The 142,074-nt window shown below is 49.2% G+C and overlaps 3 protein-coding genes across 3 annotated transcripts; all 3 read left to right on the plus strand.

Moving 5' to 3' along the window:
• Positions 1-49,232: 49,232 nt before the first annotated feature.
• Positions 49,233-87,067, plus strand: LOC307225471 (maestro heat-like repeat family member 5). The gene is made up of 8 exons (XM_079993334.1): positions 49,233-49,414; positions 52,486-52,625; positions 54,866-54,895; positions 73,288-73,404; positions 73,695-73,805; positions 76,521-76,661; positions 86,434-86,553; positions 86,954-87,067. Exons 2-8 carry the CDS (start codon positions 52,530-52,532, stop codon positions 86,972-86,974), a joined length of 636 nt encoding a protein of 211 aa, XP_079849460.1. The 5' UTR covers positions 49,233-49,414; positions 52,486-52,529; the 3' UTR covers positions 86,975-87,067.
• Positions 87,068-87,484: 417 nt separating this feature from the next.
• Positions 87,485-113,419, plus strand: LOC307224855 (uncharacterized protein; the record flags this gene model as incomplete). Its single annotated transcript, XM_079992025.1, has 6 exons — positions 87,485-87,547; positions 88,281-88,376; positions 89,145-89,249; positions 103,963-104,112; positions 113,326-113,356; positions 113,415-113,419. Exons 2-6 carry the CDS (start codon positions 88,317-88,319, stop codon positions 113,417-113,419), a joined length of 351 nt encoding a protein of 116 aa, XP_079848151.1. The 5' UTR covers positions 87,485-87,547; positions 88,281-88,316.
• Positions 113,420-113,439: 20 nt separating this feature from the next.
• On the plus strand, positions 113,440-115,119 carry LOC307225470 (uncharacterized protein). The gene is made up of 3 exons (XM_079993333.1): positions 113,440-113,480; positions 113,693-113,840; positions 114,123-115,119. The coding sequence occupies exons 1-3, from the start codon at positions 113,467-113,469 to the stop codon at positions 114,306-114,308; spliced, it is 348 nt and encodes a 115-aa protein (XP_079849459.1). The 5' UTR covers positions 113,440-113,466; the 3' UTR covers positions 114,309-115,119.
• Positions 115,120-142,074: the final 26,955 nt, after the last annotated feature.

The following is a 142,074-nucleotide window of genomic DNA, read 5'->3' on the forward strand; positions in this document are numbered from 1 at the left end:
TTTATTAATTTCCAATTTTTTAACTGAAACAAAAAACAACAAAAAACAGACAAACAAAAAACTCATATTTTCATAACCTTATTTTCATAACCCTCTTTTCCCGGACTTCCCCATACCTTTCCCTTTTTGCATCCTTAGTTTAGTACCATTATTCAGCAACCTATCTTGCCCAATTAAATATAAATTCATCCTCTTTCTCTATTCCACCCTAAATTTTAAACCCAATTATCGCTGCAATTCTACGTCTTCTTTTCCCTCAGCATTTTAACACTCCTCAGTTTTATAATAATTCTTAAGATACATCTTAAATTTCTTCCAATCTTCTTCCACAGTCTCTTTCTCTTGGTCGCGGATTCTGCCGGTCATTTCTGCCAGTCCCATAAAGTCAATCACTTTCGCCTGCCATTCCTCCAGCGTGGGTAGCTCTTGTGTCTTCCAATACTTTGCTAGAAGAATCCTTGCTGCCGTAGTAGCGTACAAAAAGAAATTCTTATCCTTCTTCGGCACCAACTGGCCGACCATACCCAAGAGAAATGCCTCTGGTTTCTTGTTAAAGGTGCACTTAAGCACTTTCTTAATTTCATTATAAATCATTTCCCAGAAGGCCTTAATCTTTGGGCAGGTCCACCAAAGGTGGAAAAAGGTACCCTCAGTCTCTTTACATTTCCAGCATTTGTTATTGGGCAAATGATAAATCTTCGCAAGCTTGACTGGGGTCATGTACCACCTATAAATCATTTTCATTATGTTTTCTCGTAAGGCATTGCATGCCGTAAATTTAATACCTGTGGTCCATAACTGCTCCCAGTCAGCAAACATAATGTCATGACCTATGTCCTGTGCCCATTTAACCATAGCAGACTTCACTGTCTCATCTATTGTATTCCACTTCAACAGCAAGTTGTACATTCTTGATAAATTCTTAGTATTGGGTTCTAACAATTCTGTTTCTAATTTCGATTTCTCCACCTGGAAACCAATTTTCCTGTCTTGTTTGAAAGCCTCCATTATTTGAAAATAATGGAGCCAATCTCGTACCTTGGACTTTATTTTCTCATAACTTTGTAATTTAAATTCACCACCTTCTTGTTCTAAAATCTCAGAATATTTCGGCCAATTGGTTGTCATATTAAGTTTCTTTACCTCCTTAGCCTCCATAGGTGAAAGCCACCTGGGAGTTCTGTTTTCCAATAAATCTTTATACCGTATCCATACATTATATAGTGCTTTCCTGACAATATGATTTTTGAAACCCTTATACACTTTAACCTTGTCATACCAGATATATGCATGCCAACCAAAATTATTATCAAATCCTTCCAAATCTAGAATGTCTGCATTTTCAAGAAGTAGCCAATCTTTTAACCAGCAGAAAGCTGCCGATTCATAGTAAAGTCTTAAGTCCGGCAGGGCAAACCCCCCTCTTTCTTTAGAGTCGGTAAGTATCTTAAACTTAATTCTGGGCTTTTTGCCCTGCCAGACAAATTTAGATATGTCTTTCTGCCACTTCTTGAAACAGTCCAGTTTATCAACAATTTGTAATGTCTGAAACAAAAATAACATTCTAGGCAATACATTCATTTTGATCACAGCAATTCGACCTAACAAGGAAAGCTTCAGGTTTGACCATATTTCTAAATCTTTCTTTATCTCAGTCCAGCACTTGTCATAGTTGTCCTTAAATAAGTTCACATTCTTAGATGTCATGTTAATCCCCAGGTATTTTACACTCTTTGCCACCACTAACCCAGTTTCCTCTTGGAATCTTTCCCTTTCAACATTTGTTAAGTTCTTTTCCAGTACCTTGGTTTTTTGTTTATTCAACTTAAATCCTGCGACCTGGCCAAATACTTGAATTAATTCCAAAGCTCTTTTGGTACTAGTGTCTGGCTCTTGCAAGGTCAGTACTAAATCATCTGCAAAAGCCTTTAATTTGTAATGTCTGGCTCCGACCTGAATCCCTTTTACCAGCTGATCTCCCCTAATCATATTTAACAGGACCTCCAGGACCGATATAAAAAGTAATGGGGATATTGGGCACCCCTGACGTGTCCCTTTTTCTATAGGTAATTCATCCATAACCACATTATTTACAATTAACTTCGCCTTTTGCTCAGAATAGATTGCACTTATACCATTTTCAAACCTTTGGCCTACCCCCATCCCATGGAGATTCTTTTTCATAAATTTCCAAGATATATTGTCAAAGGCTTTCTCCGCGTCCACAAAAATTAAAACTGCCTTCGTATTAATGTTCACTGTCAGCATTTCTATAATGTCAATTATATTCCTTACATTAGTAGATATATGCCTACCCGGGAGAAAGCCTGCCTGGTCTTTATGAATCTCCTCCACCAGCACCTTCTTTAATCTTTTTGCCAAAATGTCTGCAAAAATTTTGTAATCCACATTAAGTAGTGATATAGGGCGGTAGTTTTTGATCTGTTTTTTATCAACCTCAGTCTTTGGTATAAGTGTGATGAAGGCTTCTTTCCACGTCTCAGGTGCCCTTTTCCCCTCTAATATCTCGTTACAAACCTCCTTAAGTGGCTGGATTATCCAATCTTTCAAGGCTTTGTAATATCTGGAGGTTAGTCCATCTGGCCCTGGAGATTTCCCCAGTTGCATATTTCGAATGGCACCCTCAATTTCTTGTTCAGTTATTTTCTCATTTAAAAACGCCATACTGTGTTGCGAAATTTTTTGTAATCCATATTTCTTAAGAAATTCTTCAATGTCTCTTTCGTTTTCCGGCCCTTGTGCATACAATCTTCTGAAATAGCTCTGAAAGCAGTTGCTGATCTCATTTGGTTTCGAAATATTCTTTCCATCTACCTCCAAGCTTGTAACTGTGTTCAATTTCAGTCTCTTCTTCAATTGCCATGACAGGAGTTTCCCACATTTATCTGCCGATTCAAATGTCTTTTGTCTCATTCGTTTAATTTTCCATTCAATCTCCTGGTTCATCAATTCCATATATTGCTTCTGGTACAATTTGATTTGTCTCAAGATCTCATGTGACTTTAGGTTAGATCTCAATTTCTTTTCACTGTCTTTTATCTTTTCCAAAATTTTATCTTTCTTCTCCTGTTGTTTCCTCCTTTTCAAGGAATTCTGCTGTATCAAGAAACCCCTCATCACGGCCTTGCTTGCGTCCCAGATCACTCGTTTCTCCACTTCTGTCCTTAGATTTATCTCAAAATAGTCCTTCAAAGTCTTTTGGGCCTTTTGGTACACCTCTGGATCTTTAAATAGGGTGTCATTCATTCTCCATCTGAAGGAGCCAGCTGTTGTTGTTTTCATTTCCATCTTTACTGCATTATGGTCGGAGCATGTCTTTGGGCAGATTTCCACTTTCTTTATCTTAGGAGCCATCCCACTAGTAATCCATATTTGATCTATTCTTGTCCAGGTCATCTGTGATTCTGAAAAGAATGTTCCCTCCCTCTCGAGGGGGTTTCTTGTTCTCCAAATGTCGATCAGGTCCAAGTTGTCAGTCATTTCAAAAAAAGTCTTAGGTAGTCTCCCGTCCTTGGAGATCACCTGTCTTTGTGCTTTGTCCATGTTTGTAGAGACGACCCCGTTCATATCGCCTAATAAGATCACCTTATAATCCAGATAGTTTGTTAATGTCTCATGTAATTTCTTATAAAATTCTGCCTTCCCTTCATTTGGTGCACAAATTCCAAATATCAAGATTTTTTCTCCTTGAATCTGTATCTCAATTGCCAAGATTCTGCCCTGTTCATCTTTGAAAATCTGTCTTGGAGCCAATTTCTCTTTTGCGTATATCACCACTCCTCTTTTCTTAACTTTATCTGATGAGATAAATTCTTGTCCCAATCTTTTATTTATAAGTAATCTTCTCTGTGCTCTTGTCACGTGGGTTTCTTGTAGACAAATCAGATCCAATTGTTCTTTCTTCAAAATGTGAAAGACCTCACGCCTTTTTCTGGGAAGGTTCAGTCCATTACAGTTCCAAGTTAAAATTCTCAGAGACATTGTTGGTTAGTTACCTCCAACTGCACCCTGCAGCTGTTCTTCGTCCGTTGGTGATTTGAGTCCAAATGTCAAATTCCCCAAGTCTGTGTCTGCAGTTGAGTTGAGGACCCCTTTCACCAGGTCTTCTCCGTGTTTATGTAGGAACTGTTCTTTATCTTGTACAGTTTTTATCTTGACTTTCTTTCCTCTGAAGTTGAAAGACAAACCCTGTGGAAATTCCCACCTGAAAGGTATGTTGTTCTTCTTCAGCAGGTCCACCAAAGTCTTGAACTGAGTTCTCACCTCCAAAATATATTTTGGGATATCCCTGTAGATTTGCACAGAGACGTTTTGAATCTGGAGTGTTTTCTGGTAATGCAAACTAAGTATCTTGTCTCTCTCCTCTTTCGACCTCAATGTAATCAGGCAGTCCCTTGGGATCTTCCTGCCTTGCCTTCTACCCAATCTGAAGGCGGTTTTAATCTCAAATTCTGTTCCCTCTAGGTTTTCCTGCCAAAAGTCTGAAATTTCTTTTGTGAGAAAGTCCACTAGGTTGTCCCCTTCACTCTCAGGAACCAACCTAAGTCTTAAATTCTTCTCCTTACGCTGCATGTCCCATAAAGAGAGGGTCGCCTCATGCTGGTCAAGCCTCCTACAAACAGGAACTAAATTTTCCTGTGTGGATTCCGCAGTAGATTTAGCCTCTTCTGCAATTTTCCTTATTGTGGCGTTCTCCTCTACCAATTGTTGTATAATCTGTGTGTTAGACGTTACGCTCTTCGTGTTTAAATCCAATTTTGCCGTTAGGTCTGCCAGTTGCTTAGTATTTTCTGTACTCTGTTTGTTCAATCTTTCTAGAGATTCATTTATCTTCAATAATGCCTGCGTCACTGACTCCATGAATGCACTTATTCCCTTTTCCTGTCCACCTGGGCCTGTTGGCAATAGTCCTGATAAGGAGCCCCTTTTCTTATGTGCTGCTTTAGACTTGGATCTTGTTGCTATCTCATCTCCAGGGCCGCTCATGTCCCAAGGTCGTTCTCACAGGAACAGGTTTGAATGGAAAAATCCAGTGACTTTATTGTTAACAATCGTGTTGCAACTGTTACTTCCAGCCCTCTAGAGGGAGCTGAGATCTTCAATATAGCAAAGAAACAATGAATCCAAAAACCCTCAGAGGGAAAAGTTACTAAAAACTTCTCTCAGTCTTTTTAGTTGCAACCGTATAATTTTTACAAAGTCTCAATAGATTGTATCAAATAAAGTCTCCTCTTTGCAATGTCTTTGACAGCTCCCTGTCAAAGTGTTTCACTCAGGCAGTCCGTTCCCAGAGACAGAGTCTGCGGTAGATTGTCCCTTAAAAAGTTTCCCTGCAGGTTTCCTTTCTTTTTCACCCCCCCCCCGTTCCTGCTCCCTAGGGGGGGGGGACTTAAGTCAATGCTGGGGTTAATCCCTTTTTTTTAAAAAAAATTTTCCTTAAAAGATGTCAATTGCAGCTTACCAAGTCCGTTGCTTTAGCAGTCATGCAATCTGGGGAAGGCAGACTTCCTTTGTTTACCGTCCCCACTTTCGGCCAAATTTTTAAAGAAGTTAAATTTAAAGTCCCGAAAGGGTTGCCAATCCTACTCACGGGAATCTCTTTCAGTCCAAATAACAGGAAGAAGTCGGCGCTCTCCGCTAATGGCGATGCGGCTTCACTCCACGAGCTGGGTAGCGACTCTCAGCTCTGCGCTCCCCCGATGCTCCTCCGAAGCCTTTAAAAAGGCTCTTTCGCAGTAAAAGGGGGCGCAAACGATGCCCACCGAGTCTCCTTGCTCACAGGCTTCCGCGCCTGTGATTTTAGGGGTCCCCGCTTCGCCGTAGCGGTCAGACCCGAACTCGCGGAGCAGCTCTCTCTCCGGAGAACGGAGAGCGAGCCGCCATTAGCGCCGGCGCCAACCGGAAGTCTATGAAAGACCGGTGTCAGAGCTGCCTCCAGGTCCCAGATCACAGAGGACCAATGCTAGGCTGTAGTTATGTACAAAAGCCTTTATTGAGGTTCAGTTTCCATTTTAAAGCCGCAGCGCGCAGCTCTACGTCTCAACCCTAGACCGGCGAAGTCCCGTCTGAGTCTCCACCCCTTCCACACCAGTTTAAGACTCTCGCCTTGCTCCACCTCTTCCTAAGTTCCTTTCTCCTCTGGGCCCTCCTGCCCGCTAGGGTTTCCTCCTTCCTGGACTCCTCTGACGCTGACCCTGATGATTCTTCCCCCTCCTTCCGGCGGGCTTTAGGACCTGGTTCCCTATCCGGGCTACCTTCTGTGCCGCTCGCCTGTACATTTGAACTTGGCCCGTGCGCCCAGCCTGCAACTTTCCTCTTGACCGTTCCCTCGCTCTCCGATGGAGGCGTGGCCACCCCTGACTCCTCTTCTCTCGCTGGTGGTGAATATGTGGGCTCTGATACCTGGGACTCCTCCCCCCCACTACGTTCTGGTGGGGAAGATGGTCCTGATTTCCAACTGCTGCTCTGGGAGTCCCCGCTGGCCCCCTGTTTCTGGGGTGTCCCCCTTGGGTCTCCCCTTGCCCTGCCCATCGGCGCCCCCTTCTGTGAATCTTCCGATTCACTGGAGAGGCTCACGGAATCTATTGGGCTGCTGTCATCCTCTCCTACGCTGCCCTCGGATTGCTCCCCCTCGCTCTCCATCTCCTCTCCTCCCTGCGCTCCCGCTGAGTCCCTGACATCCATCCCCCCCTCAAAGCCCCCCCTTCCCCCCTCCCCCTCTTTTGGCGTGGGTTCTGGGTGCTCCAATGCTGTGGGGGTGCATGCCGGATACAGTTCTTCCCCCCTGGCATGCTGCCAGTCCGTGACGGGTACATTGACGTCGCTCTCCTCCGCTTCCATCTCGTTGCCGGTGTGCTCGAACCCAGGGTCCTCCCCCAACCCATCCATGCCCCCTTGTCCCCCCATTTCCTCTGGGGAGTCTGCGTGCCAGGGCCCTCTGAGCAGTCTCTTGCGCCACTCCTCCTCGGGTTGAGTGTCCCACCAATAAGAGCGTTCCGCACCCAAGTCTGAGATCGACCCATCCGGCGAGGTAGTCTCTGGAGCCGTCTCCTCAGCCGAGGAGAACCCCTGAAACGTACTGGCTGAGAGTGTGGGGGTGAAAAGATATTCGTCAAAATAATCTTCCGGCATGGGCCTGTGTGGGAAGAGTGCGTGGAACTCGTCTTTGAGGTAGTGCTCCTCCACCGCTTAGTACGGCACCCAGCTGTTGGCGCTGGCCGGGGCACCTTCCCTTGCGATGAGATATTCGACCCCCTCTTCCCCCCATCTTGAGTCCAAAATCTCCGTTACCTCATTGAGTGGCTCCGCCCTCGGCGACCCCCCTGTCGTGGGTGCGTCTCTAAGCGGACTGGGAGCTGTCCCTGGCTCCTGAAACCTGTGAGGGGCCTTGTAGGGCGTTAGCACCGATCTATGAAAGACCGGGTGCATTCTGGAACCCTCCAGTAGTGTCAAACGGAAGGCCACTGGGTTGATCTGTGCCTCGACTAGGTAAGGGCCTAGCTGCTTGTGTCCTTTGTCCTTTGCCGTGCCGCTGCGCACCTCCTCCATCTTGGAGCGTGCAAAGGAATCTGTTCGCAGCTCGCGCCGTATCGCTTCCAGGTCTACTGTGGCAGAAGCGCATGCCCACGCCTTGGGTGCGAAAATGTGTTTGGCCGCTACCGGTGCTGCTTCCTCCAGATACTGCGGCTTCCTGGGTAGCGCATCAGCCATGATGTTGTTGTCTCCGGGGATATATTCTATCCTGAAGTCGAAATCCGCAAAGAACTCCGCCCAGCGGATGTGTCTCTGGTTCAGGAACCGCGCCGTGCGCCAGTACTCCAGGTTCTTATGGTCCGTGCGAACTTGCACCGTGTGTTTGGCTCCGATGAGGAAGTGCCGCCATGCCTTGAATGCTGCATGAATGGCCAGCAACTCTCTGTCCCAGATGGTGTAGTTCTGCTCCGACTTGCTGAGTTTCTTGGAGTAGAAAGCACACGGCCTCCAATCCCCTTGCGGGTCTCGCTGCAACAGGACTGCCCCCACGGCTCTGTCGGAGGCATCCGTCTCCACCCTCATGGGCTTGCTGGGGTTCACATGCAGCAGTTGTTCCTCGGAAGCGAAAAGACGCTTGAGTTTCTGAAAGGACTGCTCCGCCTGCTCCGTCCAGATGAACTTCTTCTTCTTGGAGCTGAGGGTGTCCGTGATGGCCGCTGTCTGCATAGCGAAACCCTTGATGAACTTGCGATAAAAGTTAGCAAAGCCGACAAACCTCTGGACCTCCTTCCGATTGCGCGGGCTCTTCCAGTCCAGTACTGATCGTACCTTGGCGCTGTCCATGGCGATTCCCTTGTCGGACAGCTTGTAGCCCAGGAAATCCACCTCCGTCATGTCGAACTGGCATTTCTCCAGCTTGGCGTAAAGCCTGTGCTCCCGTAGTCTTTGCAGGACTTCCTTGACATCTCTCTCGTGAGCCTCCTGCGATTCCGAGAAGATCAGAATGTCGTCCAGGAAGCAGACGCACTTCTTGTAGAGGAGCCCCGCTAACACGTGATGCATGAAGGCTTGGAAGCAGTGGGAGCCATTTTGTAAACCGAAGGGCATAACCCTATATTCATAGGTGCCCAAGGGCGTGAACATGGCCGTCTTCCACTCGTCGCCCTCCCGCATGCGTATAAGATTGTACGCCCCTCGTAGATCCAGCTTGGTGAAGATGCGTCCCTTCCTCACCGTCGCGAGCAAGTCGTCGATCTTGGGCATCGGGAAAGCCGTGGGCTTGGTTTTCGAGTTTAAAATTCTGAAATCAACTACTAGCCTCTTCTGGGGCGTGTCTTTTTTCTTCACGAAGAACACAGGACTGCCCCCCACTGCTTTGGATTCTCGGATGAATCCCCGCTTCAAATTGTGATCTATGAACTCCCTGAGCTCTTGCAGTTCGTCTTCAGACATGGAGTACAGTTTTCCGGTCGGCAGCGTTGCCCCCGGCAGGAGGTCAATCTTGCAGTCGTAGGGTCTGTGGGGAGGCAGCTTGTCCGCTTCCTTCTCGCAGAAGACCTCCAAAAACGCCTTGTACTTGTCGGGTACCGCTTGCAGCATGCCCAGTTGTAGCTGTGGGTCATCCTCTTGCCCCTCGTCCTCCTGGTTAGTCATGATGCAATGTTCTGTGCAGTAGGAGGAGCAGAAGGTCAATTTATGCTGGTACCATGCCAATGCCGGGCTGTGCCTGTCCAACCAGCTCATGCCCAACACTATGGGCGTGTCTGACAGTTGGGTGACGTTGAAGCTGATGACTTCGCGGTGATTTCCAATGCGCATCACCATTGGCGGCGTTTGCTGTACCACCTGTCCCCCCAGCAATTCTCTTCCATCGACTGTCACTACTTTCAGGGGCATCGTGGCAGGCAGGAGCGCTATGCTATGTTGCTTGATGAAATCCACTCCTATAAAGTCTGCATTGCTACCAGAGTCAATGGTAATAGGCACTTCCATGGTGAGCCCATTGGGAAGCTGGAGTGTTGCGGTGAGCTGCACCACTGGTTTGGGCGGGAGGGGGTCTGTGGGCTGTAAGATTCCTGGGGACTGCTTCACTGATTCGTCTGGCTGGGCCCCAGCGGCTCTGCTTCCAGCCAGACTTCGTCGTTTCCCTGCTGCGGTTCCCTCTGCTGAGCTGCTTCTGTTACTTTTGCTGAGGCTGCATTGTGCTTGCGGAGCCTCTGGGGGCACTCTTTTGCCATATGCTGAGCACTTTCGCAGATGTAACACTTCCTGTTCCCTCTAGGAGGCTTCACCTTGGCTGCTCCTGGTGTGAGGGCTCTGGTCGCTGACTGAGCCTTGGCACCACCTATCTCCATCGGCTCCTCTCCCCCTCCCAGTGGAGGCGTGGATTGAGCGCGCGCTGAGTCTCTGGGAAAGAAAGGAGGTGCCCTTGCTGGCGTGCGTCCCCAACGCCCTTCATCCTTGCTCCAGGGACGTTCTTCTAGCCGCACACCAATCGTCAACGCCTTCTGGACTACTTCTTGAGTGCTCCGTGGCCTCTCCCCCCTTGCGATTTCGTCTTTCACAGCCCCGTTGAGCCCCTCCCAGAACAGGTCCCTGACGGACGCTGAGTCTTTTTCCCATCCCAGCGCGTTGACCAATGCAAAAAAGCGGGAATGATATTGCCTTACAGTGGCTCTGCCTTGTTTCAAACCGTGAATCTCTTTTCTAGCGACATCCACATCTATCTCCGATAAAAAACAATCGTCCATTGCCTTAATGAAGGCTTTTGCGTTTTGGAGGGCTGGATCATTATCTCTCCACAGATTGCGCAACCACGCTTTAGCTTCTCCATGGAGATGCGTTAGTATGAAGCCTACTTTCTCCTGCTCATCTCTAAAGTCCTTCTCCAGCAACTTTAGCGCAAAAACTACGTCTGCTCTGAAGTTAGGATATTGCTGCAGACTCCCATCGAAATGCGACACCAGGCTCCCCCCTCTCTTCCCGAGCCCGATCCCTTCTGATTTGGCTGCCGGTGGCCCCTGTTTAGTCAACATTTCCAACCTGGTTTGCAGATCCTTGCAGACAGCATCTGATTCCTCTTCTCTCCTCCTTGCCGCTCGTATTTCTGCGTTAAGTTGTACCACGGCATCTTGCAAAGCTGCCAGTCGTTCTTCTGTAGTCATCTTGTGCTGCTTTTATGAGCTCGCGAAGCACCAATCTTCGCCCCTCGCTGCATCCTCTGACGTTGCGAGGTTCTTTGAAATTGGAGACGGGACTTACTGTCAGAGCTGCCTCCAGGTCCCAGCTCACAGAGGACCAACACTAGGCTGTAGTTATGTACAAAAGTCTTTATTGAGATTCAGTCTCCATTTTAAAGCCGCAGCGTGCAGCTCTACATCTCGACCTTAGACCGGCGAAGTCCCGTCTGAGTCTCCTCCCCCTCCACACCAGTTTAAGACTCTCCCTTTGCTCCACCTCTTCCTAAGTTCCTTTCTCCTCTGGGCCCTCCTGCCCGCTAGGGTCTCATCCTTCCTGGACTCCTCTGACGCTGACCCTGACGATTCTTGCCCCTCCTTCCAGCGGGCTTTAGGACCTGGTTCCCTATCCGGGCTACCTTCTGTGCCGCTCGCCTGTACCTTTGAACTTGGCGCGCGCGCCCAGCCTGCAACTTTCCTCTTAACCGTTAACTCGCTCTCCGATGGAGGCGTGGTCAACCCTGACTCCTCTTCTCTCGCTGGTGGTGCATATGTGGGCTCTGACACCTGGGACTCCTGCCCCCCACTACACTCTGGTGGGGAAGCTGGTCCTGATTTCCAACTGCTGCTCTGGGAGTCCCCGCTGGCCCCTTGCTTCTGGGGTGTCCCCCTTGGGTCGCCCCTTGCCCTGCCCATCGGCGCCCCCTTCTGTGAATCTTCTGATTCGCTGGAGAGGCTCATGGAATCTATCGGGCTGCTGTCATATTCTCCTACGCTGCCCTCGGATTGCTCCCCCTCGCTTTCCATCTCCTCTCCTCCCTGCTCTCCCGCTGAGTCCCTGACATCGCGGATTACGTCACGAGGTGCGACACATGCCAAAGGGCCAAGCCTGTACACAGACCGCCGGCGGGACTGTTGGAACCGCTACAGACCCCGTCCGAGCCATGGGAGAGGGTGGCCTTGGACTTTGTCACTGATCTGCCCAGCTCGAGGGGCAAAACAGCAGTACTCGTGGTAGTCGACATGTTCACCAAGATGGCGCACTTCATTCCTTGCGCGAAGGTGGCCACAGCGGAACAGACAGCCAAGCTGTTCATAGACCACGTGTTCAAGGTGCACGGCCTGCCACGGTCTATCCTGTCTGACCGGGGGAGCCAGTTCATCTCGAGTTTCTGGCAGAAGCTGATGGGGATCCTGAACGTCAAGGTGAACCTAGCGTCGGCGAGGCACCCGCAGACCAACGGACAAGCGGAGAGGGTCAACGCCATCATGCAGCAGTACCTGAGATGCTACGCGAACCAGCAGCCCTCAACCTGGGTGGACTACCTACCGCTGGCCGAGTTTGCCTACAACAACACGAAACACGTGTCCACGGGGGTGACACCGTTTTTCGCCAACAATGGGCGACATCCCAGGACCTTCCCGGGCTTAGAGAAAGAGGGGGAAGGGGAGCCGCAGGGAGCAGAGGCATTGGCAGAGGAGTTACAGGAGGTCCATGAACAGCTCCGAAGGCAGTTAGAGCTAGCAAAACACGTTTACAAGATGCAGGCAGAGAGACACAGGAGAGTTGGTTAGCAGCCCAGGCAGTGCCGGCCAGATCCTTAGCTAAGAAGAAGCTCGGACACAAGCAGTTAGGCCCTTACCAAGTCGAGGCAGAGATCAACCCAGTGGCCTTCCGGTTGACACTACCGGAGGGATCCAGAATGCACCCGGTCTTCCATAGATCGTTGCTCACGCCCTACAAGGCACCTCACAGGACACGGCGCCGGAGACTAGCTCCCCAGAGGGGTCCCTCTCAGGGTTTGGCACAGGCGGCTCTTATTGGTGGGAAGATCAACCTGTGGTAGGGTGGCGCAGTGAACTGCCGAGCGGGCCCACGCACGCAGCGTCACCTCAGGCGACAGGGGGAGAGGAGGTCATGGATGTGTTGGGGGAGGATCCGGGGTTCGAACACACTGGCAGAGAGATGGAAGCTGAGGAGATCGACGTCGACGAGCCCGTTGAGGACTGGCCGGATCTACCCGGCTGGAGGCACACCACGGGGGAAGAACTGTATCCGGCACTCACCCCCACGACATTGGAGCACCCAGAACCCACGCCAGAAGAGGGGGGGGAGGGGGGTGCTTCGAGGGTGGGATGGAGGCACAGGGAGGAGAGGAGATGGAGAGCGAGGGGGAGGAATCCGAGGGGAGCGTAGGAGAAGAGGACAGTGGACCGAGGGATTCCACGAGCCTCTCCAGCGAATCGGAAGATTCACAGAAGGGGGCGCCAGTGGCCAGGGGTAGGGGGTTCCCAAGGGGAACGCCCCAGGAGCAAGGGGGGAGCAGAGACTCCCAGAGCAGTAGTTGGAAATCAGGACCAGCTTCCCCACCAGAGCAGAGTGGGGGGGAAGAGTCCCAAGGATCGGGGCCAGTGCATTCCCCACCAGGGAGAGAAGATAAGGCAGGGCTGACCACACCTCCATCAGGGAGTCAGACAACGGAGGAGAGGTCAGATCCAGCCAGTATCCCGGAAGAGGGAAGCAGTGACAGAAGCAGTGTAATGGTCAGGAGGAAGGTCACTGGGTTGGCGCGAGAGGCAAGTTCAAATGTACAGGAGCGCGGGACAGCAGAGAGTGAGGATTGGGAACCGGGTCCTAAAGCCCGCAGGAGGGAGGGGGAGGAGCTAAGCGACTCAGCGTCGGAAGAGTCCAGAAAGGGCAATGCCCCAGCGGGCAGGAGGACCCAGAGGAGGAGAGAGCAGCGTAAAAGGTGGAGCAGAGCTAGGATCTTAAACTGGTGTCATAGGGGAGGAGACTCAGACGGTACTTCGCCGGTCTAGGCTTTAAGACGTAGAGCTGCGCGCTACGGCTTTGAAATGGAAACCGAACCTCAATAAAGACTTTTGTACATAACTACAGCCTAGCGTTGGTCCTCTGTGAGCTGGGACCTAGAGGCAGCTCTGACAGGTGTCATCTGCAAATTTGATCAGGATGCCCTTGAGTCCATCATCCAAGTCGTTGATAAAGATGTTGAATAAGACCGGGCCCAAGACAGAACCCTGTGGCCCCCCCCCCTTGTCACTCTTCTCCAGGATGAAGAGGAACCATTGATGAGCACCCTTTGGGTTCGGTCAGTCAGCCAGTTACAAATCCACTGAGTGGTAGCATAGTCAAGTCCGCATTTTACCAGCTTCTTTACAAGAATATCATGGGGCACCTTGTCAAATGCCTTGCTGAAATCAAGGTAGACTACATCCACTGTGTTCCCTTCATCTACCAGGCTTTGAGGGATGTTTAAAACAGAAATTTGAATGTTGTTTTTCTCCTGTCCTTGTTAATCTCCTCTCTGGCAGGTTACTTGATTGGATTGCTTGGGGAGCCCGGCCAGTCTTTCGTAATGATAAATACTTAGTTCCTGGGCTGGTCACAGGCTCACCCTATTCAAACAGAGACATACCCATAAAGACAGGATTTGTGAAGACAATGGGGAGGCTTTTCCATTTTCCTTTGACCTTGCAGAGAAAACATTTGGTCAGTTTGGGAATCAAAATGGTTCCAGGTCAGTCTTCCTGTGCTGATCTATGTACGTGCTTGGTTGGTACACTTATGAACATTTAACATATATCTAAGACCTCAAAATTCCTATCACAGGGAGGAGTCCCATGTCTCAGGGACGCAGCATTTGACTGCTAACAGTTAGGCTGGAAAGATTTGTGCAGGCCTTGCCAGGCCTTCTAGGCCTTCCTGCTTCTGCTGACCAGAAGCTTGGTCTCAAGACAGGGGTGTCATGGACTGTCTGGATGCAGAGAATTGGGGGGAGGCCCAAGCTGGGGAACCCCCAGGGGAAGAAGGCTCTTAGAAGCAAAGAAAAGCCCTCAACGACTAGGACCCAAATGATTCCACCTCCCTCACGGAGAATCTCTGGTGGTTCCCAGCACCCCTGAGTTTCATCTAATCTTCACTAGGGATGTACCCTTTAGTGTGACAAGCCAAGCCCTGTGGAACTCCCTGCTACTAGACGTTTGCGGGCACACGCGCTAAACCCTGTCTGTGGTGCCTACCCCTTTCCCCAAATGATAAGACAAGAGACCAGAGTATGGGTTCAAATTGGCCACAACTTGATTGAGCTTCAGAAGTGGGGAACTTGGCACAGGCCTTGGCAGGCAACCCTCTCAGCCCACCTGGCCGAGGATATGCAGGCAGTTGAGGCCCAGTGAGAGGGGACTGCAAAGCGCAAACTTACACAGCATGCCCTTCCACTGACCTCGTCTGGGGAGTTTGACCTACATGCCGCCGCTCTAGGGCCAGGGACTCCCGATTTTGCCCTTCAATGGGCCCTGCAAGCATGACTGCATCCCCCCCCCCAACTTGATGTTAGACTAAAGGCTACCTTGCCAAGGCCTAGAACCGCCACTCGAGGCCCTAAGGGGCCTCGCAGCCAAGTCCCACAACCGAGGACCAATTAAACCCCGCAATCTATCCAGTCCCCAAGGGCTCATCACAAGTCGTGGAGCCAGAAGTCATTGCCCAGTGGGGTCAGGTGCACCCCGTCCCCCCGGAATAGGTCAACTCTATCTGCTGTGATGGTGGGATGTGGGATTGAGAACCCACCAATTTGGCGCATGGTGTTGCACATGGCCCTGCTAATTTTACTCACTGCATAATTGAGGCGAGAGGGATTGGAAGCCCCCCTCCAGTGAAGACGGGGTAGGAGATTGGACCAGCCGATGGTCATTGATGGGTACAAGGCATGCAGGCTTTTTAAATCTGCCTTTTTGCTCCACTAGATCGTTCTCCCCCGCATGTATAATCAAGACCCTTGGAGGGCCATGGGTCGTTGCGGCACTACGCAGCATGGGCATCAAGCTCCGCCAACGCATGCCCCGCTGGGCCATCCAACAAAAGCGTACTTGGGGTGGATGTTAAGGTTATGGCCACGATTTTGAGACTGTGCATAATCCGCTGCCCAATGGACAATGCTGTGGCCTATAACCCACATCTTCATGGTGGGCAAACCTGTAAGACAATTAAATTGCAAGTGATAAGGAGGAGGAGCCGGGACAAATGTGACTTTTGTAGGCTGTTGAGCGCCAGCGCCCCAGTGTCTTGATGTGTGCGGGGTCTCAACCCTGTATCGCCACTGAAGTGGCAGCCCCGATACGGAACGAGTGCCCGGAATATTCCTGGGGACTAACACCGCAAGCAGATAAGGCTTTGTGTAAGAACAGCAAAAGAGGCTTGAGCCCAGGAGTCAGCCTCTTTTCTTTTGGCCTTAGGCCCGCCCCTGGCCAGCCGTCCATTGTCCTCCCTGGCCGAGGGCGGGTCAAAGGCCAGCTCAAGCAGGTGGGTGGCACCCGCCCAGGTGAGCCTTGCTCGGTGCCGCAAACCCTGCCCACCTGTGGGGAAGGGAGGGCGGATATTGTCAAGGAGCAGCCCTCCCTTCCTTCAGAGATCTTTGGAAAGCTTTGTTGGTTTGCTGAAACAGGCATCATGATTTTAACCAATGAGTATTGCTTGATATTCATTGACATTTTCATGGATCTTTTGTTGATTCTCCCTTCTTCATTTTCCCACTTGTTATATTGCTACAAAGGGACACGGGTGGTGCTGTGGGTTAAACCACAGAGCCTAGGACTTGCCGATCAGAAGGTCACCTTCACCTGGAAACCCTGATTCCGCTCCTCTGCTACTGTTCTACATTAAGAACACAAGAAGAGGCTGCTGGATCAGGCCCATGGCCCATGGAAGATGCCCTCAGAATACTGCTGCTCTACGATAGAGGGGATTTGGGTTTCCAGGTGAAGCTTGGCAGAACTGAATGGAGCATTTTCCAAAACCTTGCCCCAGCCTTTTGCCTCGCAGCCATGCTCAGCTCCATGCCCCTCTGTCTATGGAGCGCAACCTTCTTCCACTTCAATCAGGCCTTATGGTTGCTTAAGAACAGAATAAAAGGCTGTGCTGGGTCAGGCCAATGGCCCATCTAGTCCAGCCTCCTGTTCTCACAGTGACCAACCGGATGGCCGTGGGAAACCAGCAAGCAGGACCTGAGCGCATGAGCCCTCCCCGCTCCTGAGGTTTCCAGCAACTGGGATTCAGAAGCATGGAGGCAGAGCAAAGCACTTTGCATGCGCAGAGGTATTTGTCTGCTTGCACATGTGAGGAAACGCTTGTATTAGGTGGTCCGCCAGAAACAAAAGGGTCTCCTTGTGCTCAGGTCAGGAGCAAATACAAGGAGCAGGTGTGGCAACAAGAGAGCACTCAACAAAATACCCCCCCCCACAAAACTGGCTGACTGACCGAACCCAAAGGGTGCTCATCAATGGTTCCTCTTCATCTTGGAGAAGAGTGACTAGTGGGGTGCCACAGGGTTCTGTCTTGGGCCCGGTCTTATTCAACATCTTTATCAACGACTTGGATGATGGACTCAAGGGCATCCTGATCAAATTTGCAGATGACACCAAACTGGGAGGGGTGGCTAACACCCCAGAGGACAGGATCACACTTCAAAACGACCTTAACAGATTAGAGAACTGGGCCAAAAGAAACAAGATGAATTTTAACAGGGAGAAATGTAAAGTATTGCACTTGGGCAAAAAAAATGAGAGGCACAAATACAAGATGGGTGACACCTGGCTTGAGAGCAGTACATGTGAAAAGGATCTAGGAGTCTTGGTTGACCACAAACTTGACATGAGCCAACAGTGTGACGCGGCAGCTAAAAAAGCCAATGCAATTCTGGGCTGCATCAATAGGAGTATAGCATCTAGATCAAGGGAAGTAATAGTGCCACTGTATTCTGCTCTGGTCAGACCTCACCTGGAGTACTGTGTCCAGTTCTGGGCACCACAGTTCAAGAAGGACACTGACAAACTGGAACGTGTCCAGAGGAGGGCAACCAAAATGGTCAAAGGCCTGGAAACGATGCCTTATGAGGAACGGCTAAGGGAGCTGGGCATATTTAGCCTGGAGAAGAGGAGGTTAAGGGGTGATATGAAAGCCATGTTCAAATATATAAAAGGATGTCACATAGAGGAGGGAGAAAGGTTGTTTTCTGCTGCTCCAGAGAAGCGGACACGGAGCAATGGCTCCAAACTACAAGAAAGAAGATTCCACCTAAACATTAGGAAGAACTTCCTGACAGTAAGAGCTGTTTGACAGTGGAATTTGCTGCCAAGGAGTGTGGTGGAGTTTCCTTCTTTGGAGGTCTTTAAGCAGAGGCTTGACAACCATATGTCAGGAGTGCTCTGATGGTGTTTCCTGCTTGGCAGGGGGTTGGACTCGATGGCCCTTGTGGTCTCTTCCAACTCTATGATTCTATGATTCTATGATTCTATGTGTTGTGTATTGAGTCAAATGATTTTATATCTGTATTATTATTGTCTGTAATTGCATTAGGGTAAAGTAACTGCCTTTTGGTTCCAGAGGGTACAGCTACTATTGGTTCATTTAAGCTGCTGTATTTGGATCCTCTGTCTTATTGGTTGCCTCCAAAAGGCAGGACTGTGATTGCCTGATATTGTTCCCTCCAAAATGTATCCTTTCTAGCTACCGTATTTTTCGCTCTATAACACGCACCTGACCATAACACGCACATCGTTTTTAGAGGAGGAAAACAAGTGAAAAAACATTCTGAATGAAACAGTAGATGTATCATTTTTGTGCTTGGATTTGATATCCCGCCTTTCACTCCCTTTAAGGAGTCTCAAAGCGGCTAACATTCTCCTTTCCCTTCCTCCCCCACAACAAACACTCTGTGAGGTGAGTGGGGCTGAGAGACTTCAAAGAAGTATGACTGGCCCAAGGTCACCCAGCAGCTGCATGTGGAGGAGCGGAGACGCGAACCCGGTTCCCCAGATTACGTGACTACCGCTCTTAACCACTACACCACACTGGCTCTCATGCTTCATGCTGTGGCCACAGACATGTGATCTGATGGTGAATTTGGGGTGACCCAATGCAAAAATCCTGAGAATCCCTGTGGATCCATGCTTTGTAACCACGTTTTTGCACCATTGCAGCCCCAGGCAACAGTGGGTGTGTGATTTTTGGGGGGCAGGCTGTAGCCATGGACATGCTATGTGCTCTAATGGTGAATTTGGGCTGACCCAATGCAAAGATCCTGTGGATCCATGCTTTGTAACCACGTTTTTGCACCATTGCAGCCCTGTTTTTGCATCAGATCATTGCTATGTGATCTGATGGTGAATTTGGGGTGACCCAATGCAAAGATCCTGAGGATCCATGTGGATCCGTGCTTTGTAACCACGTTTTAAGTGGGGAGGGAAGGAAAAATATAGAAGGGACAAGGAGCATGAGAGGGGTGTGCGGAGAAGCAGCTGGCTAAGAATGCAGGAGAGGGGTTTAAAGGGGGGGGGGAGGAAGGCAAAAGTCCACCCACCCACTCAAGCCAGCCCTCTCTCTCTCTCTCTCTCTCTCTCTCTCTCTCTCTCTCTCTCATCTGCATGTTTTCCGCTGCCTGCCGAGTCCCCAGACGCAGCAGCAGCAGCAGCAGCAGCACCGGAGCAGGGACGCTCTGCTTTCCTCTCTACTTGCCTGGAGGGGAGGGGTTGCCTGGAGGGGAGGGGATTTCACTGCTCTTTGTTCTGTCTGAGCAAACAGCAACCGAAACAGAACGGGGTGGGCAGTAAGACCCTGAGGCAGAATGCAGGAAAGCAGCAGCCTCCTCTCCTCCATGACGGTGCAATATGATTTTTGCCTGATCTTTGCCATGCACTTGGGACAAACGGCTCCAGGGACCACACATTCGCTCTATAACACGCTGTCAGAGCTGCCTCCAGGTCCCAGCTCACAGAGGACCAACGCTAGGCTGTAGTTATGTACAAAAGTCTTTATTGAGATTCAGTCTCCATTTCAAAGCCGCAGCGTGCAGCTCTACGTCCCGAGCTTAGACCGGCGAAGTCCTGTCTGAGTCTCCTCCCCCTCCACACCAGTTTAAGACTCTCGCTTTGCTCCACCTCTTCCTAAATTCCTTTCTCCTCTGGGCCCTCCTGCCCGCTAGGGTCTCATCCTTCCTGGACTCCTCTGACGCTGACCCTGACGATTCTTGCCCCTCCTTCCGGCGGGCTTTAGGACCTGGTTCCCTATCCGGGCTACCTTCTGTGCCGCTCACCTGTACCTTTGAACTTGGCGCGCGCGCCCAGCCTGCAACTTTCCTCTTAACCGTTAACTCGCTCTCCGATGGAGGCGTGGTCCACCCTGACTCATCTTCTCTCGCTGGTGGTGCATATGTGGGCTCTGACACCTGGGACTCCTCCCCCCCACTACGCTCTGGTGGGGAAGCTGGTCCTGATTTGCAACTGCTGCTCTGGGAGTCCCCGCTGGCCCCTTGCTTCTGGGGTGTCCCCCTTGGGTCGCCCCTTGCCCTGCCCATCGGCGCCCCCTTCTGTGAATCTTCCGATTCGCTGGAGAGGCTCATGGAATCTATCGGGCTGCTGTCATATTCTCCTACGCTGCCCTCGGATTGCTCCCCCTCGCTTTCCATCTCCTCTCCTCCCTGCGCTCCCGCTGAGTCCCTGACACACGCACAAACATTTCCCCTTACTTTTTAGGAGAAAAAATCTGCGTGTTATAGAGGGAAAAATACGGTAGTTCCCTGTCCCTATAAATGTAGCTCTCCCCTCCTCAGGTCTTAGCCTTGTTGCTTTAATAAAGAAGTGTTACTAGAGAACTGTCTCCAGCATATTATGTCAAGAGAGCTGAAATCACAAACCCCACGTCACAACAACTGGCGTCGAGGATGGGATCCGGAATGCTGAGGAGCGGTTAAACGCAGCCCTGCCTCAGTGTCCGGATTGTAGCTAAGAACAAGACTCACTGGCCAGCTGAGAAGACGACCCTGCCCACAGGACAATGGAGAGTCCAAGGGTATTGGAGCCCTTCCAGCCATCAGGGCCCCACACGTGGGAAGACTACGTCGAACGCTTCGAGTTCTTCGCAGTGGCTCAAGGGATCACCGATGCCAGCAAAAGAAGGGCCACATTCCTGAGCTACTGTGGGCCTGAGATCTACTGTGGGCCTGAGATCTACTGAGACCAAGATGGCCTGGCGGATGGAGTTTCATAAGAGGCAGCAGCGTGCTGGGGAGTCTGTATCTGCATTTCTAGCTGAACTGCTGAAGCTCGCTCAGCACTGCGACTTTCAAGATCTGGAAGAGACTCTCCTGGATCGGTTTATGGGTGGTCTGAGCAGCAAGAAAGCCAGAAGACGCATCGTAGCTAAAGAAGTTACCCTTGCTTCAGCCTTGAAGGAGGCCACCGCCACGGAGAATTATGAAAGAGAGGAGCTTGATGCCAGTCGCAGGGCCCCTAAGCCACAGATAGAAGTTGCGCATGCCATGGACGAGCTAGAGGCTACTCCGAGCCAGAGCCCAGTCCGTGGGGTAGAGTCAGTGCGTCAGGCCTGCACAGTGCGCAAAGATCACAGAGGCAGGTGCCCTGGTTGTGGCGGAAACCATGAGCGGAAGAGTTGTCGTTTCCGGGATGCTATGTGCCGGACGTGCGGAAAGACAGGTCACATCGCCAGGGTCTGTAGATCCGCGGCGTTGGGAGCGACTGGAGCACCTAGACTGGAGCATCGCAGATTGCCCACAGAAAACCATGTTCTAAAGGACTGCCACTACGTAACGGAGATCAACGGGAGGGTCGTGCAGTTTCCAGCGCAAGGCAAGGCACACGTCAAGGTGAAGATTGAGGGTCAGCTGTGTGACGTGGAGGTGGACTCCGGATCTGGATTCACTATCGTGTCGGACCAGACCGCGAGGACATTCTTCCCCAGGGGTAAGTTGCCCCCTCTGGAGCCCTTCCCGGCAACTTTGCAGTCATACTCAGTGGGCCGCATCCATGTCATGGGAATGTGTGCCGTGAGAGTACAGTTCCGGGACAAACAGGCGGTACTCAAACTGGTGATTGCGAAGGGCAGTCACCCCAGTCTCCTGGGCACTGACTGGTTCCCCGCCCTGGGACTGAGTATATCAGGGCTTAATTCAATCCAAACCTGCCCTGAGATGAGCAAGGCATTATGCAAAGAATTTGCTGGTCTCTTTAATGGAAAACTGGGTTGTTATAAAGGGCCCCCAGTTGACTTCGAATTGGACCCTGGGGTGGCCCCAATCCGACTCAAACCAAGGCGAGTGCCATTTGCACTGCAACCCAAGATCGAAGCAGAGCTGCATAAATTGGTCAAGCAGGGAGTTCTCTCACCCGTGGACTCCGCTAAGTGGGAGACTCCAATCGTCACGCCCCTTAAAGCAAATGGGGAAGTCAGGATCTGTGCTGATTACAAATGTACTATCAATAAGGCACTCAGGGGAAACTCATACCCCATTCCAGTCGTATCACATCTGTTGGCTAAACTGGTTGGGGGCAAGGTGTTCACCAAAATTGACCTGGCACAAGCTTACCAACACCTGCCAGTAACCCCACAATCAGCGGAAGCACAGACTATTGTCACACATAAAGGGGCGTTCAGAGTTAACAGATTACAATTTGGAGTTTGTGTGGCCCCAGGGATTTTTCAAGGGCTCATGGAACGCCTGTTAAGAGGTCTGCCGGGGGTCTTGCCATTTTTTGATGATGTTTTGATTGCTGGAAAAGACCCACAGGAGCTGGTTGCGCGTGTCCGTGCAGTGTTGCTCAAGTTCAAGGAGGCGGGGTTGCAACTAAAAAAGGAAAAATGCAGTTTTGGGGTGCCAACTGTGGAATTCTTGGTGTCAGGGACTCAGCGGGAGAGCAGGGAGGAGAGGAGATGGAGAGCGAGGGGGAGCAATCCGAGGGCAGCGTAGGAGAATATGACAGCAGCCCGATAGATTCCATGAGCCTCTCCAGCGAATCGGAAGATTCACAGAAGGGGGCGCCGATGGGCAGGGCAAGGGGCGACCCAAGGGGGACACCCCAGAAGCAAGGGGCCAGCGGGGACTCCCAGAGCAGCAGTTGGAAATCAGGACCAGCTTCCCCACCAGAGCGTAGTGGGGGGGAGGAGTCCCAGGTGTCAGCCCACATATGCACCACCAGCGAGAGAAGATGAGTCAGGGTTGACCACGCCTCCATCGGAGAGCGAGTTAACGGTCAAGAGGAAAGTTGCAGGCTGGGCACGCGCGCCAAGTTCAAAGGTACAGGCGAGCGGCACAGAAGGTAGCCCGGATAGGGAACCAGGTCCTAAAGCCCGCCGGAAGGAGGGGCAAGAATCGTCAGGGTCAGCGTCAGAGGAGTCCAGGAAGGATGAGACCCTAGCGGGCAGGAGGGCCCAGAGGAGAAAGGAACTTAGGAAGAGGTGGAGAAAGGCGAGGGTCTTAAACTGGTGTGGAAGGGGAGGAGACTCAGACGGGACTTCGCCGGTCTAAGGTCGAGATGTAGAGCTGCACGCTGCGGCTTTAAAATGGAAACTGAATCTCAATAAAGACTTTTGTACATAACTACAGCCTAGCGTTGGTCCTCTGTGAGCTGGGACCTGGAGGCAGCTCTGACAGTAAGTCCCGTCTCTTTCTCAAAGAACCTCGCAACGTGAGAGGACGCAGCTAGGGGCGAAGATTGGTGCTTCGCGAGCTCACAAAAGCAGCACAAGATGACTACAGAAGAACGACTGGCAGCTTTGCAAGATGCCGTGGTACAACTTAACGCAGAAATACGAGCGGCAAGGAGGAGAGAAGAGGAATCAGATGCTGTCTGCAAGGATCTGCAAACCAGGTTGGAAATGTTGACTAAACAGGGGCCACCGGCAGCCAAATCAGAAGGGATCGGGCTCGGGAAGAGAGGGGGGAGCCTGGTGTCGCATTTCGATGGGAGTCTGCAGCAATATCCTAACTTCAGAGCAGACGTAGTTTTTGCGCTAAAGTTGCTGGAGAAGGACTTTAGAGATGAGCAGGAGAAAGTAGGCTTCATACTAACGCATCTCCATGGAGAAGCTAAAGCGTGGTTGCGCAATCTGTGGAGAGATAATGATCCAGCCCTCCAAAATGCAAAAGCCTTCATTAAGGCAATGGACGATTGTTTTTTATCAGAGATAGATGTGGATGTCGCTAGAAAAGAGATTCACGGTTTGAAACAAGGCAGAGCCACTGTAAGGCAATATCATTCCCGCTTTTTTGCATTGGTCAACGCGCTGGGATGGGAAAAAGACTCAGCGTCCGTCAGGGACATGTTCTGGGAGGGGCTGAACGGGGCTGTGAAAGACGAAATCGCAAGGCGGGAGAGACCACGGAGCACTCAAGAAGTGGTCCAGAAGGCGCTGACGATTGGTGTGTGGCTAGAAGAACGTCCCTGGAGCAAGGATGAAGGGCGTTGGGGACGCACGCCAGCAAGGGCACCTCCTTTCTTTCCCAGAGACTCAGCGCGCGCTCAATCCACGCCTCCACTGGGAGGGGGAGAGGAGCCGATGGAGATAGGTGGTGCCAAGGCTCAGTCAGCAACCAGAGCCCTCACACCAGGAGCAGCCAAGGTGAAGCCTCCTAGAGGGAACAGGAAGTGTTACATCTGTGAAAGTGCTCAGCATATGGCAAAAGAGTGCCCCCAGAGGCTCCGCAAGCACAATACAGCCTCAGCAAAAGTAACAGAAGCAGCTCAGCAGAGGGAGCCGCAGCAGGGAAACGACGAAGTCTGGCTGGAAGCAGAGCCACTGGGGACCAGCCAGACGAGTCAGTGAAGCAGTCCCCAGGAATCTTACAGCCCACAGACCCCCTCCCGCCCAAACCAGTGGTGCAGCTCACCGCAACACTCCAGCTTCCCAATGGGCTCACCATGGAAGTCCCTATTACCATTGACTCTGGTAGCAATGCAGACTTTATAGGGGTGGATTTCATCAAGCAACATAGCATAGCGCTCCTGCCTGCCGCGATGCCCCTGAAGGTAGTGACAGTCGATGGAAGAGAATTGCTGGGGGGACAGGTGGTACAGCAAACGCCGCCCATGGTGATGCGCATTGGAAATCACCGCGAAGTCATCAGCTTCAACGTCACCCAACTGTCAGACACGCCCATAGTGTTGGGCATGAGCTGGTTGGACAGGCACAGCCCGGCATTGGCATGGTACCAGCGTAAATTGACCTTCTGCTCCTCCTACTGCGCAGAACATTGCATCATGACTAACCAGGAGGAAGAGGGGCAAGAGGATGACCCACAGCTACAACTGGGCATGCTGCAAGCGGTACCCGACAAGTACAAGGCGTTTTTGGAGGTCTTCTGCGAGAAGGAAGCGGACAAGCTGCCTCCCCACAGACCCTACGACTGCAAGATTGACCTCCTGCCGGGGGCAACGCTGCCGACCGGAAAACTGTACTCCATGTCTGAAGACGAACTGCAAGAGCTCAGGGAGTTCATAGATCACAATTTGAAGCGGGGCTTCATCCGAGAATCCAAAGCAGTGGGGGGCAGTCCTGTGTTCTTTGTGAAGAAAAAAGACACGCCCCAAAAGAGGCTAGTAGTTGATTTCAGAATTTTAAACTCGAAAACCAAGCCCACGGCTTTCCCGATGCCCAAGATCGACGACTTGCTCGCGACGGTGAGGAAGGGACGCATCTTCACCAAGTTGGATCTACGAGGGGCGTACAATCTTATACGCATGCGGGAGGGCGACGAGTGGAAGACGGCCATGTTCAACCCCTTGGGCACCTATGAGTATAGGGTTATGCCCTTCAGTTTACAAAATGGCTCCCACTGCTTCCAAGCCTTCATGCATCACGTCTTAGCGGGGCTCCTCTACAAGAAGTGCGTCTGCTTCCTGGACGACATTCTGATCTTCTCGGAATCGCAGGAGGCTCACGAGAGAGATGTCAAGGAAGTCCTGCAAAGACTACGGGAGCACAGGCTTTACGCCAAACTGGAGAAATGCCAGTTCGACATGACGGAGGTGGATTTCCTGGGCTACAAGCTGTCCGACAAGGGAATCGCCATGGACAGTGCCAAGGTGCGATCAGTACTGGACTGGAAGAGCCCACGCAATCGGAAGGAGGTCCAGAGGTTTGTCGGCTTTGCTAACTTTTATCGCAAGTTCATCAAGGGTTTCGCTATGCAGACGGCGGCCATCACGGACACCCTCAGCTCCAAGAAGAAGAAGTTCATCTGGACGGAGCAGGCGGAGCAGTCTTTTCAGAAACTCAAGCGTCTTTTCGCTTCCGAGGAACAACTGCTGCATGTGAACCCCAGCAAACCCATGAGGGTGGAGACGGATGCCTCCGACAGAGCCGTGGGGGCAGTCCTGTTGCAGCAAGACTCGCAAGGGGATTGGAGGCCGTGTGCTTTCTACTCCAGGAAGCTCAGCAAGTCGGAGCAGAACTACACCACCTGGGACAGAGAGTTGCTGGCCATTCATGCAGCATTCAAGGCGTGACGGCACTTCCTCATCGGAGCCAAACACACGGTGCAAGTTCGCACGGACCATAAGAACCTGGAGTACTGGCGCACGGCGCGGTTCCTGAACCAGAGACACATCCGCTGGGCGGAGTTCTTTGCGGATTTCGACTTCAGGATAGAATATATCCCCGGAGACAACAACATCATGGCTGATGCGCTATCCAGGAAGCCGCAGTATCTGGAGGAAGCAGCACCGGTAGCGGCCAAACACATTTTCGCACCCAAGGCGTGGGCATGCGCTTCAGCCACCGTAGACCTGGAAGCGATACGGCGCGAGCTGCGAACAGATTCCTTTGCGCGCTCCAAGATGGAGGAGGTGCGCAGCGGCACGGCAAAGGACGACGAGTTCCAGATACGCGACGGACTGCTCCTCCGCAAGGGGGCCATCTACGTACCGGGAGATGAACTCCGCGCGACAGTACTGCAACAGCTACACGACGCACCCAGCGCCGGACATTTCGGCAAGGAAAAGACGGTGGAATTAGTAGCCAGAGACTTTTGGTGGCCCAAGATGCGGGGAGAAGTCGCGGATTACGTCACGAGGTGCGACACATGCCAAAGGGCCAAGCCAGTACACAGACCGCCGGCGGGACTGTTAGAACCGCTACAGACCCCGTCCGAACCGTGGGAGAGGGCAGCCTTGGACTTTGTCACTGACCTGCCCAGCTCGAGGGGCAAAACAGCAGTACTCGTGGTAGTCGACATGTTCACCAAGATGGCGCACTTCATTCCTTGCGCGAAGGTGGCCACAGCGGAACAGACAGCCAAGCTGTTCATAGACCACGTGTTCAAGGTGCACGGCCTGCCACGGTCTATCCTGTCCGACCAGGGACGCCAGTTCATCTCGAGTTTCTGGCGGAAGCTGATGGGGATCCTGAACGTCAAGGTCAACCTAGCGTCGGCAAGACACCCGTAGACCAACGGACAAGCGGAGAGGGTCAACGCCATCATGCAGCAGTACCTGAGATGCTACGCCAACCAGCAGCCCTCGACCTGGGTGGACTACCTGCCCCTGGCCGAGTTTGCCTACAACAACACACAACACGTGTCCACGGGGGTGACACCGTTTTTCGCCAACAACGGGCGACATCCCAGGACTTTCCTGGGCTTAGAGAAAGAGGGGGAGGGGGAGCCGCAGGGAGCAGAGGCATTGGCAGAGGAGTTACAGGAGGTCCATGAACAGCTCCGTAGGCAGTTAGACCTGGCAAAACACGTATACAAGATGCAAGCAGACAAACACAGAAGAGTGGGGGAGGACATACGGGTAGGGGACTGGGTCTGGTTAGCGGCCCAGGCAGTGCCGGCCAGATCCTTAGCTAAGAAGAAGCTAGGACACAAGCAGCTAGGCCCTTACCTAGTCGAGGCACAGATCAACCCAGTGGCCTTCCGTTTGACACTACCGGAGGGTTCCAGAATGCACCCGGTCTTTCATAGATCGGTGCTAACGCCCTACAAGGCACCTCACAGGTTTCAGGAGCCAGGGACAGCTCCCAGTCCGCTTAGAGACGCACCCATGACAGGGGGGTCGCCGAGGGCGGGGCCACTCAATGAGGTAATGGAGATTTTGGACTCAAGATGGGGGGAAGAGGGAGTCGAATATCTCATCGCAAGGGAAGGGGCCCCGGCCAGCGCCAACAGCTGGGTGCCGTACTATGCGGTGGAGGAGCACTACCTCAAAGACGAGTTCCACGCACTCTTCCCACACAGGCCCATGCCGGAGGATTATTTTGACGAATATCTTTTCACCCCCACACTCTCAGCCAGTACGTTTCAGGGGTTCTCCTCGGCTGAGGAGACGGTTCCAGAGACTACCTCGCCGGAGGGGTCGGTCTCAGACTTGGGTGCAGAACGCTCTTATTGGTGGGACACTCAACCCGAGGAGGAGTGGCGCAGGAGACTGCTCAGAGGGCCCTGGCACGCAGACTCCCCAGAGGAAATGGGGGAACAAGGGGGCATGGATGGGTTGGGGGAGGATCCTGGGTTCGAGCACACCGGCAACGAGATGGAAGCGGAGGAGAGCGACGTCGATGTACCCGTCACGGACTGGCAGCATGCCAGGGGGGAAGACCTGTATCCGGCATGCACCCCCACAGCATTGGAGCACCCGGAACCCACGCCAGAAGAGGGGGAGGGGGGAAGGGGGGGCTTCGAGGGGGGGATGGATGTCAGGGACTCAGCGGGAGCGCAGGGAGGAGAGGAGATGGAGAGCGAGGGGGAGCAATCCGAGGGCAGCGTAGGAGAATATGACAGCAGCCCGATAGATTCCATGAGCCTCTCCAGCGAATCGGAAGATTCACAGAAGGGGGCGCCGATGGGCAGGGCAAGGGGCGACCCAAGGGGGACACCCCAGAAGCAAGGGGCCAGCGGGGACTCCCAGAGCAGCAGTTGGAAATCAGGACCAGCTTCCCCACCAGAGCGTAGTGGGGGGGAGGAGTCCCAGGTGTCAGAGCCCACATATGCACCACCAGCGAGAGAAGATGAGTCAGGGTTGACCACGCCTCCATCGGAGAGCGAGTTAACGGTCAAGAGGAAAGTTGCAGGCTGTGCGCGCGCGCCAAGTTCAAAGGTACAGGCGAGCGGCACAGAAGGTAGCCCGGATAGGGAACCAGGTCCTAAAGCCCGCCGGAAGGAGGGGCAAGAATCGTCAGGGTCAGCGTCAGAGGAGTCCAGGAAGGATGAGACCCTAGCGGGCAGGAGGGTCCAGAGGAGAAAGGAACTTAGGAAGAGGTGGAGCGAGGCGAGGGTCTTAAACTGGTGTGGAAGGGGAGGAGACTCAGACGGGACTTCGCCGGTCTAAGGTCGAGACGTAGAGCTGCACGCTGCGGCTTTAAAATGGAAACTGAATCTCAATAAAGACTTTTGTACATAACTACAGCCTAGCGTTGGTCCTCTGTGAGCTGGGACCTGGAGGCAGCTCTGACACTTGGGGTTTAAAATTGATGCACCAGGCATCCACCCCACAGATGCTAAGGTTAAGGCCATCATCGAGGCACCACGACCACAGAACAAGACGGAGTTGCAGTCATTCCTGGGACTTATTAACTTTTATCATTTGTTCTTACCCCAGAAAGCTTCGGTAGCTGAACCATTACATAGACTGTTGCAGAAAAAGAATGTGTGGCGATGGGGGCAGGAGCAGCAGAAGGCTTTTGACTCCTTGCGAGGAATGCTGAGTAGCAAGAGCGTCCTGGCTCATTATGATGAATCGAAGCCGCTGGTCCTGGCATGCGATGCCTCTCAATACGGCCTGGGGGCGGTGCTGAGTCATAGGGAACCGGATGGGTCAGAAAAGTCCATCTCTTTCTATTCCCGTACGTTGTCGCCCACGGAGCGCAGCTATGCTCAAATTGACAAAGAGGCGCTTGCAATTGTGGCAGGAATCAAAAAGTTCCATGATTATGTGTCATCATTTCTCCATTGAAATGGACCACAAACCACTGTTGGGGTTGTTTAACCCGAACAAACAAACGCCACAAATTCTCTCCCCCAGAATGTTGCGTTGGTCTATATTCCTGAACGGGTTCCAGTACACCTTGACCCATGTGCTGGGGAAACGGTTGTGCCACGCTGATGCGCTGAGTCAATTGCCCCTTCCCGGCGGGAGCAATGAGGATCCTGCTCCAGCGGAGCACATAATGATGCTGGAAACACTTCCGGGGACTCCTGTAACGGCTACTGATATTGCTGAGAAAACGAGGAAAGATGCTGTTCTCTCCCGTGTGCTCACTTGGGTGGGGAGGGGGTGGCCAGGTGGTCCGCATGAAGACGAATTCAGGCCTTATGCGACAAGGCAGCATGAGTTATCCATGCATAAGGGTTGTCTCCTGTGGGGAGATAGGGTGATCATCCCAGCACCACTGAGAAACAGGGTTCTTGAGACGCTTCACATGGGACACCCGGGAATGGTCAGGATGAAGTCGCTAGCCCGATGTTATGTGTGGTGGCCTGGAATGGACCAGAAAATAGAACAATGGGTACGAACATGCAAGGCATGCCAAGAGGTGCGGCCAGAAGTGGCCAGAGCACCAGTTCACTGGTGGGAGCAGTCCAGATCTCCCTGGAGCTGGCTGCACTTAGATTTTGCTGGGCCATTCCAGGGGAAGGTCTTTTTGGTTATCATCTGTCAGGGACTCAGCGGGAGCGCAAGGAGAAGAGGAGATGGAGAGCGAGAGGGAGCAATCCGAGGGCAGCGTAGGAGAAGATGACAGCAGCCCGATAGATTCCATGAGCCTCTCCAGCGAATCGGAAGATTCACAGAAGGGGGCGCCGATGGGCAGGGCAAAGGGGGACCCAAGGGGGACACCCCAGAAACAAGGGGCCAGCGGGGACTCCCAGAGCAGCAGTTGGAAATCAGGACCAGCTTCCCCACCAGAGCGTAGTGGGGGGGAGGAGTCCCAGGTATCAGAGCCCACATATGCACCACCAGCGAGAGAAGATGAGTCAGGGTTGGCCACGCCTCCATCGGAGAGCGAGGGAACGGTCAAGAGGAAAGTTGCAGGCTGGGCGCGCGCGCCAAGTTCAAATGTACAGGCGAGCGGCACAGAAGGTAGCCCGGATAGGGAACCAGGTCCTAAAGCCCGCCGGAAGGAGGGGGAAGAATCATCAGGGTCAGTGTCAGAGGAGTCCAGAAAGGATGAAACCCTAGCGGGCAGGAGGGCCCAGAGGAGAAAGGAACTTAGGAAGAGGTGGAGCAAGGCGAGAGTCTTAAACTGGTGTGGAAGGGGCGGAGACTCAGACGGGACTTCGCCGGTCTAAGGTCGAGACGTAGAGCTGCGCGCTGCGGCTTTAAAATGGAAACTGAACCTCAATAAAGACTTTTGTAATAATAATAATAATAATAATTTATTATTTATACCCCGCCCATCTGGCTGAGTTTCCCCAGCCACTCTGGGCGGCTCCCAATCAGTGTTAAAAACAATACAGCATTACATATTAAAAACTTCCCTGAACAGGGCTGCCTTAAGATGTCTTCTGAATGACAGGTAATTCTTTATCTCTTTGACATCTGATGGGAGGGCGTTCCACAGGTCGGGCGCCACTACCGAGAAGGCCCTCTGCCTGGTTCCCTGTAGCCTCACTTCTCGCAATGAGGGAACCGCCAGAAGGCCCTCGGCGCTGGATCTCAGTGTCCGGGCTGAACGATGGGGGTGGAGATGCTCCTTCAGGTATACAGGACCGAGGCCGTTTAGGGCTTTAAAGGTCAGCACCAACACTTTGAATCGTGCTCGGAAACGTACTGGGAGCCAGTGCAGATCTCTCAGAACCGATGTTATGTGGTCCCGGCGGCCACTCCCAGTCACCGGTCTAGCTGCCGCATTCTGGATTAATTGCAGTTTCCGGGTCACCTTCAAAGGTAGCCCCACGTAGAGCGCGTTGCAGTAGTCCAAGCGTGAGATAACCAGAGCATGCACCACTCTGGCGAGACAGTCCGCGGGAAGGTAGGGTCTTAGCCTGCGTACCAGGTGGAGCTGGTAGACAGCTGCCCTGGACACAGAGTTAACCTGCGCCTCCATGGACAGCTGTGAGTCCAAGATGACTCCCAGGCTGCGCACCTGGTCCTTCAGGGGCACAGTTACCCCATTCAGGACCAGGGAATCCTCCACACCTGCCCGCCTCCTGTCCCCCAAAAACAGTACTTCTGTCTTGTCAGGATTCAACCTCAATCTGTTAGCCGCCATCCAACCTCCAACCGCCTCCAGGCACTCACACAGGACCTTCACCGCCTTCACTGGTTCTGATTTAAAGGAGAGGTAGAGCTGGGTGTCATCTGCATACTGATGAACACCCAGTCCAAACCCCCTGATGATCTCTCCCAGCGGCTTCATATAGATGTTAAAAAGCATGGGGGAGAGGACGGAACCCTGAGGTACCCCACAAGTGAGGGCCCAAGGGTCTGAACACTCATCCCCCACCACCACTTTCTGAACACGGCCCAGGAGGAAGGAGCGGAACCACTGTATAACAGTGCCCCCAGCTCCCAGCCCCTCTAGACGGTCCAGAAGGATGTTATGGTCGATGGTGTCAAAGGCCGCTGAGAGATCCAGCAGAACTAGGAAACAGCTCTCACCTTTGTCCCTAGCCCGCCGGAGATCATCAACCAGCGCGACCAAGGCAGTTTCAGTCCCATGGTGAGGCCTGAATCCCGATTGGAAGGGATCCAAATGGTCCGTTTCCTCCAGGCGTGCTTGGAGTTGTTCAGCAACGACCCGCTCAATCACCTTGCCCAAGAATGGAAGATTTGAGACTGGGCGATAGTTGGCCAAATTGGCCGGGTCTAAAGATGTTTTTTTAAGAAGCGGTTTAATGACCGCCTCTTTCAGCGGGTCTGGGAAGGCTCCCTCACAGAGGGAAGCATTCACCACCCCGCAAAGCCCATCGCCCAGCCCTTCCCGGCTCGCTTTTATCAGCCAGGATGGGCAAGGATCAAGGAGACAGGTGGTCGGTTTCACTCGTCCAAGCAGCCTGTCCACATCCTCGGAGGTAACAGATTGGAATTGATCCCATATAACAGGACCAGACAGAACTCTAGCACTCTCCCGCCCTGGCCCTGCTCCCACTGTGGAGTCTACCTCCTTCTGAATCTGAGCGATTTTATCTGCAAAAAACTTTGCAAAAGCATTGCAGGAGATCTTGGGGTCCCTACCAGGCCCCGGTGGTACAGGTGGTTCCGATAAACTGCGAACCACCTGAAAAAGTCTCCTGCTGCTGTTTTCTGCAGATGCAATGGAGGCGGCGAAGAAGGCCCTCTTCGCCGTCGCCATTGCCACTTGGTAGGCTCGACGTTGAGCTCTAACCCGTGTCCGGTCTGATTCGGAATGAGTTTTCCGCCACCGGCGCTCTAGCCGTCTCAACGATTGTTTCATCACCCTCAGCTCCGGGGAGAACCACGGGGCTGTCCGGGCTCCATGCAATCGGAGAGGGCGCTTCGGAGCCAGACAGTCAATAGCCCTGGTTAACTCCGCATTCCAGCGTGCCACCAGGGAATCAGCTGAAAGGCCATCAACTTGGGATAAAGCATCCCCTACCACTCTCTGGAAGCCAATTGGATCCATTAAGTGGCGGGGGCGGACCATCCGAATCGGTCCCACCTCCCTGCGGAGGGGAAGGGTTGCGGAGAAGTCCAGTTGCACCAGGAAGTGATCTGACCATGGCACTTCTTTTGTTTCGCTTTTAGTTAATGTCAGATCACCAACATCCGTAGAGGTAAACACCAAGTCTAAGGCATGTCCGTGGCTATGAGTTGGGCCAGACTTATTCAGGGACAGCCCCATGGAGGCCATGCTTTCCACGAAGTCCCGAGCTGCCCCTTGTAAGGTCGTGCCGGCATGGATGTTAAAATCCCCCAGGACAACCAAGCTAGGTGTCTCCAGGAGTATATCCGCCACGACCTGAAGCAGCTCGGGCAGGGAATCCTTGGTGCAGCGGGGAGGTCGGTACACCAGTAGGAATCCTGTACTGCCCCTATTGCCCAACTTCCAGAACATGCACTCAGAAAACTGGGTCTTCCCAATAGGACGCCTGGTGCAGACTAATGACTTCCTAAAAATCACTGCAACCCCCCCTCCCCGCCCACATGACCTGGGTTGCTGTGCGTAAGAGAAACCTGGTGGGCAAGCAGCGGCAAGGACAGGCCCATCTGCCTCATCCAACCAGGTCTCTGTCACACATGCCAGGTCAAATCCTCCATCCACAATCAGGTCGTGGATGGCAGTGGTTTTATTCATCATTGACCTGGCATTGCACAGCAACACTTTCAGGTCATGTGGGTTTCCCTTGCTGATTACTGTATCCTTCCGGTCAGGACCAGACCTGGAGGCAGGGATAGTCCTCAAACAACGACTAAACCTGCCTCCTCGGTAATGACATGGTCTGGTCTTAGCATAACTCCTCCTCCTGCCCGTGATCACCGAGATCGGGTGTCCCAATATATCTCCCCCTGTGGAACCTGCCCCACCCAATCTATTGGCTGAGGCCCACTCCCAGGCAGCCATGACCCTCCCCCTTAAAAGGCAAAATACAAACTAAATAATAATTTAACAGAATAATAATAATAATAAAACAAAACAGAACAAAACAAAACAAAGCAAAACAAGGAACAATAGTGCTGACAGTGCTTATCCCACCCCAAGCAAAAATAAAATAATGAAATAATATAATATTATAAAATATTTTGTACATAACTACAGCCTAGCGTTGGTCCTCTGTGAGCTGGGACCTGGAGGCAGCTCTAACATCATCGATGCATATTCCAAATGGTTAGAAGTGGCGATGGTCCCCAGCATGGCATCAGCTGCCGTAATCAAGGTGTTGAGACAGCTGTTTGCAACCCACGGGTTAACTGAGACCATTGTATCAGATAATGGGGCAGCTTTTGTATCCCAAGAATTCAGGGCATTCTTGGCTGATAACTTCATAAGATGGGTCACATCCGCGCCCTTTCACCCATCCTCCAATGGGCAGGCGGAGCGCATGGTAAGAACAGCCAAAGAATCCATTGCGTGCTTAATGGAGGGTAACTGGTCAGCTCGCATTGCGCGAATGTTATTTTTGCAGCATGCGACGCCGTGTACTGCGACGGGCAAGTCGCCAGCTGAGCTGCTCTTGGGTAGAAGATTGGTAACGGTGCTGGATTATGTCCACCCGGATAAAATGCCAAACCGTAATTCAAGAGCAAACCCCCAGGCTGAGACTGACACAACAAGGTATTTCGCCCCTGAAGATCTGGTCTGGGTGAGGAACTATTCACGAGGTTCGCGGTGGGTGGCTGGTGTGGTCACCCGGGCTCGTGGACCTGTGTCCTATTATGTGACCTTGGAAAATGGGGAAGTTTGGAAGAGACATATAGATCAGCTGAGGCGCCGGGCGCTCAGCAGGGAAGAGTCTGATAATTCATCCCTGGCTAACGACGCAGAGCTGCAAGACCAGAGTGAAAATGGCCCAGAGGTGCATTCACCAGGGGCTTCAGCAAATGAACCAGGGTCTGCTAGTCCTCAGGATGACGAGGTACAGGTAGGGGACCCTGAGATGTCTGGGACTCCATCTGTTCCTGACGAAACCCCTATAGCAGCCCCCCTACCACAGGTGACACCCAATCCAGAACCGGCAACACCTGTTGTCAGGAGATCAAGTAGAAGTTGTAGGACCCCACAGTACCTGAGAGATTACGTCTGCTGTGCTCACTAGGGGGGGAGGGGTGTTGTGTATTGAGTCAAATGATTTTATATCTGTATTATTATTGTCTGTAATTGCATTAGGGTAAAGTAACTGCCTTTTGGTTCCAGAGGGTACAGCTACTATTGGTTCATTTAAGCTGCTGTATTTGGATCCTCTGTCTTATTGGTTGCCTCCAAAAGGCAGGACTGTGATTGTCTGATATTGTTCCCTCCAAAATGTATCCCTTCTAGCTAGTTCCCTGTCCCTATAAATGTAGCTCTCCCCTCCTCAGGTCTTAGTCTTGTTGCTTTAATAAAGAAGTGTTACTAGAGAACTGTCTCCAGCATATTATGTCAAGAGAACTGAAATCACAAACCCCACGTCACAACACTATGATTCTATGAAAAAAACCCCAGGGGTAGACTTTGGTGATATGGCGCCCTGAGCTAGGAAACAGCAGGGCTTGAGCTGACCTCTTTGAATTCCGAGGTGCCAGGAGAGAGCCCAGCTTCCATCTACCATAAGGCCTATTATGGGCTGGCATTGAAGTTACAGTGGCCTCGGCCAAAGCTGGCTTCTTCAAAGTACATTTGCAAGCCATTCTGAGGCTGCCTACCCAGAAGCTTAAAAATGGTTACAACTTCTTCTTTTTTTACAATTATATTTTATTGTTTCAATATTTTAAAAATCATATACAGTCAAAACACAATTTTGACTTTTCTCTTAATTTTCGTCAACTTCCCACCCTGTTTTCCATGGTGTCAGAGCTGCCTCCAGGTCCCAGCTCACAGAGGACCAACGCTAGGCTGTAGTTATGTACAAAAGTCTTTACTGAGGTTCAGTTTCCATTTTAAAGCCGCAGCGTGCAGCTCTACGTCTCGACCTTAGACCGGCGAAGTCCCGTCTGAGTCTCCGCCCCTTCCACACCAGTTTAAGACTCTCGCCTTGTCCACCTCTTCCTAAGTTCCTTTCTCCTCTGGGCCCTCCTGCCCGCTAGGGTTTCATCCTTCCTGGACTCCTCTAACGCTGACCCTGATGATTCTTCCCCCTCCTTCCGGCGGGCTTTAGGACCTGGTTCCCTATCCGGGCTACCTTCTGTGCCGCTCGCCTGTACATTTGAACTTGGCGCGCGTGCCCAGCCTGCAACTTTCCTCTTGACCGTTCCCTCGCTCTCCGATGGAGGCATGGCCACCCCTGACTCCTCTTCTCTCGCTGGTGGTGAATATGTGGGCTCTGATACCTGGGACTCCTCCCCCCCACTACGCTCTGGTGGGGAAGCTGGTCCTGATTTCCAACTGCTGCTCTGGGAGTCCCCGCTGGCCCCTTGCTTCTGGGGTGTCCCCCTTGGGTCCCCCCTTGCCCTGCCCATCGGCGCCCCCTTCTGTGAATCTTCCGATTCGCTGGAGAGGCTCACGGAATCTATTGGGCTGCTGTCATCCTCTCCTACGCTGCCCTCGGATTGCTCCCCCTCGCTCTCCATCTCCTCTCCTCCCTGCGCTCCCGCTGAGTCCCTGACACATGGAGTTGTTGTTTCTCTCCTGCTGCACCCCGTCTTCTGTTTGTCAAATCATAACCCCAGTATTATAATCCAATTACTTACGTTGCTCCTAGCTCAAGTCCTCCTTACGAGTTCAGCATACTATAATCCGAAAAAGGCCTATTTGCCCACAAAACTGCTAATTTTGCCAGTTCTGCATAGTCCATTATCTTACTTATCCCTTCTTTGGAACTTCTTTTTCCTTCCATTTCTGCGCATATAGAATCCTAGCTGCTGTTGTTACATATAGAAACATCTTTAACTAATTATATCGAATAGCAGGTCACCACAACCAAAAACTGCAGTATCTAGCTCACCATTGCAATGATAAACTCTAAAAATATAATTGAGACAAGACAATTAATCAGAAATTAATCAGAAACTATTCACTTTTGTTATTGTTAGTGGCTGTGGACATGCCATAACATTACAGCACATGACTCCTTCCCCCCGAGAATCATGGGAACTGTAAAAAGGTAAAGGTAAAGGTACCCCTGCCCGTACGGGCCAGTCTTGACAGACTCTGGGGTTGTGCGCCCATCTCACTTAAGAGGCCAGGGGCCAGCGCTGTCCGGAGACACTTCCGGGTCACGTGGCCAGCGTGACATCGCTGCTCTGGCGAGCCAGAGCCGCACACGGAAACGCCGTTTACCTTCCCGCTGGTAAGCGGTCCCTATTTATCTACTTGCACCCGGAGGTGCTTTCGAACTGCTAGGTTGGCAGGCGCTGGGACCGAGCAGCGGGAGCGCACCCCGCCGCAGGGATTCGAACCGCTGACCTTTTGATCGGCAAGTCCTAGGCGCTGAGGCTTTAACCCACAGCGCCACCTGCGTCCCATTTATGGGAACTGTAGTTGACCTCTAAACACAGTGCTATAGGTCCCAGTGCAACACATGCCTGGCTTATCCTAGAGATCACTGTGTGCAAAATTTGCGATTCCACTTGAGCCTAATATTTACCCTGCAATGCCAACCACCTTTGCCCAGGACAATGTACGACACCCTGGACTCAGCTCTTCAAAAATTATTAGAATTTGGACTAAGAAACAGGAGAGTGTTCTGGAAGGAAGGATATTTTAAAATGACTAGAAGATCAGAATTATGAAATGGGGGGGGGGAATATATTTTAAAAACTCTTCCAAAAATCCCTTTAAAAGAATCAAGTCTTTAAAAAAAAGTCCTAAAAAGTATTTAAAAGAATCCTTTCCAAAAAATTAAAAAATTGTACCGTAGCCCCTTAGAGGTAGGTAGTTGGTCTACCTAGCTGAATCTGGGGGGAAACAAGAGAGAAGAACAAGTGAAAGAAACTTTCTCCCGACAGCGAGAACATGGAAAGGCCTCCCCAAAATTTTTAGTTTGGAATGTATAATTGGCTTTATTGTTTGTATTATGATGTGGCAAGAATTGATTTGATTTGTTATCATTGGAATGTTACTAATGGAGAATTAATTTTAAAAATATTCAATCCATTAAGAAGTTCTTAGTTCATCTTCGATGAAGGTTTGCCGGATCACAAATCAGCAAATATAATGTCAATAGAAAAAGAGATGAGCAAGAGGTCTCCTTTCCACTGACATCATCATTCCATCATGTTGTCATAGTGCTGTGACCTCATGTCTCCAGGGGCTTGCCCTTAGCAACGCTGGTACACAGCGACCTCCATAGAGAGTGAGTGTGTTTTCTTTTTCTCCCCAAAGTCAGTGTGGTATATTTAGTTTTAACTTGACATTTGTGTTCCCTTTTAATAAGAATAAGAATGAGAATTTTTTATTTGTATCCTGCCCTCCCCGGCTGAGGCCGGGCTCAGAGCGGCTAACATCATAAAAAAAACCCAGGAAGGACCTTTTAGGCAGAATTTTGTTCCAAAGCCAGAACCATTCTGCTCTTTCAGGGGTTGGCCAGGGTAAAATGTAGAAATTGGAGACAGAGCTATTTGTGGTGGTATCATTACTACTCATGGAATTCCTTACTAATTAAAGTCTCCCTGATTTCACAAGAGGAATAACCATTCTCTATATAGCTCATGTCTGGGAAAAGATGGCATTTTCCCAAGGTCTTACCATGAGGGTGCAGTAAATGAGAATTGGCCCTTAACAGCTTGCTTGGTTCCCTCCCCTGTACGTTTTAGGCTCACGTTCCCTTTTTCTCTGGGATGCGGTGCAGGCTGTGATTTGGGCTGACTTCCCAGAGAGCCTCTGTTGTAAATAAAAATTGCCCTTCTTCCTTATGGGGTATCCAAGAGCCCATATAGAGTCCTTACATGGGTTCCTTATTGGTAGGAGAAGATAACAGAGGCCAACCAGAGAATATTGAGAAGCAAGGCAGCTAGTAAGCTTGATCTTTATTGATCTGTTGCAAAAGGGTGCTCCCCTCACCCGCAGGAGAGACGAGGAACCCAGAACAATGGTGCGCAAGGCCTTACATGGACTCTTGAAATTGCCACCCTGTAGACCAAGACCACCCCTGGAACATCATACATACATCACAGAAGGGGTGTAACCTAAGGCCACCCCTCAGATACATCACACCTACATCACAGAAAAGGCGGCCTAAACAGAAATTTAATGTTGGTTTTGTCCTTGTTTATCTCCTGTCTGGCAGGTTACTTGATTGGATTGCCTGGGGAGCCTGGCCAGTCTTTTGTAATGATAAATAGTTCCTGAGCCAGGTCACAGGCTCACCCTATTCAAACACAGACATACCCTTAAGACAGGATTTGTGAAGGAAAAGACAATGGGGAGGCTTTTCCAATTTGACCTTGCAGAGAAAACATTTGCTCAGTTTAGGAATCAAAATGGCTTCAGGTCCAGTTAAAAAAGATTTAGAAATATGGTCTAATTTGAAGCTTTCCTTGTTGGGTCGAATTGCAGTTATAAAGATGAATGTATTGCCAAAAATGTTATTTTTGTTTCAAACTTTACAGATTGTGGACAAGATGGATTGCTTCAAGAAGTGGCAGAGAGAAATCTCTAGATTTGTCCGGCAGGGCAAAAAGCCCAGAATAAAATTTAAAATATTAACTGATGCGAAGGAAAGAGGGGGGTTTGCCCTGCCGGACTTTAAACTTTATTATGAATCAGCAGCATTCTGCTGGTTGAAAGATTGGCTGCTTCTTGAGAACACTGACATTTTGGATTTGGAAGGCTTTAATAATGCTTTTGGATGGCATGCATATTTGTGGTACGACAAGGTTAAAGTGCACAAAAACTTCAAACACCATATTGTCAGGAAAGCATTTTTTAATGTCTGGATTAGGTACAAAGATTTATTGGAAAATAAGACCCCAAGGTGGTTGTCACCCATGGAAGCAAAGGCTCTGAAAAGACTCAATATGGAGGCCAAATGGCCGAAGTATTGGGAGATATTAGAACAGGAAGGAGATAAAATGAATTTGCAGAGTTTTGAGAAATTAAAAGACAAAGTGCGAGATTGGCTTCATTATTATCAAATAAGAGAGGCCTATAATTTGGATAAAAAATTGGGCTTCCAGGTGGAAAAATCGAAACTGGAGACAGAACTGTTAGATCCTAAAACTAAGATCCTTTCAAGAATGTATAACTTGCTGTTGAAATGGAACACTCAGGATGAAACAGTTAAACAGCCATGATTAAATGGGCACAGGACATAGGTCATAACATTTTGTTTGCTGACTGGGAAAAATTGTGGACCACCGGTATGAAATTTACGGCATGTAATGCCCTAAGAGAGAATATTATGAAAATGATCTATAGGTGGTACATGACCCCAGTCAAGCTTGCTAAAATTTATCACCTGCCTGATAACAAATGTTGGAAATGTAAAGAAACTGAGGGTATTTTCTTTCACCTTTGGTGGACGTGCCCGAAGATTAAGGCTTTCTGGGAGATGATATATAATGAACTGAAAAAGGTATTTAAATATACCTTCCTTAAGAAACCAGAGGCCTTTCTCTTGGGTATAGTCGGCCAATTGGTGTTAAAGACAGATAGAAGGTTTTTTATGTATGCGACAACAGCAGCAAGAATACTTATCGCAAAGTATTGGAAGACACAAGATTTGCCCACCTTGGAAGAATGGCAGATGCAAGTAATAGACTGGCAGAACTGGCAGAAATGACTGGCAGAATCCGAGACCTGGGAGAAGAAGCGGTGGAAGAGGACTGGAAGAAGTTAAAGAACTACCTGCAGAAACACTGCAAAGTTTATGAATGCTAAAATGATGTTGGACATAAAAATAATATGGCATTAGTGATACAGTGTTAAAAAGTATGCAAAAATGCAATAGAAATAGGGTGAAAGACTAAAGTTATATTATGTCAAAAGTAAACAATATGCTAAAGGTGTTTAAACATAAGGAGGAAAGATCGGAGACATAATAGAAGTGATTTTAATAATTAGAAATGAGTTTTTAAAGAGGGTAAGGATTTGCTGTATTTGATTGGACAAAGAGGAACACAAAAAAGGGAGGCGTGAGGAAGTCAAGAAAGAAAGTTTTGTAAACATGAATTTAAAAATTGGAGTTTTTATTTTTTATTTTTTATTTTTTCTTGATGCGTATCTGTGATTGTTTTTGCTGTTCTGTATTTTTCTGATGTTTCTTCTTTTTCTGTAAAAACAAATAAATATATTTTAAAAAAACAAAACAAAATGGCTTCAGGTCGGTCTTCCTGTGCTGATCTATGTATGTGCGCCTATCACACCATCCCATGAGCGGTGTGAGTTGTTCAACTGCATTCTAAATGACATACAGCATTACCAAACCAATAAACAGAATATCTAGTCAACCTTCAGCTGAGGCTCCCACAAATGACAGTTGTTGTTTTCAACACAACAAAGCCACTTCCGAACCTGGCGAGGAGTTGGGGTTGTGGGCTTCATGCCCACTCCATGTGCGCGGGGGCTGGTTCCAGCCCCCGTGAGACTGAGGGAATCCCAGCTGCGTCGTCAACCCAGCCAGCCAGTTGGGTGGCTGGGGGGCGTAGCCTGCCCTATTAGGGCCGGCACGGCCGGGGCTCACCCTCTTTTCACCTGGCCAGCCATCCCGCTTTGGTTTGTATTAATGTTGTTTTGTCTCTTGCTTACCTTTTCTTTAGGCTGTGTATCTCAATTCCTTTGGTGATTGATTTTCACTTGGATTTACCCGCGCATCGGTGTTGTGCCTCCCATCGGATTGCCTGCCTCAAGCCCACCCGTGTTCCAGGCAGCCGCTTTGGCAGCCAGAGCCATTTAGCTCCGAAACAGCAGGGCTGAAACTGCGCTGGAAAACCCCATCGACCGGGTGTTCCCTTCTCTCTGGGTGGCTTCTCTGCAGCGGAGCTTTGCGGAACGCGGTTTGCACGTTCAGCGCCAGCCCATCGCCGTTTAGTCCTTTTACTTGGAAGCGCACAGCTCGCCCGACAGATCAGGTTTGGCTGGGGGTTCTTATTTCTAGCCGCATTCGCAGGGTGGTGGGGCACCTTTAACGTTTGGGGGGAGCTTGGTGGAGCAAAAGGAGGGAGGCTTAAAAGGACACGTCTTTGTCGCTACCCCTTTGCATTTGGTACTGGCCGCGTTGCCTTTGTGTTCCAACGGTTGCTTCTTCACCATTATACCTTTCCAAGAACTTCAGCCAGACTTCCAGATTGGATTTTACCTCTTTAGATAGGTGAACCCTGTGATGGGGTGACCACAAGCCTGCTGACGACCTCGCGAGGCAGCCGCAAAATGGGTGGCTTGGGGAAACCACCCGGCAAGCAAAGTTCAAATGGCCTAACAATGGCTGAATCTGCCTGAGCGTAACTTTTCTTTTCTTTTTTTTAATGAATATTTATTGGCATTTTCAAAAAACCACACAAAAACAAAAGTAGACAAAAATAACAAAAATACAAAAATCCAATTCTTAAAAAAACAATTAAAAACACATAAAATTTCAGTTACATATTTTCATTTAACTTGTTTCTCAGACCTCCTTACACCTCCCCTGCTTGTATTCCAATTTAAATTATTAACTCAGCAAGTCCTTATTATTTCTCAACTTTAACTTAATAATTTAATTTTAGCATGTTGCTATTTTACTTTTCCTCCTTCCATTTCCTCAATTTATTTTTGCAAACCTTATTTTCATTTAATTTAGACCATTTTAGAAACCAGTTTTAACTTATCCAAATTTAAACCTCAATACTTATACATCATTACTCATTCTTAAACATTTTTCCTAAAGTCGACCAAAATTTCCCTTCCACGACTTTCCCAATTTCCATACAGATAGCAAAAAAAATAAAATAAAAACAGAGCAAGTTATAATTATATACCCTTTGGATTCCCAAACTCCACCCGCCCCTTTCCCGGTTTCAGTCCCCAACAAGTGTCCATCAGTTTCAATATACTGTTTAGCCTGGAGATCTCACATCCGAGGCTCTTAAATCTCTTTCAATTCCTCTCTGCTGGTCTTTTTGATAGTCCTTAATGTTAAACCCCAAATCTCGGAGAGGCTCCGGCCCAACAGGATCCATGTTTCTTCCAGCCAGACCTCCATACTTAAAAGTAAAGTCTATGGGGTACTCCAAATCTTGTTTCATACTCCTTTCAAATCCAAATGTCCCCAAAGCTTCAACTTCCATCTTAATCAAATTTATAATCCTTCAGTCTTCAGATCTCCACACAAGGAGATCTCTCAGTTTTCTGCTCTCCAATTCAGGCCAGACTTTCCACATCAGGTTTTTATTTTCCTTTGTTGCCATCATGTCAGGCCTCAAATTGCAGCTCTCCTTTAACATCTGCAAAATTACAGCTGCTCCTACCTTTTCTTCAGGGGCAACATATGTCTCCTCCATATTCTCATGGCTCTCAAGTTTCTCTATTTGTTCAATTGAATGGGCTTCCTGCTTCAAATCCTTATCAGATTCAACAATGTTATTTACTGTTAAGTCCAAAGTTGTGACGTTTATAGCCAAAACATCGATTTGGCCTTGTAACTTTCCCAAGAGAACAAATGTTCTATCCAATTCAGCCTGGATTTTCCCTCCTCCAGCCATTCTTGTAATGTCCCTAAACCCCCTCTAGGGGGATTTTGGTTCCTTAATGTTCCTTTCAGCTCAAATCCAAAAATCAAGTTAGTTTGTATCAGCCCTTCCTTATTTTCAACAAATTGTAACAAATATAACCAGCAGAAACAACAGAAACAAAGTTCTCTTTTTCCTTCTGACAGCTAACTTGACAGCTGTCAAACTCTTCAATACTTCATCAACAGGCTCTCTCGTGGGACGCTCCCGGGTCCGGGGGGGGGGGGTGGAACTTCAGCTCCCAAAGTTAATCTTTTATCCTCCAGTAAAATTTCTTATAATGTCAGAACGTGAAAGTTAAAGTCTTTTAGAAAAAAGAAAGAAAAGATTCTCTCGACCTTAGTTAGCAGGTCCTTTGCTTTAGGTTATTTACAAAGGGGGGGCGGACTTCCTTTTTAACCCTTCCCCGCTCGTTCCTGATTCAACAAAATTTTCCTTAAATTCCAATTTCCGTACTACTCACGGGTTGTTACTTTAGAGTCCAATTGTTCCAAGGAAAAAGTCACTCCGCAGAAGGAGCAGTCTACTCACAGCACCGCGCCGCACCCCGTCCCCGTTCCGGAGCCTTTAAAAAGGCTCTTTCGCAGATTGGGGGGCGCAAATGGTGCCCGCCGAGTCACCACGCTCACAGGCATCCACGCCTGTGATTTTTAAGGGTCCCCGCGTGGCTGCTGCGGACAAGACCCAATCCTGCGGAGCCAGTTCCCTCCGGAGCTCAGAGGGAATCCGCCATTAGACGATGGCGCTAACCCGGAAGTCCCTGAGCGTAACTTTTCTTAGAGGGAGAAGTTGCTGAATGAGGTCCCTAAGCGCAACTGTCAGGGACTCAGCGGGAGCGCAGGGAGGAGAGGAGATGGAAAGCGAGGGGGAGCAATCCGAGGGCAGCGTAGGAGAATATGACAGCAGCCCGATAGATTCCATGAGCCTCTCCAGCGAATCGGAAGACTCACAGAAGGGGGCGCCGATGGGCAGGGCAAGGGGCGACCCAAGGGGGACACCCCAGAAGCAAGGGGCCAGCGGGGACTCCCAGAGCAGCAGTTGCAAATCAGGACCAGCTTCCCCACCAGAGCGTAGTGGGGGGGAGGAGTCCCAGGTGTCAGAGCCCACATATGCACCACCAGCGAGAGAAGATGAGTCAGGGTGGACCACGCCTCCATCGGAGAGCGAGTTAACGGTTAAGAGGAAAGTTGCAGGCTGGGCGCGCGCGCCAAGTTCAAAGGTACAGGCGAGCGGCACAGAAGGTAGCCCGGATAGGGAACCAGGTCCTAAAGCCCGCCGGAAGGAGGGGCAAGAATCGTCAGGGTCAGCGTCAGAGGAGTCCAGGAAGGATGAGACCCTAGCGGGCAGGAGGGCCCAGAGGAGAAAGGAATTTAGGAAGAGGTGGAGCAAAGCGAGAGTCTTAAACTGGTGTGGAGGGGGAGGAGACTCAGACAGGACTTCGCCGGTCTAAGGTCGGGACGTAGAGCTGCACGCTGCGGCTTTGAAATGGAGACTGAATCTCAATAAAGACTTTTGTACATAACTACAGCCTAGCGTTGGTCCTCTGTGAGCTGGGACCTGGAGGCAGCTCTGACAGCAACCATTTTTTCACTAGGAAGTTTTGAAGTTTGGGCGACTGTGTCCAACTCAATGCCTAGGTAAACCATAGTTGTAGCTGGGCCCTCCATTTTATCTGCAGCCAAAGGTACTCCCAGCTGTCCTGCTAAAGATGTGAAGGCTTCTAGAAGGGCCGAGCGCTTATGCCTACTATCAGCTACGAGAATAAAGTCGTCCAAGTAGCGCGACACACCCTCAGAGCCTATTCTAAAACGAAGCGCCCAGTCCAAAAAGGTACTAAATGCCTCAAAGGCTGCACAGACCACTGAGCAACCCATAGGCATTGCTTTGTCTACAAAGTAAGTAAAGGTAAAGGTACCCCTGCCCGTACGGGCCAGTCACGTCCAACTCTGGGGTTGCGCGCCCATCTTGCTTAAGAGGCCGGGGGCCAGCGCTCTCTGGAGACACTTCCGGGTCATGTGGCCTGCGTGATGAAGCTGCTTTGGCGAGCCAGCACCAACACAGCACACAGAAACGCCGTTTACCTTCCCGCTATAAAGTGGAACTTATTTATCTACTTGCACTTAAGAGTGCTTTCGAACTGCTAGGTGGGCAGGAGCTGGGACCGAACGACAGGAGCTCACGCCACCGCGGGGATTCGAACCGCCGACCATACGATCGGCAAGTCCTAGGCGTTGAGGTTTTACCCACAGCGCCACCCGCGTCCTGTGTCTACAAAGTATGCCCCGTCAGATTTAAAACCCAGCCACCGGAAATCTTCCGGGTGGACTGGCAGGAGTCAGAAAGCAGACTCTATATCACATTTCGCCAGCAACGCGCCTTTTCCAAATTTGCGAATAAGTTTAACCGCTTGGTCAAATGAGGCATACCTCACAGAGCAAAGTTCCTGAGGTATCGCATCATTGACGGACCCTCCCTTTGGGTAGGATAGGTTGTGAATCATGTGAAACTCACTGGGTGCCTTTTTGGGGACGATGCCTAATGGGGATATATGCAAACCCTCTATGGGAGGGACAGAAAAGGGGCCGGCTGCCCTCCCTGCCTTAATTTCTTTAAGTATTTTCTTGCGCGCCACTTTGGGCATCTCTCTAACTGATTTCTGATTTGGTGGGTCACCTGAATTGGGGGGGGGGAGCAACTGGGATAGGTTTTAGGTTATGCTATGCTTCTAATAGGTTGTGTTATATTCTGGATTATGTATGTTTTAATAGATTATGTCTGAATAGGATGAGAGTGTTGGAGATATGTGCAAATGTGTATGTGAATCCGGTCTTGGATGTTTGATTTTCGTTGTTGTGTATACTGTGTATATACGGACAATGACAATAAATTTATCTATCTATCTATCTATCTAAAACCTAAACTAAAACCTTCCCAGAGAAATAATGCAGCTGTTCTGTTGGGATAGAGATCCAAAAGGGTTTTTAAGGCTCACGTACCCTTTTTGTCTGGGATGCGGTACAGGCCGTGATTTGGGCTGACTTCCCAGAGACATCACATGAGCGGTGTGAGTTGTTCAACCACATTTTAAATGACACACAGCATTACCAAACCAATAAACAGAATATCCAGTCAATCTTCAGTACCTATAAAAGAACCTCAGGGATAGGACCAGAAGCATTAGCCTCATCCTTAGGATCAGAAGCTGAGGCTCCCACTGATGAGTTGTTGTTTTCAACACAACAAAAGGGATAGCGTTTCACTCCTGCATCTGCTGGAGAACCGCCCCCCCTTCCAACTATCTGAAAGTACAACCTGGGAATATACACAGAAGCCCAAATGATTATTTGGAGGCGGAACAGGTACTGCTCGAAGCTGATGGGGTGCGGCTCTTCCCATGCGCCGGCTTCTTGAGAGTGGATCGGTGTCCTGAAGCGACTCTCTGTTGTCCATGCCTTCCCCTTTCTCGGGGGGGGGGGGAGAAGCCAGGGAGTGAAGGAGGTGAGGACAGGTGACCCCAACTAGGCCCAAAGTCACCCCAGGCCTCAAAACCAAATTTCCCCTTTCTCTCGTCTACAACAGCTTTTCTCTGCTCTTCTCTGCTTTCTCACAAGATGCTGCTGCATAAGCAAAAGGTTATTTTTTATCAGTACAAGAAGCCTTCAAAAAGCTAATGAATAGGCTCTGTCAATGCCAGGAATAAGCAGGTCTGGGAATTGAGTCTTATCTCATCCAGTTGCAACACATCTTGGACACGCTGAACGCAAGGCTTCTCAACCCTCTTGGCTTCTCATCCCCCTTTCCTAGGAAGGGCGCCAAGAGTCCCAAGAGTCCCAGGACAGGAGCTTTCTGTTCATGCTCAGGGAAACTCATGAGGCAGGACTCCTGAGGAGGGGGAGAAGGGGGAGGGAACTGGAGGGGAATATATGCTCTGTGCAAATGGCTGTGAACTTGTGCTTGTTTGTGAAGTTATCACACTAGCTCCTTCTACCAAGCCCAGATGATAGAAATAAAGCTCTTTCTCTGAAATTATCCCTTGAGTGCCTGTTTGACTCCCCTTTCCCTCTCCCGGGTGCAATGCTCTTCCCATCCGAGGGCAAAGCCTGAAGAGGCTACAGGAGTTGTGGCTTCCTCAGGCACAGAGGTTTTCCAGGTAGCTAGTCCCAAGGTCCACTTCTGCAGGCAGCGCGCCTCCACCCGCACACAATACAAGCCGCCAGCAGGAGTCGACTCCTGCAAAGTGGCCCACCAAGGGGAGATCCTTCCAGCAAGGTTTCAGGGCAGACCTTCAGCCAGACCTAGTCTGTCCTGGGATCCACCCATAATGAGAAAACGAAAACAAAACTATTCACACAAAAGACAGGCCTTACATCCAGGCTTTTACTGACTGTACATTAAAAGACCTTTTCACAAGAGATAATAAAACACAGCACCCAGAATTAGGAAGAGATAACCAGGCTGGAATAGTAGATCATGTCAGATCATTTTCCTCCACAAATTTTACAATATTCTTCCGCGGTATCCACTTCCTCCCCCCTTGGATCGCTTGCTATTTCCAGGTCTGTCAAATATTTGGTCATCCTTCTCACTCTGAGTAAAAAGACTTCCTCATTTCAATGTTTACAAATAAAAATACGATACCAAATACTTTGAATCATTCCCAGATTCTGTCAATATCCAGGATAATATTTCCCAATTGCTAAATTTCCAGCAATCAAAACTGGAATATCATATTCCAGTCTTAATAGATTACCTAAAAATGATACTTGTTATCCAGAGATTCTATTTATTTTTTAAAAATAATTTTTTATTGATTTTTCCATGGATTCTACTTCTAACAATATATCTTTAACAATTTTTCATATTTCGACCCTCATCCCCTGGACTTCCCTCGTACTCACATTTTGTTTTATTTCCCTATTGTTCACCTTGCGTATTTGATGTTTCCCCAAAATTTCCTCAATACATATAGTCTTATTTTTTGTTGTAGACAGTTGTGATTGTTCACTGCCAATGAGTCCATTTCTTTATGTTGCCTCTTCATATATGTTGTAAATGGTTCCCATTCTCTTTTAAAGTCTTTGTTGTCCTTTTCATATAATTTTTCTGTTAGTTTTGCCGGTTCTGCATATTCCATAAGTTTCCCTTGCCATTGTTCTTTCGTTGGTATTTCTTCTGTCTTCCAAGTTTGTGCTAATTAAATTCTTGCTGCTGTTGTTGCATACATAAATAATTTCCAATTTTCTTTTTTTACATCTTGGTCTAAAATTCCTAGAAGGAACGCTTCTGGTTTCTTAACAAAAGTCATTTTAAACAGTTTTTTCAATTCATTATATATCATTTCCCAATAATTCCTAATCTTTTTGCATCTTGCAGGATGGCTTTTTTTCTAAAAAGAAAAAAGAAGAACAAGATCTACCCCTCATACGAGGAGGAGGCCCCTGCCCTACTGCCGGCATTGGCAAAGCCTTCAACATCAGCCACAGAGGGCAGGAGGAGAAATCAAAAGATCTACCCCTCATATGAGGACGAGGCCCCTGCCCTACTGCCGGCATTGGCAAAGCCTACCCCATCAGCGGCAGAGGCCAGACCGGCAGAGGCCAGACCCCTAGTCTTGCCAGGGCTGGTGAAGCAAGACCCAAGCCAGCAGCGGCCCTCAAAAAAGAAGAGCCTTGAGGACTCTGGGCCAGCGTTCCCAGGTGAGTAGGCAGAACCAGATCCCTCTTGGGTTCCCCTTGGCCTTAGACTTGGTGTTTACCTCTACGGATGTTGGTGATCTGACACTAACTAAAAGTGAAACAAAAGAAGTGCCATGGTCAGATCACTTCCTGGTGCAACTGGACTTCTCCGTGACCCTTCCCCTCTGCAGGGAGGTGGGACCGATTTGGATGGTCCGCCCCTGCTACTTAATGGATCCAACTGGTTTCCAGAGAGTGGTAGGGGATGTTTTATCCCAAGTTGGTGGCCTCTTGGCTGATTCCCTGGTGGCCCGTTGGAATGCGGAGTTAACCAGGGCTATTGACTGTCTGGCTCCGAAGCGCCCTCTCTGATTGCATGGAGCCTGGACAGCCCCATGGTTTTCTCCAGAGCTGAGGGCGATGAAACCATTGTTGAGATGGCTAGAGCGCTGGTGGCGGAAAACTCACTCTGAATCAGACTGGACACGGGCTAGAGCTCAACGTCGAGCCTACCAAGTGGCAATGCAGAAAACAGCAGCGGGAGACTTTTTCAGGTGGTTCACAATCTATCAGAACCACTTGCACCACCAGGGCCTGGTAGGGACCCCAAGATCTCCTGCAGTGCTTTTGCAAAGTTTTTTGCAGATAAAGTCGCTCAGATTCAGAAGGAGGTAGACTCCACCGTGGGAGCAGGGACAGGGCGGGAGAGTAGCACTGTCTAGTTCTGTCTAGTCCTGTTACATGGGATCAATTCCAATCTGTTACCTCCGAAGATGTGGACAGGCTGCTTGGACAAGTGAAACCAACCACCTGTCTCCTTGATCCTTGCCCATCCTGGCTGATAAAAACGAGCCAGGAAAGGCTGGGCGATGGGCTCTGCGGGGTAGTAAATGCTTCTCTCTGTGAGGCAGCCTTCCCAGACCCACTGAAAGAGGCGGTCATTAAACCGCTTCTTAAAAAAACTTTTTTAGACCCAGCCAATTTGGCCAACTATCGCCCAGTCTCAAATTTACCATTCTTGGGCAAGGTGGTTAAGCGGGTGGTTGCCGAACATCTCCAAGCATGCCTGGAGGATACGGACCATTTGGATCCCTTCCAATCGGGATTCAGGCCTCACCATGGGACTGAAACTGCCTTGGTCGCACTGGTTGATGATCTCCGGCGGGCTAGGGACAAAGGTGAGAGCTGTTTCCTAGTTCTGCTGGATCTCTCAGCGGCCTTTGACACCATCGACCATAACATCCTTCTGGACCATCTAGAGGGGCTGGGAGCTGGGAGCACTGTTATACGGTGTTTCCGCTCCTTTCTCCTGGGCCGTGCCCAGAAAGTGGTGTTGGGGAATGAGTGTTCAGACCCCTGGGCTCTCACGTGTGGGGTGCCTCAGGGTTCCGTCCTCTCCCCCATGCTTTTTAATATCTATATGAAGCCACTGGGAGAGATCATCAGGGGGTTTGGGCTGGGTGTTCATCAGTATGCAGATGACACCCAGCTTTACCTCGCCTTTAAATCAGAACCAGTGAAGGCGGTGAAGGTCCTGTGTGAGTGCCTGGAGGCGGTTGGAGGATGGATGGTGGCTAACAGATTGAGGTTGAATCCTGACAAGACTGAAGTCCTGTTTTGGGGGGACAGGGGGCTGGCGGGTGTGGGGGATTCCCTGGTCCTGAATGGGGTAACTGTGCCCCTGCGCAGCCTGGGAGTCACTTTGGACTCACAGCTGTCCATGGAGGCACAGGTTACTTCTGTATTCATAGCAGCTGTCTACCAACTCCACCTGGTATGCAGGATGAGACCCTCCCTGCCTGCAGACTGTCTCACCAGAGTGGTGCATGCTCTAGTTATCTCCCGCTTGGACTACTGCAACGCACTCTACGTGGGGCTACATTTGACGGTGACCCAGAAACTGCAATTAATCCAGAATGCGGCAGCTAGACTGGTGACTGGGAGCGGCCGCCGGGACCAAATAACACTGGTTCTGAGAGATCTGCATTGGCTCCCAGTACGTTTCCGAGCACAATTCAAAGTGTTAAAGCCCTAAACGTCCTCGGTCCAGTATACCTGAAGGAGCCTCTCCACCCCCATCATTCAGCCAGGACACTGAGATCCAGCACCGAGGGCCTTCTGGCGGTTCCCTCATTGCGAGAAGTAAGGTTACAGGGAACCAGACAGAGGGCCTTCTTGGTGGTGGCGCCCACCCTGTGGAATACCCTCCCTTCAGATGTGAAGGAAATAAGTAGCTATCCTATCTTTAAAAGACATCTGAAGGCAGCCCTGCTTAGGGAAGTTTTTAACATTTAACGCTGTATTGTTTTTAATACTTGATTGGGAGCCGCCCAGAGTGGCTGGGGAAACTCAGCCAGATGGGCGGAGTATAAATAATAAATTATTATTATTATGATACAAGGTCAGGGTCTCTCTTGGTTTCCTTGATGTCTGGGTGGAAGTCCCCCCCCATCCCACCCCTCCTTGTTCAGAGGCGTGTAACATGGAGCAGGGACTTCCGGGTGGCTGCCCCTGTTCTGCATTGTTGGGGGTTGGACTAGGTGACCCCACAGGTCCCTTCAGACGCTACAGTTCTATGATCCCTGTTCAGATATGGCATGCACCCGCTCATTGCAACAGGCGAGAAGCCCCCTGAGAAAGAACTTGCCGTCTTTTCTCATGTATAAGACGAGGTTTTTTACCCCCCAAATCAAGTGTCAAATTGGGGCTCCTCTTCTACAGGGGGAGTGCTGAGGGGGGACGGGCGCCTGATTGTAGCCGCCAGGAAGAGATTCCCAGCTATGATTTCTTTGCTGTGGAAAGGGCTGTTGTCAACTGGCAGACGATAGGTGACTTGGTGGTTGATGCCTGCCTGCAATTGTGCAATTTGATTAATGGCTCCCTCCCCCCCAAAAAAGCTCAACCACTCTGGGCAACCCCTCCCCAAAAAAGCTTAACAAGTCTTGGCAATCTGCCCCCGTTTTCTAAATTTTGAGTGCCCAGAAATAGGGGGCGTCTTATACATGGGGGCGTGTTATACATAGATAAACACAGTACCTTTCCCTCTCATCCGCCTCATTTACTCACCTCCCTCTCTCTCTTTCTTTCTGAAGAACTCTCTGATGAAAACTTAGAGTACTTGTTGGTGGGTAAGAAAATGCTGGGAGGAAGAACCGTCAGAGAAGCTTTGGAGATGATGGATGAAAGGGAGATTTTGGAGACCATCCTCCAACACCTCCAGCCACCTCCCCAGGTGTGTGTGATGCAGGGTGGATTTGATTGAAATCAAATCGATTTAAAGCATATTTTTACATTCTTGCTTGTATAATCTTAATATTTACAACCAGATGAAGGTTTCATTTTGGGAATAATAAATTTCCAGAGTAGTTTTTACTACTGATTTGGTTATACTGTTAGGAATGCATAGACAGATAATTATGAAATTATTGTGGGGTATAATAAGTTAACTGTGTACAGACGCTTCAGGTTACATACGGTTCAGGTTACAGACTCCACTAACCCAGAAATAGTACCTCGGGTTAAGAACTGCCATCGGCTCAGGGGCGAGAGGGGAAAAGCCGGATGGATTACAGAGAGCCCCGAAAGATCGTGGGAAGCAGCACTTCCTCAGCGGAGGAAGGAGAGGAGATGCAGGGGTCGAAGGAGGCAAGGCGGTGCCAGGACACCTTGCCTGAGCAAAGCGGGGAGGAGGGGGGTCCCCCATTACCCAAGCCTTCCTTGCGCAGTAGGTTTCCGCGCAGAGAGGGGAGGTGCAGACTGGGCCCCAAGAAATTACTCTGCTGGGGAAGGTTGAAGGGCCGCCCACTCTCAGATTCTGCCCGTGAATGAGCAAGACATGGAATAGAGGTGCTCTGCATTCTAAAGGTTTTGATCACTAAGAAGAAAGCTGGAAAACAGACTCTTGAGCCATATTTCCTGATTGCTCTCAAGCAACCAACCGGTACCTCTAACAGTGGTGCTTCATGTTAAGAACAGTTTCAGGTTAAGAACGGACCTCTGGAAAGAATTACGTTCTTAACCTGAGCTACCATTGTATATTTGGACAACTTTTCTGCTGTACCTTATTGGAAGAAAAACAACCATTTTCTTAATTAGAATTTAAACAATTTATTTAACTAAAACAATAACATTATAGCATATATATCCATGTTTGTTAACTGATGTGGTTAACTTTTTTTTTTTTAATTCTTAGAATGAATTTTAGCATATATGAAAAACTTAAAATAAATCCTTACTTCCCAGTGAATAGCCGTTGGACTATAATGCAACTTAAAAAGAAAAATATATTTCAGAAGATTTTTCCTCCAAAAGCATTTTATTTTAGAAATCCAAATTAATTTTTTAAAGAATGTGATTTAAATCAAAGAAATCCATTTTTAAAAAAGGGGGTCATTGATTTTTAGCCACCCTGGTCTGATGTTGCGCAGCGTGAACCAGGATTCCCCAACCTGGTGCCCTCTAAATGTTCTGGACCATATGCTGCCTGGGGCTGGTGGGAGCATGTAGAAGGAGAACTGCCATGAACTATCACAGGCAAAGGCAAACCCAGCCCTCCAGCTGTTTTGGGACTACAGCTCCCATCATCCCTAGCAAACAGGACCAGCGGGTCAGGGGTGATGGCATTGGAGTCCCCAAACAGCTGGAGGGCCGTGTTTGCCTCGGCCTGAACTATTGGGAGCCCAGCTTGGAGGAAGGTCCTATTTGCAGATGCAAGAGACGACTTTCTCCTGGTGGGGCTTGAAAAGAGGACCAGGCAAATTTGGGGAAGCAGAGAAGGCGACCAGTGCAGGATCTGTAGACCGGAAGAAGAACCAATCCATGAACTTGATTTGGTGGGGTGACTTGGACCCCAGGAAATGTTGCATGTTTTTTTTCTTTAACTTTTGCAACTGATCGTTCCCGATATCTGGGAACGTTTGAGAATCCGATATTGTGCAGTAAAAGTTTTTGTGACTGTATTGTGCCTGATATGGCCAATATTTCCTCTTCGCTCTCAAGAGCAGTTAATTTGCCAGGCCTGGGCATTTGGCAGAGCAGGCAAGCAAATACTTTCTGCAACAGAAAATTTAATAAATAATCATACTGGGAGTGGTATTGTCTGTTTATTATTATGGTATGTATTTTTGAGTTTTTATATTGTAAACCGCCCAGTGATCTTCGGATGAAGGGCAGTACAGAAATTTAATAAATAATAGTAATAGCCACAATGCCTAGATTCTGTTTGTTCATGGCAAGAAACAAAGTGCTTTAAATGAATGGTGTGTCTCCCAGTCCAGAGGATTTATTGAATCTTCTTTGGAGTGTTACTTTAAAAAAGAAGAAGAATTGATTGCAATAGATTTTACTCCAAATGATTTTTGCAAGAAGTCTATTTCTAGGCATGTGGGTTTTTTTTAGAGAAGACAAGTGGCAGATAGATGGCAACTGTTCTCTAGACAAGAAACATGACACTTTTCTTCATTTTATTCCCAGCAGAAGACATCCAAGCCTGGACACAACAAGGTAAGTCCTTGTCGCGAATTCCTCGCGGCACTTTTAGTGGAATGCTCAGAGTCCCAGGTTCTCTAGTGCAGTATTTATTATTGTGAGCTCAATATATATACAAATATCTACAGAAGCAGTTCATCTAATCAGACAGAGTACCTGCACCTTGAGGCAAAAGAAGACTCCACACTCATCTACGCCACTCCACCACTATTGGACAGACTTCAAATCAAATCAAAATGTTTATTCGGCTTTACGCCCATCATGAAACACAACACAACAAAACAAATCAAATAAAACAGCGGACTCGTACAAGCCACATGTAGTATAGCACAGTTTACAACTCACAAGGACAAATATCAGCCATTCATAAGAAAAGTTTAAGATTAAGATTAAATTTTTTTAAAAAATTGCACTACACTAAAATCAGTATCTGATGTCGTTATAGAAAATTCTTATAACTATCAATAATCAGCTAACATTCCATTCCGTCTCTTGTACGAGAGGACGGCTGTTAGGAATTTAGCAACCTGTAGGGTAATATAAGGATCCACATCTTGAAGAAACCAGGCAAGCTGTAGGTCTACTGGTTTGTCAGCCATTGGCTGGATTATGGAGTTTAGTATGCTAGCACGGGCTGAACTGTACAAAGGGCAGATAAACATAACATGATATAGAGATTCAGATGTTTTCATTTCACAAGCACACGTTGAAGGGACTTGGCCCTTAGTGAATCTATGTCTCAGCACGTTTGTTGGAAAGACATTAAACCTAGTTCTAATGAAGGCATATCGGTGAGACGTGGCCATAAGCGATGTTAAGTAGGACGGAGTGCGGTAGATAGGGGTTATGCCGAAATTTAACGGCAAACAGGCTCCACCACCAGCTACAAAATTTTGGTATAGCTCTGCATCATCCAGCCTTTGATTTATACACCTTTTTGCCACATTTAGATCCAGTTTGAGCAATTCAGTGGGTGAGATCTCATAGTACTGCAATTTGGCAAGGATTTTTCCTGACCACAAATTTGTGAAGTCATCTCGCCACATGCATTGAATGAGATAGTGGTTCGGGAGTTTATGCCATAGGGATATCCAATAGATCAAAACTCTCCTCCATATAACTAACTCCACTGACGGGATCTTCATTTCTAAACGAATAGCCGCGTTACTTACGCATGTTGGTAATTTTAAAAGTCGGCGTAAGAATTGGCTTTGAAGTGACTCTAATGGTGAGAGGTTTGCAAAGGCAGCCCATAAAGGTGCAGCATAGGCCATTGTGGCCATCACTTTGATGCTATACACTTTTAGGGCCGCAGGGATGAATAAGGCCCCCTCAGAGTAGAAAAAATGAAGGAGGGAGTGTGATAGGGCTTTTGTCTTGTTTTGAAGATATTCAACATGCGCTTTCCACCCTAAATTATATTGAAAATAAATTCCTAAATATTCCCTTTTAAACCGGTGACAGCCAATCACATTACTGCTGCGTCATTCTGACCCAGCACTTCCACAGAGAGTATTGGATCTGTAGCCTTATTGGAGTTCACTGATTGGGTCTGCATTGCTCCGGGACAGGAGGAAGGAAGCCAAATGACACCAAGGTTGATTCAAAGAAGAAAGAGTTTATTCTGCTCTCTGGATAGCAGAAGGTACTTGCGTGATCAAGTCCACAGCAAGTCCAAAGGAATTTTAGGTGGTTCACCGGGGAGTCCCCCGGTGTCTTCCGACACCGGTACGTTCTCCTGGTCAGTGTTATCAGCAAGCCAGATGTCTCTCCCTTTTTTTTAAATGATATTTATTAAAATTTCCAATAAAAACATACAAATACAAACAACAACAATAAAAACAAAACAAACAAAAAACAACAAGTATAATTTCAAACCTTGTTTTCTCAACCTATTTTCCCCGACTTCCTCATACCTCCCCGTTTTGTATTCTAATTTCATAATCCAATTAGCAAATCCATTCCCTTATTTCCCAAAAGTTTTTTAATTCCATTCCTTTTCTTGATCAAGATCTCTGAAAATCACATTATTTTTAAACCCTGTCAAACTAGCATTCATTAATCTTATAGTATTTATTAAGGTAGTCTTTAAATTTCTTCCAATCTTCTTCCACTGTCTCCTTCTCCTGGTCTCGGATTCTGCCCGTCATCTCTGCCAGTCCCATATAGTCTGTCATTTTCATCTGCCATTCTTCCAAAGTGGGTAAATCTGGTGTCTTCCAATACTTTGCAATAAGGATTCTTGCTGCTGTTGTGGCATACAGAAACAAAGTTCTATCCTTCTTTAACACCACATGGCTAACCATACCCAAGAGAAAGGCCTCTGGTTTCTTCAAGAAGGTATATTTAAATACCTTTTTCATTTCATTATATATCATTTCCCAGAAAGCCTTAATCCTTGGGCATGTCCACCAGAGGTGAAAGAATGAACCTTCATTTTCTTTACACTTCCAACATTTATTATCTGATAAGTGGTAAATTTTTGCAAGCTTGACTGGGGTCATGTACCACGTATAAATCATTTTCATAATATTTTCTCTCAAGGCGTTACACGCCGTGAATTTCATACCGGTGGTCCACAACTTTTCCCAGTCAGCAAACATAATATTGTGTCCAATATCTTGCGCCCACTTAATCATAGCTGATTTAACCGTTTCATCCTGCGTGTTCCATTTCAGCAGCAAGTTATACATTTTTGACAAATTCTTAGTATTAGATTCTAACAGTTCTGTTTCCAATTTTGACTTTTCCACCTGGAAACCAATTTTCCTATCCAGCTTATACACCTCCATTATTTGATAATAGTGAAGCCAATCTCGCACTTTGTCTTTTAGATTCTCAAAACTCTGCAATTTCCACTTATTGCCCTCCTGTTCTAGAATTTCACAATATTTTGACCATTTAGACTCCATATTAAGTTTTTTCAATGCCTTTGCCTCCATTGGTGACAACCACCTTGGAGTTTTATTCTCCAACAAATCTTTATATTTAATCCAAACATTATACAATGCTTTCCTGACAATATGGTTTTTAAAGCCTTTATGAACCTTAACCTTGTCATACCACAAATATGCATGCCACCCAAAAAAGTTATTAAAACCTTCCAAATCTAAGATATCTGTGTTCTCAAGAAGCAGCCAATCCTTCAACCAGCAGAAAGATGCTGATTCATAGTAACATTCTAGGCAATACATTCATCTTGATAGCTGTGATTCGACCAGACAAGGAAAGCTTCAAGTTTGACCAAATTTCTAGATCTTTTTTCACTTGATTCCAACATTTCTCATAATTATCTTTAAATAGATTCATGTTTTTAGCTGTCATATTAATCCCCAAATATTTTACACTCTTAACCACAGTTAAACCTGTTTCATTCTGAAACCTCTCCTTCTCCCCTGCTGTTAAGTTTTTCTCTAATACCTTAGTCTTTGATTTGTTTAATTTAAATCCTGCCACTTGACCAAACTCTTGAATTAATTCCAAAACCCTTTTGGTGCTAGATTCTGGCTCTTGTAATGTAAGTACCAAGTCATCTGCAAATGCTCTCAATTTATATTGTCTCGCTCCGACCTGAACCCCTTTAACCAGCTGGTCTTTTCTTATCATGTTCAGCAAAACCTCCAGGACCGAGATAAAAAGTAGTGGGGAAATTGGGCACCCCTGATGTGTCCCTTTTTCTATCTTAAATTCTTCTGTAACTACATTATTTACAATTAACTTTGCTTTTTGTTCAGAATATATTGCGCCTATACCGTTTTCAAAACCTTGGCCTACCCCCATCCCATGGAGATTCTTCTTCAAAAAGGTCCAGGAAATATTGTCAAAGGCTTTCTCCGCATCCACAAATATCAGAACAGCTTTTGTGTTTATGTTAACTTCTAGCATTTCCAAAATGTCTATTATATTCCTTACATTGTCTGATAGATGCCTTCTCGGGAGAAAGCCCGATTGGTCCCTATGAATCTCCCCCATCAAAACTTTTTTTAGTCTCTTAGCTAAAATATCAGCAAAAATTTTATAATCCACATTTAGTAAGGAAATTGGGCGGTAGTTTTTAAGTTGAGTCTTTTCAGTCTCTGTCTTCGGTATAAGCGTGATATAAGCCTCTTTCCACGTTTCAGGTGCTTCTTTCCCCTCAAGAATTTCGTTGCAGACTTCCTTCAAAGGTTGTATTAGCCATTCTTTTAAAGTCTTATAATATTTGGAAGTCAGTCCATCAGGCCCCGGAGATTTGCCCAGTTGCATGTTTTGAATGGCACCTTCTATTTCTTGTTCAGTTATTTTCTGATTCAAAATTACTTTGCCTTCACTTGAAATTTCCTTCATCCCATTTTTCTCCAAAAATTGTTCTATGTCGGTGTCTTTTTGTGGCCCTTGTGCATATAATTGTTTAAAATATCTCTGGAAGCAGCTTCTAATTTCAATTGGATTGTTGATGTTCTTTCCATCCACTTCTAAATTTGTCACTGTATTTAGTTTCTGTCTCTTCTTCAATTACCAAGCCAAAAATTTCCCACATTTGTCTGCTGATTCAAACGTTTTCTGTCTCATTTGTTTAATTTTCCATTCTATTTCTTGGTTCATCAGTTCCATATACTGAATTTGATATAATTTAATTTCTCTCAAGATCTCCTGAGACTTTGGTTTTGATCTTAATTTCTTTTCTCCTTCTTTAATTTTTTCCAAAATTTTATCCTTTTTCTCATTTTGGCTTTTCTTTTTTATTGCATTTTGTTGTATCAAGAAACCTCTCATAACCGCTTTGCTTGCGTCCCAGATTACTCTTTTTTCCACATTGGTCCTCATGTTAATCTCAAAGTAGTCTTTTAATGTTTTTTGGGCCTTTTTGCAGAATTCTTTGTCTCTGAATAATGTGTCATTCATCCTCCATCTGAAAGTGTCGGCTGTTGTTTGGTTCATCTCCATCTTCACGGCGTTATGGTTGGAGCAAGTTTTTGGGCAGATTTCCACTTTTTTTTATCTTTGATGCCAGTCCTCTAGTAACCCATATTTGGTCAATTCTAGTCCAGGTCATTTTGGCTTCAGAAAAAAAGGTTCCTTCTCTTTCAAGAGGATATTTTATTCTCCAAATATCCACCAAGTCCATATTGTCAGTCATTTCAAAAAAGGTTTTTGGCAGTCTTCCATCTTTAGAGATCACTTGTCTTTGTGCTTTATCCATGTTTGTAGAAACTACTCCATTCATATCTCCCATCAAGATTACATTAGTGTCCAAATGATCCAACAGAATCTCATGCAACTTCTTAAAAAATTCAGATTTACCTTCATTCGGTGCATAAATTCCTAAAATCAAAAATTTCTGTCCTTGAACTTGAATTTCAATTGCCAGATATCTTCCTTGTTCATCTTTAAATATTTGTTTCGGCATCAATCTATCCTTTGCATATATGACCACTCCTCTTTTTTTCACTCTGTCTGATGAAATAAATTCCTGTCCTAATTTTTTATTAATAAGTAATTTCTGTGTTTTCTTGTCACATGTGTCTCTTGCAAACAAATCAAGTCCAATTGTTGTTTCTGTAAAATATGAAAGACGTTCTTCCTCTTCCGAGGAATGTTCAAGCCATTGCAATTCCAACTCAATAGTCGCAAGGCCATGATGGGGTTATTTACTTATTCCTCCTACTGCTCCCAATCGTTGCTCTTCATCCGTTGGTGGCTGTAGTCCAAACGATAGATTTGCTAAGTCCAGTATTCCTTTTCCTAATAGTGTTGCTTCCTCTCCAATTTCCCCTTCCTTCACCAGGTATTCTTCGTGGTCTCTCAAGAATTTGTCTTTATCGCTCAATGTCTTTATTTTGATTTTCTTTCCTCTGTATTTGAAAGATAGGCCTTGGGGGAATTCCCACCTAAAGAAGATTCTGCTTTTTTTCAGTAATAAAACCATGTCTTTGTAATCCCCTCTTGCATCTAAGATGGGCTTCGGAATATCTTTAAAAATCTCCACGAAGGAATCCTCAATTTGCAGTGTATTTTGATAGTGCAGATTTAAAATTTTATCTCTTTCCTCCTTTGATCCCAAAGTAATCAAGCAGTCTCTTGCCTTATTCTTTTTTTTTTTGTCTTATTCCAAGTCTGAATGCACTCACGATCTTGACCTCCTCCCCCTGCAGGCCCTCTTGCCAAAATTCAGAAAATTCTTTTGTAAGAAAGTCCACCAGATTGTCCTGTTCACTTTCCGGCACAAGTCTCAATCTTGGCCACTTTCCGGCACAAGTCTCAATCTTGGCCACTTGGCCGACTTGGCCACAGTGATCCATGCGACGGTCATCTCCAGGCTTGACTACTGTAATTCGCTCTATGCGGGGCTGCCCTTGAAGCTGTCCCAGAAACTCCAGCGGGTACAGAATGCTGCAGCGAGGCTCCTCACGGGGTCTCTGCCATGGGAGCATATTCACCCAGTGCTTTTCAAGCTGCACTGGCTCCCGGTGGAGTACAGGGTCAGATTTAAGGTGCTGCTTTTGACCTTTAAAGCCCTTCACGGCCTAGGACCCTCGTACCTACGGGACCGCCTCTCCCGGTATGCCCCACGGAGAGCCTCAAGGTCCATAAATAGCAACACCCTAGTGGTCCCGGGCCCTAAGGAAGTTAGATTGGCTTCAACCAGAGCCAGGGCCTTTTCAACTCTGGTGGAACGCTCTGCCTCATGAGACCAGGGCCCTGCAGGATCTGATTTCTTTCCACAGGGCCTGTAAGACAGAGTTGTTCCGCCTGGCCTTTGGCTTGGAGCCAATTTGATTCCCTCCCTCCCTCCCCCCCTCTCTCTTTTCTTTTCCTTCTCCTCCTGCGATGAGGCTACATTTTAATATTTTAATGTTCCATTATTTTAATGCTGCATTTTATTTTTGTTTTTAAGTTGTAATCATTCTTCTTGTTTTTATTATTGTTTGTAAGCTGCTCTGAGCCCGGCCTTGGCTGGGGAGGGCGGGGTATAAATAAAAAATTATTATTATTATTATTATTAAGTTGCGATCCCTCCTTTGCAGATCTATCATAGCAAAAGATAAGTCATGGTCCATCAGTTTCTTTTCAACCAGTGGTATTTTTCCCTGCGTTTCAGTTGCAATCTCCTTTGCCTCCTTGGCAATCTTTCGAGTAGTGGCTGATTCTTCTAAAAGTCTCCCAATATTCTGGGCATTAGCATTAACTTGTGTTCCCAGTTCTTTTAAACTAGAAGTGTTCAAGTCAAGTTTTTTTGGGATCTCAGCTACTTGTTTGCTTGTGTCAGTTCCTTGTCTCGTTAGAAGTTCCAAAGATTCATTTATTTTTCCAAGAGCTTTAGTCAAAGCATCTTCTGCAGACATAGTTTTGGATTTTATTTGCGAGGCCGCAGCTGCTCCTGTCACTGAGGCCCTTCTTTGTTGTGTAGTACTGTAGGTTTTGCCGGATCTGAGGTTTTTCTCCTGAGCCAGCTCTATCTTTCCTTTACCATCTGCCATGCCACTATCATGCCAGGCCAAGGTCAGTCTCACACTCCCGGGTTTGTTTTTGCTAGTAAATTTCCAGTGGCTCAGCTTCTAGTTGCTTAGTTGTTTCCCACAAGGTAACAAAGTCTCCTCTAGAGGGGGGAATTCCCAGCCTGGTTTCACAGTTTTTATAAGAGATATATTGTCTCAAGATTCCCCCCATCTTTCATAAAGGAAGAAAAAATCCCCAGTTCCAACTCTTTTTCTAAATAGTTGCAAATATGTAGCAGTCTAAATAGAAGTCCTCAAAACTGTATCTTTCAAAGTTATTTTCTTTTTTTTTTATATAAAATTTTTATTGAGTTTTCACATTTTAAACACAGACACACACACATACAAAGACAACACATATAAAGTTTCATATCCTTACTTTCCTAACCCCAGTTCTTGACCTCCCCCCACCCCCCTTCATACATCCTAATTCAATTAAATTAGCTCAGCAAGTTCATATCTCTCATCCTTTACATATTATTATTATATATATATGTTTTTAAAGAAATACTTAATTCTTATTACTTGGCCAGATTTTACTTATCCAATTTTCTTATAAATATTAAATCCTTTTCTAAGGTCGACTCAAATTCCTTCCACGAATCTCCCTTTTATCCTAAACATAGGTCATAATAATCAAACACAAAGGTCATAAACATTTTTTTTTAAATTCTTTCCCCCCCCCGCCCCGGTTTCTGTCCCTTCCCAATGTCCCCATGTCCACAAAAACAGTTTTTAGCCTGGATTCCTCACATCTGAGGCCTTTAAATCTCTGTCAGTCTCTCTCTGCCGATTTTGTTGGTAGCCCTCTTTGTTGGTCCTCGGGTCTCGAAGGAGTTCTAGCTCAGTCTCATCAGATTTTCTTCCATCCAAAGTACTTGGTACCGGCTGCTGCGAAAGGTCAGCTAATCTTCCATACTCAAAGAGGAAGCCCCAATCATATTTCTTGTTTCTTTTAAATTCAAATGTTCCAAGTGTTCCAGGGGCTTCCTCCCTCCTCTTTCGTATCTTTCGCAGATTTGTAATCCAAAGGTCTTCTTCTTTATGTTCTGACAATGTAGGCTTCTGGTTGGTACTCTCCATCTGTACTGGCCCTTGTTCCCTCTCCTCCTGTTCCGAAGTTATCTCTTCTAATTCAGCTGCAGATTTTTTCCCGGTCAAGTCCATTGTGCATTCAGCAGAGTCACCCATCTTAGAGTTCAAGGTTATAAGTTGTTCACTCATAGCCGTAGTCTGCTCCTGCAACTTTCCCACGAGAAAAAACATTCTTTCTATCTCTGCCTGTAGTTTTCCATCTGCAGCCATTGTAGTGTTTCAATGTTTCCCCTAGGGGGATTCTGGTTACTTAATAGTCTTTTCCCAACAGTCCGTTACTTTGTTATTTCACTACTTTGTTCCCAACCACTTTAATTCAAATATAACAAATTTAGTCCAGAAAGGTGTTAAATAATAAATTTTTTAACTTTCACTGCCCGTTTGACAGCTCCTTTGACAGCTGTCAAACTCCTTGTTCCTTTTTCTCCAGCTCACATACAGGACACTCCCGGGTCTGGGGGAGGGGGGTTTAGACAAAAGCTTCTAAAATTCCACTCTTGCTCTCCAGCACAAATCTTCTTCTGTCAAATTCATGAAAATATTATCTTTTAAAAAACACCAAAAAGAAAAAACTCTCCACCTTAGTTCTCCGATCCTTGCTTTAAATCTTCTGTAAGCAGGGGGGTGCGGACTTCCCTTTAACACATCCCCCGGTCGTATAAAATTCAAGGGTAGAAATTTTAAAGTCCAAATTCCATTCTACTCACGGATTAATTAAAGTCCGAATTTCAGGGAAGAAAGTCAGCGGTCTCCGGCCATGGCTCGCGGCTTCGCTCCACTGCAGTAGCGGTCCACTCACAGCACCACGCCGCTCCCCGTACCCTCTCCGCAGCCTTTAAAAAGGCTCTTCGTGGGTCGGGGGGGCGCTTTAGGTGCCCACCGAGTCACCAAGTCCGCAGGCTTCAGCGCCTGCGGTTTCTGAGGGTCCCCGCGTCGCCGTCGCGGTAGAACCCTTCTCCAGTGGAGCCGATTCCCTCCGGAGCTCGGAGGGAATCCGCCATTAACCAGATCGCGCTATTTTCAGGCTCACTCTTTTGACAGTTCAGAGTTCTTTTTCCTTACTTACAAAGCAGTCCGTCTCCAGGATACAAAAGACAGTGGGTAGAATTCAATCCTCTCCTTTCATGCAGGATATTTAATTCAGTAACAGTTCTCCCCCCCCCGCCCCTGCCAGCTAAGTGGGGGGGGGTTTAAATCTTATTTTTGAACAATGGATTTGTTATTCCAAATACAATCTTCAAAGGTTTCAGCTTAATAGTCTCTTTGCTTTCTTCTATCTACAACGTGGGAAGACAGACTTCCTTTTTATGCCTTTCGCGTGACGGTAAATCTTTTAAAAATTTAGAGTCCAATTTAAGCCTTTATTCCTACTCACGAGTAGATGCTTTCAGTTCCAATTTGCCGGAAGAAATCAGCGCTCTCCGATAATGGCGATGCGGCTTCGCTCCACGGACTGGGTAGCGGCTCTCAGCACCACGTTCTCCCCGACACCGTTCCGGAGCCTTTAAAAAGTCTCTTTGGCAGTTCGGGGGGGGTCGCCAAGGTACCCGCCGAGCCTCCTTGTTTACAGGCTTCTCCACCTGTAATTTTTAAGGGTCCCCGCTTCGCCGTAGCGGCAGGACCCGAACCCGCAGAGCAGGCTTCTCCCGGAGCTCCGGGAGAAGTCCGCCATTAATCGCTGGCGCCAACCGGAAGTCCAGCAAGCCAGATGTCTCTCGCACATGGACAGCTTGAGCGCATCTGTCAGAGCTGCCTCCAGGTCCCAGCTCACAGAGGACCAACGCTAGGCTGTAGTTATGTACAAAAGTCTTTATTGAGATTCACTTTCCATTTTAAAGCCGCAGCGTGCAGCTCTACGTCCCGACCTTAGACCGGCGAAGTCCCGTCTGAGTCTCCTCCCCTTCCACACCAGTTTAAGACCCTCGCCTTGCTCCACCTCTTCCTAAGTTCCTTTCTCCTCTGGGCCCTCCTGCCCGCTAGGGTCTCATCTTTCCTGGACTCCTCTGACGCTGACCCTGACGATTCTTGCCCCTCCTTCCGGCGGGCTTTAGGACCTGGTTCCCTATCCGGGCTACCTTCTGTGCCGCTCGCCTGTACCTTTGAACTTGGCGCGCGCGCCCGCCTGCAACTTTCCTCTTGACCGTTAACTCGCTCTCCGATGGAGGCGTGGTCAACCCTGACTCATCTTCTCTCGCTGGTGGTGCATATGTGGGCTCTGACACCTGGAACTCCTCCCCCCCACTGCGCTCTGCTGGGGAAGCTGGTCCTGATTTCCAACTGCTGCTCTGGGAGTCCCCGCTGGCCCCTTGCTTCTGGGGTGTCCCCGCTTGGCTCGCCCCTTGCCCTGCCCATCGGCGCCCCCTTCTGTGAATCTTCCGATTCGCTGGAGAGGCTCATGGAATCTCTCGGGCTGCTGTCATATTCTCCTACGCTGCCCTCGGATTGCTCCCCCTCGCTCTCCATCTCTTCTCCTCCCTGCGCTCCCGCTGAGTCCCTGACATCCATCCCCCCCTCGAAGCCCCCCTTCCCCCCTCCCTCTCTTCTGGCGTGGGTTCCGGGTGCTCCAATGCTGTGGGGGTGCATGCCGGATACTGGTCTTTCCCCCTGGCATGCTGCCAGTCCATGACGGGTACATCGACGTCGCTCTCCTCCGCTTCCATCTCGTTGCCGGCGTGCTCGAACCAAGGATCCTCCCCCAACCCGTCCATGCCCCCTTGTTCCCCCATTTCCTCTGGGGAGTCTGCATACCAGGGCCCTCTGAGCAGTCCCCTCCTCGGGTTGAGTGTCCCACCAATAAGAGCGTTCCGCACCCAAGTCTGAGACCGACCCCTCCGGCGAGGTAGTCTCTGGAACCGTCTCCTCAGCCGAGGAGAACCCCTGAAACGTACTGGCTGAGAGTGTGGGGGTGAAAAGATATTCGTCAAAATAATCCTCCGGCATGGGCCTGTGTGGGAAGAGTGCGTGGAACTCGTCTTTGAGGTAGTGCTCCTCCACCGCATAGTACGGCACCCAGCTGTTGGCGCTGGCCGGGGCACCTTCCCTTGCGATGAGATATTCGACCCCCTCTTCCCCCCATCTCGAGTCCAAAATCTCCGTCACCTCGTTGAGTGGCCCCGCCCTCGGCGACCCCCCTGTCCTGGGTGCGTCACTAAGCGGACTGGGAGCCGTCCCTGGCTCCTGAAACCTGTGAGGTGCCTTGTAGGGCGTTAGCACCGATCTATGAAAGACCGGGTGCATTCTGGAACCCTCCGGTAGTGTCAAACGGAAAGCCACTGGGTTGATCTGTGCCTCGACTAGGTAAGGGCCCAGCTGCTTGTGTCCTAGCTTCTTCTTAGCTAAGGATCTGGCCGGCACTGCCTGGGCCGCTAACCAGATCCAGTCCCCTACCTGTATGTCCTCCCCCACTCTTCTGTGTTTGTCTGCTTGCACCTTGTACGCGTGTTTTGCTAGGTCTAACTGCCTACGGAGCTGTTCATGGACCTCCTGTAACTCCTCTGCCAATGCCTCTGCTCCCTGCGGCTCCCCCTCCCCCTCTTTCTCTAAGCCCGGGAAGGTCCTGGGATGTTGCCCGTTGTTGGCGAAAAACGGTGTCACCCCCGTGGACATGTGTTGTGTGTTGTTGTAGGCAAACTTGGCCAGGGGAAGGTAGTCCACCCAGGTCGAGGGCTGCTGGTTAGCGTAGCATCACAGGTACTGCTGCATGATGGCGTTGACCCTCTCCGCTTGTCCGTTGGTCTGCGGGTGTCTTGCCGACGCTAGGTTGACCTTGACGTTCAGGATTCCCATCAGCTTCTGCCAGAAACTCGAGATGAACTGGCGCCCCCGGTCGGACAGGATAGACCGTGGCAGGCCGTGCACCTTGAACACGTGGTCTATGAACAGCTTGGCCGTCTGTTCCGCTGTGGCCACCTTCGCGCAAGGAATGAAGTGCGCCATCTTGGTGAACATGTCGACTACCACGAGTACTGCTGTTTTGCCCCTCGAGCTGGGCAGGTCAGTGACAAAGTCCAAGGCCACCCTCTCCCACGGTTGGGACGGGGTCTGTAGCGGTTCTAACAGTCCCGCCGGCGGTCTGTGTACTGGTTTGGCCCTTTGGCATGTGTCGCACCTCGTGACGTAATCCGCGACTTCTCCCCGCATCTTGGGCCACCAAAAGTCTCTGGCTACTAATTCCACCGTCTTTTCCTTGCCGAAATGTCCGGCGCTGGGTGCGTCGTGTAGCTGTTGCAGTACTGTCGCGCGGAGTTCATCTCCCGGTACGTAGATGGCCACCTTGCGGAGGAGCAGTCCGTCGCGTATCTGGAACTCGTCGTCCTTTGCCGTGCCGCTGCGCACCTCCTCCATCTTGGAGCGCGCGAAGGAATCTGTTCGCAGCTCGCGTCGTATCGCTTCCAGGTCTACGGTGGCTGAAGCGCATGCCCACGCCTTGGGTGCGAAAATGTGTTTGGCCGCTACCGGTGCTGCTTCCTCCAGATACTGCGGCTTCCGGGATAGCGCATCAGCCATGATGTTGTTGTCTCCGCGGATATATTCTATCCTGAAGTCGAAATCCGCAAAGAACTCCGCCCAGCGGATGTGTCTCTGGTTCAGGAACCGCGCCGTGCGCCAGTACTCCAGGTTCTTATGGTCCGTGCGAACTTGCACCGTGTGTTTGGCTCCGATGAGGAAGTGCCGCCACGACTTGAATGCTGCATGAATGGCCAGCAACTCTCTGTCCCAGATGGTGTAGTTCTGCTCCGACTTGCTGAGTTTCCTGGAGTAGAAAGCACACGGCCTCCAATCCCCTTGCGGGTCTTGCTGCAACAGGACTGCCCCCACGGCTCTGTCGGAGGCATCCGTCTCCACCCTCATGGGTTTGCTGGGGTTCACATGCAGCAGTTGTTCCTCGGAAGCGAAAAGACGCTTGAGTTTCTGAAAAGACTGCTCCGCCTGCTCCGTCCAGATGAACTTCTTCTTCTTGGAGCTGAGGGTGTCCGTGATGGCCGCCGTCTGCATAGCGAAACCCTTGATGAACTTGCGATAAAAGTTAGCAAAGCCGACAAACCTCTGGACCTCCTTCCGATTGCGCGGGCTCTTCCAGTCCAGTACTGATCGTACCTTGGCGCTGTCCATGGCGATTCCCTTGTCGGACAGCTTGTAGCCCAGGAAATCCACCTCCGTCATGTCGAACTGGCATTTCTCCAGTTTGGCGTAAAGCCTGTGCTCCCGTAGTCTTTGCAGGACTTCCTTGACATCTCTCTCGTGAGCCTCCTGCGATTCCGAGAAGATCAGAATGTCATCCAGGAAGCAGACGCACTTCTTGTAGAGGAGCCCCGCTAAGACGTGATGCATGAAGGCTTGGAAGCAGTGGGAGCCATTTTGTAAACCGAAGGGCATAACCCTATACTCATAGGTGCCCAAGGGCGTGAACATGGCCGTCTTCCACTCGTCGCCCTCCCGCATGCGTATAAGATTGTACGCCCCTCGTAGATCCAGCTTGGTGAAGATGCGTCCCTTCCTCACCGTCGCGAGCAAGTCGTTGATCTTGGGCATCGGGAAAGCCGTGGGCTTGGTTTTCGAGTTTAAAATTCTGAAATCAACTACCAGCCTCTTTTGGGCGTGTCTTTTTTCTTCACAAAGAACACAGGACTGCCCCCCACTGCTTTGGATTCTCGGATGAATCCCCGCTTCAAATTGTGATCTATGAACTCCCTGAGCTCTTGCAGTTCGTCTTCAGACATGGAGTACAGTTTTCCGGTCGGCAGCGTTGCCCCCGGCAGGAGGTCAATCTTGCAGTCGTAGGGTCTGTGGGGAGGCAGCTTGTCCGCTTCCTTCTCGCAGAAGACCTCCAAAAACGCCTTGTACTTGTCGGGTACCGCTTGCAGCATGCCCAGTTGTAGCTGTGGGTCATCCTCTTGCCCCTCGTCCTCCTGGTTAGTCATGATGCAATGTTCTGCGCAATAGGAGGAGCAGAAGGTCAATTTACGCTGGTACCATGCCAATGCCGGGCTGTGCCTGTCCAACCAGCTCATGCCCAACACTATGGGCGTGTCTGACAGGTGGGTGACGTTGAAGCTGATGACTTCACGGTGATTTCCAATGCGCATCACCATTGGCGGCGTTTGCTGTACCACCTGTCCCCCCAGCAATTCCCTTCCATCGACTGTCACTACTTTCAGGGGCATCGCGGCAGGCAGGAGCGCTATGCTATGTTGCTTGATGAAATCCACTCCTATAAAGTCTGCATTGCTACCAGAGTCAATGGTAATAGGCACTTCCATGGTGAGCCCATTGGGAAGCTGGAGTGTTGCGGTGAGCTGCACCACTGGTTTGGGCGGGAGGGGGTCTGTGGGCTGTAAGATTCCTGGGGACTGCTTCACTGATTCGTCTGGCTGGGCCCCAGCGGCTCTGCTTCCAGCCAGACTTCGTCGTTTCCCTGCTGCGGTTCCCTCTGCTGAGCTGCTTCTGTTACTTTTGCTGAGGCTGCATTGTGCTTGCGGAGCCTCTGGGGGCACTCTTTTGCCATATGTTGAGCACTTTCGCAGATGTAACACTTCCTGTTCCCTCTAGGAGGCTTCACCTTGGCTGCTCCTGGTGTGAGGGCTCTGGTCGCTGACTGAGCCTTGGCACCACCTATCTCCATCGGCTCCTCTCCCCCTCCCAGTGGAGGCGTGGATTGAGCGCGCGCTGAGTCTCTGGGAAAGAAAGGAGGTGCCCTTGCTGGCGTGCGTCCCCAACGCCCTTCATCTTTGCTCCAGGGACGTTCTTCTAGCCGCACACCAATCGTCAGCGCCTTCTGGACTACTTCTTGAGTGCTCCGTGGCCTCTCCCCCCTTGCGATTTCGTCTTTCACAGCCCCGTTGAGCCCCTCCCAGAACAGGTCCCTGATGGACGCTGAGTCTTTTTCCCATCCCAGCGCGTTGACCAATGCAAAAAAGCGGGAATGATATTGCCTTACAGTGGCTCTGCCTTGTTTCAAACCGTGAATCTCTTTTCTAGCGCCATCCACATCTATCTCCGATAAAAAACAATCGTCCATTGCCTTAATGAAGGCTTTTGCGTTTTGGAGGGCTGGATCATTATCTCTCCACAGATTGCGCAACCATGCTTTAGCTTCTCCATGGAGATGCGTTAGTATGAAGCCTACTTTCTCCTGCTCATCTCTAAAGTCCTTCTCCAGCAACTTTAGCGCAAAAACTACGTCTGCTCTGAAGTTAGGATATTGCTGCAGACTCCCATCGAAATGCGACACCAGGCTCCCCCCTCTCTTCCCGAGCCCGATCCCTTCTGATTTGGCTCCCGGTGGCCCCTGTTTAGTCAACATTTCCAACCTGTTTTGCAGATCCTTGCAGACAGCATCTGATTCCTCTTCTCTCCTCCTTGCCGCTCGTATTTCTGCGTTAAGTTGTACCACGGCATCTTGCAAAGCTGCCAGTCATTCTTCTGTAGTCATCTTGTGCTGCTTTTGTGAGCTCGCGAAGCACCAATCTTCGCCCCTCGCTGCGTCCTCTCACGTTGCGAGGTTCTTTGAAATTGGAGACGGGACTTACTGTCAGAGCTGCCTCCAGGTCCCAGCTCACAGAGGACCAACGCTAGGCTGTAGTTATGTACAAAAGTCTTTATTGAGAATCAGTTTCCATTTTAAAGCCGCAGCGTGCAGCTCTACGTCCCGACCTTAGACCGGCGAAGTCCCGTCTGAGTCTCCTCCCCTTCCACACCAGTTTAAGACCCTCGCCTTGCTCCACCTCTTCCTAAGTTCCTTTCTCCTCTGGGCCCTCCTGCCCGCTAGGGTCTCATCTTTCCTGGACTCCTCTGACGCTGACCCTGACGATTCTTGCCCCTCCTTCCGGCGGGCTTTAGGACCTGGTTCCCTATCCGGGCTACCTTCTGTGCCGCTCGCCTGTACCTTTGAACTTGGCGCGCGCGCCCAGCCTGCAACTTTCCTCTTGACCGTTAACTCGCTCTCCGATGGAGGCGTGGTCAACCCTGACTCATCTTCTCTCGCTGGTGGTGCATATGTGGGCTCTGACACCTGGAACTCCTCCCCCCCACTGCGCTCTGGTGGGGAAGCTGGTCCTGATTTCCAACTGCTGCTCTGGGAGTCCCCGCTGGCCCCTTGCTTCTGGGGTGTCCCCCTTGGCTCGCCCCTTGCCCTGCCCATCGGCGCCCCCTTCTGTGAATCTTCCGATTCGCTGGAGAGGCTCATGGAATCTCTCGGGCTGCTGTCATATTCTCCTACGCTGCCCTCGGATTGCTCCCCCTCGCTCTCCATCTCTTCTCCTCCCTGCGCTCCCGCTGAGTCCCTGACAGCATCCCACGCCTCACTTGCTGTCACCTTATCAGCTACGTAGACTAGCTGGCTGTCGTCCATTCCAAGGATGATCATAGCCAAAGCTTTCTCATCCTTTTCATCCTCCTCAGGGGGCTGCGGTGGATCTTCCACCACTTTCCACAGGCCCTCACGCTTGAGGAAGTGTTGCATGCGGACTGACCAGATGCTGTAGTTCATGGCCGTCAGCTTCTCCAGCAGCACGCCAGCTCTGGACTGCTCCATTGCTGCAGCTCCCCTCCAGCACCCATGGCTAGATAACAGCCACCTGTACTCATGTGCAGCAGAAGTGTGCTGGGCCCATAACCCTGTCACGAATTCCTCGCGGCGCTTTTAGCAGAAAGCTCAGAGTCCTAGGTTCTTTAGTGCAGTATTTATTATTGTGAGCTAAATATATATACAAATATCTACAAAAGCAGTTCATCTAATCAGACAGAGTACCTGCGCCTTGAGGCAAAAGAAGACTCCACACTCATCTACACCACTCCACCACTATTGGACAGGCTTCCCTTTTAAACCGGTGACAGCCAATCACATTACTGTGGAGGGAGGCTGGGGACACCTGTAAGAGGCTGCAGGTGCAGGTATTAGTCCTCTAAAAAAGCAGGAAGAGCCTAGGGTCAGCGTATCTAGGACAAAAGTGTGTCATGAGAATGAAAGACGAGGCTGCTGGGTTAGACCAGCATCCTTATCTCACAGTGGCCAACCAAATGCCCATGGGAAACTGGAAAGCAGAATTCGAACACAGAGCCCTCTCCCCTTCCTGTGGTTTCCAGCAACTGGTATTCAGAAGCATTCCTGCCTCCAACAGTGGAGGCAGAGCAATTAGGACATGCTGAACTTGTCAACTTTCAAATTCCCCAAATGAGGAGTACTAAAGAGTTGTAATAGGGACGTGGGTGGTGCTGTGGGTTAAACCACTGTGCCGCTTGGGCTTGCCGATCGGAAGGTCGGCGGTTCGAATCCCTGCGATGGGGTGAGCTCCCGTTGTTCGGCCCCAGCTCCTGCCCACCTAGCAGTTCAAAAGCACATAGTGCAAGTAAATAATAATAATAATAATAATAATTTATTTATATCCCACCCTCCCCAGCTGAAGCCAGTACTGCTCCGGCTGGAAGGTAAACGGCATTTCCGTGTGCTGCTCTGGTTTCGCCAGAAGCGGCTTAGACATGCTGGCCACATGACCTGGAAAAACTGTCTGTGGAAGCGGACAAATGCCGGCTCCCTCGGCCTTAAAGCGAGATGAGCTTTAAGCCCAGAGTCGTTTGCGACTGGACTTAATTGTCAGGGGTCCCTTTACCTTTACCTTTAAAGAGTTGTAACATGACTTGGGAATTCAGAAGATGTGTAAAATTGCATACAAATCATTAAAACAATTGCCTAGTACTTGCAATCTATTATTATTATTTAGTATTACCCGACATTTTCAGACGGTAAAATTGAAATTCTTTGGTTTTCCAAAAGCAGTTGATGTAGCTGGTGGGGTCTCCTCCCTGTGACTCACCCAAACCTTCCCCAACCCTTAGAACGCCCTCTATAGATACTATGGACTCAAGCTGCGGGATTCCAGGAGCGCAGAGACAGTCCACCAGTACCTGCACTTACTCCTGAGGTTGCCTCTCGAAGAGGAAGCAGACAGAGAGGTGAGTGAATGTGTGGGATGTCAGGGGGGAGGAGAGCCAGTGGGACTGGGACTGCGCTTCCATCCCTCATGATCAGCTTAGCTTAATGGTTGCCATCAATTTCATTTTAATTGATTTTATTTAATTTTTATAATGAAATGTTTTTAGAATGTTGTACTATTTTATTGTTGTTAGCCGCCCTGAGCCCAGCTTTGGCTGGGGAAGGTGGGATATAAATAAAATTTATTATTATTATTATCACTAATTGCAATCAAGAAAACGACATGTTTGACGTGCCTCATTCTCCCTAGGGAATTTCTGAGGCTATCGGTGTGGCTTCAAGCACCCATATTTCACAGGTGCTGATGGCAGTGCGGGACTTCGGCCACGCAGCCATTGCAAGGAATACTGAGACGTCTGAGGTAAGGGTGTGAAGTGAGGAAGGAGCGTAGCAAGAGTGTAGGTCAGCCATCCCCAGCCTGGTGCCCCTTCCCCATCCGTGTGTTTTGAATTGGAACTCCCATCAGCCCCTGACAGCATGGCCAATGGTTAGACGAAGATCCTGGCGGATTGGATCCTTAGCGGCTCTTTACATCCACACCAAAGCATGTTGGAAAAGAACGAATCCTGCCCCATTTCCAAACATGCTCTTTTTCAAGGGATGGGATCCTTACCATTCCAAAAAGGCAATTGGATCTGCTCTCAGTATGGAAGCCAGACAGCTTCCTCTGTGGGTATGTCTCAGTCATCCTTCTGAAGTGGGCTCCAGCAGTCCTGTCTCTGTGGCTCCAGATCCTAGATCTGATCTGATCCCTTGGCTCAGTCAGTCAGTCAAACAGATTCGTTAGAAACCATTGGTCACCCCCCAAAGTACACTGACCCCTGTTTTTAGGTTGGTTGTCAGATGGTTGGTTGGCATTTCTTCAATAGTGGAAGCTAATGGGGACCCCCAAGGGTCATCTAGTCCAACCCCCTCCGATGCAGGAATCTTAAGCATCCCTGAGAGATGGCCATCCAACCTCAAACGAAGGAGAGTCCACAACCTCCCAAGGGAGAGTGTTCTGCTGTCAGAAAGCTTTGAATGAAGAACCTCTTAGAGTTTGGAAGAGGGGACACTTCTCCAACTGAGGGGAGGGAGCAGAACCCAAGAGAGAAGGCAGGCGGCAGGCTGGGAGAGGCAGAGAGAAAGAGGGGAGAGGTTTCAGCTGCATCCCCTGCCAAATTTGCTCTCGTGCAAGAGTTCTTCTGCCTTACGGGAGTGCCTGCTGGCCCCATTCAACTATGTTCTAGAGTAGACCCACTGAATTTAATGAAGATGACTAAGTTAGGCCCATTCATTTCGACAGGTCTACTTGAAGCAAAGCATAGTTGAGTGTCGCTCTCTGTGTTCACCTCCATATATTTGTCAATTAAGCAAATTATTACAAAGGCATGTGAGGAGAATCAGAACTTGCAGGGTTAAACAGTTCTGTGTGACGTCTCACATTCTGAGGCGTGGTTATGTTCACATACGGGAATCTTTCTTTGTGTGTGAGTTTCTTTCGTTTTTGGCTGAGAGGCGAAAGGATGCCTGCTCTTTCGCCGGGCTGATTTATGATGTTTTTCTACTCATTAAAAGACTGTTGGAGTTTAGCAAGAAGCCTGCATTCAGTCTGATTTATTATCCACACACAAGGCAACAGTTTCTGCCACTGCAAAACTCTGCTAAGGACTTTGCTAAGAGAGCTAAGGGAGCTCAAGTTTTCTATCGGCACAGACGTCCATCGGCGCAGCAGAAGTGTACTGGGCGCCATCTTATCTCACAAGGCATAGTAACTGCGTGCAGATCTAACAGTTCCATAACCTGAGGGGGCCTTGGGGTCATGTGCCCCCGACTCTCCAATTCTCCAACCCAGCTGGAAGGAGATCAGATCCTTTTCCTTCCACTTTCAGTTAACTTCCCTCAAGCTTCCGGTCTCCGTTTTGCAAGTGTGCTAGAGGAGAAGGGAGCAGGAGCCGATGAGTCCAAGGCTCATTCACACAATAATAAACCATAGTTTATCACAGAGGTAACCAAAATGGTGCCCTTCAGATGCTACAGACTGCAACTCCCATCCCTCCTGACCCAGAGCCATGCTGGCTGAGGCTGATGGGAGCTAGAGGCCAAGCTATGTTGATGCCCTCTGGTTTATTGTTACATCTGAACGCAGCCCTGAACTCTCTTGTGCTCTGCCATCCAAGAGAAATGAAACCCAGGAGTGTGGTACCTCTGGATTTTTGCTGTGAGTTGGTAAATGACCAAGGAAATTTCCCAACCCTCACTATGGAGAAGATGAGCAGATCCACCTGGTTCATTTTAATTTTTAAAAAGCAGCTCCCATGGAAAAGAGCACCAGTGGTCAGTCTACCCTACATTGTCCTGCACTTTCTCCCTGGTTGACTGACCGAACCCAAAGAGAACACCTTCATGGTTCCTCATCATCCTGGGGAAAAAGTGACCAGTGGGGTGTCACAGGGTTCTGTCCTGGCCCGTTGTTGTTCCACGTTTTTTTTAAAATAAAAGACTTGGATGAAGGAATTGAGGGGATGCTCATCAAATTTGCAGATGACACCAAACTGGGAAGGGTAGCCAATGCCACAGAAGACAGAATCGGGATTCAAGATAACCTTAACAGATTGGAGAACTGGGCCCAAACTAACAAAATGAAATTCAATAGGGTCAAATGTCAGGCTCTACATTTAGGCAGGAAGAACCCGATGCACATATATAGGATGGGGGAGCCCTGGCTTGCCAGCAGTTTGAGTTTCCTGGAGGAAAAAAAATACAAAATTTGTAAGTCTGCACAACAACTTGTTGTTGTTGCTTAGTCGCTTAGTCGTGTCCGACTCTTCGTGACCCCCTGGACCAGAGCACGCCAGGCACTCCTGTCTTCCACTGCCTCCCGCAGCTTGGTCAAACTCATGCTGGTAGCTTCAAGAACGCTGTCCAGCCATCTCGTCCTCTGTTGTCCCTTTCTCCTTGTGCCCTCCACCTTTCGCACAACAACTTACTGACTACTAATATTTTCCCAGCTGCTAAAAGGTCCCAACTAAATGGTGATTTGTCTCCAATTGCACTTAAGGATCCCAAACTCACTTTCCCCATCCTTTCCCTCCAGAATACTAGCGAGACGAATGCCAGTATCACCGTCATCCTTTGCTGTGGTCAAATGGCATCCGGGGCACGGCAGGATGACCTCCCCCTTTTTATAGACCTCATCACAGAGGAGCTCCTCTTCCAATTCCAGAACAGCAGGAAGGTATGGCTCTGATTATCACACGGACTCCTGTTGTTTGTTCTCTCAGCTATACCATACTTTTCCGTGTATAAGACGAGGTTTTTTTTATTATTATTAAAAAATGATGTTTAAAAATGAGGGTCATCTTATAGGGAGTGCATAGGAGGGACGTGGGTTTGGTTGCCGCTGCAAGCCGGAGATAGTCAACAGCTATTGTGTGCGTTATTGGTGGCTGCGGCAAGGGGTGGTGTTGATTGGCTGTCACTGCGGAAATTGGGAATGCGATTGGCGGTTTCTGCCGGCGAGGGACAGACAATAGGTGGGTTTTGTGACATGTGTGAGTGGCAGCATAGGTTCAGCGGGTGAGCAATTTTTGGAATCCCCTCTCCCAAATAGCTGAACTACTGTGGGTAATCCTACCCCCGAAAAGCTCAGCAACTCTGGGCAATCCTTCCCCCATTTTCTTAATTTGGAGTCCCCCCAAATAGGGGGTGTCTTATACTCGAAAAAATATGGTATATTCTGCCTTTCTCCTGTCATACGTCTCCAGGAGGTGTGCAACCATTTCCCCCGTGGTCACCATCCAGGCACTGAGCAGACCTCCTGAGCTCCATCAAGGTCCTTGCACCACATGCCTTCAGACTGTGCCCTAGGGCAGGGTTTTTGGCTTCATCCACCGAAGGGTTGTAGACTGGGGTGTATACTGGCTCCACACTTAGGACCAGATGGGGCATTACAGTGGTACCTTGGTTCTCAAACTTAATCCATTCTGAAACCAAAGCGTTCCTGTCAGAGCTGCCTCTAGGTCCCAGCTCACAGAGGACCAACACCAGGCTGTCGTTATGTACAAAAGTCTTTATTGAGGTTTAGTTTCCATTTCAAAGCCGCAGCGCGCAGCTCTACGTCTTAAAGCCTAGACCGGCGAAGTACCGTCTGAGTCTCCTCCCCTATGACACCAGTTTAAGATCCTAGCCCTGCTCCACCTTTTACGCTGCTCTCTCCTCCTCTGGGTCCTCCTGCCCGCTGGGGCATTGCCCTTTCTGGACTCTTCCGACGCTGAGTCGCTTAGCTCCTCCCCCTCCCTCCGGCGGGCTTTAGGACCCGGTTCCCAATCCTCATTCTCTGCTGTCCCGCGCTCCTGTACATTTGAACTTGCCTCTCACGCCAACCCAGTGACCTTCCTCCTGACCGTTACACTGATTCTGTCACTGCTTCCCTCTTCCGGGATGCTGGCCGGATCTGACCTCCCCTCCGTTGTCTGACTCTCCGATGGAGGTGTGGTCAGCCCTGCCTTATCTTCTCTCCCTGGTGGGGAATGCACTGGCCCTGATCCTTGGGACTCTTCCCCCCCACTCTGCTCTCGTGGGGAAGCTGGTCGTGATTTCCAACTACTGCTCTGGGAGTCTCTGCTGCCCCCTTGCTCCTGGGACGTTCCCCTTGGGAACCCCCTACCCCTGGCCACTGGCGCCCCCTTCTGTGAATCTTCCGATTCGCTGGAAAGGCTCATGGAATCCCTCGGTCCACTGTCCTCTTCTCCTACGCTCCCCTCGGATTCTTCCCCTTCGCTCTCCATCTCCTCTCTTCCCTGTGCCTCTGCTCCTGAACCCCTGACATCCATCCCCCCCTCGAAGCCCCCCTTCCCCCTCCCCCTCTTCTGGCGTGGGTTCTGGGTGCTCCAATGTTGTGGGGGTGAGTGCAGGATACAGTTCTTTCCCCGTGGTGTGCCTCCAGCCGGGTAGATCCGGCCAGTCCTCCACGGGCTCGTCGACGTCGATCTCCTCCGCTTCCATCTCTCTGCCGGTGTGTTCGAACCCCGGATCCTCCCCCAACACGTCCATGACCCCCTCTCCTCCTGTCGCCTGGGGTGACTCTGCGTGCGCTGGCCCGCTTGGCAGTTCTGTGCGCCACCCCACCACAGGTTGATCTTCCCACCAATAAGAGCCGCTTGTGCCAAACCCTGAGAGGGACCCCTCTGGGGAGCTAGTCTCCGGCGCCGTGTCCTCCTGTGAAGAGAAACCACGGAACGTGCTGGCTGAAAGTGTGGGTGTGAAAAGATATTCGTCAAAATAATCCTCCGGCATGGGCCTGTGTGGGAAGAGTGCGTGGAACCCGTCTTTGAGGTAGTGCTCCTCCACCGCATAGTACGGTACCCAGCTGTTGGTGCTGGCCGGGGTACCTTCCCTGGCGAGGAGATATTCAACCCCCTCTTCCCCCCATCTTGAGTCCAAAATCTCCGTGACCTCGTTGAGCGGCCCCGCCCTCGGCGACCCCCCTGTCATGGGTGCGTCTCTAAGCGGACTAGGAGCTGTCCCTGGCACCTGAAACCTGTGAGGTGCCTTGTAGGGCGTGAGCACCGATCTATGAAAGACCGGGTGCATTCTGGATCCCTCCGGTAGTGTCAACCGGAAGGCCACTGGGTTGATCTGTGCCTCGACTTGGTACGGGCCTAGCTGCTTGTCCCGAGCTTCTTCTTAGCTAAGGATCTGGCCGGCACCGCCTGGGCTGCTAACCAGACCCAGTCCCCTACCCGTATGTCCTCCCCAACTCTCCTGTGTCTGTCTGCCTGCATCTGCCTTCGGAGCTGTTAATGGACCTCCTGTAACTCCTCTGCCAATGCCTCTGCTCCCTGCGGCTCCCCTTCCCCCTCTTTCTCTAAGCCCGGGAAGGTCCTGGGATGTCGCCCATTGTTGGCGAAAAACGGTGTCACCCCCGTGGACACGTGTTTCGTGTTGTTGTAGGCAAACTCAGCCAGCGGTAGGTAGTCCACCCAGGTTGAGGGCTGCTGGTTCGCGTAGCATCTCAGGTACTGCTGCATGATGGCAAGGGGCGACCCAAGGGGGACACCCCAGAAGCAAGGGGCCAGCGGGGACTCCCAGAGCAGCAGTTGGAAATCAGGACCAGCTTCCCCACCAGAGCGTAGTGGGGGGGAGGAGTCCCAGGTGTCAGAGCCCACATATGCACCACCAGCGAGAGAAGATGAGTCAGGGTTGACCACGCCTCCATCGGAGAGCGAGTTAACGGTCAAGAGGAAAGTTGCAGGCTGTGCGCGCGCGCCAAGTTCAAAGGTACAGGCGAGCGGCACAGAAGGTAGCCCGGATAGGGAACCAGGTCCTAAAGCCCGCCGGAAGGAGGGGCAAGAATCGTCAGGGTCAGTGTCAGAGGAGTCCAGGAAGGATGAGACCCTAGCAGGCAGGAGGGCCCAGAGGAGAAAGGAACTTAGGAAGAGGTGGAGCAAAGCGAGAGTCTTAAACTGGTGTGGAGGGGGAGGAGACTCAGACAGGACTTCGCCGGTCTAAGGTCGGGACGTAGAGCTGCACGCTGCGGCTTTAAAATGGAGACTGAATCTCAATAAAGACTTTTGTACATAACTGCAGCCTAGCATTGGTCCTCTGAGCTGGGACCTGGAGGCAGCTCTGACACGTGGTCTATGAACAGCTTGGCCGTCTGTTCCGCTGTGGCCACCTTCGCGCAAGGAATGAAGTGCGCCATCTTGGTGAACATGTCGACTACCACGAGTACTGCTGTTTTGCCCCTCGAGCTGGGCAGATCAGTGACAAAGTCCAAGGCCACCCTCTCCCACGGTTCGGACGGGGTCTGTAGCGGTTCCAACAGTCCCGCTGGCGGTCTGTGTACTGGCTTGGCCCTTTGGCATGTGTCGCACCTCGTGACGTAATCCGCGACTTCTCCCCGCATCTTGGGCCACCAAAAGTCTCTGGCTACTAATTCCACCGTCTTTTCCTTGCCGAAATGTCCGGCGCTGGGTGCGTCGTGTAGCTGTTGCAGTACTCTCGCTCGGAGTTCATCTCCCGGCACGTAGATGGCCCCTTTGCGGAGGAGCAGTCCGTCGCGTATCTGGAACTCATCGTCCTTCGCTGTGCCACTGCGCACCTCCTCCATCTTGCATCATGTGAAGGAATCCGTTCGAAGCTCGCGCCGTATTGCTTCCAGGTCCACGGTGGCCGAAGTGCATGCCCACGCCTTAGGTGCGAAAATGTGTTTGGCCTCTACCGGTGCTGCTTCCTCCAGATACTGCGGCTTCCTGGATAGCGCATCAGCCATGATTTTGCTGTCTCCGGGGATATATTCTATCCTGAAGTCGAAATCCGCAAAGAACTCCGCCCAGCGGATGTGTCTCTGGTTCAGGAACCGCGCCGTGCGCCAGTATTCCAGGCTCTTATGGTCCGTGCGAACTTGCACCGTGTGTTTGGCTCCAATGAGGAAGTGCCGCCACGCCTTGAAGGCTGCATGAATGGCCAGCAACTCTCTGTCCCAGATGGTGTAGTTCTGCTCCGACTTGCTGAGTTTCCTGGACTTGCTGAGTTTCCTGGAGTAGAAAGCGCACGGCCTCCAATCCCCTTGCGGGTCTTGCTGCAACAGGACTGCCCCCAAGGCTCTGTCGGAGGCATCCGTCTCAATCCTCATGGGTCTGCTGGGGTTCACATGTAGCAGTTGTTCTTCGGAAGCGAAGAGACGCTTGAGTTTCTGAAAGGACTGCTCCGCCTGCTCCGTCCAGATGAACTTCTTCTTCTTGGAGCTGAGGGTGTCCGTGATGGCCGCCGTCTGCATAGCGAAACCCTTGATAAACTTGCGATAAAAGTTGGCAAAGCCGACAAACCTCTGGACCTCCTTCCGATTGCGCGGGCTTTTCCAGTCCAGTACCGATCGTACCTTGGCGCTGTCCATGGCGATTCCCTTGTCGGACAGCTTGTAGCCCAGGAAATCCACCTCCGTCATGTCGAACTGGCACTTCTCCAGTTTGGCGTAAAGCCTGTGCTCCCATAGTCTTTGCAGGACTTCCTTGACATCTCTCTCGTGAGCCTCCTGCGATTCCGAGAAGCTCAGAATGTCGTCCAGGAAGCAGACGCACTTCTTGTAGAGGAGCCCTGCTAACACGTGATGCATGAAGGCTTGGAAGCAGTGGGAGCCATTTTGTAAACCGAAGGGCATAACCCTATATTCATAGGTGCCCAAGGGCGTAAACATGGCCGTCTTCCACTCGTCGCCCTCCCGCATGCGTATAAGATTGTACGCCCCGCGTAGATCCAACTTGGTGAAGATGCGTCCCTTCCTCACCGTCGCGAGCAAGTCGTCGATCTTGGGCATCGGGAAAGCCGTGGGCTTGGTTTTCGAGTTTAAGATTCTGAAATCAACTACCAACCTCTTTTGGGGCGTGTCTTTTTTCTTCACGAAGAACACAGGACTGCCCCCCACTGCTTTGGATTCCCGGATGAATCCCCGCTTCAAGTTGTGATCTATGAACTCCCTGAGCTCTTGCAGTTCGTCTTCAGACATGGAATACAGTTTTCCCGTCGGCAGCGTCACCCCCGGCAGGAGGTCAATCTTGCAGTCGTAGGGTCTGTGTGGAGGCAGCTTGTCCACTTCCTTCTCGCAGAAGACCTCCAAAAACGCCTTGTACTTGTCGGGTACCGCTTGCAGCATGCCCAGTTGTAGCTGTGGGTCATCCTCTTGCCCCTCGTCCTCCTGGTTAGTCATGATGCAATGTTCTGCGCAATAGGAGGAGCAGAAGGTCAATTTACGCTGGTACCATGCCAATGCCGGGCTGTGCCTGTCCAACCAGCTCATGCCCAATACTATGGGCGTGTCTGACAGGTGGGTGACATTGAAGCTGATGACTTCGCGGTGATTTCCAATTCGCATCACCATTGGCGGCGTTTGCTGTACCACCTGTCCCCCCAGCAATTCTCTTCCATCGACTGTCACTACTTTCAGGGGCATCGTGGCAGGCAGGAGCGCTATGCTATGTTGCTTGATGAAATCCACTCCTATAAAGTCTGCATTGCTACCAGAGTCAATGGTAATAGGGACTTCCATGGTGAGCCCATTGGGAAGCTGGAGTGCTGCGGTGAGCTGCACCACTGGTTTGGGCGGGAGGGGGTCTGTGGGCTGTAAGATTCCTGGGGACTGCTTCACTGACTCATCTGGTTGGGCCCCAGTGGCTCTGCTTCCAGCCAGACTTCGTCGTTTCCCTGCTGTGGTTCTCTCTGCTGAACTGCTTCTGTTACTGTTGCTGAGGCTGCAGTGTGCTTGTGGAGCCTCTGGGGGCACTCTTTTGCCATATGCTGAGCACTGTCGCAGATGTAACACTTCTTTTTTTTTTAAATAATTTTTATTGCATTTTTCACAAAAAAGAACAAAAAAACGAATTTTCACAAACATTACAAAAAGAAGAATTTTCACAAACATTACAAAAGAAAAAGAAAACATGGACAAAAAAAGAAGAGAAAAAAGGAGATTTTAACATAAAAAAACAAAAAAAAACTCACTTTCCAATTATAACCTTCAAAACCTTATTTTCCTTACTTCCACCCGCCTCCCGATCTTGTATTCTATGTAATAATAAGTTCAGCAAGCTCAATCTTTGTTCATTCTGATTCTTGATCCCTCCCTTTGTGCTCTTATTTAACTCAGTCACTAGAACCCCTTCTTTTCCTTTTCAATGTCCTCAACATTCAAAGATTTTACAGTGTTTTTGTAGATAGACTTTAAACTTCTTCCAGTCCTCTTCCACCTGCTCTTCTCCTTGATCTCGAATTCTGCCGGTCATTTCCGCCAGTTCCATATAGTCTATTACTTGCATCTGCCATTCTTCCAGAGTGGGTAGATCTTGTGTCTTCCAATACTTTGCGATGAGTATTCTTGCTGCTGCTGTAGCGTACATAAAAAAAGTTCTATCCTTCTTTGGCACCAATTGGCCGACCATGCCCAGAAGAAAGGCCTCTGGTTTCTTCAAGAAGGTATACTTAAATACCTTTTTCAGTTCATTATATATCATCTCCCAGAAAGCCTTAATCCTTGGGCACGTCCACCAAAGGTGAAAGAATGTCCCTTCAGTTTCTTTGCATTTCCAACATTTATTATCGGGCAAATGGTAGATTTTTGCAAGTTTGACTGGGGTCATGTACCACCTATATATCATTTTCATAATATTCTCTCTTAAGGCATTACATGCCGTGAATTTCATACCGGTGGTCCACAACTGTTCCCAGTCAACAAACATAATGTTATGACCAACGTCTTGTGCCCATTTTATCATAGCAGATTTTACCGTTTCATCCTCAGTATTCCACTTCAACAGCAGGTTATACATTCTCGACAATATCTTAGCATTGGGTTCTAACAATTCTGTTTCCAACTTTGATTTTTCCACCTGGAAACCAATTTTCCTGTCCAAGTGATAGGCCTCTCTTATTTGAAAATAATGTAACCAGTCTCACACCTTATCCTTAAGTTTCTCATAGCTTTGCAATTTCACTTTATCTCCCTCCTGCTCCAGAATTTCCCAATATTTTGGCCAGTTAGATTCCATATTAAGCTTTTTTAAGGCCTTTGCTTCCATAGGTGAGAGCCACCTAGGGGTTTTATTTTCCAATAAATCTTTGTATTTCATCCAGACATTAAACAATGCTTTCCTGACAATATGGTTTTTAAATGTCTTGTACACTTTAGCCTTACCGTACCACAAGTATGCATGCCACCCAAAAACGTTATCATATCCTTCCAAATCTAAAATGTCCGTGTTTTCCAGAAGTAGCCAATTCTTCAACCAGCAAAAAGCTGCTGCTTCATAATATAACTTAAAGTCCGGCAGGGCAAACCCCCCGCAGATGTAACACTTCTTGTTCCCTCTAGGAGGCTTCACTTTGGCTGCTCCCGGTGTTGGGGCTCTGGTTGCTGACTGAGCCTTGGCACCACCTATCTCCATCGGCTCCTCTCCCCCTCCCAGTGGAGGCGTGGATTGAGCGCGCGCTGAGTCCCTGGGAAAGAAAGGTGCTCTCGCTGGTGTGCGTCCCCAATGCCCTTCGTCTTTGCTCCAGGGACGTTCTTCCAGACGCACCCCAATCGTCAGCGCTCTCTGGACAACTTCTCGAGTGCTCTGGGGTCTCTCCCCCCTTGCAATTTCGTCTTGCACAGCCCCGTTCAGCCCCTCCCAGAACAGGTCCCTGACGGCCGCTGAATCTCTTTCCCATCCCAGCGCAAAAAAGCGGGAGTGATATTGCCTCACAGTGGCTCTGCCTTGTTTCAATCCACGTATCTCTTTTCTGGCGACATCTACATCTATCGCTTATAAAAAACAAGCATCCATTGCCTTAATGAAGGCATTCACATTTTGGAGGGCTGGATCATTATCTCTCCACAGATTGCGCAACCACGCTTTAGCTTCTCCATGGAGATGCGTTAGTATGAAGCCTACTTTCTCCTGCTCATCTCTAAAGTCCTTCTCCAGTAACTTTAGCGCAAAAACCACGTCTGCTCTGAAGTTAGGATAGTGCTGCAGACTCCCCTCGAAATGAGACACAAGGCTGCCTCCTCTCTTTCCCAGCCCAATCCCCGCTGATCTGGCTCCCGGTAGCCCCTGTTTAGTCAACAGTTCCAACCTGGCTTGCAGATCCTTGCAGACAGCAGCTGCTTCCGTTTCTCTCCTCCTGGACGCTACTATTTCTGCGTTGAGTTGTGTCACTGTGTTTTGCAGAGCTGCCATTTGCTCTTCGGTAGTCATCTTGTGCTGCTTTCGTGAGCTCGCGAAGTACCAATCTTCGCCCCTCGCTGCGTCCACTCACGTTGCGAGGTTTTTAGGAGACGGTACTTACTGTCAGAGCTGCCTCTAGGTCCCAGCTCACAGAGGACCAACGCCAGGCTGTCGTTATGTCCAAAAGTCTTTATTGAGGTTTAGTTTCCATTTCAAAGCCGCAGCGCGCAGCTCTACGTCTTAAAGCCTAGACCGGCGAAGTACCGTCTGAGTCTCCTCCCCTATGACACCAGTTTAAGATCCTAGCCCGGCTCCACCTTTTACGCTGCTCTCTCCTCCTCTGGGTCCTCCTGCCCGCTGGGGCATTGCCCTTTCTGGACTCTTCCGACGCTGAGTCGCTTAGCTCCTCCCCCTCCCTCCGGCGGGCTTTAGGACCCGGTTCCCAATCCTCATTCTCTGCTGTCCCGCGCTCCTGTACATTTGAACTTGCCTCTCGCGCCAACCCAGTGACCTTCCTCCTGACCGTTACACTACTTCTGTCACTGCTTCCCTCTTCCAGGATACTGGCCGGATCTGACCTCCCCTCCGTTGTCTGACTCTCCGATGGAGGTGTGGTCAGCCCTGCCTTATCTTCTCTCCCTGGTGGGGAATGCACTGGCCCTGATCCTTGGGACTCTTCCCCCCCACTCTGCTCTAGTGGGGATGCTGGTCCTGATTTCCAACTACTGCTCTGGGAGTCCCTGCTGCCCCCTTGCTCCTGGGATGTTCCCCTTGGGAACCCCCTACCCCTGGCCACTGGCGCCCCCTTCTGTGAATCTTCCGATTCGCGGGAGAGGCTCATGGAATCCCTCGGTCCCCTGTCCTCTTCTCCTACACTCCCCTCGAATTCTTCCCCTTCGCTCTCCATCTCCTCTCTTCCCTGTGCCTCTGCTCCTGAACCCCTGACAGTTCCAAACCAAGGCATGCTTTCCCATAGAAAGTAATGCAAAATGGATTAATCTGTTCCAGACTTTTTTTAAAGAAACCCTAAAACAGCAATTTAACATGAATTTAACTATCTAACAAGACCACTTCTGGGTTAGGGTTAATTTTTGGATTGGTATCTGAAGAAGTGTGCATGCACATGAAAGCTCATACCTAGAACTGACTTAGTTGGTCTTTAAGGTGCTACTGGAAGGAATTTTTTGTTTTTGGATTGGGTTAGTGTTAGGGTAAGGATTAGAATTAGGATTAGGTCAGTGTGGCTTTATGTTTCCTTGTGATTTTGATTCAAACTCAATTTTATAAAATCCCTTCTCCTTTCAGAATGAGGCTTTGAAGAAGAGCTTTATGAAGGCAGCAACTCTAACAACCAAGGCGCTTGTGCAATCGAATGTGGGATATGTCACCTTCCCCCACAAAGACGAGCTCACCTTCTGCATCACAGTGAGTAAAAAGAAAAAGAAAAAAGGGGGGGGAATCTCCTGGGGTTTCTTTTCAGAGCGTTTTTTCTTAAAAATAGCTGTGTAGGTCTAGCTCTGGGTTGCATGTTCTGATCATCTGGCCCCAAACCATTTCTGGGTGGTCACGTTCTGCTCCAACTCAAGTTTCCAAACCCACTTGAAAGGCAGCCCTACATTGTGGCAACCTCAGCAGGATGTCACCAGTGCCTAAGTAAAAGAGGCTAGGTTCTCCCAGGAGGAGAGGGCTGTCGATGGCTCCCAGCCATGATTGCTATGTTCTACCTCCACAGAGGAAGGAAGCAATGTTTCTGAATATAGTTGCTGGAAGCCACAGGCGGGGAGAGGGCTCTTGGGCTCATGGTCTGCTCCCTGGTTTCTCACAGACGTCTGGTTGGCCACTGTGAGAATGCTGTGAGGATGCTGGACTAGATGGGCCCTTGGCCTGGTCCAGAAGGCTGATCTTATGCTGTTCTTATGCGGTAGAGCTCTGCCCAGGAGAAAAAGGGATCTTATTCACAGATCCAGGAAGCCCACTCTCCTCCCCTAGGAGGACCCACTTGCCAATTGCAAAGAAGTTGTCAAGTGGGCTGGATAGAGAGCACAACTCAGGGCTTGGTGTGGTGGCAGGGATGGCGCCTCCAGTTCCCTGACATGCTGTGTGCTTCCCCACCACAGGAGGTCATCAAAGAGGAGCCAGTGGCATCACTTACCATCTTACACCCCGCAATGGAAATGATCATTCGCATGACGTAAGTACGGCCAGACACAGTACATATTTCTTCACCAGGTTTATGGACTGGTGGGTGCTGATCCTTTCCTCTCCCCTTCTTTCTCTTTTCAGTGCCTTGAGACCATGCATGGACCCCCTGCTCCGGTCTCAGCTGCTACAAAAAACCATCAGGAAGGTTTTCCAATTGCCATCATTGCAGGTTACGAAGGTCAAAGCCGGGAGCTCCGTGCCGGCAACACAGAGCCAGGTGACTGGACCTTCTGCTTCTGGAGGAAAATGGGGTTGCCAGGTTAAAGGATTTGAGGGCAAAGAGTCTGAGCCGTGTAAGCTGCAAAGAATGCTGCCCAAGACACTTGACCCATCACAATGATGTAACAGCCAGAGACTTGGGGTGTATATTTTTGATTTTAATCCTGTTTCCATATTTATTGCATTTCACCTTTGGCTAGAATGCATCCACGAATGATTCCTGCATGCCTGCATTTTGTGACTCTCATGCCTCCCTCCTACGCTACATTTAATTTTATTTGTTTGCTTGTTTGTTTATATGCTGCCCATCTGACTGGGTTACTCTAGCCACTCTGGGCAGCTTCCAACAAATTAAAACACAGCCAGACATCAAATATTTAAAACTTCCCTATGCAGGGCTGCCTTCTGATGTCTTCAGATGGAAGTATAATGATGTATCTCTCTGACATCTGATAGGAGGGTGTTCCACGGGGTGGGCCCCACCACCAAGAAGGCCCTCTGCCTTGGAACACCCCAAGGAAGTTGAGCCCAGTGTGGAGTCCTGTATCTTTATATTGCATGACCTGTAACCTTACATACATCAAGAAACGTTTGATGTTTATGACTCTTTGTGTGCCTTGCTTGAACCCCTGCATAAGCTTTGTTACGAATTTGGACTAGAAGGCTCCAGAGCATATGGGATTTCCATGGGGGTCTTCAGCTTCTAACTGCTTTTGCTTCTCTCCTTCCAGGACTGTTATCAAGAGACGATCTACATCTGGCTCAACATGCTCACCAGCTTGCTGTCGGAGGCCCCCTCTCTGGAGACGCTGCAGAAGATATTAGTGGTAAGGGAGTCCCCAAGGTGTCAGAGCAGGGGGAAGCAGCAGCTCCCATGCCGGAGGACAGACCCTCTTGAAATGATTGCACGGGGGGCATCTGTGGTCAACTCGCTGGTTGTGGGTGCTGATGGTCAAGTGGGCCTCTGTTCTGCTAGCAATGCTTGTGCAAGGCACACAAGATATGTCCTCTGCTGATGGCATATGGGGAAGGGCCGTGGCTCGGGGCAGAGCATCTGTCTTGCATGCCCAAGGTCCCAGGTTCAGTCCTCAGCATCTCCAGTGGGGCTGGGAAAAGGCTCTCTGTCTGAAAGGCCAAAGGGCCAACTGCCAGCCCTCATTACCTGTGGATCAATGGCTGGGCTTGGTCTAAGGATGCTTCCTGCATTCCATTGCTATGGCTGTGGTGAGGTGTATGTTGTATTGTTGTAATTATCACACACACAAACACACCAATGACAGGTCGCAGGGCGGTTCACAACATAAAAATACAAAATCAGAACAGAAAATGCATAATAAAACAAAAGCAACCCAAGAGCCAATTAATATCTAATTCTAAGCTGCCTCGAGTCCCTGTCTGGGAAAAAGGTGGGGTATTATTATTATTATTATTATTATTATTAATAATAATAATAATAATAAACAAATTGCAGCAAACTTTCTCCTTTACAAAACAACCCCCTTTTGCAATTTGTCCCCTCTATGAAGCTTTGTGAATTTGCAAACCTGGATTAAGGGTTGTCCTTCCATGTGATGACGATGATTTCTCTCCCGCAGCACACAAATGGCTGGATTGACTCCACAAAAATCAGTGAGAGGCAAAGAGCAGTCAAGACCACCAACGTACTCCTGAAATATGTCTCCGAGCATTTGGACTTTGATGTGAGTGACCAAGGCTTAACGCTGCAATTTCAAATCGTATTGCGTTGGAAAGTTCAGGTGTGAACTAGATGAAAGCTGTATGGCATGGCCATTCCAGGGGAAGGTGCCAGCCAGTGCTATTTTTCTAGAAAAAGAGGTGCCAGGACTCACCATGAACTCACCACCCTTGTTCTCTTATAATGGCAATAGTGCCCACCTGAGAGGTGCCAGTGTTAGCTTTTTGCAGTATAGTAGCACTGCAGAGAGCTTGCTGGGGAGACAATGCATAAAAAGGGACTCAAAAATAACTTAAACAAGATTTTAATAACAAAAACTAAAACTCCTTATACACTAAATACACCAACAACAAACCAGACCCAACCACCAACCCATCCCCCAGGGTAATGGGAAAGCTAGGTGCTGCTCCTTATATACTATACCCAAATGCTGACACAGTTTAATCAATACAACTCAGCACCTGCTATGTTTCACAGCTGTAAAGCTGGGTCTCGTTATTTTGCTCTGGCCCCTTAAAGACATACACAACTGGTGGAACAATGATGAACCTTTACATTTAAAGAAACCATTCAACATTTCCCCTGCGGTTCATCATTGTGGAACAAAAACATAAAGCATATTTTGTATATGTCTTTCATGTGTAACCTTTGGAAGTGCTTTAGTAAAAATGTCTGCAATTTGATTGTCACCTGGAACATATTGAAATACAATCATTTCATCAGCAATTAGTTTCTTTACTAACTGTAAACGTAACCTTAAGACTCTAGTGCGCTGCGTATTGGTCTCTGAAAACAGGATAGCGAGTCCGCTCTGGGAATCAAGGTAAACTCTTACTAGTAGTGTTACTTTCATCTGTAGGTCTGCAAATACTTGCAGATACCATTCCACATCACGAGTGGCCTGAACGCATGCACATAATTCACTCTCTGTTGTGGAGAGACAAATAATGGTTTGTGTCTGGGACTTCCATTCAAATGGACAACCTTTATAACAAAACACCATACCAGACACACCCCTGCAATTATTTTGTTCCACTGCATGAGATGCATCGCAGAAAATTTCAAAACCTTTGTCAATACATGATGTAAACTACAACCTATAATGTTTGGTATGTTTAAGGTACATTACCACTCTCTTAAGAGCAGAGAAACATTGCGTAGTGGGCTTTTCCACAAATTTTGCCAGAAAGTGAAAAGCATAAGTTATATCTGGTCTTGAGATTCTTTGAATGAAATTTAGCTTGCCTATAGCAGAACGATACAAAGTTTTGTTAGGAAATGGCTTATCCTCACCTGTAAAGGTGAAACCACATACCATAGGTGTTTCCTTCCCATTTGCATTTTCTTAAACCCATTTTGAATCAATAAGTCTCATATCTGGGGTTTGTGGTACAAGAGACCAGGTGTTATGCTCTTTTAAAGAAGCTATCTCAGAGTTGATAGCTTTATACCAATTTACTTGGTGCTTAGGTAAATTCTGAACATCATTGTAGCTTTTTGGCTCAAAAACCACCTTATTGGCATACACAGTATTTAAAAGTTCATCTGCAAAACATTGTGGCTTCTGTCTCTTTCTGTTTGAACGTCTCAGTCCGGAAGGAGAGTCAGACTCCTCAGACTTAATGGGACTAAGTAAACTACTAGTTTCAGGTTGTAAATCATCATTGTCAGACTGAAGAGGTGCCTGTAGGCTAAGATCACGGTCAGAAAACTCAAGAGAATCTAACCTCCCCTCGGGTGCCTGTGACTTTAAATCATCAAACAAATTATCAGATTCAACAGGCTTTTTGTCTTGTTCCATTAATTCAGAAGACCATTTCCTGCTGCTGCTGCTGCTTCTTCCTCTTCTTCCTCAGTATCATTTATACCGTTAGTATCTTGGAAAACAGCAACGCCATTCCAATTTACAGTTTGTATTATGCTTCTGGTAATATGAAATTTGCCAGTTGCTGGTATGTAAATTCTGTACGCCCCCTTCTGGTAGCCCATTAATTTTCTCAGAACACTACACTCACCCAATTTCTGCTTAGCGGGATAATGCATAATTACACCTGAATCCCATATGCGTAGGTATTTCAGATTAGGGCGTTTTTTAAACAGCTTCTCATAGGGGGTGACATCTAAACCAGAATGATAACTGCGATTTCTAACGTAACAAAAGGCATTGAGCGCTTCAGCCCAAAAGACTTTGGGCAGATTAGTATCGTACAGATAAGTTTTAACCCCTGCCTGCAGGTCATGCTGCACAACTTCAACAAGCCCATTTTGCCAGGGACTTCGGGGGCAAGATAACTCGTGAGTAGGCCCCTGTGCCTCAGAAAAAAATTCCCCGCCCCGGTCAGAAAACAGATACTTAATTGGTTTGTTAAAATGCATTTTTACCCAGTTGCAAAAAGCTCTGTACTTCTCAAATGCTTGGGACTTCTCAGCTATTGCATAAGTCCAACAATATCTACTATACTGGTCTATCAGGGTAAGCCAGTACTTAGAACCTCCTAATGATGGTGGGAGTGGCCCAACTAAATCACAATGTACATGCTCAAATGGCTCAGTTATTTTCCTATCTGAGCACCTACCCTTGCGTGCAACCTTAATCTTATTCTTGCAACAGGATAGACATTGCATAAAGAATTTACATGGTTTTAAGCTTAGGCCATTAACAATATTCTTTGTCTTAATTACATCAGCAAAATTCAGGTGTCCCAGAATTCTGTGTGCTTCATGGACACACCCGGAATGTGGCCTTACACTCCTCAACCCCTGGCTTGACTGTGCTGCTCTGCAATTTATAGGCGATTGGGAGTAGGTGTGAAAATACAGTCTATATAATCAGAGTCCCGGGCATACAATAGACGTTTGTTCCCATTGAAAAACTCACACATTGACTTTAAGAAACGCACAGTTATGCCTTGATGAGCAAAACTTCTTACTGACAATAAATTGTCCACTGACGAGCAGTAAATGCAGTTCGCTATCGTAATGTTTAAAGAGTCAAGTTTAATAGTACCCCTACCAAGCGACTGCAAGACTTGTGAATTGGCTAAATGTACATTACCAATATCCTCTTCGAAAGAAATAAACAAGCTTCGATTGTTGCAAATGTGCTGAGATGCTCCTGAGGCCACAATAAAAGACTTCCACTTGGCACCTTTAATTCTTTTACGATCTGTAGTCCGAGCATGAAAAGTTCGCGGCTCGTTTCTGTCTTTACGGTACAATGTCGGCTGCTGGGCTGATGACTGTGACTGACGAACAGAAACAGACTTGGGAGTACTTTGCTTTCTTTTGGATCTGCAGTCCTTTGCAAAATATCCCTGCTTATTGCAGAACCAACAATGCTTTGCAGCTTTAAATGCAGTCGTATCAACACAAGTTTGCATATGGCGTTCCTCATTGTTTCTGGAAATAGGAGTGCTTATGGCACAAGCCTCCCTTCTATCCAACTCGCCCATTAATCATGCCATTATTTTTTTTTTTAATAATTTTTTATTTTTTATTTTTTAAATAATTTTTATTGGTTTTCCAACACAAATAAAAACAAACAACACATTTACATACACAAACAAAAACATATAAAACATGTATAATTTCATAATCCTGTTTTCATACCCCTTGTTTCTGCGACTTCCCCATACCTCCCTTTTACTGCATCCTTATTTTTAACATTTTTATTTAGCAATTCTCCAATAGTTAATTATTTAATTCACTTTCATTACATTCCTTTTTCTTTAACTTATTAGTTACAGCTGCAATTCTCTATTTCTTATTCCCTGTCATCTAACACTCCTCAATTTTGCAATAATTTTTGAGATATATCTTGAATTTCTTCCAGTCTTCTTCCACTGTCTCTTTCCCCTGGTCACGAATTCTGCCGGTCATCTCTGCCAGTCCCATATATTCAATCACCTTCGTCTGCCATTCTTCCAGAGTAGGTAGTTCTTGTGTCTTCCAATACTTTGCGAGGAGAATTCTTGCTGCTGTAGTAGCATACATAAAAAACGTCCTATCCTTCCTTGGCACCAATTGGCCCACCATACCCAGAAGAAAAGCCTCAGGTTTCTTAGGAAAAGTCCATTTTAGGACTTTCTTAATTTCATTATAGATCATTTCCCAAAAGGCTTTAATCCTCGGGCAGGTCCACCAAAGGTGGTAGAAAGTACCTTCAGTCTCATTACACTTCCAGCAATTATTATTGGGCAAATGATATATTTTTGCAAGCTTGACTGGGGTCATGTACCACCTGTAAATCATTTTCATTAAGTTTTCTTTTAAGGCATTGCATGCCGTAAATTTAATACCGGTGGTCCATAACTGCTCCCAGTCCGCAAACATAATATCATGACCCATATCTTGTGCCCATTTAATCATAGCTGATTTCACCGTTTCATCCTGTGTATTCCATTTAAGCAGCAAATTATACATTCTTGACAAATTTTTAGTATTGGGTTCTAACAATTCTGTTTCTAATTTAGACCTCTCCTTCTGGAAGCCTATTTTCCTGTCCTGTTTAAATGCCTCATATATCTGATGATAGTGTAACCAATCTCGTACTTTAGGCTTTAGTTTCTCATAACTCTGTAATTTAACTTTTTCACCATCTTGTTCTAAAATTTCACAATATTTTGGCCAATTAGGCTCCATATTAAGTTTTTTCACCTCTTTGGCTTCCATTGGTGACAACCACCTGGGAGTTTTACTTTCTAACAAATCTTTATACCGCATCCAAACATTATATAATGCTTTTCTAACAATATGGTTTTTAAAGCCCTTGTGTACTTTTACCTTGTCATACCATATGTATGCGTGCCAACCAAATCTATTATCAAACCCTTCCAAATCCAAAATGTCTGTATTCTCAAGAAGCAGCCATTGTTTCAACCAGCAAAAAGCTGCCGATTCATAATAAAGTCTTAAGTCCGGCAGGGCAAACCCCCCTCTTTCTTTTGCGTCAGTTAAAATCTTAAATTTTATTCTGGGCTTTTTGCCCTGCCAGACAAATTTAGATATATCTTTCTGCCACTTCTTGAAACACTCCATCTTGTCCAATATCTGCAATGTTTGAAATAAAAACAGCATTCTAGGCAGCACATTCATCTTGATAACAGCAATTCGGCCTAACAAGGCAAGTCTCAACCTTGACCATATTTCTAGATCTTTCTTTATCTCTGTCCAACATTTATCATAATTATCCTTAAATAAATTCACATTTTTAGATGTTAAGTTTACCCCCAGGTATTTCACTTTTTTTGTTATCTCTAAGCCTGTTTCACTCTGAAACTTCTCCTTTTCAGCCATTGTAAGATTTTTCTCCAACACTTTCGTCTTTTGTTTGTTCAATTTAAATCTTGCCACTTGACCAAATATCTCAATTAATTCTAAAACTCTTTTGGTACTAGCTTCTGGCTGTTGCAAAGTTAGTACCAGGTCATCTGCAAATGCCCTTAATTTGTAATGTTTAGTTCCGACCTGAACTCCTTTAACCAACTGGTCCCCTCTAATCATATTCAACAAAACTTCCAGAACTGTTATAAACAATAGAGGGGATATTGGGCATCCTTGTCGTGTACCTTTTTCTATTGATATTTCTTCCGTAACCACATTATTTACAATCAGCTTTGCTCTTTGTTTAGAGTATATTGCACCTATACCATTTTCAAAACCTTGGCCCACCCCCATTTCTTGGAGATTTTTCTTCATAAAACTCCAGCAAATGTTGTCAAAGGCTTTCTCCGCGTCCACAAAAATTAAAACCACCTTCCTATTAATATCCACTTCCAACATTTCCAAAATATCTATAATGTTCCTCACATTATCTGACATATGTCTCCCCGGGAGAAAGCCAGTTTGGTCCTTATCAATCTCCTTTAGTAACACTTTCTTCAATCTTTTTGCCAAAATGTCTGCAAAAATTTTGTAATCCACATTCAGTAATGATATGGGGCGGTAATTTTTAACCTGGTTCTTTTCCTTCTCAGTTTTCGGTATAAGTGAGATAAAAGCTTCTGTCAGAGCTGCCTCCAGGTCCCAGCTCACAGAGGACCAACGCTAGGCTGTAGTTATATACAAAAGTCTTTATTGAGATTCACTTTCCATTTTAAAGCTGCAGCGTGCAGCTCTACGTCTCGACTTTAGACCGGCGAAGTCCCGTCTGAGTCTCCTCCCCTTCCACACCAGTTTAAGACCCTCGCCTTGCTCCACCTCTTCCTAAGTTCCTTTCTCCTCTGGGCCCTCCTGCCCGCTAGGGTCTCATCCTTCCTGGACTCCTCTGACGCTGACCCTGACGATTCTTGCCCCTCCTTCCGGCGGGCTTTAGGACCTGGTTCCCTATCCGGGCTACCTTCTGTGCCGCTCGCCTGTACCTTTGAACTTGGCGTGCGCGCCCAGCCTGCAACTTTCCTCTTGACCGTTAACTCGCTCTCCGATGGAGGCGTGGCCAACCCTGACTCATCTTCTCTCGCTGGTGGTGCATATGTGGGCTCTGAAACCTGGGACTCCTCCCCCCCACTACGCTCTGGTGGGGAAGCTGCTCCTGATTTCCAACTGCTGCTCTGGGAGTCCCCGCTGGCCCCTTGCTTCTGGGGTGTCCCCCTTGGGTCGCCCCTTGCCCTGCCCATCGGCGCCCCCTTCTGTGAATCTTCCGATTCGCTGGAGAGGCTCATGGAATCTATCGGGCTGCTGTCATCTTCTCCTACGCTGCCCTCGGATTGCTCCCCCTCGCTTTCCATCTCCTCTCCTCCCTGCGCTCCCGCTGAGTCCCTGACAGTTATGTAAAGGTTTGATTTGTTTTTTTTAATTGTCTGTTTTTTATTTTTTTTGTTTAAATTGATATTTGTTTATCTTTTTTTCTAACCTTTAAAATCTTAATAAAAATCCATTAAAAAATAAATAAATAAAATCCAAACTCTTCTTCTTCTTCTTCTTCTTCTGAAAGCATGCCAGATGGTTTTCTCTTGCTGGGCTCTGTGGGACGAGGGCTGACTGTGCATCTCTCTCTCTCCACTTCTTAGGTATCCCAGGATTTCCCCCTTCTTGGACAGCTGGTGGCGCTCTTGTCCCTTCACCTCGCAGACAACGTGAAGGAGATTGGCCTGCAGTCAGCGGAGGCCTTGTACCATCTCCATTACATCATGATAGCCAAAATGGGTGAGGGGGATACTGGGAAATGGCTTGTTTCTTGTAAGCCGCAGGGTGGGAGATCTGTAGCCCTCCAGAGGCTGCTCCAACTCCCATCATCCCTGAGTGTTGCCCATGCTGGCTGCTGCTGGGGTTGATCAGGGAGTTCAGGAGGGCCAGAATTGTGTTAGCACTGGCCTAACGCCAACACCCCGTTGGCCAGAGATGAGAGGGCAGTCTTGGGGGAGGAATTCACTGCTGATGTTCATCAGAAAAGCCTTCTGGACCTGACCAGTGGCCCAGCCCAGTCCAGCATCCTGTTCCCACAGGGGTTGATCAGATGCTTGTGGGAATCCAGCAAGCAGAATTCAAGCTCTTTCTACTCCTGTACTTTGCTGCCTCTGACCATGGAGGCAGAGCATAGCCATCCTGGCTAATAGCCATGGGTAGCCTTCTCTTCCATGAATTTGCCTCATCTTCTTTGAAAGCCATCTTGGTCCGTGGCCATCAGTGCCTCCTGTGGCAGGGAGTTCCAGAGTTTAGCTGTGCATTGCAAGAAGAAGGACCATCCTGAAACTTCAGTTTCATTGGAGGTCCAGTTGTTCTCATGTTATGAGGGCAAGAGAGAAAGCTTTCTCTCTCCACTTTCTCCAAGCCATACATTGTGTCTCCGCTTCCCCGCCGTTTTTCTAAACGGAACCGCCCCCCAAATGCTGCAACCAGCATTTGCTCCACAAGCACCCCAGTCCTTTTGGTTGCCCCCTTCTGAACCTTTTTTCCAATTCTGAATTATAATTTTTGAGGTGAAACCAATAATTGTTTTTGTTGGTCCCAGTGGGAAAACTGGAGGTTTTGAGCAGGGAGCACTAATGCTGGGTTCTTTTGCATGCATATTCCAAAACCCGACCCTGCTTAGGTAAGGAACTGGAGAAGAGGAGGAATAAAAATAAGAAAGGCAACATGGTTAGATGGGTCCGAGAAGACTTCTTCATCCCTGGGCCCTCTCTCTTCCACTACAACATCGCAAAAGTGGCCAAGGTAGGGGTGGCCTTTTGTACTCTTTATTGCTAAGACCGCAGCCACTCCCAGTTAGCAAAGATTTGCTCACTCGGGCCAATGGGGCCCTCAGGCTGCCCTCAGGCAGCCCACGCCTTCTAGGGATGAGGGAGAGATTCAGAGCAGTTCACACTGGAAGCCAAAGCTATCAAATCAAGGCTTTCAGAAACATCAGGAGAACTGAAACACAACCCGCCTTTGAAATTCACATGTCCTTGAATTTCGCAATGCCAAACAGTGTGTAAAAAATCCATGCGTGATGTCAGGGAACTGACATCAGAGCGAGAAGCGGAGGCAGGGCTCCAGAGCGATGCCGGAGAGGGAACCAGTCTGGGGGAAGGAATTCAGTGTGACACCAATAGAGAGGATCTGGAGGAATCGGTGTCAGGGCTCCAAGACCCTTCAACCGAAACCAGCGGAGAGAGCGCTGGCACGCCCTTGCCATCCCCTTACTTGCGCAGACGCGTTCCGCGCAGGGAACATAGGCGGAGACTTGGGGTCAAGCAGCTTTTATGCTGGAAGAGATTCAAGAAACGCCCACTGGCAGATTCTGCAAGTGACTAACAGGTCACGGAGGGCGAGCTCTAACCCTGAACATGTTTGAGCAAACCACCTAATCGAAGTGGAGGCAGTTTACGCACGAGTAACCACACAATACCATTACAGCAATCTGCCAGTCCCTTGCTGTTACTCGTGAGTAAGCAGTGGAAACATGAGCCAGACAGGAGGCGCCGGGGCAGCGGAGGCAGCTGCGGGGGCGCAGGACCTGGTGAAGAGGAACCAGGAGCTGGAACGGCATGTAGCACTGCTGATGGCGCGGCTGGACGAGAGGCGCACCCAGGACGCGCAGGTGAGACCCACCCCAGTGGCAAAGAAGGTGCCCGGACTGGTACACAAGTTTGGGGGAAAACCCCAAGAATATAATGGATTCCGGACAGAAATAGAGTACGCACTGCAGCTGCAGCATGATGATTTTGCTGACGAGGCGGCGCAAGTGGCTTACATCGTGGGGCATCTTGAGGGCAGCGCGAGGGAATGGGTTAGACCCCTAATGGCCGCGCGTAACCCCGCCATGAAGGACGTCCGGAAGTTTTTTCAGGCGATGGACGCTATGTATTCCAGCCAATTGGGGGAGAGTGTGACCCAACGGGAGCTGATGAGATGTAAGCAGGGGGACCTTTCCGTTAGAGACTATTGGTCCCGCTTTGCGATGCTAATACACAGGCTCGAATGGGATATGGACAGCCCGCCCATACGAATGCTGTTTGAGGAGGGGTTGTCCCCAGCCGTTAAAGATGAGCTCTCCCGCGCGCCCCGCCCGGAGACTATGGATCAGCTGACAAAATCTGCGCTGGCGATAGGCTCTCGCCAGGAAGCGCGCGCTTTGGAAAGGCGGGAAGGGAGAGGGGAGCGTTGCCCTGACTACCGCATTCCTGAGATGCCAAGGCAGCCTTCCAATGACGTGGTGTCAATGGAAATTGATGGGGCGCGCGCACGCGAGGTGCCGAGCGCCCAACAAATAGTCAAAAGGGAAGCAAAGGCTGGGAGAAACTCCAAGAAATGTTTCCTCTGCCAACGGCCAGGACACTTTGCCAGGGTCTGCCCACAAAGAAAGGCTTGGCAAGGGATGGTGGGGGCCGCTGGAAATGAGGGGGAGGGGGGAGAAGACAAGGTGCAGGAAAACGCCAGCGCTTGACTGCCCACAGGGGGGCGCAGCAGCCAAGCGAGCAACTAATTGAAGTGCCCCAACCGGACCCACCCAAGGTTTCTATAGCGATAGAGGTGACGCTAGAACTCCCAAATGGGCACCCAGTCAAGGTGAAGGCAATGTTGGACTCAGGGAGCTCCTGTAATTTTTTTAGTAAGGAGTTTGCGCTGGAGCACCAGATCCACTTGCTGCCACTGGATTTCCCACTCCAAGTCACCACGATAGATGGGAGAGAGTTGCTAGGGGGAGAGGTGACACATCAAACCCCACCTATGAGAATGAGTGTGTCCAGGCACACAGAAACCATAGCCTTTCATGTGGCCACACTGGCGGGACCCCCAATAATACTGGGGATGAGCTGGCTAGTGCTACATGATCCAGTGGTGGCGTGGCACCAACGCACGGTCACCTTCGGGTCAGCCCACTGTTTGGAACACTGTCTAGGAGGGGAGAAGCCCAGGGTGAGGTTGGCCAGAGCAGCAGCAACCACGCTGGAGCAGAAAGGGAAGGTGCCGCCACAGTACGCAGACTTACAAGAGGTCTTCAGCGAGAGGGAAGCGGACAGGCTGCCGCCACATAGGCCCTTCGACTGCCAAATCAACCTTCTCCCTGGAGCACAGCTGCCGGTGGGTAAGCTGTATGCCATGTCCGACAGAGAGATGCAGGAGTTGCGAGACTTTATAGACAAGAACTTGAAAAGGGGGTTTATAAGAGAATCTAAGGCAGTGGGGGGCAGCCCTGTGTTTTTTGTGGATAAAAAACACACGGATCAGCTGAGGCTCATCGTGGACTTTCGAAGGTTAAACCTGGTATCAGAACCCGTGACCTTCCCAATGCCCAGAATTGATGATATTCTGACCAGGGTAAGGAAGGGTAAGATTTTTACCAAGCTGGACCTTAGGGGGGCCTACAATCTGATTCGAATGAGAGAGGGGGACGAATGGAAAACCACCATGTTCACCCCCCTGGGGGCCTTTGAATATTTGGTTATGCCATTTGGATTACAGTCAGGCTCTGCCTGTTTTCAAAGCTTCATGCACCATGTGCTGGGTCCCCTGCTGTACAAGAACTGCGTAGCATTTCTGGACGACGTACTGATCTATTCGGACAATGAAAAACAGCACCAACTGTGGGTCAAGCTGGAAAAGTGCCAGTTTCACGCCAAGGAAGTGGAATTTCTGGGATACAGGTTGTCAGACAGAGGTCTAGCCATGGACCCCGGCAAGGTGCAGGCAGTGCTGGAATGGAAGGCTCCCAAAACCCGGAAGGATGTGCAGAGGTTCCTAGGGTTCAGCAACTTCTACCGGAAGTTCATCAAGAACTTCGCCCACTTAACCGCACCCATCACGGATTGTCTCAGTAGCAAAAAGAAGTTCGTCTGGACGGAAGGGGCCCAACGTGCCTTCGAGGGGCTAAAGCAGGCGTTCGCCTCGGAGGAACAGCTCCTGCATGTGGATCTGCAGAAACCGATGAGGCTAGAGACCGACGCGTCGGACAGAGCGATAGGAGCGGTGTTGCTCCAGCCGGGACCGGCCCAAGACACATGGAGGCAGTGCGCCTTCTACTCAAGGAAGCTGAACGAATCGGAACAGAACTACACGGTGTACGATCGTGAACTGTTAGCTATTTATGCCGCGTTTCACCAGTGGAGACATCTCCTGATAGGGGCTCAGCACAAGATCCAGGTTTGCACTGACCACAAGAACTTGGAATACTGGAGGACAGCGCGAGTGCTCAACCAGCGACAGATTCGGTGGGCACAGGAGTTCTCCAAGTTCTTCTTTGAGATCAAGTACGTGCCAGGGCAAGAGAACGTGAGAGCAGACGCGCTTTCACGGAAACCAGAGTACACGGAAGGAGGAAGACCACCGGACGCTCGACATGTGTTCCCTGAGGAACGATGGGTTTGTGGGGGGGCGTTGGTTGGGAAACGAGAACTAACCGAGTTGATTCGCCAGGATGAATTTGCCCAAACCAGAATCAGGGAACTAAGGGAAAATGGGAGAGACCGGGGGGACTTCGAGGTAAGGGAAGGGTTATTGTATTACAAGGGAGCAATGTATGTGCCCGGGGGGGCCTTACGGGAAAGGGTGCTCCGACAACTTCACGACAACCCCACAGCGGGACACTTTGGGCAACACAAAACCATGTTACTGGTCACTAGGGAGTTTTGGTGGCCGAAGGTGAGGGAAGATGTACGAGAGTATGTACGAGGGTGTGACCGCTGCCAAAGAGCCAAGGGGGAGCGGGCAGCCCCGGCAGGGTTACTAGAACCCTTGCCCACGCCGGGGAGACCCTGGGAGGTGGTATCAATAGATTTCATGACAGATTTGCCCAAATCCAGAGGTAAGACAGCAGTCATGGTAGTAGTAGATCTGCTAACCAAGATGTGCCATTTTATATCATGCTCTCATGCGGTGACAGCCGAGGAAACCGCACAACTGTTTGTTACTCACATCTTCAGGTTGCATGGAGCTCCTTCAAGGGTTATCTCTGATCGAGGGAAACAATTTACCTCGAGGTTCTGGAGGAAGCTTATGAGCTTATTGCAGGTGGAGGTGGGATTCTCGACGGCGAGGCACCCGGAAACTAACGGGCAGGCAGAGAGGGCGAACAGCATATTGCAGCAATATCTCCGCTGTTACGTCAACGAGAGGCAGAACGACTGGGTAGATAAGCTAGCACTGGCCGAGTTTGCGTATAACAATGCGGAGCATGTGTCCACGGGGATGAGCCCATTCTTGGCTAATTATGGGTGTCACCCCAGGGCCTTTCCCGGGAGGGGGGAGGAAGAGTGGAGCGTGCCCGCCGCAGAGCAGTTCGTGGAAGAAATGGAAGCACTGCACCAGCAGCTTAAGATGAATCTGGAAAGGGCCAAGGAAGAGTACAAGAGGCAAGCGGATAAACGTCGCCGGGAAGGGGAGACCATTAGGGTGGGGGACCGGGTGTGGTTATCCACTCAAGGATTGCCCTTCAAGGGTGGGTGTAAGAAACTCCGGGCGAAGCGGCTGGGGCCTTTCGAGGTGATACACCAAGTCAACCCGGTGGCATTCAGGCTCAAGTTGCCAGACAACATGAAAATCCACCCGGTATTTCATAGGTCACTGCTCTCGCCATACCAAGGGGAGCGGAGAGTCCGGGAGGTAGGAGGAGAAGGGCTCAGACACCCACCACTGGAAGAGAAGGAACACCACCAGCAGATAATGGAGATCCTGGATTCGCGGTGGCGGGGGCGGCAGGTGGAATATCTAGTGGCGTGGGAGGGGGAGCCCGAGTCAGAAAACACGTGGGTTCCAGAAGGGGAAATAGATGGTGGGTATCTAGTGGAAGAGTTCCACAACAGGTATCCAAGGAAGCCCAAACCTCTGGGGAGATTCTGGGAGGAGCAATTTGCCACCACCGATGATGAGGAGGAGGATTTTGTGGGTTTTCCAGAGTCGCCAGAGGAAGGAGGGGAGTCGTCAGGAGAGGAGGAATCAGATTGGGAAGCCCCTCCCGTCAGAAACCGGGGCGGGTGGGAAGCGGGGTTTGAGTCCTCGGACGATGACGACAGCTCCTTTCGAGGGTTCCCTGCATCGTCGGCTGAAGGTGGGGACAAGGTCACGTCACCGGGTCAGGCCGGGGGTGGAGGGGGTCCTGGGGGGGAGGTGGATGTCAGGGAACTGACATCAGAGCGAGAAGAGGAGGCAGGGCTCCAGAGCGATGCCGGAGAGGGAACCAGTCTGGGGGAAGGAATTCAGTGTGACACCAATAGAGAGGATCTGGAGGAATCGGTGTCAGGGCTCCAAGACCCTTCAACCGAAACCAGCGGAGAGAGCGCTGGCACGCCCTTGCCATCCCCTTACTTGCGCAGACGCGTTCCGCGCAGGGAACATAGGCGGAGACTTGGGGTCAAGCAGCTTTTATGCTGGAAGAGATTCAAGAAACGCCCACTGGCAGATTCTGCAAGTGACTAACAGGTCACGGAGGGCGAGCTCTAACCCTGAACATGTTTGAGCAAACCACCTAATCGAAGTGGAGGCAGTTTACGCACGAGTAACCACACAATACCATTACACGTGAGCTATTAGTGTAAATAACATTCAGAAATGCATTGTATTAGAATAAATTGCTCAAAGACAAGTGCCCGGTAGCCTAAACTGCATGCAGAATTCTACTTATTGAAATTCTACCAGGTGCTTGGAGACCTAGGGTTCAGATCCCCACTCACGAGTCAGTCAGTCACAGTCTCTCAGTCTAACCTACCTCATGAGACTAAAATGGGGAGGAGAGAGAACCATGCATTGCCACTTTGGGCTCCTCAGGGCGGAAAAAGAATAGGAAAAGTTGACTTATTCAATGCATCTTTCACAAGGCACTGCCAAGCCAATGGACTATGTCAACCTTGTGGTGGGTGTTTTTGTTGTATATTAAGAACTAAACACACAGCCGGCAGGTTCCCACCCAGTCTGTTTGGCATTGGTTATATAACGGATAGCCACTATTATTCACCCTCTCTGTTCCTGGAGGAATTTTTTAAAAAAATTTTCTAGTCTGATTTTAGATTGAACCTCTTCATGTTCCAATGTCATAACCAATTTAAGATGTGGATCGAAAATAGCAAGGCGTCACCTGACTTTTAGTTTTGTTTGTTGTAAAATCTTTCAGCTACTTAAATAAACACATAAATAGAATCACCAAATTGTAGAGTTGGAAGGGACATGGGGGTCACTTAGTTCAACCCTCTCAAGGCAGAGTGGAGATGTCTTTCACTTGGTTTGTGAAGGCACCCTTGGACTACTGAAACGTGGTCAGAGTGTGGAGCAGAAGAAAACTCCCTCTTCTTTCTTCTTTGTGCCAGGCTTTTGGGGAGCACCTCACGCCCAGCCAGATCAACGAAGTCGTGTTGAAGGCGATTGACAACCTGACAGTGGAAGACAGAGCCGTCTCTCAGGCTGCAGGAAAGCTCCTGAGGTCCTTCCTTGAGGAATGCGGCATGGAAATGGAGGACGTAAGGCTCAAAACGGAGGCAGGGGGAGCAAGTTTCCTCTAAATCAAACATTCTCTTCGGACTTAGAATTAGCTTGTTTCTGGCAAGTAAGAAGAGCCAGTGTGGTGTAGTGGTTAAGAGCGGTAGACTCGTAATCTGGGGAACCGGGTTCGCGTCTCCGCTCCTCCACATGCAGCTGCTGGGTGACCTTGGGCCAGTTACACTTCTTTGAAGTCTCTCAGCCCCCCTCACCTCGCAGAGTGTTTGTTGTGGGGGAGTTACAGATAGGTAGCCATGTTGGTCTGCCATAGTCAAAACAAAAAATTCCTTCCAGTAGCACCTTAAAGACCAACTAAGTTAGTTCTAGGTATGAGCTTTCGTGTGCATGCACACTTCTTCAGATACACTGAAATAGAAGTCACCAGACCCTTCTATATAGTGAGAAGGTGGGGAGGGGTATTACTCAGAAGGGTGGTGGGATTGGGTGATTGGCAGATAGCTGTGATGAGCCTGTTGCCGACTCTTAACGACTGCAATAGGTCTTACAGGAAAAAGCAAGGGGTGAGAAGGTGAAAAATGGCTTTTAGTTATAGATAGGTAGCCGTGTTGGTCTGCCATAGTCAAAACAAAATAAAAAAATTCCTTCCAGTAGCACCTTAAAGACCAACTAAGTTAGTTCTAGGTATGAAGAAGTGTGCATGCACACGAAAGCTCATACCTAGAACTAACTTGGTCTTTAAGGTGCTACTGGAAGGATTTTTTTTTTTTTTGTTTTAAAAATGGCTTTGTCATGTATAATGAGATAAGAATCCAATGTCTTTGTTCAGACCAGGTCTCTCCATGGTTTTAGGTTTGTTAATAAGTTGCAATTCAGCAGCTTCTCTTTCCAGTCTCTTTCCTGCTTTTTCCTGTAAGACCTATTGCAGTCATTAAGAGTCGTCAACAGGCTCATCACAGCTATCTGCCAATCACCCATTCCCACCACCTTCTGAGTAATACCCCTCCCCACCTTCTCACTATATAGAAGGGTCTGGTGACTTCTGTTTCAGTGTATCTGAAGAAGTGTGCATGCACACGAAAGCTCATACCTAGAACTAACTTAGTTGGTCTTTAAGGTGCTACTGGAAGGAATTTTTTGTTTTGTTGTGGGGGAGGAAGGGAAAGGAGAATGTTAGCCGCTTTGAGACTCCTTTGGGTAGTGATAAAGCGGGATATCAAATCCAAACTCTTCTTCTTCTTCTTCAATTTCCATGTCTGTGGCTCGCGCCTCTGTTTCCATCCTGCTGCAGTTCGGCTTCCAAAAATCAACCACCCTGTTTTTCATCTCGCTGTCTGCTTTGGCAGTATTTTAATTACATTATTCCACCCTGTTCATTTCAGTGCAAAGGAAACACAATATGGACAACACTGAGGTCAATTAATAAAACTTTGCTATGATCAAAATGATCACCCTCCCAAAACTAACCTACCTATTCCAAACCCTCCCAATCTAGATTCCCCCAACACAGCTCCGCAGATGGCAGAGAAAACTATACTCTTTTGGACTTCTGGGTTAGTGCCATCTGTAATGGCGGAATTCCTCTGATCGGGAGGAATTTGCCTCTTGGGAATTTGGGTCTGGCCGCCACGGCGAAGGCGGAGACCAATTAAAAATCACAGGCGCTGAAGCCTGTGAACGTGGGATTCGGCGGGCACCTTTTGCGCCTCCCCTACCCGTGGGGAAACCCAATTTCGGGGATCCGGAGCGACGTGGGGTGAGCGGCGCGGTGCTTCGAATCAACTGCTTTTTCTTTTTTCTTTTTTTTTTAAAAAATATTTATTCAAAGTTTACAGGTTACAAAAAAAATAGTAAAAGAGAAAAAAGAAAAAGAAAAGAAAAGAAAAAGGAGAAAAATACACAAAAGATAAAAAAGGAACAAATCAAACCTTTACATATTTACCTTTCTTAACTTATTTCCTTGACCTCCTCACACCTCCCATTTTTGTATTCTAATTCAAATTGTTAATTCAGCAAATCCTTCCACCTTGTTTTTATCTTAATAATTTGTTTAAAATGCTATAATTTTACATTCTCTCTTTCATTAATTCATTTTTACTAAATCTTTACGTTATTCCTGCCAAACCGCATAATTTTCTTTTTCAACCATCTTTCTAATCCTTAATTTTACCATTTTTTAAAAAAACCACTTTTACTTTCCAATCTTAACTCTCATCCAAACCAATATATCTATACTTATTCTTAAAACGTTTCCCTAAGGTAAAAAAAGATTCCATTCCACAAATTTCCCAACTTTCATTAAAAACAAAAAACAAAAAAACAGATTGTATTATATGCACTTTGAGTTCCCAATTTCCATTCCACCAACTCCCCTCCCGGTTTCAGTCCCCAGCATAGGTCCATCTATCCCAAAAACCATCAACCCGGAGATCTTAAGTCTGAGGCTCTTAAATCAGTTTCATGACCCCTCTGCCAGTCTTTTTGATAGTCTTTAATATTAAAAACCAATTCTCGGGGGAGCTCCAACCCAGCAGCATCCACATTCCTTCCTGCCAAACCTCCATGGCTGAAAATAGGGCCTATAAGATGTTCCAAGTCCTGTTTCACACTCCTTTCAAATCCAAAGGTCCCGAAAACTCCAATCTCCACCTGGGTCATTTTGTAATCCAAAGGTCATCTGGTCTCCACATAAGAAGATCTCTCCATCTTTCATTTTCCAATTCAGGCCAGGTTTCCATCTTCGAAAATTTACTTCTCCTTGTTGCCGTCATGTCAGGCCTCAAATTATAACTCGTCTTTTGCATCTGTAGGGTGACGGCTCCCCCTTTCTTCACTTCAGTCGCAACATGATTTTCCTTTTCAGAATTTCCTGTTTGTTCAGTTGAATAAATTTCCTGTGCCGAGATCTTATCAAGCTCTTTACTAGTGTCCACTCTTGTCTCCAAAGTTATAACATTCGAAGTCAAAACATTTATCTGACCTTGCAGCTTTCCCAAGAGAAAGAATGTCCTGTTCAATTCAAGCTGAGTTTCCTTCCCGAGCACCATTCTTAAACAATCCAAGGTCAAAAAACAGTTTCTCAGCTGTTCCTTAAAGCAATATCCCAAAGCTCCCTCTAGAGGAATTTAAATTCCTTTTCACTCCTTTCAGCACAGACCCAAAGCTCCCATAAGTTAAATTGTAACAGTCATACCTTCATTGTATATATAAACTTGTAGCAAATATAGACAATAGAAACAAAGTCCTCTTTTGTATCTTGACAGCTAGCTTGACAGCTGTCAAATTGATCTATTCAGCATCAACGGGCTCTCACGGACCACTCCCGGGTCCAGGGGGGTGGCACATCAAATCTCAAATTTTATTCTTCTCCTGCAGGCTCCCCTGCTTCCAAAAAAAATTTCTAATAGTCTCAATCAGTAGAATTAAAGTCCTTTACATAAAACTCTCCATGACCTTAGTTGACAGGTTCTTTGCTTTAGCTTATTTACAGAAAGGGGAGGTGGACTTCCTGTTTGGACCTTCCCCGATCGATACCAAATTTGCAAATATTTTAAGAGTCCAATTTCCGTTTTACTCACGTGTTGTTGTTTGAAATCCAATTATCCACAGGAAAAAGTCAGCGCTCTCCAGCAACGGCTGTGCGGCTTCACTCCACGAAAATAGCGGTCGATTCGAAACACTGCACCACTCTCCCCACGTCACTTTCGGAGCCCCCGAAAAGGGGTTTCCCTGTGAGTAGGGGGGGTGCTCCTGGTGTCCGCCAAATCCCACGTCCCCAGGCTTCCACCGCCTGGGGTTTTTAGAGGGTCTCCGCCTTCGTTGCGGCGGCAAGACCCGATTTTTGCGGAGCGGATTCCTCTGAGTCAGAGGAATTCCGCCATTTGCCGATGGCGCTAATCCGAAAGTCCGAATCAACTGCTTTTTCCATGGAACGAAGCCACATAGCCGTTGTCGGAGAGCGCTGACTTTTTCCTGTGGACAATCGGACATTAAAGTAACTACCTGTGAGTACAGCGAAGTAGGAGAATTGGACTTTTTAAAAAAAAAAAATTGATTTGGCATCGAAACGGGGGGAGGCTCAACACAGGAAGTCCGCCTTCCCCTTTTGTAAATAGACTGAAGCAATGAGGTTGTAAGCTGAAGCCTTGGAAAGCCTATCTGTAAAGGGCTAAACTTTCATCGGTAGAAAATATTAATATTAAACCCCCCTTGGATGCAGGAGAAGAGGGGGGGGGGAGATTTGGACTGAGTTTGCCTGCAGGAGAGAGTGGGAAGAGAGTTAAAAGCACCACCGCTCTGACCCTGGAAACGGGCTGCTACTGACGTGCTTTGGAACGTTTGTTGACAGCTAGCTAAACAAGAGAGATACATTGAAAGACATCGTTGCGACTGTTTCCATCTGTGTTAAAGGTAAAGGTAAAGGTACCCCTGCCCATACGGGCCAGTCTTGACAGACTCTGGGGTTGTGCGCCCATCTCACTTAAGAGGCCAGGGGCCAGCGCTGTCCGGAGACACTTCCGGGTCACGTGGCCAGCGTGACATCGCTGCTCTGGCGAGCCGGAGTCGCACACGGAAACGCCGTTTACCTTCCCGCTGGTAAGCGGTCCCTATTTATCTACTTGCACCCGGAGGTGCTTTCGAACTGCTAGGTTGGCAGGCGCTGGGACCGAGCAGCGGGAGCGCACCCCGCCGCAGGGATTCGAACCGCCGACCTTTCGATCGGCAAGTCCTAGGCGCTGAGGCTTTAACCCACAGCGCCACCTGCGTCCCTTTCCATCTGTGTTAAAAAGGACTAAAAGTCAAAAATTGAAACTAAGTTTATTGTTTGAACTGTATTTGGACATTTGGACATTACGGATTAATACAAATGGAAACTGTTTCCCCCTAGAGGAAGCTGCTATTGTTACAAGAGCTGGGCTAGGGAATTTCCACTGTAAGATAAAAACTGTGGGACTGTGGGACTGACCTTGAATCTTTAAGTGTTATGGCAGATGGAAAGGAAAAAATAGATCAACCAACTTCTGAAAAAACATTAAGGTCTGGGAAGACTTGGCAGCAACCAAGGAGAGCTTCAACATCAGGTCCCCCTTCCTCTGTGGCTGCTGTGTCAATACATTCCAAATCGAAAGGAATGTCAACAGAAGACGCTATAGCGGTGGCACTAAGTAAGATAAGTGACTCTTTGGATCAGCTTAATAAGAAAGTTGATGCGGCAACTACTAAAATTGATTTAAACAGAGAAAGTATAAATTTAAACACAGAAAGTATAAATAACTTGGGACAAAAAGTGAATACTAATACAGAGACTATCCAGAAATTGGTACAGGAGTCTACTTTGATATGGCAGACAGCGGAGGAAGGCAGGGAAAAAGCTGTTGCTGTGGAATGTAAAGTAACACAACTAGAGAGAGAAAGAGTTCCATACTTGCAGAGGCAACTTGATGACCATAAGTTGACGCTTTCTGTGATTGAACTTAAAGAAAAACAGACGAACTTGAGGATCAGAGCTTTACCTGAATTGGAGAAGGAAAGTCTGATAGACTTTCTTATGCAGGAATTTGCTGACTTTTGGGATGTGTATTTGGATCAAGAGGACTTTAGAATTGTGAGGGCCTTTAGACTTGGAAGAGGAGGGAAAAAGAGAAGAATAGAATAAGAGATTGCTTGATTACCCTTCAAACTAAAGAAGAGAGAGACAAAATTTTGGGTTGGCACTATCAGAAGAATTTAGAAGTACAACAGTCAAGAGTGGAAATCTTTAAAGATGTCCCAAAATATCTTTTGGATCTTAGGCCTTATTATGGAGATTTGGTTGCCCTGCTGAGAAAGAACGAAATTAAATTTAGGTGGGAGTTTCCCCAAGGTTTATCCTTCAGTTTCAAAGGAAGGAAAATTAAAATAAGATCAGTAGAAGATAAGGTAAAGCTTTTGTACAAATACGAAGAAGACCTGCAGAAGGAAGTTGGAAAAGAGCCAAGAGCACCTGTCAGGGGCTCAGGAGCAGAGGCACAGGGAAGAGAGGAGATGGAGAGCGAAGGGGAAGAATCCGAGGGGAGCGTAGGAGAAGAGGACAGTGGACCGAGGGATTCCATGAGCCTCTCCAGCGAATCGGAAGATTCACAGAAGGGGGCGCCAGTGGCCAGGGGTAGGGGGTTCCCAAGGGGAATGCCCCAGGAGCAAGGGGGCAGCAGGGACTCCCAGAGCAGTAGCTGGAAATCAGGACCAGCTTCCCCACCAGAGCAGAGTGGGGGGGAAGAGTCCCAAGGATCGGGGCCAGTGCATTTCCCACCAGGGAGAGAAGATAAGGCAGGGCTGACCACGCCTCCATCAGAAAGTCAGACAACGGAGGAGAGGTCAGATCTGGCCAGTGTCCCGGAAGAGGGAAGCAGTGACCGAAGTACTGTAACGGTTAGGAGAAAGGTCACTGGGCTGGCACGAGAGGCAAGTTCAAATGTACAGGAGCGCGGGACAGCAGAGAATGAGGATTGGGAACCGGGTCCTAAAGCCCGCCGGAGGGAGGGGGAGGAGCTAAGCGACTCAGCATCGGAAGAGTCCAGAAAGGGCAATGCCCCAGCGGGCAGGAGGACCCAGAGGAGGAGAGAGCAGCGTAAAAGGTGGAGCAGGGCTAGGATCTTAAACTGGTGTCATAGGGGAGGAGACTCAGACGGGACTTCGCCGATCTAGGGTTTAAGACATAGGGCTGCACGCTGTGGCTTTGAAATGGAAACTGAACTTCAATAAAGACTTTTGTACATTACTACAGCCTAGCGTTGGTCCTCTGTGAGCTGGGACCTAGAGGCAGCTCTGACAGCACCAAACAGGAAATCACCAGATAGAGGACTTGAGGAAAGAGCATTGGATAGAAGATCACCAAATAAAGGAATAGTGGAGATAGCAGCATTATCTTTTGGATTGGACTCCCCCAGTGAACCTGCCGTCAACATTACCAACAGAAGAAGAGCAAGCAGTTGGAGAAAAAGCAGAGTAATTACACTATGGCCTTGCAAGTGTTGAGCTGGAATGTGAATGGACTGAACTCCCCGGAAAAGAGGCGGAGAGTCTTTCATTTATTAAAAAAAGAACAATTGGATTTGATTTGTCTACAAGAAACACATGTGATAAGGCTACACAGGAAGATATTGAGCAACAAAAGATTAGGGTCATGAATTTATCTCATCAGATAAAGTTAAAAAAAGAGGAGTAGTTCTTTATGCAAAAGAAAGCCTATCACCGAAATTTATATTCAAAGATGACCAAGGAAGATTTGTTGCAATTGAAATTCAATCACAAGGAGAGCAATTCTTGATAGTATGCATCTATGCACCAAATGAAGGAAAATAGGAATTTTTTAAGAAACTACATGAGACTCTGATGCACTATATGGATTACAATATGATCTTGATGGGAGACATGAATGGAGTGGTGTCTACAAATATGGATAAGGCTCAGAGACAGGTAGTCACCAAAGATGGTAGACTACCAAAAACCTTTTTTTGACATGACTGAAAATATGGACTTAGTTGATATTTGGAGAATAATAAAGAATCCTCTGGGAAGAGAGGGAACTTTCTTCTCCGAGCCTAAAATGACATGGACAAGAATTGACCAAATCTGGGTAACTAGAGGACTGGCTCCAAAGACCAGCAAAGTGGAGATTTGCCCCAAGACTTGTTCTGATCATAATGCAGTGAAGATGGAAATGAAATTGATGCCAATTGGTTCCTTCAGATGGAGGATGAATGATACTTTGTTTAGGAATGAAGAAGTGATGAAGGCGGCCCAAAAAACTCTGAGAGACTACTTTGAGATAAATATGAACACAACAGTGGAAAAAAGAGTAATCTGGAATGCAAGTAAGGCAGTTATGAGAGGATTCCTGATACAACAGAATGCAATTAAGAAGAGAACCCAAAATGAAAAAAAGGATAAAATCTTGGAAAAAATAAAGGAAGGAGAAAAGAAGCTGAGAGCAAAACCAAAATCACAGGAGATCCTGAAAGAGATAAAGTTATATCAAGTACAATATATGAAATTGATGAACCAGGAAATAGAATGGAAGATTACAAAATTTTTGCAGATATTTTGGCTAAAAGATTAAAAAGGGTGTTAGTAGAAGAAATTCATAAAGACCAAGCGGGCTTTCTCCCGGGCAGACATTTGTCTGATAATACGAGGAATATAATTTATATTCTAGAAAAATTACAAGTGAATATCAATACTAAGGCAGTTTTGATTTTTGTGGATGCAGAGAAGGCCTTTGACAACATTTCTTGGAGTTTTATGAAGAAGAATCTACAGGGGATGGGGGTAGGTCAAGGTTTTGAAAATGGTATATGACGCAAAGGGTCAGAAATCAAAAAAATACAAAGTTTATTGGAGATTGGAATAAATTTATGGTCTATATTGATGGAAACTATAGAAACTTACCAACTATAGTAGGTATGCTATAAAACTTACGATGTATAAACTAGTAACCAATACCAGCTGCAGAAAGTGAAGCCTTTAATCTAAGAAACCCGAAACCAGAAGGGAAGGAAGTCAGTATGTGTATCCGAAATGTATACTGTAATGTAAATGTCCAATGTTTTTCCTTTTTTTTTCTTTTTTGCCCTTTATTAATTCTTTTTTCGTGTTTTATGTGTAAGTGTATTTTTTCGTTTCTTTCTTCACGTTTATGTTGAGGTCTATGTTATGTACGTGGTAAATGAAAATCAATAAAAATATTTATAAAAAAAGAAAAAAAAAAGAAAATGGTATAGGTGCAATTTATTCAGAACAAAAGGCAAAATGAATTGTGAACAATGCAGTGACAGAAGAGTTTAAGATTGAGAAAGGAACATGACAAGGTTGCCCAATCTCTCCATTGCTTTTTATATCGGTCCTGGAGGTTTTGTTAAATATGATCAGAAAGGACCAATTGGTTAAAGGCATACAAGTGGGTGCTAAACAGTACAAACTGAAAGCATTTGCTGACAATTTAGTATTGACTTTGCAGGAGCCAGAATCTAGTACCAAAAGGGTACTGGAATTGATTCAAAACAAAGATCACCACAGCCAATCACAAACAAACAACCACACCCTAGGCCAACCCCAACCTCTCTTACCACCAAAGGAACACAAGTGAACGGCAGAGAACCGGCACGAGTAACACTGACACCAAACCCTACATACATTAAGCAAAATAGAAACAGGTTCACCACACTTTCTCATCCTGGTCTTCTTTTATCTTCTTCCAGCTGCCTATGGTTGTGAAGGAGATTTACAACCGTCTCCACCAGATCCCCGACACCCGCACTAAGGAAGTGACACTTTCGGCTATTGTCAGCCTAGCCACCAAGCGCATGCAGCCGGTCGTAGACAGCCTGTTGGACTGTTCGATGGAGTGTGATGAGTAAGTTTTTGTGATGTGAAAATGGGGAGGGGTAGATTTAAGGGGTTTCTTAATTTATATTTATTTATATTGAATTTCGTACTTGCAAAAAATTGTGCTCCGAGTTGTGGTTTCTTTCTTTGCTAATGTATGTGCAATATAAAGAAAATATCAAAGGCCTGACTTTTTTTAAGAAAAGGAAAAAGGAAAAATTCTGTTTTGAAAAATTGCAGAAGTGCCACGGTGATCTGGAAGGCCTTGGTCGCTGATCAGTATTCCAGCGTCAAGCTGCTGAGACCCCTCCTGAAAAGGCTGCAGGATGAAGACCCCAAAGCGGAAGTCACTTCCAGGCGACGCAGCACTTCTCAAATGCCAATGGCGGTACGAAACCACTCATTTTCTCTGTCCTGGATTGTTTTGAATGGGAGCTGGATGGGGCTGGGGGCTTCTTGCTGGGAGGGGGGAGCACCTGCTTTGTATGCAGAAGGGCCCCAGCATCTCCATGTCGGGGAGTTCCTTGCCTGAAACCCTGGACAGCCACTGCTAGTCAGTGTAGACAACACTGAGGGAGATGGACCGGGGCTCTGAGTCGCGTCTGAGTCTGAGATCTTGATCTGACGAAGACCTCTGCTGAATGCCGTTCTCCTGTCCTTGTCCCTCCAGGCTACCAACGCTCTGTGTCATATCCTGTCGTTCCCTGAGGCTGCAGGTATCCTGAAGAGCAAGTTCCACCACCTGCTGTTTGCACTTAGCACTCAGATCTGTTTTGTCCATGAGGCGAGAAGAAGAGGTTCGAGGGCGGCAAGTCTAATCCCGGAGCCCTCTTCGCATCTCGATCCACTGATGTAAGGGACCTGCTAATGCATTTGGGGGGGGGCCTCCCTTCTCTCTCTGACCCATAGCGGTGATGGCTCAGCCCTCCCCCAAGAGATAGGCTTCATTTGGACATGGAGGTTCTGCTTAGGTTAGATAGCTAGGAGACCCAGGCTTCCCCAACCCCTGTGCTCTTCAGTCACTTTGGACCACAACTCCCACCAGCCCCAGCCAGCACAACTGGGCTGAAGATGGGAGTTATTGTAGCTCAAAACATCTGAAGGACACTAGGATGGGAGAGGATGTTGGAGACTCTCCCGCACGATGGGCTGATTTGGGTGTGGTGGGACTCACGTGTCATGAAACCTTAAGTCTCCATCACAGCCGAAAGGTTGCCGCTTGTGCTGGAAACATGGGGGAGGCTGCAGGGGGTGATGGTTGGGGTTGGACTGCAAGATGTCAAGGACCTAAAACTCCCCAGATGAACCTACCCAGACCTTGCGCTCATCATCGGAAGCCCCTCTTCACGTGCCTCCTCCACACAAGAAGGTGCCTTTTCTGTGGTGGCTCCCCATTAGTGGGTTGCTCTCCCCAGGGAGGCTTGCCTGGTGCCTTTAGATGCCAGGCAAAAATGGTCCTCTTCAATCACGCCATTGGCTGATTAATCTCCTATGCCCTTTCAACTGTGTTTGTTGGAGGGAGAGGAGTTATTGGTTTGCTTTGGTTCTTGTTTTTATTCTGTATTTTGTGCTTTTTAACTTGCATTTTTATGTTGTGAACTGCCCGGAGATCTACGGGTGAAGGGCAGTATACAAATTTTTAAAATATAATATTCTTAATTCCTTCACTTGACTCAGGACTGCTGTGCAGGCTCTGAAACAACTGATTGGGCGTGCTGAATACCTTGACGAATTTGAGGTTTTGGGGTTGCAAAGCTGCTGGGATATGCTGTCAAGTCCAGAAAGCTTTTTCAAAGGCATTCGTCTTCTGGCAAGGTAAGAAGGTGAAAAGGACTGGCAGGTGAGGCATGAAGAGCAAGGCCTGCTTTCTGGGGAAATGGGGATAAACTTCTTATTTATTTCAGAAAATGTACCATATTGTTCACTCTATAAGACGCACTTTCCCCCTCCTAAAAAGTAAGGGGAAATGTGTGTGCGTCTTAGGGAGCGAATGCAGGCGGGAGGCTCTGCTCAGCGTTCAAGTAACCTGGTGGTGGTTGCTGTTGTGCAGGAACGCTGGGTGGTTCTTCCTGCCAGCTTCAGACTTGTGAATTCTTTGTCTCTTACTCTTATGTTTCAGGACCTTGTTCACCTCCTCAACAGAACAGTACCAGAGGATTGCCCGATTGGCCCGGGAATATATGTGCTGTCCGAACAACAAGAAGAGAGCCATTGGCATGGCGTTTTACTTGGAGGTAGGAACTGGAAACAGGGAATGCCTGTTCTAATGTTTCTAATGGTTTCTTTATTCCTCACAATTTAACTGTCAAATGTTCTTTAGTATTTACACATTTTTTATTTAATTGTACAACTTCAGCTGCATTCACTGCTATCATGTCTAATAAATATGGACAGTGTTTTTTTGATAGAAGATGAATGTATACATAATAAAAGATGCACTTACAGTGGCTTTGCTCCAACTTAGGGGATGTCTGACTCCGATACGGACACTTCCGTGACCTAGTGCGCAAGTTACTGCAGGCAGCAATCATACAGGTATTCCGTTAATGGATGAGCAAGTCTTCACCTTTGGAAGGCTAAGATTTTTCTTAAAATTACATTTTTATATGTACTATTGGAAACACCTTAAAGCTGGTATAAGTTCATATGTATTTATTTTTGCCTGCTTTAAAGATTGATTTTTGTATGTCTGCTGGTTTATTATATATCTTTTTTTCTCTTTGTTCCGCTATGTATTGGGGTGGGGAGACATAATAATAACAACAACAACAACAACAACAATTCTTTGCTCGTCCAAATAAGCTTTTTTCATATATTTATTGAGGCCACTAAGTCTTTGAACTGAAGAGATTTCTCCAGTTTCAAGCGTCATCTCATGCTCTTTATGAGCCAAGTCCAAACCCTCCTGCAGTTCAGACCCAGCTTAGGATGTGTTTGGTTCAGCATGATTCCAACCAGCTCATACTCTTTCCTTCCCTTTCCCACCAAAATGTAACTGACTGTGAGAGCAGAGGTGAATTAGATTGGGAGGGCCATGCCCAGCCCTAGAGGTTGGAAGGCGGGGTCCAGGCCCACCAGAAACCAGCAGAGAACTCCATAGTTCCAAATGGAAGCACCAGCCTAGCTTCTGCTGCAGCCACGTTGGGATGAGAAGGGGCAGGAGGGGTCATGCGTGGCTGGGTGCTTCTTGCTGGAGACCATTGAACTGAAGTGAGCTGCTTTGGGGGCCAACCTGAATCAATCCCAAAATAACCCGTTCAAGAGGTGCTTTTTAGAAACTGAGCTCACACTAAAACTGTAAAACCATGAAAATATATGCTTATGAAATACATGATATTTGTTGTCTGATAAGGGGGGCGGGGGGCGGCAGCTCTATACCTTCCATGGGTCACAACAAGCCTGGGGGTCAAAACAAAGCACCACCATCTCAGGTGAATATCAGGATTGAGTCCATTGCTCAACTTTATCTGGTGTCACTTAGGCTCTGCCAGTGAGACCACTTGTGCTGCTGCCACTGCCTTGTCTGGCTGTCAAAGCCTCGACGACCTGCGCTGCTGCCTCTTCCTGCCTCCGCCTCTTCTGGCTGTCAAAGCCTTGACAACCTGCGCTGCTGACGCTTCTGGCTGTCAAAGCCTCGACGACCTGCTGCCGCTGCCCCTTCTGGCTGTCAAAGCCTCGAAAATCTGTGCTGCTGCCTCTGCGGCTTCTGGCTGTCAAAGCCTCGACGATCTGCGCTGCTGCCTCTGCCTCTTCTGGCTGTCAAAGCCTCGACAATCTGTGCTGCTCCCTCTGCCTCTTCTGGCTGTCAAAGCCTCGACGACCTGCACTGCTGCCTCTTTCTTTTCTGGCTGTCAAAGCCTTGACGACCTGCGCTGCTGCCTCTTCCTTTTTTTGTTGTCAAAGCCTCGATGACCTGCGCTGCTGCCACAGCCCCTTCTGGCTGTCAAGGCCTCAACGATATGCGCTGCTGCCTCTGCCTCTTCTGTCTGTCAAAGCCTCGAAGACCTGTGCTGCTGCCTCTTCCTTTTCTGGTTGTCAAAGTCTCGACAACCTGCTCTGCTGCCGCTGCCCCTTCTGGCTGTCAAAGCCTCAACGATCTGCGCTGCTGCCTCCGCCTCTTCTGGCTGTCAAAGCCTCGATGACCTGTGCTGTTGCCACAGACCCTCCTGGCTGTCAAAGCCTCAACGATATGCGCTGCTGCTTCTGCCTCTCCTGGCTGTCAAATCCTTGACGACCTGTGCTGCTGCCGCTGCCCCTTCTGGCTGTCAAAGCCGCAACGATCTACGCTGTTGCCTCTGCCTCTTCTGGCTGTCAAAGCCTCGATGACCTGCACTGCTGCCGCTGCCCCTTCTGGCTGTCAAAGCCGTGACATTCTGCGCTGCTGCCTTTGCCGCTTCTGGCTGTCAAAGCCTCGACGATCTGCGCTGCTGCCTCTGCCTCTTCTGGCTGTCAAAGCCTCGACGACCTGCACTGCTGCCTCTTTCTTTTCTGGCTGTCAAAGCCTCGACGACCTGCGCTGCTGCCTCTTCCTTTTCTTGTTGTCAAAGCCTCGATGACCTGCGCTGCTGCCACAGCCCCTTCTGGCTGTCAAGGCCTCAACGATCTGCGCTGCTGCCACAGCCTCTTCTGGCTGTCAAAGCCTCAACGATCTGCGCTGCTGCCTCTGCCTCTTCTGGCTGTCAAAGCCTCGACAACCTGTGCTGCCGCCTCTGCCCCTTCTGGATGTCAAAGCCTCGACAACCTGTGCTGCTGCCTCTTCTTCTTCTGACTGTCAAAGCCTCGATGACCTGCGCTACTGCCTCTGCCTCTTCTGTCTGTCAAAGAGTCGATGACCTGCGCTGCTGCCTCTGCCTCTTCTGGCTGTCAAAGCCTCGACGACCTGTGCTGCTGCCGCAACCCCTTCTTGCTGTCAAAGCCTCGACAACCTGTGCTGCCGCCTCTGCCCCTTCTGGCTGTCAAAGCCTCGACAACCTGTGCTGCTGCCTCTTCTTCTTCTGACTGTCAAAGCCTCGATGACCTGTGCTATTGCCTCTGCCTCTTCTGTCTGTCAAAGAGTCGACGACCTGCGCTGCTGCCTCCGCCTCTTCTGGCTGTCAAAGCCTCGGTGACCTGCACTGCTGCCTCCGCCTCTTCTGGCTGTCAAAGCCTCGGCGACCTGCACTGCTGCCTCCGCCTCTTCTGGCTGTCAAAGCCTCGACAATCTGTGCTGCTGCCTCCGCCTCTTCTGGCTGTCAAAGCCACGGCAACCTGTGCTGCTGCCTCTTCTTCTTCTGACTGTCAAAGCCTCGACGACCTGCGCTGCTGCCTCTGCCTCTTCTGGCTGTCAAAGTCTCAATGATCTGCGCTGCTACCACAGCCTCTTCTGGCCGTCAAAGCCTCAACAACCTGTGCTGCCGCCTCTGCCCCTTCTGGCTGTCAAAGCCTCGACAATCTGCGCTGCTACCTCTGCCGCTTCTGGCTGTCAAAGCCTCGAAGATCTGCGCTGCTGCCTCTGCCTCTTCTGGCTGTCAAAGCCTCAACGACCTGCACTACGGCCTCTTCGTTTTCTGGCTGTCAAAGCCTCGACGACCTGCGATGCTGCCTCTTCCTTTTCTTGTTGTCAAAGCCTCGATGACCTGCGCTGCTGCCTCTGCCTCTTCTGGCTGTCAAAGTCTCAATGATCTGCGCTGCTACCACAGCCTCTTCTGGCTGTCAAAGCCTCAACGATATGCACTGCTGTCTCTGCCTCTTCTGTCTGTCAAAGCCTCGACGACCTGTGCTGCTGCCGCTGCCCCTTCTGGCTGTCAAAGCCTCAACGATCTGCGCTGCTGCCTCTTCCTGCTCTGGCTGTCAAAGTCTCGACAACCTGTGCTGCTGCCGCTGCCGCTGCCCCTTCTGGCTGTCAAAGCCTCAACGACCTGCGCTGCTGCCACAGCCTCTTCTGGCTGTCAAAGCCTCAACGTCCTGCACTGCTGCCTCTTCCTTTTCAGGATGTCAAAGTCTCGACAACCTGCGCTGCTGCCGCTGCCCCTTCTGGCTGTCAAAGCCTCAACGTCCTGCGCTGCTGCCGCTGCCCCTTCTGGCTGTCAAAGCCTCGACGACCTGCGCTGCTGCCGCTGCCCCTTCTGGCTGTCAAAGCCTCAACGATCTACGCTGTTGCCTCTGCCTCTTCTGGCTGTCAAAGCCTTGATGACCTGCACTGCTGCCTCTGCCTCTTCTGGCTGTCAAAGCCTTGACAACCTGCGCTGCTGACGCTTCTGGCTGTCAAAGCCTCGACAATCTGCGCTGCTGCCTCTGCCGCTTCTGGCTGTCAAAGTCTCGACAACCTGCGCTGCGGCCTCCGCCTCTTCTGGCTGTCAAAGTCTCGACAACCTGCGCTGCGGCCTCCGCCTCTTCTGGCTGTCAAAGCCTCAACGACCTGTGCTGCTGCGTCTTCCTTTTCTGGCTGTCAAAGTCTCGACGACCTGCGCTGCTGCTGCTGCCCCTTCTGGCTGTCAAAGCCTCAACGACCTGCGATGCTGCCTCCGCCCCTTCTTGCTGTCAAAGCCTCAACAACCTATGCTGCTGCCTCTGCTTCTTCTGGAAGTCACAGACTCGATGACCTTTGCTGCTGCCGCTGCCCCGTCTAGCTGTCAAAGCCTCAACGACCTGCTCTGTTGCCGTAGCCCCTTCTGGCTGTCAAAGCCTCAGTGACCTTTGCTGCTGCCTCTGCCTCTTCTGGCTGTCAAAACCGCGATGACCTGTGCTGCTGCCTCTTCCTTTTCTGGCTGTCAAAGCCTTGATGACCTGCACTGCTGCCGCTGACGCTTCTGACTGTCAAACCTCCATGACCTGCGCTGCTTCTTCTGCCCCTTCTGGCTGTCAAAGACTCCACAACCTGCGCTGCTGCTGCTGCGCCTTCTGGCTGTCAAAGCCTTGACGACCTGCGCTGCTGCCTCCGCCTCTTCTGGCTGTCAAAGCCTCGATGACCTGTGCTGCTGCCGCAGCCCCTTCTTGCTGTCAAAGCCTCGACAACCTGTGCTGCCGCCTCTGCCCCTTCTGGCTGTCAAAGCCTCGACAACCTGTGCTGCTGCCTCTTCCTCTTCTGACTGTCAAAGCCTCGATGACCTGCGCTGCTGCCTCAGCCTCTTCTGGCTGTCTAAGACTTGACAAGCTGCGCTGCTGCGACTGCCCCTTCTGCTGTCAAAGCCTCAACGACCTGCTCTGCTGCTGCAGCCCCTTCTGGCTGTCAAAGCCTCAACGACCTGCACTACGGCCTCTTCGCTTTCTGGCTGTCAAAGCCTCGACGACCTGCGATGCTGCCTCTTCCTTTTCTTGTTGTCAAAGCCTCGATGACCTGCGCTGCTGCCTCTGCCTCTTCTGGCTGTCAAAGTCTCAATGATCTGCGCTGCTACCACAGCCTCTTCTGGCTGTCAAAGCCTCAACGATATGCACTGCTGTCTCTGCCTCTTCTGTCTGTCAAAGCCTCGACGACCTGTGCTGCTGCCGCTGCCCCTTCTGGCTGTCAAAGCCTCAACGATCTGCGCTGCTTCCTCTTCCTGTTCTGGCTGTCAAAGTCTCGACAACCTGTGCTGCTGCCGCTGCCGCTGCCCCTTCTGGCTGTCAAAGCCTCAACGACCTGCGCTGCTGCCACAGCCTCTTCTGGCTGTCAAAGCCTCAACGTCCTGCACTGCTGCCTCTTCCTTTTCAGGATGTCAAAGTCTCGACAACCTGCGCTGCTGCCGCTGCCCCTTCTGGCTGTCAAAGCCTCAACGACCTGCGCTGCTGCCGCTGCCCCTTCTGGCTGTCAAAGCCTCGACGACCTGCGCTGCTGCCGCTGCCCCTTCTGGCTGTCAAAGCCTCAACGATCTACGCTGTTGCCTCTGCCTCTTCTGGCTGTCAAAGCCTTGATGACCTGCACTGCTGCCTCTGCCTCTTCTGGCTGTCAAAGCCTTGACAACCTGCGCTGCTGACGCTTCTGGCTGTCAAAGCCTCGACAATCTGCGCTGCTGCCTCTGCCGCTTCTGGCTGTCAAAGTCTCGACAACCTGCGCTGCGGCCTCCGCCTCTTCTGGCTGTCAAAGCCTCAACGACCTGTGCTGCTGCCTCTTCCTTTTCTGGCTGTCAAAGTCTCGACGACCTGCCCTGCTGCTGCTGCCCCTCCTGGCTGTCAAAGCCTCAACGACCTGCGATGCTGCCTCCGCCTCTTCTGGCTGTCAAAGCCTCAACGACCTGCGATGCTGCCTCCGCCCCTTCTTGCTGTCAAAGCCTCAACAACCTATGCTGCTGCCTCTGCTTCTTCTGGAAGTCACAGACTCGATGACCTTTGCTGCTGCCGCTGCCCCGTCTAGCTGTCAAAGCCTCAACGACCTGCTCTGTTGCCGTAGCCCCTTCTGGCTGTCAAAGCCTCAGTGACCTTTGCTGCTGCCTCTGCCTCTTCTGGCTGTCAAAACCGCGACGACCTGTGCTGCTGCCTCTTCCTTTTCTGGCTGTCAAAGCCTTGATGACCTGCACTGCTGCCGCTGACGCTTCTGACTGTCAAACCTCCATGACCTGCGCTGCTTCTTCTGCCCCTTCTGGCTGTCAAAGACTCCACAACCTGCGCTGCTGCTGCTGCGCCTTCTGGCTGTCAAAGCCTTGACGACCTGCGCTGCTGCCTCCGCCTCTTCTGGCTGTCAAAGCCTCGATGACCTGTGCTGCTGCCGCAGCCCCTTCTTGCTGTCAAAGCCTCGACAACCTGTGCTGCCGCCTCTGCCCCTTCTGGCTGTCAAAGCCTCGACAACCTGTGCTGCTGCCTCTTCCTCTTCTGACTGTCAAAGCCTCGATGACCTGCGCTGCTGCCTCAGCCTCTTCTGGCTGTCTAAGACTTGACAAGCTGCGCTGCTGCGACTGCCCCTTCTGCTGTCAAAGCCTCAAGGACCTGCTCTGCTGCTGCAGCCCCTTCTGGCTGTAAAAGCCTCAACGATCTGTGCTGCTGCCACAGCCCCTTCTGGCTGTCAGAGCCTCAACAATATGCGTTGCTGCCTCTGCCCCTTCTGGCTGTCAAAGCCTCAACGATGTGCGCTGCTGCCACAGCCCCTTCTGGCTGTCAGAGCCTCAATGATATGCGCTGTTGCCTCTGCCTCTTCTGTCTGTCAAAGAGTCGACGACCTGCGCTGCTGCCTCTGCCTCTTCTGGCTGTCAAAGCCTCGACGACCTGGACTACTGCCTCTTCCTTTTCAGGGTGTCAAAGCCTCGACAATCTCTGCTGCTGCCTCTGCCTCTTCTGGCTGTCAAAGCCTCGACGACCTGCTGCCGCTGCCCCTTCTGGCTGTCAAAGCCTCAACAATCTGAGCTGCTACCTCTGCCGATTCTGGCTGTCAAAGCCTCGACGATGTGCACTGCTGCCTCTGCCTCTTCTGGCTGTCAAAGCCTCAACAATCTGTGCTGCTGCCTCTGCCTCTTCTGGCTGTCAAAGCCTCGACGACCTGCACTACTGCCTCTTCCTTTTCTGGCTGTCAAAGCCTCGATGACCTGTGCTGCTGCCTCTGCCTCTTCTGGCTGTCAAAGTCTCAACGATCTGCGCTGCTACCACAGCCTCTTCTGGCTGTCAAAGCCTCAACGATATGCACTGCTGTCTCTGCCTCTTCTGTCTGTCAAAGCCTCGACGACCTGTGCTGCTGCCGCTGCCCCTTCTGGCTGTCAAAGCCTCAACGATCTGCGCTGCTGCCTCTTCCTGTTCTGGCTGTCAAAGTCTCGACAACCTGTGCTGCTGCCGCTGCCGCTGCCCCTTCTGGCTGTCAAAGCCTCAACGACCTGCGCTGCTGCCACAGCCTCTTCTGGCTGTCAAAGCCTCAACGTCCTGCACTGCTGCCTCTTCCTTTTCTGGATGTCAAAGTCTCGACAACCTGCGCTGCTGCCGCTGCCCCTTCTGGCTGTCAAAGCCTCAACGACCTGCGCTGCTGCCGCTGCCCCTTCTGGCTGTCAAAGCCTCGACGACCTGCGCTGCTGCCGCTGCCCCTTCTAGCTGTCAAAGCCTCAACGATCTACGCTGCTGCCTCTGCCTCTTCTTGCTGTCAAAGCCTCAATGACCTGCACTGTTGCCTCTGCCTCTTCTGGCTGTCAAAGCCTTGACAACCTGCGCTGCTGACGCTTCTGGCTGTCAAAGCCTCGACAATCTGCGCTGCTGCCTCTGCCGCTTCTGGCTGTCAAAGTCTCGACGACCTGCGCTGCTGCTGCTGCCCCTTCTGGCTGTCAAAGTCTCGACAACCTGCGCTGCGGCCTCCGCCTCTTCTGGCTGTCAAAGCCTCAACGACCTGCGCTGCTGCGTCTTCCTTTTCTGGCTGTCAAAGTCTCGACGACCTGCGCTGCTGCTGCTGCCCCTTCTGGCTGTCAAAGCCTCAACGACCTGCGATGCTGCCTCCGCCTCTTCTGGCTGTCAAAGCCTCAACGACCTGCGATGCTGCCTCCGCCCCTTCTTGCTGTCAAAGCCTCAACAACCTATGCTGCCGCCTCTGCCCCTTCTGGCTGTCAAAGCCTCGACAACCTGTGCTGCTGCCTCTGCTTCTTCTGGAAGTCAGAGACTCGATGACCTTTGCTGCTGCCGCTGCCCCGTCTAGCTGTCAAAGCCTCAACGACCTGCTCTGCTGCCGCAGCCCCTTCTGGCTATCAGAGCCTCAACAATATGCGTTGCTGCCTCTGCCCCTTCTGGCTGTCAAAGCCTCAACAATGTGCGCTGTCAAAGCCTCAATGACCTTTGCTGCTGCCTCTGCCTCTTCTGGCTGTCAAAACCGCGACGACCTGTGCTGCTGCCTCTTCCTTTTCTGGCTGTCAAAGCCTTGATGACCTGCACTGCTGCCGCTGACACTTCTGACTGTCAAACCTCCATGACCTGCGCTGCTTCTTCTGCCCCTTCTGGCTGTCAAAGACTCCACATCCTGCGCTGCTGCTGCCGCGCCTTCTGGCTGTCAAAGCCTTGACGACCTGCGCTGCTGCCTCCGCCTCTTCTGGCTGTCAAAGCCTCGACGACCTGTGCTGCTGCCGCAGCCCCTTCTTGCTGTCAAAGCCTCGACAACCTGTGCTGCCGCCTCTGCCCCTTCTGGCTGTCAAAGCCTCGACAACCTGTGCTGCTGCCTCTGCTTCTTCTGACTGTCAAAGCCTCGATGACCTGCGCTGCTGCCTCAGCCTCTTCTGGCTGTCTAAGACTTGACAAGCTGCGCTGCAGCGACTGCCCCTTCTGTCTGTCAAAACCTCAATGACCTGCTCTGCTGCTGCAGCCCCTTCTGGCTGTAAAAGCCTCAACGATCTGTGCTGCTGCCACAGCCCCTTCTGGCTGTCAGAGCCTCAACAATATGCGTTGCTGCCTCTGCCCCTTCTGGCTGTCAAAGCCTCAACGATGTGCGCTGCTGCCACAGCCCCTTCTGGCTGTCAGAGCCTCAATGATATGCGCTGTTGCCTCTGCCTCTTCTGGCTGTTAAAAGCCTCGATGACCTGCTCTGGTGACGCTGACGCTTCTGGCTGTCAAAGCCTCAACGATCTGCGCAGCTGCCTCTGCCTTTTCTGGCTGTCAAAGCCTCGATGACCTTCGCTGCTGCCTCCGCCTCTTCTGGCTGTCAGAGCCTCGACAATCTGCGCTGCTGCCTCTGCATCTTCTGGCCGTCAAAGCCTCGAAGACCTGTGCTGCTTCCTCTGCCGCTTCTGGTTGTCAAAGCCTCGAAAACCTGCGCTGCTGCCGCTGCCCCTTCTGGCTGTCATAGCCTTGAGGACCTGTGCTGCTGCCTCTGTCACTTCAGGCTGTCAAAGCCTCAACGATCATTGCTGCTGCCTCTGCCTCTTCTGGCTGTCAAAGCCTCGACGACCTGCACTGCTGCCTCTTCTTTTTCTGGCTGTCAAAGCCTCAACGATCTATGCTGCTGCCTCTGCCTCTTCTGGCTGTCAAAGCCTCGATGTCGTGCACTGCTGCCTCCACCTCTTCTGGCTGTCAAAGCCTCGACAAAATGTGCTGCTGCCTCTGCCTCTTCTGGCTGTCAAAGCCTCGACGACCTGTGCTGCTGCCTCTTCCTTTTCTGGCTGTCAAAGCCTCGACAATCTGTGCTGCTGCCTCTGCCTCTTCTGGCTGTCAAAGCCTCGACGACCTGCTGCCGCTGCCCCTTCTGGCTGTCAAAGCCTCAACAATCTGCGCTGCTGCCTCTGCTGCTTCTGGCTGTCAAAGCCTCGACGATCTGCGCTGCTGCCTCTGCCACTTCTGGCTGTCAAAGCCTCGACAATCTGTGCTGCTGCCTCTGCCTCTTCTGGCTGTCAAAGCCTCGACGACCTGCGATGCTGCCTCTTCCTTTTCTTGTTGTCAAAGCCTCGATGACCTGCGCTGCTGCCACTGCCCCTTCTGGCTGTCAAAACCTCAACGATCTGCGCTGCTGCCACAGCCTCTTCTGGCTGTCAAAGCCTCAACGTCCTGCACTGCTGCCTCTTCCTTTTCTGGATGTCAAAGTCTCGACAACCTGCGCTGCTGCCGCTGCCCCTTCTGGCTGTCAAAGCCTCGACGACCTGCGTTGCTGCAGCTGCCCCTTCTGGCTGTCAAAGCCTCGACGACCTGCGCTACTGCCGCTGCCCCTTCTGGCTGTCAAAGGCTCAACGATCTATGCTGCTGCCTCTGCCTCTTCTGGCTGTCAAAGCCTCGATGACCTGTGCTGCTGTCAAAGCCTCTTCTGGCTGTCAAAGCCTCGACAACCTGCGCTGCTGACGCTTCTGGCTGTCAAAGCCTCGACAATCTGGGCTGCTGCCTCTGCCGCTTCAGGCTGTCAAAGTCTCGACAACCTGCGCTGCGGCCTCCGCCTCTTCTGGCTGTCAAAGCCTCAACGACCTGTGCTGCTGCCTCTTCCTTTTCTGGGTGTCAAAGTCTCTACGACCTGCTCTGCTGCCGCAGCCCCTTCTGTCTGTCAAAGCCTCTATGACCTTTGCTGCTGCCTCTGCCTCTTCTGGCTGTCAAAACCGCGACGACCTGTGCTGCTGCCACAGCCCCTTCTGGCTGTCAGAGCCTCAACAATATGCGTTGCTGCCTCTGCCCCTTCTGGCTGTCAAAGCCTCAACGATGTGCGCTGCTGCCACAGCCCCTTCTGGCTGTCAGAGCCTCAATGATATGCGCTGTTGCCTCTGCCTCTTCTGGCTGTTAAAAGCCTCGATGACCTGCTCTGGTGACGCTGACGCTTCTGGCTGTCAAAGCCTCAACGATCTGCGCAGCTGCCTCTGCCTTTTCTGGCTGTCAAAGCCTCGATGACCTTCGCTGCTGCCTCCGCCTCTTCTGGCTGTCAGAGCCTCGACAATCTGCGCTGCTGCCTCTGCATCTTCTGGCCGTCAAAGCCTCGACGACCTGCGCTGCTGCCTCTTCCTTTTCTGGCTGTCATTGCCTTGATGACCTGCGCTGCCGCCGCAGCCCCTTCTAGCTCTCAAAGCCTCGATGTCCTGCGCTGCCGCTGCTGCCCCTTCTGGCTGTCAAGCCTCGACGATATGCGCTGCTGCCTCTGCCTCTTCTGGCTGTCAAAGCCTTAATGAACTGTGCTGCTGCCTATGCCTCTTCTGGCTGTCAAAGCCTCGATGATCTGCGCTGCTGTCTTTGCCTCTTCTGGCTGTCAAAGCCTCGATGACCTGCGCTGCTGCCTCTGCCTTTTCTGACTGTCAAAGCCTCGATGACCTGTGCTGCTGTCTCTGCCTCTTCTGGCTGTCAAAGCCTCGACGACCTGCGCTGCTGCCTCTGCCTTTTCTGACTGTCAAAGCCTCGATGACCTTCGCTGCTGCCTCCGCCTCTTCTGGCTGTCTGAGCCTCGACAATCTGCGCTGCTGCCTCTGCCTCTTCTGGCTGTCAAAGCCTTGAAGACCTGTGCTGCTGCCTCTGCTGCTTCTGGTTGTCAAAGCCTCGACAACCTGCGCTGCTGACGCTGCCCCTTCTGGCTGTCAAAGCCTTGAGGACCTGTTCTACTGCCTCTGCCTCTTCTGGCTGTCAAAGCCACGACGACCTGCGCTGCTGCCTCTGCCTCTTCTGGCTGTCAAAGACTCGACAACCTGCGCTGATGTCTCTGCCCCTTCTGGCTGTTAAATCCTCGATGGCCTGTGCTGCTTCCACAGCCCCTTCTGGCGGTCAAAGCCTCAATCACCTGCGCTGCCTCCTCTGCCTCTTCTGGCTGTCAAAGCCTCGACGATCTGCGCTGCTGCCTCTGCCTCTTTGGCTGTCAAAGCCTCGACAACCTGTGCTGCTGCCTCTGCCGCTTCTGGCTGTCAAAGCCTCGACGACCTGCGCTGCTGCCTCTTCCTTTTCTGGCTGTCATTGCCTTGATGACCTGCGCTGCCGCCGCAGCCCCTTCTAGCTCTCAAAGCCTCGATGTCCTGCGCTGCCGCTGCTGCCCCTTCTGGCTGTCAAGCCTCGACGATATGCGCTGCTGCCTCTGCCTCTTCTGGCTGTCAAAGCCTTAATGAACTGTGCTGCTGCCTATGCCTCTTCTGGCTGTCAAAGCCTCGATGATCTGCGCTGCTGTCTTTGCCTCTTCTGGCTGTCAAAGCCTCGATGACCTGCGCTGCTGCCTCTGCCTTTTCTGACTGTCAAAGCCTCGATGACCTGTGCTGCTGTCTCTGCCTCTTCTGGCTGTCAAAGCCTCGACGACCTGCGCTGCTGCCTCTGCCTTTTCTGACTGTCAAAGCCTCGATGACCTTCGCTGCTGCCTCCGCCTCTTCTGGCTGTCTGAGCCTCGACAATCTGCGCTGCTGCCTCTGCCTCTTCTGGCTGTCAAAGCCTTGAAGACCTGTGCTGCTGCCTCTGCTGCTTCTGGTTGTCAAAGCCTCGACAACCTGCGCTGCTGACGCTGCCCCTTCTGGCTGTCAAAGCCTTGAGGACCTGTTCTACTGCCTCTGCCTCTTCTGGCTGTCAAAGCCACGACGACCTGCGCTGCTGCCTCTGCCTCTTCTGGCTGTCAAAGACTCGACAACCTGCGCTGATGTCTCTGCCCCTTCTGGCTGTTAAATCCTCGATGGCCTGTGCTGCTTCCACAGCCCCTTCTGGCGGTCAAAGCCTCAATCACCTGCGCTGCCTCCTCTGCCTCTTCTGGCTGTCAAAGCCTCGACGATCTGCGCTGCTGCCTCTGCCTCTTTGGCTGTCAAAGCCTCGACAACCTGCGCTGCTGCCTCTGCCTCTTCTGGCTGTCAAAGACTCGACAACCTGCGCTGATGTCTCTGCCCCTTCTGGCTGTTAAATCCTCGATGGCCTGTGCTGCTTCCACAGCCCCTTCTGGCGGTCAAAGCCTCAATCACCTGCGCTGCCTCCTCTGCCTCTTCTGGCTGTCAAAGCCTCGACGATCTGCGCTGCTGCCTCTGCCTCTTTGGCTGTCAAAGCCTCGACAACCTGTGCTGCTGCCTCTGCCTCTTCTGGCTGTCAAAGCCTCGACCACCTGCTCTGCTGCCTCTTCCTTTTCTGGCTGTCATGGCCTTGAGGACCTGCGCTGCCACCGCAGCCCCTTCTAGCTCTCAAAGCCTCGATGTCCTGCGCTGCCGCTGCTGCCCCTTCTGGCTGTCAAGCCTCGACGATATGCGCTGCTGCCTCTGCCTCTTCTGGCTGTCAAAGCCTTAATGAACTGTGCTGCTGCCTATGCCTCTTCTGGCTGTCAAAGGGTCGACGACCTGCGCTGCTGCCGCTGCCCCTTCTGGCTGTCAAAGCCTTGATGGCCTGCACTGCTGCCGCTGCCCCTTCTGGCTGTCAAAGCCTCGATGACCTGCGCTGCTGCCGCAGCCCCTTCTCACTGGGAATCTGGAGACCCATTAAAAATCACAGGCGTGTGAAGCCTGTGAACGTGGGATTTGGCGGGCACCCTTTGCACCTCCCCTACCCGTGGGGAAACCCGGTTTCAGGTATCCGGAGCGACGTGGGGTGAGCGGCATGGTGCTTCGAATCGACTGCTTCTTCCACGGAGCGAAGCCGCTATGCTGTTGCCGGAGAGCGCTGACTTTTTTCTTGTGGACAATTTGACTTTAAAGCAACTACCCATGAGTAGAGCTGAAGCAGGAGAATTGAATTTTTAAACGTCTAATTTGGTATCGAAACGGGGAGGTTCAACACAGGAAGTCCGCCTTCCTCTTTTGTAACTAGACTGAAGCAACGAGGCTGCAAGCTGAAGTCTTCGAAAGCCTATCGTAAAGGACTAAATTCCCATTGGTAAAAAACATTAAACCCCCCTTGGAGGCTGGAGAAGGGGGGAGGGAGTTTTGGACGGAGCATGTCTGCAGGAGAGAGCGAAGAGAGTTAAAATACCACTGCTCTGACCCTGGAAACGGGCTGGTAGCAGGACTGACGTTCATTGACAGTGATTAGAACGTTCATTGACAGCTAGCTAAATAAGAGAAATACATTGTTTCCACTGTCTCCGTCTGCTCTTAAAAAGGAGTAAAAGTAACTGAAAATTGAAACTAACTTCATTGTTTGAACTGTGTTTAAAAGGGGACATTACGGATTAATATAAATAGAAACTGTTTCCCCCTAGAGGAAGCTTTTGAAACTGTTACAAGTGCTGGGCTGGGGGAATTTCCAGCTGCAAGATAAAAAACTGTGTTACTCTGGGACTGACCTTGAATCTTTTAAGTGTTATGGCAAATGGAAAGGAAAAAACAGACCAGTCAATTCCTGAAAAAACATTAAGGTCTGGGAAGACTTTGCAGCAACCCAGGAGAGCCTCAACATCAGGCCCCCCCTGCCTCTTCGGCTGCTGTACCAGCATACTCAAAATCAAGAGGAATGTCAACAGAAGAGGCCTTAGCGGTTGCATTAAGCAAGATAAATGATTCATTGTAACAGCTTAACAAGAAAGTGGATGTGGCAACCACTAAAATTGATTTAGTATAAATAATCTGGGTCAAAAGGTGAATACCAATACAGAAACCATTCAGAAATTGATACAGGAATCTACTTTGATACAGCAGACTGCGGAGGAAGCCAGGGAAAAAGCTGTTGCTGTGGAATGTAAAGTAACACAACTGGAGAGAGAGAGAGTCCCAGCCCTACAGAGGCAACTTGATGACCATAAGTTGAAGCTTGCTATGATTGAACTTAAAGAAAAACAGACGAATCTGAGGATCAGAGCTTTACCTGAATTGGAGAAGGAAAGTTTGATCAGAGCTTTACCTGAATTGGAGAAGGAAAGTTTGATAGACTTTCTCACGCAGGAATTTGCCAACTTTTGGGACTTGGACTTGGGCCGAGAAGAGTTTAGAATTGTGAAGGCCTTCAGACTTGGAAGAGGAGGGAAAAAAGAGAAGAATAGAATAAGAGATTGCTTGATTACCCTCCAAATCAAAGAAGAGAGAGACAGAATATTGGGTTGGCACTACCAGAAGAACTTAGAAGTACAACAGTCAAGAGTGGAAATTTTTTAAGACATCCCAAAATATCTCTTGGATCTTAGGCCTAACTACAAAGACTTGGTTACCCTGCTGAGAAGGAATAAAATCATCTTTAGGTGGGAGTTTCCCCAAGGTCTATCTTTCAGTTTCAAAGGAAGGAAAATAAAAATAAGATCAGTAGAAGATAAAGTAAAGTTTTTGTATAAATACGAAGAAGATCTGCAGAAGGAACTTGGAAAAGAGCCACGAGCATCGGATAGAAGATCACCAGATAGAGGACTAGAGCAAAGAGCATCGGATCACCAAATAGAGGAATATTGGATATATCAGCATTACCCTTTGGATTGGATCCCCCAGTGAACGTGTCACCAACACCACCAACAGAAGAGCAAGCATTGGGCGTAGTTGGAGGACTATCAGTGTAATTACATCATGGTGTTGCAAGTTTTGAGCTGGAATGTAAATGGACTGAACTCCCCAGAAAAAAGGCGGAGAGTCTCATTTATTGAAAAAAGAACAATTGGACTTGAACTGTTTACAAGAAACACATGTGATAAGGCTACACAGGAAGATATTGAGTAATAAAAGATTGGGCCATTAATTTATCTCATCAGATAAAGTTAAAAAAAGAGGAGTGGTCCTTTATGCAAAGGAGAGCCTATCACCGAAATTTATATTCAAAGATGACCAAGGAAGATTTGTTGCAATTGAAATTCAATCACAAGGAGAGCAATTCTTGATAGTAGGCATCTATGCACCAAATGAAGGAAAATCGGAGTTCTTTAAGAAGTTACATGAAACTCTGATGGATTATATGGACTATAATATGATTTTGATGGGAGATATGAATGGAGTGGTGTCTACAAATATGGACAAGGCACAGAGACAGGTAGTCACTAAAGATGGTAGACTACCAAAAACCTTTTTTGACATGACTGAAAATATGGACTTAGTTGACATTTGGAGAATGAAGAGTCCTCGGGGAAGAGAGGGAACTTTCTTCTCTGAGGCTAAAATGACATGGACAAGAATTGACCAAATTTGGATAACTAGAGGACTGGTTCCGAAGACTAGCAAAGTGGAGATTTGCCCCAAAACTTGTTCTGACCATAATGCTGTGAAGATGGAAATTAAATTGACGCCAATTGGTTCTTTTAGATGGAGGATGAGTGATACATTGTTCAGGAATGAAGAAGTGACCAAGAAGGCCCAAAAAACTCTGAGAGACTATTTTGAGATAAATATGACTACTACAGTGGAAAAAAAGAATAATTTGGGACGCAAGTAAAGCGGTTATGAGAGGATTTTTAATACAACAGAATGCAGTTAAGAAGAGAACTCAAAATCAAAAAAAGGATAAAATCCTGGAGAAAATAAAGGAAGGAGAGAAGAAACGGAGAGCAAAACCAAAGTCACAGGAGATCCTGAAAGAGATAAAGTTATACCAAGTACAATATACGAAGCTGATTGTCAGAGCTGCCCGAGGTCCCAGCTCACAGAGGACCAACGCCGGGTCGTGGTTATATACAAAAGTCTTTATTGAAGTTCAGTTTCCATTCCAAAGCCGTAGCGTGCAGCTCTACGTCTTAAACCCTAGACCGCCGAAGCTCCGTCTGAGTCTCCTCCCCCTAGACACCAGTTTAAGACTCTAGCCTTACTCCACCTCTTCCTCCTCTGGGTCCGTCTGCCCGCCGGGGTGTTGCCCTTTCTGGACTCTTCTGATGCTGAAGAGTCCCCGGATTCCTCCCCCTGCCTCCGGCGTGCTTTAGGACCTGGCTCCCAATCCGAGCTCCCTGCTGTCCCGCGCGCCTGTGCATTTGAACTTGGCGCGCGCACCCACCCGGCCACCTTCCTCCTGACCGTTACACTGCTCCTGTCACTGCTTCCCCCTTCGGGGGGGCGAGCTGGATCTGACTTCCCCTCCGTTCCCTCACTCAGCGATAGGGGCGTGGTCAGCCCTGACTCATCTTCTCTCCCCACTGGAGGGGAAGCCTGCCCTGACACATGGGACTCTTCCCCCCCGCTACGCTCTGGTGGGGAAACTGGTCCCGATCTCCAGCTGCTGCTTTGGGAGTCGCTTCTGGCCCCTAGCTTCTGGTGCGTCCCTCCCGGGACCCCCCTTGCCCTGGCCATCAGAGCCCCCTTCTGTGAATCTTCCGATTCGCTGGAGAGGCTCATGGAATCTCTCGGGCCACTGTCATCTTCCCCTACGCTGCCCTCAGATTCTTCCCCTTCGCTCTCCATCTCCCCTCTTCCCTGTGCTTCTGCTCCTGAGCCCCTGACACTGATGAATCAGTAAATAGAATGGAAGATTAAACAGATGAGGCAAAAGACATTTGAATCGGCAAATAAGTGTGGAAAATTGTTGGCCTGGCAAATGAAAAAAAGACAAAAACTTAATACTATTACTAATTTGGAAGTGGAAGGAAAGAATATACAGAACCCAGTGGAGATTAGGAAGTGCTTTCAGAGGTATTTTAAACAACTTTATACACAGGAGAAGCAGAAATAAATGGATATTGATTGATTTTTGAAAATAAATGGACTACATAAAATCTCTCAGGAAAGCCAGCTAATGTTGAATTACAAAATAACAGATCAGGAAGTGGAAGGGGCCATCCAGAACATGCAATTAGGTAAATCTCCAGGACCGGATGGTTTGACTTCAAGATATTACAGACCTTTGAAAGAATGGTTAATACAACCATTGGTGGAAGTCTGTAATGAAATATTGGAGGGGGAAAGGGCACCAGAGTCGTGGAAGGAAGCTTATATTACACTTATACCGAAAACAGAGACTGAAAAGACACAGCTTAAGAATTACCGCCCCATGTTGCTGCTTAATGTGGATTACATTTTTTTTGCAGATATTTTGGCTAAAAGATTAAAAAAGGTGTTAGTAGAAGAAATTCATAAAGACCAAGCGGGCTTTCTCCCGGGCAGACATTTGTCTGATAATACGAGGAATATAATTAATATTCTAGAAAAATTACAAGTGAATATCAATACTAAGGCAGTTTTGATTTTTGTGGACGCAGAGAAGGCCTTTGAGAACATTTATTGGAATTTTATGAAGAAGAATCTACAGGGGATGGGGGTAGGTCAAGGTTTTGAAAATGGTATAGGTGCAATTTATTCAGAACAAAAGGCAAAATTAATTGTGAACAATGTAGTGACAGAAGAGTTTAGGATTGAGAAAGGGACACAACAAGGCTGCCCAATTTCTCCATTGCTCTTTATATCGGTCCTTGAGGTTTTGGTAAATATAATTAGAAAGGACCAAGAGGTTAAAGGTATACAACTGGGATCTAAACAGTACTAAACAGTACAAACTGAAAGCATTTGCTGATGATTTAGTATTGACTTTACAGGAGCCAGAATCTAGTACTAAAAGAGTACTGGAACTGATTCAAGAATTCAGACAGGTAGCAGGTTTTAAGTTGAACAAGATGAAAACTAAGGTTTTAGAGAAAAACTTAACTGTGAATGAGAGAGAGAAGTTTCAGGAGGAGACAGGACTAACATTGGTTAAGAAAGTGAAATATTTAGGGGTTAACATGACTGCTAAGAATGTGAACTTATTTAAGGATAATTATGAAAAATGTTGGATTGAAGTGAAAAGGGACTTAGAAATATGGTCAAATTTGAAGTTATCATTGTTAGGCCGAATTGCTATGATAAAAATGAATGTATTGCCAAGTTGTTTTTGTTTCAAACATTGCAAATTCTGGACAAGATGGATTGTTTCAAGAAGTGGCAGAAAGATATTTCTAGATTTGTCTGGCAGGGCAAGAAGCCTAGAATAAAATTTAAGATATTAACTGATGCTAAAGAAAGAGGTGGATTTGCCCTGCCATAGTAAAAAACTTTACTATGAATCAGCTGCTTTTTGCTGGCTGAGAGAATGGCTGCTTCTTGAAAACACTGACGTGCTGGATCTAGAAGGTTTCAATAATGCATTTGGTTGGCATGCATATTTGTGGTATGATAAGGTAAAAACACATAAAGCGTTTAAAAACCATATTGTTAGAAAAGCACTGTTCAATGATTGGATAAGATATAAGGATTTGTTAGAAAAGAAAACCCCAAGATGGTTGTCACCAATGGAAGCGAAGGCACAGAAAAAACTCAATATGGAGGACAAATGGCCGAAATATTGGGAAATTTTGGAACAAGATGGTGACAGAATAAAATTGCAGAGCTTTGAAAAATTGAAAAATAAAGTGTGAGATTGGCTCCATTATTACCAAATAATGGAGGCATAAAATTTGGACAAAAAAGTTGGCTTCCAGGTGGAAAAATCAAATTTGGAAACAGAATTGTTAGATCCAAAAACTAAGCATTTGTCAAGAATGTATAACTTGTTGCTGAAATGGAACACTCAGGATGAAACAGTGAAATCTGATATGATTGAATGGGCACAAGATGTTGGACACAACATAATGATGGCTGACTGGGAACAGTTATGGACCACAGGCATGAAATTCACGGCATGTAATGCCCTAAGAGAAAACTTAATGAAAATGATTTACAGGTGGTACATGACACCAGTCAAGCTTACTAAAATTTACCATTTACCTGACAATAAATGTTGGAAATGTAATGAGACTGATGGTACATTCTTTCACCTTTGGTGGACATGCCCAAGGATTAAGACATTCTGGGTAATGATTTATAATGAAATGAAAAAGGTATTCAAATATACCTTCCTGAAGAAACCAGAGGCCTTTCTCCTGGGCATGGTCGGCCAATTGGTGCCAAAGAAGGATAGAACATTTTTAATGTATGCAACAACAGCAGCAAGAATACTCATCGCAAAGTATTGGAAGACACAAGATTTACCCACCCGGGAAAAATGGCAGATGAAGTTGATGGACCACATGGAATGGGTGGAAATGACTGGCAGAATCCGAGACCAGGGAGAAGAGTTGGTGGAAGAAGACTGGAAAAAGTTTAAAGATTATTTAAGGAAATATTGTGAAATTAATGAATGTTAGGAAAATGTTGGAATGAAGCTATATGGCTTTAGTAGAAATGTTATAAGGAATTAAGTATAAACGGATTAATAGAGTATTAAAGGAAAAAATAAGGTTAGAATGTGTTAAGATAATTATAGGATAGAAAACAGAGGAAGATGGAAAGGTGTCAGAGCTGCCTCTAGGTCCCAGCTCACAGAGGACCAACGCTAGGCTGTAGTTATGTACAAAAGTCTTTATTGATGTTCAGTTTCCATTTCAAAGCCGTAGCGCGCAGCTCTACGTCTTAAAGCCTAGACCGGCGAAGTACCGTCTGAGTCTCCTCCCCTATGACACCAGTTTAAGATCCTAGCCCGGCTCCACCTTTTACGCTGCTCTCTCCTCCTCGGGGTCCTCCTGCCAGCTGGGGCATTGCCCTTTCTGGACTCTTCCGACGCTGAGTCGCTTAGCTCCTCCCCCTCCCTCCGGCGGGCTTTAGGACCCGGTTCCCAATCCTCATTCTCTGCTGTCCCGCGCTCCTGTACATTTGAACTTGCCTCTCGCGCCAACCCAGTGACCTTCCTCCTGACCGTTACACTACTTCTGTCACTGCTTCCCTCTTCCGGTACACTGGCCGGATCTGACCTCCCCTCCGTTGTCTGACTCTCCGATGGAGGTGTGATCAGCCCTGCCTTATCTTCTCTCCCTGGTGCACTGGCCCTGATCCTTGGGACTCTTCCCCCCCCCCCCCCACTCTGCTCTGGTGGGGAAGCTGGTCCTGATTTCCAACTACTGCTCTGGGAGTCCCTGCTGTCCCCTTGCTCCTGGGACGTTCCCCTTGGGAACCCCCTACCCCTGGCCACTGGCGCCCCCCTCTGTGAATCTTCCGATTCGCTGGAGAGGCTCATGGAATCCCTCGGTTCACTGTCCTCTTCTCCTATGCTCCCCTCGGATTCCTCCCCCTCGCTCTCCATCTCCTCTCCTCCCTGTGCCTCTGCTCCTGAACCCCTGACAAAAGGAATTGCTGAAACAATTAATAGAAGTGGAATACAAAAAGGGAGGTGTGAGAAGGTCGTGGAAATAAGTGAATGAAAGATAAGATACTGAAATTATTTGATGTATTTTAAACTGTTTTTGTTTTGTTTTGTTAGTTTAATGTGTTAGTGTTATGTAGTGTTTTTGTATTGTATTGTATTGTTTTTCTGTTTTGTAGTGTTTAAATTGTTGAAAAAGTAATAAATATTGTTTTTTTAAAAAATGAAGAAAGTAGGAAAAACCACTGGGCTGGTAAGATACAATCTAAATCAAATCCCTTATGAATACACAGTGGAAGTGAGGAACAGGTTTAAGGATTTAGATTTGCTGGACAGAGTGCCTGAAGAACTATAGATGGAGGCTCGCAACATTATACAGGAGGCAGCAACGAAAAACATCCCAATGAAAAGGAAATGCAAGAAAGCAAAGTGGCTGTCCAACAAGGCCTTACAAATAGTCGGGGAGAGAAGGCAAGCAAAATGTGAGGGAGATAGTGAAAGATACAGGAAATTGAATGCAGATTTCCAAAAAATAGCAAAGAGAGACAAAAAGGCCTTCTTAAATGAGCAATGCAAAGAAATAGAGGAAAACAACAGAATGGGAAGAACCAGAGATTTGTTCAAGAAAATGGGAGATATGAAAGTAACATTTCGTCCAAAGATTACCATAATAAAGGACAAAAGTGGTAAGGATGCTAGCAAGGTTATGCTTAAAATTCTACAAGGAAGACTCCCAGAAGTGCAGGCTGGATTTAGAAGAGGTAGAGGAACCAAAGACCCAATTTCAAACATGCGCTGGATTATGAAGACAGCTAGAGACTTCCAGAAAGACATCTACTTCTGCTTCATTGACTATGCAAAAGCCTTTGACTGTGTTGACCACAGCAAACTATGGCAAGTTCTTAAAGAAATGGGAGTGCCTGATCACCTCATCTATCTCCTGAGAAATCTCGATTGGTTCAAAATTGGGAAAGGAGTACGACAAGGCTGTATATTGTCTCCCTGCTTATTTAACTTATATGCAGAATTCATCATGTGAAAGGCTGGGCTGGATGAATACCTAGCCGGAATTAAGATTGCCGGAAGAAATATCAACAACCTCAGATATGCAGATGAAACAACACTGATGGCAGAAAGTGTGCAGGAATTAAAAAACCTTTTAATGAGGGTGAAAGAGAAGAGCGCAAAATATGGTCTGAAGCTCAACATCAAAAAAACGAAGATCATGGCCACTGGGCCCATCACCTCCTGGCAAATAGAAGGGGAAGAAATGGAGGCAGTGAGAGATTTTACTTTCTTGGGCTCCATGATCACTGCAGATGGTGACAGCAGCCATGAAATTAAAAGCTGGAGAAAGATGGGGAAAGATGGAGGATGCAAGGAGAAGGGGACAACAGGACGAGATGGTGGGAGAGTGTTCTTGAAGCTACGATCATGCGGGAGGCAGTGAAAGACAGGAGGGCCTGGCGTGCTCTGCTCCATAGGGTCACGAAGAGTAGGACATGACTAAATGACTAAACAACAAAAATCCATTAGTCTTCAAAGCAGGGGTTGCGAACCTTTGGCTTGTGAGCCAAATTTCAGCCAGCACAGGTCGCACTTTGACATGTAAGGCTCTTTTTTTCCAAACCACAAACCTGTCCTATAATATGCGACATCAAGTGTGCGGCACAGGCAGCAGCACAGGTCGTTGAGGCTTTGACAGCTAGAAGGGGCAGCGGCGGCAGCGCAGGTCATCAAGATTTTAACAGCCAGAAGAGGCAGAGGCAGCAGTGCAGGTCACCGAGGCTTTGACAGCCAGAAGAGGCAGAGGTAGCAGCACAGCTTGTCGAGGCTTTGAAAGCCAGAAGGGACTGTGGCAGCAGCGCAGGTATTCGAGGCTTTGACAGCCAGAAGAGGCAGAGGCAGCAGCGCAGGTCATTGAGGGTTTGACAGCCAGAAGGGGCAGAGGCAGCAGCGCAGGTTGTCGAGTCTTTGACAGCCAGAAGAGGCAGAGGAAGCAGCACAGGTCGTCGAGAGTTTGACAGCCAGAAGGGACAGTCGCAGCAGCACAGATTGTCGAGTATTTCACAGCCAGAGTAGGCAGAGTCAGCAGCAAAGATCGTCGAGGCTTTGACAGTGAGAAGAGGCGGAGGCAGCAGCGCAGGTCATCGAGGCTTTGACAGCCAGAAGAAGCAGAGGCGGCAGCACAGGTTGTCGAGCTTCTGACAGCTATAAGAGGCTGCGGCAGCAGCGCAGGTCATCGAGGCTTTGACAGCCAGAAGAGGCTGCGGCAGCAGTGCAGGTCATCGAGGCTTTGACAGCCAGAAGTGGCAGTTGCAGCAGCGCAGGTTGTTGAGTCTTTGACAGCCAGAAGAGGCAGAGGCAGAAGCGCAGGTCATCGAGGCTTTTACCGCCAGAAGGTGCTGCGGCAGCAGCACAGGTCGTCGAGTCTTTGACAGCCAGAAGAGGCAGAGGCAGCAGCGCAGGTCATCAAGGCTTTGAGAGCAAGAAGATGCAGAGGCAGCAGCATAGGTCGTCGAGGCTTTGACATCCAGAAGGGGCAGAGGCAGCAGGGCATGCCATCGTGGCTTTGACAGCCAGAAGAGAAAGAGGCAGCAGCACAGGTCGTTGAGGCTTTGACAGCCAGAAGGGGCAGAGGCAGCAGCGCAGGTCATCGAGGCTTTGACAGGCAGAAGGGGCGGAGGCAGCAGCGCAGGTCATCGAGGCTTTGACAATTAGAAGGGGCTGCGGCAGCAGCGCAGGTCGTCGAGGCTTTGACAGCCAGAAGAGGCACAGGCAGCAGCACAGGCCATCGTGGCTTTGACAGCCAGAAGCAGCTGCGGCAGCAGCGCAGGTCATCGAGGCTTTCATAGCCAGACCGGGCAGCGGCAGCAGCACAGGTCGTCGAGTCTTTGACAGCCAGAAGAGGCAGAGGCAGCAGCACAGGTCGTTAAGGCTTTGACAGCCAGAAGAGGCAGAGGCAGCAGCACATGTCACCGAGGCTTTGACAGCCGGAAGAGGCAGAGGCAGCAGCGCAGTTCATTGAGGCTTTGACAGCTAGAAGGGGCTGCGGCAGCAGCAAAGGTCATGCAGGCTTTTAAAGCCAGAAGAAGCAGAGGCAGCAGCACAGGTTGTGGAGTCTTTGACAGTCTGAAGAGGTAGCGGCAGGAGCACAGGTATTTGAGGCTTTGACAGACAGAAGAGGCAGAGGAAGTAGCGCAGGTTGTCCAGTCTTTGACAGCCAGAATAGGCAGAGTCATCATCGCAGGTCATTGAGTCTTTGACAGCCAGAATAGGCAGAGGCAGCAGCACAGGTCACCAAGGCTTTGACAGCTAGAAGGGACTGCGTCAGCAGCGCAAGTCATCGAGGCTTTGACAGCCAGAAGGGGCTGCGGCAGCAGCAAAGGTCATGCAGGCTTTTAAAGCCAGAAGAAGCAGAGGCAGCAGCACAGGTCATCAAGTCTTTGACAGCTAGAAGAGGCTGAGGCAGCAATACAGGTCGTCGAGGCTTTGACAGCCAGAAGGGGCTGCGGCAGCAGCACAGGTCATGCAGGCTTTTAAAGCCAGAAGAAGCAGAGGCAGCAGCACAGGTTGTCGAGTCATTGACAGTGAGATTAGGCAGCGGCAGCAGCACAGGTTGTTGAGGCGTTGACAACAAGAATAGGGAGAGGCAGCAACGCAGGTTGTCGAGTCTTGGACAGCCAGAAGAGGCAGAGGCAGCAGCACTGTTCGATGAGGCTTTGACAACCAGAATAGGGAGAGGCAACAACGCAGGTTGTCGAGCCTTGACAGCCAGAAGGAGCTGCGGTAGGAGCGCTGGTCGTTGAGGCTTTAACAGCCAGACGGGGCAGGGACAGCAGCACAGGGCGTCGAGGTTTGACAGCCAGACGTGGAAGAGGCGGCAGCACAGGTCATCAAGGTTTTGACAGCCAGAAGTGCCAGAGGCAGCAGCACAGGTCGTCGAGTCTTTGACAGCCGGAAGGGGCTGCGGCAGCAGCACAGGTCATCGAGGCTTTAACAGCCAGAAGAAACAGAGGCAGAAGCACAGGTTGTCGAGTCTTCGTCAGCCAGAAGATGCAGAGGCAGCAGCGCAGGTCATTGAGGCTTTGACAGCCAGAAGAGGGAGAGGCAGCAGCGCAGGTCATCGCGGCTTTGACAGCGAGAAGGGTCTGTGGCAGAAGCACAGGTCATCGAGGCTTTTACAGCCAGAAGAAGCAGAGGCAGCAGCGCAGGTTGTTGAGTCTTGGACAGCCAGAAGAGGCAGAGGCAGCAGCGCAGGTTGTCAAGTCTTTGACAGCCAGAAGTTGCAGAGGCAGCAGCGCAGGTCGTTGAGGCTTTGACAACCAGATGGGGCAGCGGCAGCAGCACAGGTCGTCGAGGCTTTGACAGCCAGAAGAGGCAGGGGCAGCGGCAGCAGCACAGGTCGTTGAGGCTTTGACAGCGAGAAGAGGCAGAGGCACCAGCGCAGGTTGTCAAGTCTTTGACAGTCAGAAGGAGCTGCGGCAGGAGCGCTGGTCATTGAGGCTTTAACAGCCAGACGGGGCAGCGACAGCAGCACAGGTCGTCGAGGCTTTGACAGCCAGAAGGGGCTGCGGCAGCAGCGCAGGTCATCTAGGCTTTAACAGCCAGAAAAAGCAGAGGCAGCAGCACAGGTTGTCAAGTCTGTGACAGCCAGAAGAGGCAGAGGCAGCATCGCAGGTCATCGAGGCTTTGACAGCCAGAAGAGGCTGCGGTAGCAGCACAGGTCATCGAGGCTTTGACAGCGAGATATGGCTGCGGCAACAGCACACGTTGTCAATTCTTTGACAGTCAGAAGAGGCAGAGACAGCAGCACAGGTCGTCGAACTTTGACAGCCAGAAGAGGCAGAGACAGCAGCACAGGTCATCGAGGCTTTGACAGCCAGAAGGGGCTGTGGCAGAGGCAGCAGCACAGGTCACCGAGGCTTTGACAGCCAGAAGGGGCGGTCGCAGCAGCGCAGGTTGTCGAGTCTTTGACAGCCAGAAATGGCAGAGGCAGCAGCACAAGTTGTCGAAACTTTGACAGCCAGAAGGGGCTGCGGCAGCAGCGCAGGTCATCGAGGCTTTGACAGCCAGAAGGGGCTGTGGCAGAAGCACAGGTCATCGAGGCTTTAACAGCCAGAAGAAGCAGAGGCAGTAGCACAGGTTGTCAAGTATTCGAAAGCCAGAAGAAGCAGAGGCAGCAGCACAGGTCGTCGAGGCTTTGACAGCCAGAAGAGGCAGAGGCAGCAGCGCAGGTCATCGAGGCTTTGACACGCAGAAGGGGCTGCGGCGGCAGCACAGGTCATGCAGGCTTTTAAAGCCAGAAGAAGTAGAGGCAGCAG

The sequence above is a fragment of the Podarcis cretensis genome (genome assembly GCF_951804945.1).
Source record: "Podarcis cretensis genome assembly, chromosome: 10".
Lineage (NCBI taxonomy): Eukaryota > Metazoa > Chordata > Lepidosauria > Squamata > Lacertidae > Podarcis > Podarcis cretensis.

Coding starts and splice junctions, on each gene's coding strand:
- LOC307225471 (XM_079993334.1), top strand. CDS start 52,530: ATGCTGGGAGGAAGAACCGTCAGAGAAGCTTTGGAGATGATGGATGAA. Junction 73,405..73,694: donor AAGAGGAAGCAGACAGAGAG/GTGAGTGAATGT, acceptor CATTCTCCCTAG/GGAATTTCTGAGGCTATCGG. Junction 73,806..76,520: donor GGAATACTGAGACGTCTGAG/GTAAGGGTGTGA, acceptor CTTTCCCTCCAG/AATACTAGCGAGACGAATGC.
- LOC307225470 (XM_079993333.1), top strand. Junction 113,841..114,122: donor CTTCTCAAATGCCAATGGCG/GTACGAAACCAC, acceptor TTGTCCCTCCAG/GCTACCAACGCTCTGTGTCA.